The 144,179-nt window shown below is 45.2% G+C and overlaps 2 protein-coding genes across 3 annotated transcripts; one reads left to right on the plus strand and one right to left on the minus strand.

The window, feature by feature from the left end:
* Positions 1 to 6,434: 6,434 nt before the first annotated feature.
* On the plus strand, positions 6,435 to 71,432 carry SMYD1 (SET and MYND domain containing 1). Of its 2 annotated transcripts, XM_069744940.1 has the most exons (10): positions 6,435 to 6,680; positions 21,665 to 21,841; positions 26,302 to 26,515; positions 27,302 to 27,432; positions 54,579 to 54,617; positions 58,784 to 58,976; positions 62,389 to 62,481; positions 62,816 to 62,979; positions 63,077 to 63,245; positions 71,060 to 71,432. In XM_069744940.1, the coding sequence occupies exons 1-10, from the start codon at positions 6,544 to 6,546 to the stop codon at positions 71,216 to 71,218; spliced, it is 1,476 nt and encodes a 491-aa protein (XP_069601041.1). In that variant the 5' UTR covers positions 6,435 to 6,543; the 3' UTR covers positions 71,219 to 71,432. The 2 variants fall into 2 exon arrangements, with proteins under 2 accessions (XP_069601041.1, XP_069601042.1); XM_069744941.1 differs by lacking the exon at positions 54,579 to 54,617.
* A 47,629-nt stretch (positions 71,433 to 119,061) lies between these two features.
* LOC138657268 (fatty acid-binding protein, liver-like) lies at positions 119,062 to 125,811 on the minus strand. The gene is made up of 4 exons (XM_069744942.1): positions 125,647 to 125,811; positions 123,493 to 123,665; positions 123,212 to 123,301; positions 119,062 to 119,205 (listed from the first exon to the last, which is right to left on the minus strand). Exons 1-4 carry the CDS (start codon positions 125,711 to 125,713, stop codon positions 119,155 to 119,157), a joined length of 381 nt encoding a protein of 126 aa, XP_069601043.1. The 5' UTR covers positions 125,714 to 125,811; the 3' UTR covers positions 119,062 to 119,154.
* Positions 125,812 to 144,179: the final 18,368 nt, after the last annotated feature.

Raw genomic sequence — 144,179 nt, forward strand, 5'->3', positions numbered from 1 at the left:
AAGCAGTGATCCCTCCCTAGAAGAGAATACAAATCTCTGTAACTCTCTCGTGGTTCCGTGATGTATGATGGAAAAACACGGGTATTACATACCTGGTAATGTGTTTTTTCATGAGACATGACGGCACCCTTATATTCCCACCCTTTTGATCACGTCATTAGTTGGGTGCATTATTAGCATTATTTGTATTATACACTCACTGGGGTATCGGTGAATAGAACCGTATAGGATGTATTATTTATGTGTACACTAACCAGCGGAGTTCCTCTCGTACTCTGTAAAACAACTGATGTGGAGAGAGGAGCCGCCCCTTTTATCTTGAAGGTTTCCTGTCCTTGATGGGCGGATCCCCTCTCTCGTGGTGCCGTCCTGTCTCATGAAAAAACACATTACCAGGTATGTAATACCCGTGTTTCTTCATTATCCCATTCCCCTTTTGTTTGCACCTTCCTATCATTACCTTTATTCCTCTCTACCCTTGGTGAGTGTTTTTGTATGTAAGTAACTTTTTGTTATTCCTGTTTGTCTTGTGTTTATACACTAACAAATCTGTCCCAGGCCTCCTGGGGGAGGGGACAGATTAAGACATTAATTTGAGCATAATATGGTGGGAGACTCGTACTTCCCTACTTTCAAGAGTACCCCTAGGACAGGGATAGTTAGGGTCCCAGTTCCAGGGACTGTTTGAGGCTGAGGGGCTTTTTCTAGCTACTTTTCCTTGTACCCTGTGTTCGAGATGTTCACTCTTTTGCCCGTTGGGGGGGGGGGGGAGGGGTAGATGCGTTTCTTGAATGCTGTCTAAGGGTTTATTTAGACATCTAATTTTCATGCATGAGTGCTATCTATGGCTTTCATGGATAGCACTCGTACCTGTGATAGTCTATGTACAAGAGACCATGATTAAGACTTCTTAGTCGAAACGCATCAGTTTGTCTTTTGGGTACTCGGTGGTATTACGCCAGTATGTCAGTTTTTATGAAGAAATAATAATTGTGAAGTTTTATTTATACAGTCAACGCTGGAGAATTCCTTTCCTTCTCTTGTTCACGTTGAAACGTCCCAGACCAGGGCAGCTCGGGGCAGAGATTCCTATCCAAGCAAGGTACAGTGAACCTCCTGTATGCATGTGATAGTCTATGGGGCCAAAATCACTCAGACATGTCCGATTTTGATCCGAGGGTCAAATCAAAATCGGCAATGCAAGTCAATGGGTCAGTGGAAAAAACAGTTGAGTGCAGTCCGATTTTCAAGGACTGTTAAGATGGTGAAGGTAGATGAACTTTTTTTTTTCCAAAAAAATGGATGTCACTCGGAACACACTATAATCGAACTCTGGTCAAAGTCTGATCAGAATAATCAGTCTGTTTTTCTCATACACAGATGAATCCGTATCAATAGGCTTTGTGTGAGACTACATTTTGATTTTATGGGTCTTTTTCTCCTTGTATATTCCTTTCTGCATACAGGGGTTAAGAGAGGAGCTAATGGGATGGCTGCAGACGGGAGCCAGGAAATATATTGGCTCTTGATTTTGGAAAATTGCAGTGAGGAGTAAATCAGCCTGGCCTGCGCTCCTGCTCAATTACAGAATGTAAACATTTGATATTTTCGTGTTGGTGAAATGTTTCGCTACCGAAGGAATTCCTTCCAAAGTTTATTTCAAAGTAGCAATGTTTAGTGATGAGGAGATAAAGCAGACAAAGTAAAAAGAGTCATGGAGACGAGTCTGAAATAAATCTGCAGTCACTCACCATTCAAAATAAATACGGCGGCCGGAGCTATACAGCACCTCATATATAATATTTTATGCTGAGGAATTACTTCTCATTATTGATAATGAGCCAGCAATATCCACCACAGAGATACTGTAAAAGTCATCTGCATGGACTTTCTATTCATTTTCAGAAAGTCTTTACATGGGCATTACATCTACCGCCATATACTGGCACTGTGCGCTAGATTGTACTATGAAAGTGGACAATCCCTTTAGGCTATGTACACACATTGCGGATTATCTGAGGATCCGCAGCGTTTTTTGAGGTGCAGAAGCGCTGCAGATCCGCAATTGATTTACAGTACAATGTAAATCAATGAGAAAAAAAAATGCTGTGCACACTTTGCGGAAAATCCGCTGCAGAAACGCTGCGGTTTAAAAGAAGTAGCATGTCACTTCTTTTTTTTGCGAATCTGCAGTGTTTTTGTACCCATTCCATTTTAGAAATCCGCAGGGGTAAAAAATGCAGCAAATCCGCAAAGAGACCGCAGCAAAAACGCACAAAAAACGCTGCGGATCCACACAAAAAAAGCGACAAATCCGCAGGTGCGTTTTCTGCCAGGAGAGGCAGAATCCGCACCAGAAATTCCTAAGGCTAATCTGCAACGTGTGCACATAGCCTGAACCAGATTTTATTTCGGTCAGGTTTAGGTCTTCCTTGTAATGAAACTAAAAAAAAAATGTAAACAAATTTCGACTTTTTACACAATTTGATGTAATTTGTGTCCAAGCCGAAAGGATCCTCATTTTGCAATGTATCAGTGCAGGCAAAAGGTTTGCAACCTGTTTAGCTCATAGAAAATTGTACAAACCTATATTCTTATGACACCCATACATAAAAGTCAAATTAGTTTTCTACTCTTTTTCCCACCAAAAAATAAGGAATAGAAATGAATGAACCACATGAAACACTTCACATGATTTTAGGCTTAAAATAACTTTGCAATGTTTACTTTCCTTTTGGTCTCTGCACTCAATCAGAAATGACTTCTGAGAGCATCAGGCAATGGCAGGACATTAACACCAGACACATAAGGGAAAGTATGTATGTATAAACTGAGAATTAATCCAACTGTTTAATCCATTCAGTCCTTGCCTTGCAGATGACTTTGTTAAAGGAATATTCTTACGTTATTGAATTGCTTTAGTTAGATAGACAGCATGAAAGTAAGAAAGTTTGCAATTGACTTGCTTTTATCATTTGCTTTCATTCTCCTGCTGAGTGAGCTTTTATCTTACATAGTGTACAGCTTGTCTGCATGAAGAACTTTGACCAGTGTGTACAGCAGTTACATTTCAGGAGAACAGTTAACTCCCAACATCTCAAACATCACTCTCCAGCCCATTTACATCTATACAGCTGATATCTGCTCATCTTCCTCCCTCTCTGCTCCTCACAATGCGTGATTACAAATCTTGCAAAATCATCAGCCTCCAGCATCGACAGCTTCCAGAGCGGTTCTCCTAATCAAGGCTCTCACTTTCCTGAGCCATGTGTTTTTTCAAATGTCCTATTCAGTGATAATTGTGTAGACATCAGAACAACCAGTGATAGCTAAATGTGTTATAGTAGAGCTATAACGCTCAGTACAAGTTCTGCTAATGATACAACTCGGCTACTGACTTGAGATGTCACTCAAGGAGGAGTGTCCGCTCCCCAGAAACCAGGAAAGGAGACTGCTGAGCTGTAAGCTGCTCAAGAAGCGGTGCCCACGTTGGTCAGAATATCAACCCTGATGTACGAGGTTCGGCTTCTGACGTCACCAGTCCACGCCCCCATCAGACACGTCATGATGAGAGTGGGGAGAGGGAGGATGGAAAGACGCGTCACCATGAAGACTCGGCGCAAAGTGATCAGTGTGGGAGCACAGTACAAGGAACAATGAAGTCAAATCAATTCAAAGTCATAAACACATGAATGACACGTTATTCCAGCCTCCCAGCTTTCATTATGACGCATTTGATGGAGGCATGCACTGGTGACATCAGACGCTGAACCCTGGACATCCATTTTGCTATTTTTACCAACGTGAGTTCCGCTTCCAACCCGTGATTGGGGAGTTCCGCCATAAATAGTTCTGGTCTTTCTACTGGCACTTACCCATTTTGTAAAAACTAACTTGAAACGCGCGTCGGGGTCTTCTCTACTGCCTACAGCTTGCTACCCTGCTCTGCCTTACTCTTATTCATGCATTTACTCTGTGTTATGTTCTGCATTGGCTTTGCAATGACCACTTGGTTCTAATTGCATTGCACTTTATGCTTTCGGAACTGTTTGTGCTAAAATTCTGAATATTGCCCATTATCTGATGGCCTTTATACATGCACTATAAATATCTGTGGTTGATATGCATTTTTGCAGACTAATCAGACTATGCATGCTTTTGTTGCCTCTCAAGCACTTTAATGGTATTTTGTAAAACTCCTTTTTTGCTTTGGATTTATGGCATTCATGCAACACTATTTGCTCCTAATTTTACCCCCATTTTATACTTTTTGCCCATTTGTGCCAAAACTGTGAATATTGGCTATTATTAGTGACGAGCGAATATTGTTGCTCGGGTTTTCCCGAGCATGCTCGGGTGATCTCCGAGTATTTGTTAGTGTTTGGAGGTTAAGTTTTCATCGTGGCAGCGGAATGATTTACAGCTATTGGCATCTTTTGAACAGCTGACATGTGCCCTTAACAGCTCCAGATGGAATCGCGATCCACCCACAGCTATTAACCTGTTAACTGCCGATGTCAATCTCTGACAGTGGCATTTTAATGTGATCGTGCCAGGAGTGCATCACTAATCCCCCCCATCGACACCCCTGTCCCATGATCGCGGGTCGCCGATGGGTTGACATGACTGCACGGGGTATGCAGCAGATCTCTATGGTTGTCATTGCCGGATTGCAATGAGCGCCGCCCAGTGGTTGGTGCGCATAGCATGTGAGCATTTCTGCTACATAGCGCAGGGTTGATATAAAAGAATTAATCTGATCAGTAAACGGCGTAGCGCAAAAAAAAGTTAAAACCCTAGAATTACGTTTTTTGGTCGCCACAACATTGCATTAAAGTGCAAAAGCGAACGATCAAAAGATCTTATCTACGCCAAAATGGTATCAATAAAAACGTCAGCTTGGCGGGCAAAAAATAAGCCCTCCCCCTGTCCCAGCTTATAAAAATTTAGACGCTACAGGTTTTTTTTTTTTTTTTTAACAAACTTTGGATTTTATTTTTCCACCACTCAAATAAAAAACAACCTACACATGTTTGGTATCTTCGAACTCATAATGGCCTGTAGAATCATAATGGCAGGTCAGTTTTGGCATTTGGCAAACATGGTAAACCCCTCCCCCCCCTAAAGAACAGTTGTGGAATTGCAGGGACTCAGCGGGGAGTTTATTAATAGGGGCAACTTTTGTATACTCCACCTATTGGTATATAGATTCCTCAGCACAGACATTTCCCTTTAGCGCGGTATCATCCTGTTTTACTAAAATTGTGGAATTGCACTTTTTTGCAATTTCACAGCACTTGGAATTTTTTTTACATGTTATGGTAAAACCAACGGTGTCGTCCAAAAGTACAACTCACCCCGCTTAAACAAGCACTCACATGGCCATATTGACTAAAAAATAAAAATAATTATGGCTCCGGGAAGAAGGGGAGCAAAAAACAGAAACGCAAAAATGAAAATGGGCTGTGGCATGAAGGCATTAAAGGGGTTGTCTACAATTAGAAAAGTAAAGCCTTCTTCCATAAACAGTGCCATACCTTGTCCATAGGATGAGTGTTATTGGTCAGGTCAGATCCAATATATAAAAAACTACCTCTTCATAGGTTGTGGCGCTGCTTTTGGAAGAAAGCAGCCATTTTTTTTTACCCTAAGCTAACTCTTTTTTGTTGTTGGTTTACCTTCATGAAAACAATAGAGATGAGCTAAAAAAAAAAAATCCGACTCAACCAACACGTAATTTGGATTGGTACCTTCAGATAGGTACTCAATGTTTCGTACAGTGGAGATTCGACTGAGGTCAGATGTGAGAGGCCAAAATCATCCCCGAGCACAACGACACTCAGCGGGTAACTCCAACCAAGTGTGAAGATTTGGAGAACTTTCTCGAACTTCTTAGATACCTCCTGACAGTTCCTTCAGGATATTCTATTACACATGTTGCTATTTTAAGCATTATTACATTTCATGGACTCTCCTAGATGTTTCTAGATATCCCACGTCTGTGTCCGCTGATTATACTACTACTGTTACGTGATCCTTTTATTGAAGTTGGAAATAAAACAGCTGCCACAATAACTCTTGTTTTTTGTTTTTTTATTATTTAATTAAAAGTTCAGAGTCGGACCCAAGGCGGAGATGGACCAGGCACGTTGTAACAGCTGTTGTCACTTGACGTGGCCGAGCAACTGGTCTCCCGAAATAGCCGGTGGAGAAGAAAAGGTTTCATGGAGCTTTTGTATAAATTAAATATTGTATTATATCATTATGGATGCAAGAGACTTGAGAGGAGATGGATTATAGGAAATATTGTCCAGGCGCTTTGGAAGGTATTTCGGCCAGGCGAAGGGTGCGGGCTGGTGGGACAGAGCACTGAGAGAGTCTCCAGCCACCTCTGAGCCTTGGGACAGGGAGGGGAGGGGGTGATGTTCCTTTTATAGGACTGTTCTCCGGGAATGTGAAGGTGCTGAAATAACAGACGTGACTGTGGATTGAGGCAGTCATTAGCACAACCAGGCTGACTTCGCTTCTCTTCAGCTCTGGGTTATGACACTTGCAGAGATGGAGAACGTAGAAGTGTTCAACTCTGAAGGCAAAGGACGAGGTCTAAAAACCAGCAGGGACCTATGGGCTGGAGATGTCATCTTTGCAGAGCCGGCTTATGCTGCCGTAGTGTTTGACAAGTAAGTCATTGTGGAAATTTCTGAGGTTTTCCAGGAATGAGTCCCATCGTTCTAATTCTTTGTAGTCTCCAAAGTGATATTTTCGTACATTTTTAGTTTTTATCTAAAGCGACTTTTTACTTTTTTTTAGATGGATCCAATTATTTTATCCATTGGAGCTGAAGAGCTAGCATTTTCTTTTAGATTGTAGAGCTATAATTCCTATATGGAAATGCAACTGACCCAGATTAACAGGTCCTCATCAGGGATTTTAGTCCTATAGTTCCTACATTTATACAAATGCTTGAAATCATGACTGGCCAGAATGCTGCCAATTTATCAATGGATTGTCAGATTGTTCTTGATTACCTTTAATATGTCAAAGTAAATTGGAAAATTAAGGAGGCAATTAAAGAAAAACCACAGTGGGCGTGCACAAAGTTGTTAATGATAGCCCAAACAACTGTTTTTTTCAGCTGACAATGCCCGAGAAGATCCAACTTGAAAAATTAAATTTTTCAATTTTCAAAATTACAAAATTACATTACAACAATCAGTCATTTTGGTGAAATTTATCTTATGTCTATGGGCAGTTTAATTCATAGTAGGGCCAATCAATACACTACTATTTTTTTGGCCAAAGGGAGAAAACTCATTGGTTGTTGCACTACAAGATCTGAGCAAGAACTTTAGACCTGTAGTAAATCTGGGGATTAAAGAGTTTAAACAGGTTTGAAAATGTGAGCTTAATTGGAAAAGTAAATGAGTTAATGAGTTACATTTCCTAGTAGGGTTGTCCTTGTGGACACCATAGATGATGGGAACAGTTTGCCATTCCCTAAAGTTGGTCTTATGTTGGATGGACTAGCTCTGCAGATGCTTGTATGCAGTCCCTGGACAACTTTAGGCGCCATTATAACAAGAGCTGTGGCATATCTAGAGTCCGATGGACCTCCATATAAAATCTGGACATGCGCCCCCCTTGCCCATTAATCAGATGTTTGGGCCCTTGTAGCGTACTAAATCCTATAAAGACATATGTGTTCACCCCCACCCTATTCATTATGTAGTAATGTCTCTCATTCTGTGCTAACTGGGCCCATTACATGTTTTGTTTCTACTAAACAGTTCTACTTTGGTTTCATCAGACCATAAGACATTCTCCCAATACTCTTCTGGATAATCCAAATGCTCTCTAGCAAACTTCAGATGGGCCCGGACATGTACTGGCTTAAGCAGAGGGACACGTCTGGCACTGCAGGATCTGTGTCCCTGGTGGCGTAGTGTGTTACTGACGGTAGCCTTTGTTACGGTGGTCCCAGCTCTATGTAGGTCATTCACTAGGTCCCCCGTGTGGTTCTGGGATTTTGCTCACTGTTCTTGTGATCATTTTGACCCCACGGGGTGAGATCTTGCATGGAGCCCCAGATCGAGGGAGATTATCAGTGGTCTTGTATGTCTTCCATTTTCTTATTATTGCTCCCACAGTTGATTTCATCACACCAAGCTGCTTGTCTATTGTAGATTCTGTCTTCCCAGCCTGGTGCAGGGCTACAATTTTGATTCTGGTGTCCTTTGACAGCTCTTTGGTCTTCACCATAGTAGAGTTTGGAGTCAGACTGTTTGAGGTTGTGGAGAGGAGTCTTTTATACTGATAACAAGTTCAGACAGGTGCCATTACTACAGGTAAGAGTGGAGGACAGAGGAGCCTCTTAAAGAAGAAGTTACAGAGAGAACCAGAAATCTTGCATGTTTTTAGGTGACCAAATACGTATTTTCCGCCATAATTTGCAAAATAAATCTTGGCAAATCAGACAAGGTGATTTTCTGGATTTGTTTTCTCATTTTTGACACTCATAGTTGTGGTCTAACTATGATGTCAATTACAGGTCTCTCATCTTTTTAAGTGGGGAGAACTTGCACAATTGGTGGCTGACTAAATACTTTTTTTTACTACTGTATGCCAGCAATCCTGGTATATACAGTATGTCCCTCATCGTGGGCCACTTCCTTGTATATATGTTTCCCATCCTGGTATATATGTCCGCCATCCTGGGCCCTTTCCTGGTATATATGTCCCTTATCCTGGGCCCCTTCCTGGTATATATGTTTCCCATCCTGGTATAAATGTCCGCCATCCTGGTGTATATATCCCCCATTCTGGGCCCTTTCCTGGTATATATGTCCCTAATCCTGGGCCCCTTCCTGGTATACGTGTTTCCCATGCTGGTATATATGTCCCCCATCCTGGTATATATATTCCCCATCCTGGTATGTATATCCACCTTCCTGGACCCCATCCTGGTATATATATCCACCTTCCTGGACCCCATCCTGGTAAATATATCCACCATCCTGGACCCCATCCTGGTATATATATCCACCATCCTGGACCCCATCCTGGTATATATATCCACCATCCTGGTATATATATATCCGCCATCCTGGTATATATGTCCGCCATCCTGGACCCCATCCTGGTATATATATCCACCATCCTGGTATATATGTCCGCTATCCTGGTATATATGTCCGCCATCCTGGACCCCATCCTGGTATATATATCCACCTTCCTGGACCCCATCCTGGTATATATATCCACCATCCTGGACCCCATCCTGGTATATATATCCACCATCCTGGTATATATATGTCCGCCATCCTGGTATATATGTCCGCCATCCTGGACCCCATCCTGGTATATATATCCACCATCCTGGTATATATGTCCTCCATCCTGGTATATATATCCTCCATCCTGGTATATATATCCACCATCCTGGACCCCATCCTGGTATATATATATACACCTGTTGTGAATTCTGTGGCTGAATTCACTTCTGTGGTCACAAGTGGTATTGCAGTCTCTGGGCTTCCTCCCTCAGGTGTTTTGGTGAGCTCGTTGGCTGCCTTGCTATTTAGCTCCACCTGAGTCTGTCTTCCTTGCTCCTTGTCAATGTTCCAGTGTTGGATCTGAGCTACTGCATCTTTCCTTGGGCCTGCTGCTCTGCTAGATAAGTGCTTCTAGTTTGTTTTCTGTTTTTTCTGTCCAGCTTGCTATTAACTTTTGCTGGAAGCTCTGAGAAGCAAAGGGGTGCACCGCCGTGCTGTTAGTTCGGCACGGTGGGTCTTTTTGCCCCTTTGCGTGGTTTTCGTTTTAGGGTTTTTTGTAGACTGCATAGTTCTCTTTGCTATCCTCGCTCTGTCTAGAATATCGGGCCTCACTTTGCTGAATCTATTTCATTCCTACGTTTGTCTTTTCATCTTGCTAACAGTCATTATATGTGGGGGGCTGCCTATTCCTTTGGGGTATTTCTCTGAGGTAAGTCAGGCTTGTATTTCTATCTTCAGGCTAGTCAGCTCCTCAGGCAGTGCCGAGTTGCATAGGTAGTGATAGGCGCAATCCACTGCTGCTTATAGTTGTGTGAGGATAGATCAGGTACTGCAGTCTACAGAGATTCCACGTCTCAGAGCTCGTCCTATTGTTTTTGGTTATTGCCAGATCTCTGTATGTGCGCTGATTATTGCACGCTGTGTTGCCTGATTGCCAGCCATAACATACACCATCCTGGTATATATGTCCGCCATCCTGGTATATATATCCCCCATCCTGGTATGTATATCCCCATCCTGGTATATATATCCCCCATCCTGGGCCCCATCCTGGTATATAATTGTCTAAGGGTTTTTCCGTCTTTCTGTCTTTCTGTCTGTCTGTCCTGGAAATCCCGCGTCTGATTGGTCGAGGCCGCCAGGCCTCGACCAATCAGCGACGGGCACAGTATCGACGTAGATGTCATAATGGTTGCCATGGCGACGATGATGTCATAAAGGTTGCCTCGACCAATCAGCAACGGGCACAGTCTGCCGCGAATTCTGGAATCATCATTGTCCATATACTACGGGGACATGCATATTCTAGAATACCCGATGCGTTAGAATCGGGCCACAATCTAGTCCTGGTATATATCTCCCCCATCCTGGGCCCTTTCCTGGTACGTATATCCCCCATCCTGGGCCCTTTCCTGGTATATATATCCCCCATCCTGGGCCCCATCCTGGTATATATCTCCCCCATCCTGGGCCCTTTCCTGGTACGTATATCCCCCATCCTGGGCCCTTTTCTGGTATATATATCCCCCATCCTGGGCCCCATCCTGGTATATATATCCCCCATCCTGGGCCCTTTCCTGGTATATATATCCCCCATCCTGGACCCCATCCTAGTATGTATATCTCCCATCCTGGGCCCTTTCCTGGTATATATATCCCCCATCCTGGGCCCCATCCTGGTATATATATCCCCCATCCTGGGCCCTTTCCTGGTATATATATCCCCCATCCTGGGCCCCATCCTGGTATATATATCCCCAATCCTGGGCCCCATCCTGGTATGTATATCCCCCATCCTGGTATATATATCCCCCATACTGGGCCCCATCCTGGTATGTATATCCCCCATCTTGGGCCCCATCCTGGTATGTATATCCCCCATCCTGGTATGTATATCCCCCATCCTGGGCCCCATCCTGGTATGTATATCCCCATCCTGGTATATATATCCCCCATCCTGGGCCCCATCCTGGTATGTATATCCCCCATCCTGGGCCCCATCCTGGTATATATATCCCCCATCCTGGGCCCCATCCTGGTATATATATCCCCCATCCTAGGCCCCATCCTGGTATGTATATCCCCCATACTGGGCCCTTTCCTTGTACGTATATCCCCCATCCTGGTATATATATCCACCATCCTGGTATATATCCACCATCCTGGTATATGTTCCTTATACTGATGTATATGTCTTCAACCTGGGCCCCTTCCTGCTACATATATGTCCGCCACCCTGGTATATATGTCCCCAGTTCTTCCTCTACATTATAAAAAATAAAAAACAAACTTTCTTCTCACCTTCCTCAGATCCCACGACGTACAGCGTCCTTTACTATATTAGGCGCAGAGGCCAGCAGCTGAAATCTGTGTGCACGCAATGGCGATGCATCATGTCACTGCCATGCGCCGCTTTCCGGCTGCGTATATTGCAGCGCAGGGAGCCAGAAGGTCCATGTGCTGCATACACTTCACCTGAAGGTGCGTCCTCTGACCCACATCCAGCTGAAGTAGACGCTGGGGTGGGCGGATCCCCCCAGCACTGGCCAAGTCACGGTCGCACCCTCTGCGACTGTTTTCTTTCTGCCCTCCTCCATCAGACACTCCTTCTGAATGTATACAGGTGATATGTTATCTATAATGCCACAGATCGGCAGACCGAGCGCTGTATTACTGAGTAGTCTTTTATGGAATATGTCCATTAATATCTACACAGGTCATATGTTAGTATAGTAATTATCTCTCCTGTGACCTTGGCTGCTGTGCTATGAGCATGACATGGAAACTCTATACTTTGCACTCCACTTGGCTTTACTTTGTGTATATATCATTTGCAAGGCAGATGCCATCACTGCACGTCTCTTCCATAATGCATAGGTGGGTGTGTAGGGGGATATAATTGCAAGAATAGCAAGTTATTAGCAGACCATGCATAAATACACACGTTTTTAACATTCCTGAATTGGAGTTTTGCCAGTCGTCATGTACGAATATTTATACAGTGATGGAAATTATTAATTAAAGGGTTATTTGGATGAGCGGCATTTACCCTTTATCTACTAAATAATTAGATGGCTGAGACCCCATTAATATCCAGATAGGAGGATCATGATCCCTGTTCTCCCCAGCTGAAAGACCCCACATACGACGAATTTGATTGAAGTGGTGGTCACTCATTACATTTTTTCAGGATCAACATTGAAGCCCATTAAGAAAAAAATGCACCAAAACCACATACAGTCATGGCCAAAAATGTTGGCATCCTTGAAATTGTTCCAGAAAATGAAGTATTTCTCCCCCAAAATTATTGCAATTACTCATGTCTTGTTAAACACATATTAATTTCCTTTGTGTGAATTGGAACAACAGAAAAAAAAGAAGAAAAAATGGACATAATTTCACACATAACCTCAAATATGGTCAAAACTGTTGCCACTTTTCCAAAATTGTGGGTACACAACTTTGTTTCAAGCATGTGATGCTCATTCAAACTCACCTGTGGCAAGTAACGGATGTGGATAATATGAAAATAACACCTGAAACCAGATAAAAAGGGGAGAAGTTGACTCAATCTGTGCATTATGTGCCCCACACTAAGCATGGAGAACAGAAAGAGTAGAAGAGAACTGTATGATGACTTGAGAATTAAAAAAAAACTATTCGTTGTTATTTTAAAAAATGAAAGGCTATGGCAGGAAACCCAGGAGGACCCAACTGCTGACACAGAGACTTCAAAAAGGTAGACTGAAATTTGCTAAAATGTATCTGACTAAGCAAATATCTTTTTGGGAAAGTGTCTTGTGGACAGATGAGACCAAGAAAGAGCTTTTTGGTAAAACATATCATTCTAGTGTTTACTGAAAACAGAATGAGGCCTACAAAGAAAAGAACACAGTTCCTACAGTCAAACATGGTGGAGGTTCAAAGATATGTTGGGGTTGTTTTGCTGCTTCTGGCACTGGGTGCCTTGACTGTGTGCAAAGCATCACGATATCTGAAGATTACCAAAGGATTTTTGGGTGCAATATAGTGTCCAGTGTCAGAAATCTGGCATTGCGTCCTAGGTCATGGGTCTTCCAGTGGGACAATGACCTCAAACATACTTCAAGTAGCCAACTCTTTCGGCCATGACTGTTGGTCAAAGGTGTCTTTCGATGCATCGAGGGCAGGAGATTTCATGAAATCTCATCTACTTTGCATGGAGAGATGCTGCTGAACTCTGTGGTTTTGATGCTTTTTTTCTCTATAAGCTTCTATGTGGAGCCTGACAAAATGCACTTTATTAAGTGCAGCATTAAAGCTTTTCTTTATTATAAAAAAAAATAAAAAGACTCCACCAAAAGAGGCATAAAAGATGCAACAAAAATGTAATAACCATAGAAGATTGTTATTGAATATTTTAGTGCAGACATCTGCAGAAAATGCACAGATACAAAGTAGAAGAAAAAAATGCAGCATTTAAATTGTGTGTGTGAACATGGCCTTACAGATGTATTTGGCAAAATATTAGTGTAAAAAAAATTATAGCTCTTCACACAAGAAAACAAAACCTCATACGGTGAAGATTCCGTAAAAATGACAAAGGTCTGGCTGCTACGACTATAAATGAATGAACAAAAAAAAAAAATCCCGTAGGTCCCAACCATCCTGGAAACAGTAGGAAAGTCCTTAATTTGGGTCTATGCCCTGCAGTCCAAGGTGTCTGCTGAATGTCCCTCACTGCCACAGGCCCCTCTGACATCTACTCCTGCCGGGGTAGAAAAAAATGGTAAATGGATGAGACTAAGGGGGGTGGTAAGGTATGTGATCAAAAGTTTAGCAGGCTGCACTGCGCACACCATCACTTGTCGCCCTTTCACTTCTGTAAAAGTCGTGAGGAATTACTTATCCTGTACTGATCCGGAGTTACATCCTGCATTATACTCCAGGGCTGCACTCACTATTCTGCTGGTGCAGTCACTGTGTACATACATTACATTACTGATCCTGAGTTACATCCTGTATTATATTCCAGAGCTGCACTCACTATTCTGCTGGTGCAGACACTGTGTACATACATTACATTACTGATCCTGAGTTACATCCTGCATTATACTCCAGGGCTGCACTCACTATTCTGCTGGTGCAGTCACTGTGTACATACATTACATTACTGATCCTGAGTTACATCCTGTATTATACTCCAGAGCTGCACTCACTATTCTGCTGGTGCAGACACTGTGTACATACATTACATTACTGATCCTGAGTTACATCCTGCATTATACTCCAGGGCTGCACTCACTATTCTGCTGGTGCAGTCACTGTGTACATACATTACATTACTGATCCTGAGTTACATCCTGTATTATACTCCAGAGCTGCACTCACTATTCTGCTGGTGCAGACACTGTGTACATACATTACATTACTGATCCTGAGTTACATCCTGTATTATACTCCAGAGCTGCACTCACTATTCTGCTGGTGCAGTCACTGTGTACATACATTACATTACTGATCCTGAGTTACATCCTGTATTATACCCCAGAGCTGCACTCACTATTCTGCTGGTGCAGTCACTGTGTACATACATTACATTACTGATCCTGAGTTACATCATGTATTATACCCCAGAGCTACACTCACTATTCTGCTGGTGCAGTCACTATGTACATACATTACATTACTGATCCTGAGTTACATCCTGCATTATACTCCAGAGCTGCACTCACTATTCTGCTGGTGCAGTCACTGTGTACATACATTACATTACTGATCCTGAGTTACATCCTGTATTATACTTCAGAGCTGCACTCACTATTCTGCTGGTGCAGTAACTGTGTACATACATTACATTACTGATCCTGAGTTACAACCTGTATTATACCCCAGAGCTGCACTCACTATTCTGCTGGTGCAGTAACTGTGTACATACATTACATTACTGATCCTGAGTTACATCCTGTATTATACCCCAGAGCTGTGCTCACTATTCTGCTGGTGCAGTCACTGTGTACATACATTACATTACTGATCCTGAGTTACATCCTGTATTATACTCCAGAGCTGCACTCACTATTCTGCTGGTGCAGACACTGTGTACATACATTACATTACTGATCCTGAGTTACATCCTGTATTATACTCCAGAGCTGCACTCACTATTCTGCTGGTGCAGTCACTGTGTACATACATTACATTACTGATCCTGTGCTGATCCTGAGTTACATCTTCTATTATGCTCCAGAGCTGCACTCACTATTCTGCTGGTGCAGACACTGTGTACATACATTACATTACTGATCCTGAGTTACATCCTGCATTATACTCCAGAGCTGCACTCACTATTCTGCTGGTGCAGTCACTGTGTACATACATTACATTACTGATCCTGAGTTACATCCTGTATTATACTTCAGAGCTGCACTCACTATTCTGCTGGTGCAGTAACTGTGTACATACATTACATTACTGATCCTGAGTTACAACCTGTATTATACCCCAGAGCTGCACTCACTATTCTGCTGGTGCAGTAACTGTGTACATACATTACATTACTGATCCTGAGTTACATCCTGTATTATACCCCAGAGCTGTGCTCACTATTCTGCTGGTGCAGTCACTGTGTACATACATTACATTACTGATCCTGAGTTACATCCTGTATTATACTCCAGAGCTGCACTCACTATTCTGCTGGTGCAGTAACTGTGTACATACATTACATTACTGATCCTGAGTTACAACCTGTATTATACTCCAGAGCTGCACTCACTATTCTGCTGGTGCAGTTACTGTGTACATACATTACATTACTGATCCTGAGTTACATCCTGTATTATACCCCAGAGCTGCACTCACTACTCTGCTGGTGCAGTCACTGTGTACATACATTACATTACTGATCCTGAGTTACATCCTGTATTATCCTCCAGAGCTGTACTCACTATTCTGCTGGTGCAGGCACTGTGTACATACATTACATTGCTGATCCTGAGTTACATCCTGTATTATACTTCAGAGCTGCACTCACTATTCTGCTGGTGCAGTCACTGTGTACATACATTACATTACTGATCCTGAGTTACCTCCTGTATTATACCCCAGAGCTGCACTCACTATTCTGCTGGTGCAGTCACTGTGTACATACATTACTGATCCTGAGTTACATCCTGTATTATACCCCAGAGCTGCACTCACTATTCTGCTGGTGGAGTCACTGTGTACATACATTACATTACTGATCCTGAGTTACATACTGTATTATACTCCAGAGCTGCACTCACTATTCTGCTGGTGCAGTCACTGTGTACATACATTACATTACTGATCCTGAGTTACCTCCTGTATTATACTCCAGAGCTGCACTCACTATTCTGCTGGTGCAGTAACCGTGTACATACATTGCATTACTGATCCTGAGTTACATCCTGTATTATACTCCAGAGCTGCACTCACTATTCTGCTGGTGCGGTCACTGTGTACATACATTACATTACTGATCCTGAGTTACATCCTGTATTATACTCCAGAGCTGCGCTCACTATTCTGCTGATGCAGTCACTTTGTAGAGAGTTAATAGGGTGTGCCAGGGCCGGGTCTATGAATCAGGGAGATGTGTGTGGGTGTGGCCACCCTGGGGCATGGTATAGCACATAAAAAGGATACCACTTGTGTCATTCAGGGTCCGTGTGTGGAGGTGTGCAGACCTCCAGTGTTGTTTGTCTTTGCTGTGGACACTAACTCGAGTGGGTGAACCCGCTGTAATGTATGGACTATTTAAATTATGTTTTCACTTTGTGCCGGAAAATACTGTTTTTGTTTGGTTTCCTGAGCGGTTTATGCAGTTTTAATAAACCAGCCTGGACGTTTTACTGAAACCTCTTCCCGTCCCTACCTCAAAATGCAACCGAGGGAATAGCGTCCCTTATAATACAGTACATTACCATGGCTCCCAACCGTGCCAGATTCACTGTCTACAATTTCTCCTGCCGTGAAGGCTTCAGTCACATCTTCACTGCGTGTGCTCGATACTCTTTAGCTCCTCCTCGAGATGACTGTTGGTTGTACAATCGGTCGAAGCATCGTCTGGCTGACGGCCATCTAACTGTTCCACTGCATTGTAGAATCTGGTCTAAGCTGTTAGGGACATATTGCCTCTAATATGTAGAATTGTGATTGATGCTCTGGAGTATAATAAAAGATAGGACCTAAACTGCATTTCCAAATTTTTCTACGCATCTAAATTAGTATCATGACAACATCGATAACCTACTCAGTAGTGATGAGCGAGCGTGCTCGGATACGGTGTTATCTGACCATGCTCGCCTGATAACCGAGCGATTTCGGCATGCTCGAAAAAATATGTCCGGCTCCCCGCCTCTGCATGTCTCGTGACTGTTCGACAGTCGCAACACATGCAGGGATTTCCTGTTTGTTGGGCAATTAATTGATTAATATCGGAGCTGGTTAGAGGGGAATCTGTCAGAGGCTCATTCACTATGAAGCCAGACTGTCTATGTTTGACTTCAGAAAAATCCAGAGGAGAAGTCATCCAAGCCGTAGCATCCAAACATGAGAAGAGATCAATTCTCTGGACGTGTTCCTTCTCTGTGAGCCAGACTGAATGTTACAACTTACACTTCTAGTTCTAGACATTTTTTTCCATGTTGGGTTCTCCTTTAGAAATTCTCGTAGAATTTCATTATCCTGAACCCAGAGCAGCTTAAAAAAATATGTGTCACTCTCTGGAGGATCCGGCTCTTTGTACCACTCCATTGAATTCAATAAATACCATGCAATTCTTTTATTCTCCTGTAGGGGCAGTGTAGGGAAATCGAACACTTGCTGATTAGTTGACCCAAAGACTACAAACGATCGATGTGATCAGCTTAGTTTCTAGAGAGAAACTGAACAAAAAGGATAGTCCAATTGGACCACCCCTTTAAAAATTAAAGATTATATCAATTAGGTCAATAAACATATCAATTGCTGTGTATAGTCTACACCAAAGAGTGATTAACCTAAATGTGAACATAAATATATAATAAAAATGTACATTTTAATGATACATGAAGATAAAAAACATTAAAATTGGGGGGGAACAAAACCACACCAGAATTGGAAAGTTCACTACAAACGTATCAAAACAACATAAGTGGAAGGGGTTAATAAAAAAAATACTGTTGTGTTCTCAGTGGAATATTAATATGTAAAGTGAAATGTGTCAGACATTTATCGAATAAGTGAATAAATAACTTCACATATCAATTAAGAAACATAGCATAAAGAGTGAAGAACAGCATATAAATCATGACCTCGGGACTCCGACGTTCGTTTCGCCCTTGGCTTTCTCAGGGATTCAATGATTACTGTATATAGTGGCAATATACACTTTACTGTCAGCATGCTTCACAACAAAATAAGGCTTTAGGACCCTAAAGCAAAAATTTACATCAGGGCTTCCACCTATATATTATCTGCATATATGGATTAATGGCAATTTCAGTCCCCCATGACCCTCTTGCAAATGTGATTTCTACACCCCTCATATTGCATTGGGAATATATGAGAAAGTTGCGTAACAACTTTTCTTTTTCTATGTATGGAAATTCCTGGAGGTCTTGTAGTCGGCCTTTTACTAGTTTATCATCTACTGATAACACTTATCCATCTCTTCAATTAAAGGGCTTGTCCAGTCTAAAATGAAAAGTCAGCAGCCACTTTGTGTAACTTCCCCCATCACATGCACTGTACGCTGCTGGTTTCTTAGCGCATTCTATAGATTTTGTATTAATGATAATTAGTTTTAATTAAAAATGTTTATGACTCATTTTTTTGCAGCTTGCATTTGTGACGATACACTGCAAGCTGCTCAAATTTATTCAGTCTAATTTCTGAAGCTCTAATTCTATTCCTCAAGTCCACTACCTCTCCTCTCTTTTTTCTGGATGTTCATCTAAGGCTACTTTCACACTAGCGTCGGCCCGTCGCAGTGCATCGGGCTGACGTACCGACACATCTTGTGTCAACGCAGCGCAACGGGGGCAGCGGATGCATTATTACAACGCATCCGCTGCCCCATTGTGAGTTGCGGGGAGGAGGGGGCGGAGTTCCGGCCGCGCATGCGCGGTCGGAAATGGTGGACACAATGCACCAAAAAACGTTACAAGCAAAGTTTTTTGGTGCCGACGGTCCGACGCAACACAACGCAAAGGTTATCACATAATACATTAAAGATAATGCACTAATAAAACATGTGGGCACATGCGTACAAAACACATATATTTAATTATATCCCCTTTTCTTCCTTCCTTATAATGGCTTAAAGAGGACTTTTCCCCCAGTTTTAGTATGTTACACTGGTCAAATCATGGAATTGTGTCTGTAAAACTGAATAAAACATATTTTTTTATTTCTCAATTTATCATCTCTGCTGTTGCAATGTTAGTTTATAAAGTTTAGATTCAAATTTTTGTTTATGACCAAGTAAGTGTTTGCAGAGATTTTTTTCTAGAGTGTGGTTACTTTTTCCTCTGTATGATATTGACCAATCACATCAGTAAAAATAAAAAAACACTCCCCCAGAGAAAGTCAGTCTACTGTGATTACAAACATGGGAAGGTATATAAACACGTCTGCATCTGCAGCTCTCATCCCATGGCACTGTTAATGTGGAGGGAGAGGGAGTAGAGCAGAGCTGAAATTTCTGTGAGATGAGCGCTGTAGATGCAGATGTGTTTTATCCCACTGATGACATTTACTGTGACTACAGGGAGGAGAGCAGGGCTCTGTGAAGCAAGATCTGACATTATCTGGGGGCTGGTGCTTCCCCCCCCCCTGCATGACACCTCCTGCTTATGACTGGTAAAAGTGAACCTGTCACCTGAATTTGGCGGGCTCTGTTAACAGTCCGATGGGCGGTGTTTTCTGTTCTTTCATGCACCCCTTCCTTTCCCGCTAGCCGCAATATTGTCTTGAATTTGATTAGGTTTCCTCCGTAGTACACGCGTGCGCAATGCAATCTCGCCTTGCGCATGCGCAGTATGCTTTGCCCAACTGTGGGCAAAGCCGAAAAGCCTTTGTGCGCATGCGCCGGCGCGCTATGTCCCAGAAGTATTTAGCTGTGTTCCGGGACATAATGCGCCGGCGCACTATGCACTGCGCTGGATATGTAATACATCCAAAATTGTCTATTCTTTTCCAACGCGTTTTAGACTAAAGACTATTCTCATTAATGGATGATACTTGAATAAGAAATGTGTAGGAAAAGGATATGCGATTTTGAATTTACATGAGAATGTCTAGCTTTTAATATTTCATGGATGATCAATGAATAAGGTCTCGGTTGCATCTAAAATGCGTTAGATAGGTTATACAGTTTTGGATTTACGTGAGGATGTCTATCATTAATCTTGTTGGAATAAAGCTTAATATTTGTATCTGGAAGACGGCTGGGGGACTGTTTGTCTTCAGGTTCGTAGTGCCACATCGGGCAGGGGTGGCTTCCTCTGTGCCGAGGATTGCAGCAGCCTTATCCAAGTGTGAGATGGTTATTCTATATTTTGTTTGCCTCCGCGCTTTCTAATCTCTGGAATCCCTAATGGAATGAAATATATGCCTGCCACATTATTAGGCTGCGTCTTGGGGGCTGGTTGCAAGTAGAATCAAAATACCAGAAAAAACAGGGACGCTGAAACGTGCGTCGGGGTGGAAGCATCTACGGCACAGCTTGGGTGACAGTTTCCATCTTTCAGCAGGTAATATGTTAATATGTGGAGTGGCCGTACAAATCCTTTGGTTATGATTGTCTTCTTCCTCACTTGAGTTAGTATATTCTGTCTGCCCAGGCATTTGCTCTAATACCATTTACACAGGCACTTTTTCTATTCCATAGATACTATTTTTACTGAGCATTCCTGCTATTTTATGTCACAATGAATATGAATTGCAAATATTTTTCTACATACATTGCCTCTTATAATGAACATGCACATATGCACTTCTTCATTTGGCACTTTATATGTAAATTGATTGAATTTTCTGCCATGATATATATATATTTTTTGTGACCTTGTTATTGTAGCTGTGTCTTCCGTGTGTAGCGTCCCCATTTTTTCTGGTATTTTGAGTCCACTTGCTCCAGTGTTATTTTGTGACCAATAAAATTATATTATTTTTTACTGACTTTTGCGCTCTTTCAATTCGTTTTTTTTCCCTTTTGTTGTTACTTCCCTAATAACGTATAAGAAATTGAGTGGGATCCTGCACAATGACATTGACTGATAAATAATATTCACATAAGAAAGTAATAGAGGACATTTCAAGGAAGGATGAGACTTGTTGACAAGTAAGTGGTGATGACAATATGGGTATATATAGTATATGTCATGTTATATTTGTCTTTGCAGCCTTACACACTGCGTGTGCCATTCATGCTTCAAAAGGCAAGAAAAGCTACAACGCTGTGGACAGTGTAAATTCGCTCATTACTGTGACCGCACCTGCCAGAAGGACTCCTGGGTAAACCACAAGCATGAGTGCGCCGCCATCAAGAAACTCGGCAAAACTCCGAATGACAATATCAGGTAATAAATGTTTGTAATGAAAACATCTTCAGAGCCTAGTGGACCAGTGGTCATCAAACTCGTAAAGCCTTCTGTAGCCAACGTGACTTGGCAATGTGGTGGTACTTAGATCTACAACATAGGTTGTTGAGAGCTTTTCAAGAAATTGACCATTTTTACATGTGTGGAAAATGTATTCCATTTTTGTGGGGGATATAATATCCCATCATAGGAGAAAAGTACAATGTATTATTAAAAATGGGGTCTACATGGAGCATCTGCCACCTTCAGTTCTAAATGGGAAATTTTCATTTTTTATAGTTTATCCTCCAACTTTTTGGTTTGTTGTTTACGTGCTAACTAAGGCAACTAAAGATTGTTCACCAACCGCCATTCTCCCAGTCCACCTTGGCCAAACATGCATGTGTTTATATTGTGGAGAGTGGAATAAGCTACTGTCAGCGTTTGTTGAAACAAAGGATCAGGCATTTAGAAATCAATAAAAAAAATCTCTTTTCCTCCAAATCGTAGGCAGGGAGACCCACAGAAGTCGGTAGGTGGCTGCCAGTTATAGGTTTTACTTACTCTGGTTCACTCCTGCTTTTCTGCTCTTACTATTTTTCATGACTGCCTCTCAGTTTTGTTCCTGTCCTTGCTCTTCTTGTTCTGACCTAGTATTTCGACTATTCTCTGCCAAACCATTCCACCGATCAGCAGCCACTCCTGGATGCAGCCCAAGGGGGCATGTTTAAATCCAGATACCTGTATACTGGTTAAAGGGTGAAGACCGGGGTTCCCCTTGGACTTGCTAAACGGAGTGTCTTGCGCAAAGTATGTCCATGGAAGTCCTTACGAGAGCTGTCTGCTATCTACTGACAGTGCTCCATTAGTGACTGTGAACCAATTCCACTGAGATCAATGGGTTTAAACAACTTACCTTTGTGATGGAAATATATATATATTTCATATAGATCTCACTTGCATATATACTCATATATACTCACAGCTAATATATACACTATAATGAATTGCTTAAAATGGCCACCACAAATGAAACAGCTCTTTGGGAATTTCCAAGATGAAAAGCGGAATAACACCAGATGTGCTGAGTTGATGTCTTTAGATAACCAATAACAGAGGAGCTTGACCATATGGTAATTAATTAACCACCCCTTTCTGTATGCAATTATAAAAACATGTATGTACAATAAACCATCAGTATTTGATGGAATGTTATTCTGTCGCTTTGGTGTACAATGTCATTCTTGAGTGCTCAAAATACTTAGCCTAATTGGGAACAGCCGCAGCACACACAGGGATAGATTTATCCTAACTAAATTTCCATAACATGTGTAATGTATATTTGTACATTCACAAGACCTTGTCAAATGTGAGTGATATATTACAAGACTTAGGATAGTCCAGACCAACACTTAAGATGGGCATCCCTTACTTATACTGATAGCTGAGGAAATTTTGGCTTGATCAACTCACAAGGCCCCCGTACCCCATACATACTAGAAAAAAAGTTACCTGAATCCACTGAATTTGGCAGCATCGGCTGTCATCCAAATGTATGTGGCCGCCTCTGGACTCTAGTTGATAATCTAGGAAGAGATTATGGAAGTATTGTTAATTCTTTAAATAAGGATTGGGCATTTTTATTTTTTTTACCCCATCCTTCTTTTCTACAGGCAGATATGCCGCTGCCAGATGAGTCTGCTGGCAGCTAACTCTCCTTTTCCCATAGGACACCTTTAAGGCCCCATACACTTTAAATTAATGTTGGCTGAATACTGACAGACCATGAAATGTGTATGGGATTTGTCCCGACTCTCTTGATGCTGGGGGAAGATTGGACATGTTGAATTTCAACCACTGATCCTTTTGTTCTCACGGCACATAAGTCGCTGCCAGAGGTAACTTCAAGTCTCTTACTTTCTCCTCTATTCATTTTAACCCATAAGCCCTGATTCCTCAACACTGGTGATGTTCATGCCAGGCTTGATTAAAGAAGGGTTCTGGAGTCCGACGCTCTTGCCACTTAATGAATCAGTCACGTCTGTAAAGTACTGTGCGCCTCACCACAAATCTTACTACATTCAAGGACTGGAGCAAGATTTCTGGTGTAATGAACGCCACAGCTCTTCATGAGTTAGATTTTGGCACAGCTGGATGAAACTGGAATGAAAACTTCAAAAGTCACGAAATTTTGAGACATTTCAAAGCGAAATCTGGGAAAATCGATTTGATGAATCGGAGTCTTGATGTTTCTTTGGAGGTCGGGGGAGAAATCTGTCAGATGTCACTTTCAAAGATGCCGAATACATAATAAATAGCTGTCAGTCATTCAACCTTCAGCTATCTTCCCCGACTCTCCCATACTCAGGAACGCTCGCAGAATCTTACATATTTCTTGTAGTGGCTTATGTCCTCGAGAACAAATAGAGCCGCAGTCCAGAACTGGCTTCTTCTCTTCCAAGATAATCACTTGGGGGAGAGTCGAAAGGTCCACCATGCACAGTTGGCTGAGCCCACCATTTTGTCTTGTCATGACCAATTCTTGGGCTTATTGGAGACAGATTAACTTCACTTAATAATTAAGGCAATAGGGGCCTGATGGAATTCAATGTTCCGTCCTAATGTCCTACCTAGATATTTCAGTACTGACAGGCCATTGGGAATATGGCATCATTTAAAGAAGTTGTCCACCACTTTACGGTAGGTCATCAATGTCTGATCGGTGAGATAGTTGACCAGTTATGGAGCTGTATAGCACATCTCCGTCTATTGTATAGTAACTGCGGCCAGATATTGCACATTCACATTCACACACTATTCAAATCAATAGGAAGCGGATGAGCAGTACCCGGTCGCGGCCACTATACAGTAGGGAGAGCTACACGGTGCAGCTCTGTAACTGGTCAGAATCGACCGCCGCTGACTCCGAGATCAGCTGAATGGCGGGGTGCCAGGTGTCGCACTCCCACGATCAAACCTTGATGACCTATTCTAAGAATAGGCCATCAATGTTAAAGTAGTGGACAACCTCTTTAAAGTGGACGTGTCATGGATCTTTGCATCTTTGATGTTCTTGTGTTATTTTTACTATGTGAATACTTTTCTGCCCAATGATGACAAAAGCATTTTCTTACAAATGGACAGGCAGTAGGAATGATGTTCCTAGTTATCTGGAGTCCATCTGGTCGAGGTGTGAATTGTATCCAAGTAGTGACTCATAAATCCAGGTGTCAAATTGAGTCTAGTGTCAAAGAATTGAACATCTTCATTAGTTTGAATTCCCAAATTTTTCTTTCTCAGTCATCCTTAAAATGAACTTTAAGTATTAAGACTTTTAAATCTGTCATACTGTGTCCAGGTCCAGGGAAATGTTTTCCCACAGGCGTGTCCATTTCATTCCTGATTGTGTGTCTGTGTTGATTCATCCTAGTTCTTGTGGATCTTGTGGATCTGCTCATCTATTACCAGTGGATGGTATCCTAGTTGTAGGAATGTGTTCCTCAGTGATCCACTGTCTTTACTGTCTGAACAGATCCGAATGTACCTCAGAGCTTGACTGTAGATGATGGATTTTTTGGTGTGTCTTGGATGAAAGCTGTTCCATCTAAGATAAGCCGGACGTCCGGTGGGCTTGTGGTAAATGGATGTCTGTATGGCATTGTCCTTGATGTATATGGTCATGTCCAGAAAATGTATTTGGGTCTTTGAAACGTTGAGGGAGAGCTTGATGGTTGGGTGGAACTTGTTGAAGTTATTGTGGAAGGTGAGTAGATCATCTTTTGAGCCTGCCCATATTATTAGCAGATCATCAATGTAGCGGAAGAATGCAAGAGGTTTAACAGAGCAAGATGACAAAAATTCTTCCCCCAGTTTCGCCATAAATAAGTTAGCATATTGTGGGGACATTTTGCTTCCCATGGTCCTGCCCATACTCTGTTGGTGTAAATTGTTCCCTAAACAGAACTCAATTTAACACCTGGATTTATGAGTCACTACATGGATACAATTCCCACCTCCACCAGTCGGACTCCAGATAACTAAAGGTACCGTCACACTTAGCGACACTGCAGCGATACCGACAACGATCCGGATCACTGCAGCGTCGCTGTTTGGTCGCTGGAGAGCTGTCACACAGACAGCTCTCCAGCGACCAACGATCCCGAGGTCCCCGGTAACCAGGGTAAACATCGGGTTACTAAGCGCAGGGCCGCGCTTAGTAACCCGATGTTTACCCTGGTTACCAGCGTAAAAAAACAAACATTACATACTTACATTCAGCTGTCTGTCCCTTGCCGTCTGGTTCCTGCACTGACTGCTGGCCATAAAGTGAAAGTGAAAGCACAGCACAGCAGTGAGTCACACAGTCACCATTACCCTTAACTGAATATAGGGCACAGTGGAAACACATCGGAATGGCACATTATGAATCTATTAATGAATATTATCTTCGGTGTCACCAGGCTTGCGGCTAGAATCATGTGGAGGATAGAGAGAGAAGGAAGTGGCCTGACGGAAGGATGCTTAGTCTCCGTCGATGAGCTACAGAACCACGTAGACGACTTTGACTCAGAGGAGAAGAATGGACTGATGGAAGATGTTCAGACTTTTCTGGATTATTGGCCCAAACAGGATAAACAGTACAGCATGCAGTATGTCTCGCACATCTTTGGAGTGGTAAGTCTACATTGCGATGACTAAAAAGTCTTGTTTATCCCAATGCTGTAGATGCCCATGGTAGAAGGTTCCTGTGCAACCAACGGAAGACCTCTTGAGGTGGCCATACAAATGTCATGAAGCTCCAAAGACTACCAGATGGGTTCGCTTGAGAGATATTGGGGGGAAAAAGGATTGGGGATGTTGCATATCAGCATGCCCGAACCTTTGTTCTCAGAAGTGATAAGCAGCAAATTATTCCTTCTCCTTGAAAACACATACACGCTTGGTGCCACTAAGCATGAGTGTGTTTTCGAGCAGGAGAAATAGTGCATGTGCTTATGGAGAGTAGGAAAAACAGCTGTCGTTCGTCCTACAGCTACTTGAGGTGCATGACCCTAATTGCTCTTTAGATATTAATATGCTGATACAGAGGTGCCGCCGTATAATGACCACCATATATCAGGATTGAAGAAACTTCTCAAAACTATCATCTTTGTGTTTGGAGTTGACTTAAGTTTTATGCACATGACCATGACATGAATCTTGGTGCTACAGATTTTTGCTCGGCAGTCTTGATGAAGATTGTGCTGGAGTAAGATGCCTTTGGATGCCAGTAAGTGTTGGCATTGGGTGTTTGGCAGCTGCCGTAATTTTTGTAGGCCACTACTGTTGGTGGGTATGTCATTCAGCTTCGGTATTTCTTTTATTGGTCATGAAGCAGTATCAGGTCACACGCTTCCTTACTGATGGTCTCCTTTTTTTTTTGTCTTTCCTCCATCCCCTCTGATGTTTTTACATGGAAAGATAAGCTGTAATGGATTTACTTTAAGTGACCAGAGAGGCCTTCAAGCCGTTGGAGTTGGAATTTTCCCAAATCTCTGTCTTGTTAACCATAACTGCTGGCCGAACTGCACGGTGATATTCAACAACGGCAAGTAAGTAGAATATTTACTGCTGAATTACGTATTTTATTTTGTATTTTAAGAGAAAAAAAAATCACAAAAATGTAGACTCGTTTTGCGGAGAAACAGAAGATACTACATATCTAAATGAAACAAGGCAGCAAATCCGAGATCTTATTTCAAGATAAGAGCTGGGAAGCAACGAGTTCTTATTGCCAAAAACAACATATCTGGTGGTTGTCATCTCCTATAGCCACAAAATTATATTTTTAGGCCCATGGGCTCTTTGTGGGCCGGTGACCCAATGATAAGCTAAAGAAGAATATTGCTATATTACAGCACGTAATGGGGCCATTTAGAGTTGTAGTGTGGACCCATATGATGATGATGATGTTCGTCCTTCGTTTTTGAAGATGACCATGACTTCAAAAGTGCAAAATTTTAAGGAACGCAAGAACCAAGAAAAAATGTGGAACCTCTCTCAATTAGACAAAGCCAAAGCATAATGAGCTATTATGGTTTTCACAATGACCCTCTAAAAGGAGCTGAAAGAGCCGCCACACAATGCCCTCCTCAATCTGAACAGTAGATATTTGTAAGCCCCCCATACTCGATAGGGCGCAGTCAGATGGTCGTATAAATGGGAACAAGAAACAAGATCGCAATGCAATGCTTGGACTGGCCGGCGGCTCTCCTCACCCACCCGTGACATCTTCATGTATTTCTATGCTCAGGTCGGAAGCGCCATTAGATTACGATATCGATGTGTACAGCCAACAGTCTAATGTGTATGGGGGACCCGGACCGATGGTTGTTGGGAGAGTTACCGATATCCAATCCATTTGGCGTGCCTGAGATAAGCCACAGCCAGAAATGTCTGAGCGAGCGCGTCCATGCACGGGTGCCGGCAAAATAATCAGCCAAACAATTGCTTGTCTGACAGCTGTATGCGTATGGCGGGTTTCAGTCACACAGGCATGTCTGTTTTGCATCTTCTCAAAATGGACAGTTTTTCATCCATACCATCAGTTTGTCACCTATTTTTCATGTAAGAAAAAAAAGATGAACCATTCGGGATGCAAATTGGACATAACTCTGTTTTTTTCCAGGAACTTTGCACTTTTTTGTGCAAAAAAACGGATGAATGAAAATTCCCATAGGCTGTACTGTGTCTGCGCGCTGTACACATTTAGCAACTGAACCCCTGAGCATCGGGGAATAGGAGACCAGAAACACAGAAATAGTCACATATCGTAGGAATTAGGCTACTTTCACACATCAGGTTTTCAGTGTCAGGCTAAATCCGGCGAATGTTGGAAAAACTGGATCCGACGCAGATTGTGAAAAACTGATGCGACGGATCTGTTTTTTTGACGGATCCGGCTAGCCTATCTAGATTATTGGATAAAAAAAATGGAGCATGCTCAGTTTAAAAAACCGGATCAGGCCGCCGGATCCGCCATTTTCTGCATCCAGCACCTTCCGGCTCCCATAGGCTTCCATTCTAGCAAAAAGCCGGAAGTGCCGGATCCGGCGCTTCAGGCTTTTTCGCCGGAGACAAAAAACGTTACAGTAGATGTTTTTTCCAGACGCCGGAATCGAGTGTACGCTGGATCCGGCATCAAACAGGAAGGAACGCTGGGCCATCAGGTGCGATCCTGCGCTAATACAATTCAATGGGGGAAAAACCGGATTCGGTTTTTATTTTTTCCGGTTCCGGTTTTTCTCCCGAGAGCCGGATTTAGCCTGAAACAAAAAACCTGATGTGTGAAAGCAGCCTTAGGAATGAGAAAACTTTAATGGGTTACGTGCCCTTTGTATGGGGATTGTATTCTTTATAATTTATATATTGTGCTTATATAGCGCCATCATATCTTGCAGCGCCATCATTATCGGGGGTCACAATCTACATTCCCTATCAGTATGTCTTTGGAGGATGGGAGGACACCCACGCAAACACGGGGAGAACATACAAACTCATTGCAAATGTTCAATATGCAAAAGAGGGTAGAAAGCAGCACAGCCCGATAAGGAGTAACCATATGGAGTCACCGCAGGAACTACTGAGCCCAGCGTGTACAGCGAGGTGCTCACGTCTAAGACACAGCAAACATCTAGATCAGAAATGAAGAGAGACGTGGCAACACTCACCGATCCTGTGAAGAGGGCTTTACCTTTTATTTAAAGCAAACGTGAGACCATCTTCATGGCACGGGGGAGACAAAATAAAGGAGGTGAGCGGGGGAGAGGACAACAGCCGTTTCGCGCCCACACCGGCGCTTCTACGGGTCCACACTGGACGGGAACAACGTCAGGTGAGATAAGCACAAAGGCTCCGCCCCCTGCAACGTGTATCCCGTCCAGAGCAGGCAGAAAACAGGTGCATATCAAGGGAACAATCAAAACAGTGAGTATTAAAATCAGTTACAAAAACATAAATATAAAGATATTGAACATGCACATATATGATCACAAAATCTCTATGGAAAACGACATAACAAATACATAAATCGTACGCAGTGTGGAAACTGTGCACAATGAGCCTTTATAGTAACACCCAAATTGCTATCCTATACAAATTTTTCCTTGTCCATCAACACTATCATTATAGAGATGTTATACTATTGGAAAAAATAAAGTATAGGAAGGAGCATATTTTAAGTGCCGAATTATATCATAAATATGACACTAGGTTGGCAATATATAAGATGCAAATATCATAAAAAAACGGACATATCAATTTTTTCATTGAGGCCAGCTGGTCCTGTGGCCTTAGTTTTCATTATCCACAGTGCCTCTCGTTGCAACAATAATTTATGAAGATCTCCTCCTTGTCTGGGTAAAAAAAACTAAGCTAAGAAACGTGACAAATTCCTGCGGGATAAAAACGATTATGAATCAGGAAAATTTTTTACCTGGAATAAAACCCAAAATAAAATTAGAGAAAATAGAGAAACACGAAACCAAGAAGGAGGTTTTACTCAAATGAAACGTAAAAAAAGGAAATTCCAAAAACGGAATCAAGGCACGAGGAGAGATTATCTCACCACGGAATCAGACTCGAGCCTGAGCGAAAACGGTCCCAATACTATTGATTCTTCTGAGGAAGCCACACCAGAAATTGCAACTACCTCTGCTATCCCTTTAGAAGGAAGACACGAAGGAGCCAGCGCAAATACCGCTCCAAGATGGCGGAACAAGAGAAAATCCGTCTCTTGGAGATAGGAACAACTTCTACATCTAACCCCAGTGATTATGTAGTTAATTTAACCTCACGTATATTGGGGCCGGCATATCTATCACTGCTCTCAAAGGGTTTGAACTATTGTACACCCGAGCCGTTTGACTTCTCTGCCTTCCAGATCGATCTGTTTAAAGCCATAAGGAAGGTTCACCTACATAAATTCTTCTCCTCTAGAACTACTGACACTGTAACATGGGAAGGTGAACAACCGTGCCAGGTGGGAACATTGGGTTTCATGGCCGGTGGCACAGGTGAAACTTTGGCAGATATACGAGAGGATGCTGCTCTTCTTTTAGGTATTACGGGTAGAGTTGAGCGACCTTGACCTTTTTAGAGTCGAGCCGGGTTTCGCGAAACCCGACTATCTCAAAAGTCGGGTCGAGTGAAATCGGCCGATTATGACGTAAAGTCGGGATCGACCGAAACACGAAACCCAATGCAAGTCAATGGGGCAGCATAGTCGGCAGTGAGTGGGGGCCAGGAAAACACCTAGAGTGCCCATTTTAATGTCAAAACCATCCATTCTTCTTAATGAAGCTTGTCAAGCGTAATTTACCTTATAATAATTGGAAGGCATTTGAAATTGGGGGTCATTTGGCTAAAGTTGTGGTGGGTAGGGCTGGTTCAAGTAATTAGTGGGCCCAGGAAATCTGGACCACGTCACGGCAGTGGAGCAGGGAGAGGTAAGTATTTCAACTTTGCAAGTGCTGTGAACCTGAGCAAGCAGGGGGGGGCCCACTCGTTGGCATTGGCACTGGCACAGGGCCCCTCAAAGTACAGCGGTGTGTTTGCACGGCGGGGGCGCCTCCCACCGGCAGCAACACTTTTGCGTACCATGAGAGGCCCTGTGCCAGTGACGTCGCCAACTAGTATTCCTCCCCCCACCTGATGAAGGAACCTGCACTTTCATCTGCACCTTCCTGTTTGTCCCCGTGTAAGGTGGTATGGTATGCGGGAAGGGGGACCTGACTTTCAGCAGGGTCACAATCTTGCAGTGTAGCGTGCACGGGAAATGTTGCGTTATGGGTCAATGTACCAGCAGACTCATCTATCACTGGCTGGGCAATGGGCAGGATGAGGAGGAAACACAGATATAGGCCCAAAGAATAAAGTGGGCTAAATGCAGTTCAAAATTGGTAACACAGGACTAATCAGGGGGCATTGCAGTGGAGGACAACTGGAATGAGAGGCTGACACAGAGAGTAGGCCCAAATCAATAAGTAGTCGAAATGCAGTTCAAAATTGGCAACAGTAGAAAAAAGGCGGCACAGCTTTGTTCAGTTTAGGAGAACAGCAAGGAGTGGCAGACACCGATAGTAGGCCCCAACCCAACTAGTAGGCCAAATGCAGTCTAACATTAACAACTACTTAACGAGCGCCTGAAAACGGAATTTCAGGACAGGAAACCAGGAGAACAGCAAGGAGCGGCAGACACCGATAGTAGGCCCCAAACCAACTAGTACGCCAAATGCAGTTGTTCCGTTTAACCACAATTTAATGAGAGCCTGAAGATAGAAGTTCAGGAAAGGCAACCTGGAGAACACCTTGGAGTGGAACACACCATCTCTCTACACCCCATACCCAATTTGTAGGTCTAATGCAGCGTAGTTTCCAACAACTACTAAACGAGAGCATGATGATCGAAGCATTGGCGAGGAAACCTGGGGAACACCTTGGAGTGGAACACACCATCTCTCTACACCCCATACCCAATTTGTAGGCCTAATGCAGCGTAGTTTCCAACAACTACTAAACGAGAGCATGATGATCGAAGCATTGGCGAGGAAACCTGGGGAACACCTTGGAGTGGAACACACCATCTCTCTACAGTGGAACACACATCTCTCTACACCCCATACCCAATTTGTAGGCCTAATGCAGCGTAGTTTCCAACAACTACTAAACGAGAGCCGGAAGATCGAAGCTCAGGAAAGGCAACCTGGAGAACACCTTGGAGTGGAACACACCATCTCTCTACACCCCATACCCAATTTGTAGGCCTAATGCAGCGTAGTTTCCAACAACTACTAAACGAGAGCCGGAAGATCGAAGCTCAGGAAAGGCAACCTGGGGAACACCTTGGAGTAGAACACACCATCTCTCTACACCCCATACCCAATTTGTAGGCCTAATGCAGCGTAGTTTCCAACAACTACTAAACGAGAGCCGGAAGATCGAAGCAATGGAGAGGAAACCTGGGGAACACCTTGGAGTGTAACACACCATCTCTCTACACCCCATGCCCAATTTGTAGGCCTAGTGCAGCGTAGTTTCCAACAACTACTAAACGAGAGCCGGAAGATCGAAGCAATGGAGAGGAAACCTGGGGAACACCTTGGAGTGTAACACACCATCTCTCTACACCCCATACCCAATTTATAGGCCTAATGCAGCGTAGTTTCCAACAACTACTAAACGAGAGCCGGAAGATCGAAGCAATGGAGAGGAAACCTGGGGAACACCTTGGAGTGGAACACACCATCTCTCTACACCCCATACCCAATTTGTAGGCCTAATGCAGCGTAGTTTCCAACAACTACTAAACGAGAGCATGATGATCGAAGCATTGGCGAGGAAACCTGGGGAACACCTTGGAGTGGAACACACCATCTCTCTACAGTGGAACACACCATCTCTCTACACCCCATACCCAATTTGTAGGCCTAATGCAGCGTAGTTTCCAACAACTACTAAACGAGAGCCGGAAGATCGAAGCTCAGGAAAGGCAACCTGGGGAACACCTTGGAGTGGAACACACCATCTCTCTACACCCCATACCCAATTTGTAGGCCCAATGCAGCGTAGTTTCCAACAACTACTAAACGAGAGCCGGAAGATCGAAGCTCAGGAAAGGCAACCTGGGGAACACCTTGGAGTGTAACAAACCCTCTCTCTACACCACGGAAGGGCTGATTCTTAGGAAGGAAGGCTGTCGGAAAGAAGCAGGGCGCGTCCGAGGGTGATTATATTCTTATTAGGTATATACTCACCCTCGGACGCGCCCTGCTTCTTTATTTGTAATGAATGTTTATTTGCAATGTGGTTTTGACTTACTCTATTTTTTTGGTAAATAATGATTTTATTATTTTCATTGTTTTGCATCTTCTTGGCAATAATATAAAGAAGACGCGACAGGACAACACTCGGTGGATGCCATATCTGTGTTTAAAATTGAAAAAACCTTTCAGTTAACTACTTGCAGGAGAAAGTTATTGTAGCTGGTGGCCATTTTTAGTACTGTACCAGATTTTTGTTATATGTGTTTGTTTTTAATGTTAAAATGTCTGCATTTGATATCTCGCCAGTATTTTCTTTTTTATAAGCAAAATACTTATTTTTATATTTTCTGATGTTGGTTCCAGGGGTACACGGGCAGCAGTGGTGTGGTCAGTGGAGGCCTAGTGGAAGGAGTGACCGCAGACAGGCATCGAAGGCCTAAAATAATAACACATGGCTGTAGTCAATTTTAAATTGGTTCCAGGGGTACACGGGCAGCAGTGGTGTGGTCAGTGGAGGCCTAGTGTAAGGAGTGACCGCAGACAGGCATCGAAGGCCTAAAATAATAACACATGGCTGTAGGCAATTTTAAATTGGTTCCAGGGGTACACGGGCAGCAGTGGTGTGGTCAGTGGAGGCCTAGTGGAAGGAGTGACCGGAGACAGGCATCGAAGGCCTAAAATAATAACACATGGCTGTAGGCAATTTTAAATTGGTTCCAGGGGTACACGGGCAGCAGTGGTGTGGTCAGTGGAGGCCTAGTGGAAGGAGTGACCGCAGACAGGCATCGAAGGCCTAAAATAATAACACATGGCTGTAGGCAATTTTAAATTGGTTCTAGGGGTACACGGGCAGCAGTGGTGTGGTCAGTGGAGGCCTATTGGAAGGCGTGACCGCAGACAGGCATCGAAGGCCTAAAATAATAACACATGGCTGTAGGCAATTTTAAATTGGTTCCAGGGGTACACGGGCAGCAGTGGTGTGGTCAGTGGAGGCCTAGTGGAAGGAATGACCGCAGACAGGCATCGAAGGCCTAAAATAATAACACATGGCTGTAGGCAAGTTTAAATTGGTTCCAGGGGTACACGGGCAGCAGTGGTGTGGTCAGTGGAGGCCTAGTGGAAGGAGTGACCGCAGACCGGCATCGAAGGCCTAAAATAATAACACATGGCTGTAGGCAATTTTAAATTGGTTCCAGGGGTACACGGGCAGCAGTGGTGTGGTCAGTGGAGGCCTAGTGGAAGGAGTGACCGCAGACAGGCATCGAAGGCCTAAAATAATAACACATGGCTGTAGGGAATTTTAAATTGGTTCCAGGGGTACACGGGCAGCAGTGGTGTGGTCAGTGGAGGCCTAGTGGAAGGAGTCACCGCAGACAGGCATCGAAGGCCTAAAATAATAACACATGGCTGTAGGCAATTTTAAATTGGTTACAGGGGTACACGGGCAGCAGTGGTGTGGTCAGTGGAGGCCTAGTGGAAGGAGTGACCGCAGACAGGCATCGAAGGCCTAAAATAATAACACATGGCTGTAGGCAATTTTAAATTGGTTCCAGGGGTACACGGGCAGCAGTGGTGTGGTCAGTGGAGGCCTAGTGGAAGGAGTGACCGCAGACAGGCATCGAAGGCCTAAAATAATAACACATGGCTGTAGGCAATTTTAAATTGGTTACAGGGGTACACGGGCAGCAGTGGTGTGGTCAGTGGAGGCCTAGTGTAAGGAGTCACCGCAGACAGGCATCGAAGGCCTAAAATAATAACACATGGCTGTAGGCAATTTTAAATTGGTTACAGGGGTACACGGGCAGCAGTGGTGTGGTCAGTGGAGGCCTAGTGGAAGGAGTCACCGCAGACAGGCATCGAAGGCCTAAAATAATAACACATGGCTGTAGGCAATTTTAAATTGGTTACAGGGGTACACGGGCAGCAGTGGTGTGGTCAGTGGAGGCCTAGTGGAAGGAGTGACCGCAGACAGGCATCGAAGGCCTAAAATAATAACACATGGCTGTAGGCAATTTTAAATTGGTTACAGGGGTACACGGGCAGCAGTGGTGTGGTCAGTGGAGGCCTAGTGGAAGGAGTGACCACAGACAGGCATCGAAGGCCTAACATAACAAAAATGTCAATACAATGGTATTGTCAGTGGCAGGCATTGAAGGATGTCAGCGCATAGACTAAACATTGGTGGAGCTGTGAGATAATTTTGCAAGTGGTAGAGCACTGTTTGAGCTGGGGTGGGGGGAAACTGTCTTGTGGCCGGCGGTACAGGCCCAGGGCCCCTCATATTACAACGGTGTGTCTGACGTTGGGTGCGCACCACCACCACCAGAGACACTTTATTGTACTAGGAGGGACCCAGTGGCAGTGCCGTCGACCAAAAGCGGGCTCACCCACCTCTTCAGACAAACTGCACTCTCACGGGTGCTGTCGCCAAGTGTCGATACCACGGCCCCGTGTGGGGAGTTTGGCCATTTAGTGAGGTGTAAACATGTCGTATGCTGGACAATCAGGTGCAGAAAATTACGAGATTGGAAAAGGCATTCAGAATAGTCCACAGGCAAGACCTTTTCATAGGAAAGCTAGGTGTCAGCCGGGCAAGGTGGGGCAAAAGATTTCGAAATCCAGTTGTGGTTCATTTTAATGAAGGTTAGATCATCTACATTTTGGGTAGCCATACGAGTCCTTTTTTCTGTTAGTATTGAACCTGCAGCACTGAATACTCTTTCTGATAGGACACTAGCTGCCGGGCAAGCAAGCTCCTGCAATGCATATTCTGCCAATTCTAGCCAGGTGTCTAATTTTGATGCCCAGTAATCAAATGGGAATGACGGTTGAGGGAGAACATCGATAAGGGATGAAAAATAGTTTGTAACCATACTGGACAAATGTTGTCTCCTGTCACTTTGAATTGATGCTGCAGTACCTGTCCTGTCTGCGGTCATAGCAAAATCACTCCACAACCTGGTCAGAAAACCCCTCTGGCCAACGCCACTTGATTTCTGCCCCTCTAACTCCTCTGGTCTGCTGGCCCCTGCAGCTCGTGTGAGAATGATCACGGGCGCTGTGTGCAGGGAATGCCAGAAGCAAACGGTCAACAAGAGTTGATTGTTTGGTTGCTAATATTAGTTCCAAGTTCTCATGTGGCATTATATTTTGCAATTTGCCTTTATAGCGAGGATCAAGGAGGTAGGCCAACCAGTAATCGTCATCATTCATCATTTTAGTTATGCGTGTGTCCCTTTTGAGGATACGTAAGGCATAATCCGCCATGTGGGCCAAAGTTCCAGTTCTCAAATCTGCGGTTGTGCTTGGTTGAGGGGCAGTTTCAGGCAAATCCACGTCACTTGTGTCCCTCAAAAAAACAGAACCCGGCCTTGCTGCGCCACCAATTTCCAGTGGCCCCGGAAAAGCTTCCTCATTAAAAATATAATCATCCCCATCATCCTCCTCGTCCTCCTCCTCCTCTTCGCCCGCTACCTCGTCCTGTACACTGCCCTGGCCAGACAATGGCTGACTGTCATCAAGGCTTTCCTCTTCCTCAGCTGCAGACGCCTGATCCTTTATGTGCGTCAAACTTTGCATCAGCAGACGCATTAGGGGGATGCTCATGCTTATTATGGCGTTGTCTGCACTAACCAGCCGTGTGCATTCCTCAAAACACTGAAGGACTTGACACATGTCTTGAATCTTCGACCACTGCACACCTGACAACTCCATGTCTGCCATCCTACTGCCTGCCCGTGTATGTGTATCCTCCCACAAAAACATAACAGCCCGCCTCTGTTCACACAGTCTCTGAAGCATGTGCAGTGTTGAGTTCCACCTTGTTGCAACGTCTATGATTAGGCGATGCTGGGGAAGGTTCAAAGAACGCTGATAGGTCTGCATACGGCTGGAGTGTACGGGGGAACGGCGGATATGTGAGCAAAGTCCACGCACTTTGAGGAGCAGGTCGGATAACCCCGGATAACTTTTCAGGAAGCACTGCACCACCAGGTTTAAGGTGTGAGCCAGGCAAGGAATGTGTTTCAGTTGGGAAAGGGAGATGGCAGCCATGAAATTCCTTCCGTTATCACTCACTACCTTGCCTGCCTCAAGATCTACAGTGCCCAGCCACGACTGCGTTTCTTTCTGCAAGAACTCGGACAGAACTTCCGCGGTGTGTCTGTTGTCGCCCAAACACTTCATAGCCAATACAGCCTGCTGACGTTTGCCAGTAGCTGCCCCATAATGGGAGACCTGGTGTGCAACAGTGGCAGCTGCGGATGGAGTGGTTGTGCGACTGTGGTCTGTGGACGAGCTCTCGCTTCTGCAGGAGGACGAAGAGGAGGAGGAGGGGGTGCGAACGGCTACAGCCAATTGTTTCCTAGACCGTGGGCTAGGCAGAACTGTCCCAAACTTGCTGTCCCCTGTGGACCCTGCATCCACCACATTTACCCAGTGTGCCGTGATGGACACGTAACGTCCCTGGCCATGCCTACTGGTCCATGCATCTGTTGTCAGGTGCACCTTTGTGCTCACAGATTGCCTGAGTGCATGGACGATGCGCTCTTTAACATGCTGGTGGAGGGCTGGGATGGCTTTTCTGGAAAAAAAGTGTCGACTGGGTAGCTCGTAGCGTGGTACAGCGTAGTCCATCAGGGCTTTGAAAGCTTCGCTTTCAACTAACCGGTAGGGCATCATCTCTAACGAGATTAGTCTAGCTATGTGTGCGTTCAAACCCTGTGTACGCGGATGCGAGGCTAAGTACTTCCTTTTTCTAACCATAGTCTCATGTAGGGTGAGCTGGACTGGAGAGCTGGAGATCGTGGAACTAGCGGGGGTGCCGGTGGACATGGCAGACTGAGAGACGGTGGGAGATGGTATTGTTGCCACCGGTGCCCTAGATGCAGTGTTTCCTACTACGAAACTGGTGATTCCCTGACCCTGACTGCTTTGGCCTGGCAAAGATACCTGCACAGATACTGCAGGTGGTGCGGAAAATGGTGGCCCTACACTGCCGGAAGGGATGTTGCGTTGCTGACTAGCTTCATTATTGCAAGAGAGCTTGGCTGAGTAGATTACACAAGAAGGAAAACACACAGCAAGTCAGCAGGATCTAGGAGCAACATGGCAGAGGCTTCACTAGCTTGCATTATTGCAAGAGAGCTTGGCTGAGTAGATTACACAAGAAGGAAAACACACAGCAAGTCAGCAGGATCTAGGAGCAACATGGCAGATGTGACAACCTACATGGTGAGCTGCAGCATGTGCTACATGTTCACAGATCGACCAGAAGAAGAATCCAATTTCACCTGTCAGAAGTGTAGACTAGTGGCCCTTTTAGAAGAAAAGGTGCGGGGTCTGGAAGAAAGAATAGCAACTTTGAAACTCATCAAAGAGAATGAAGACTTTCTAGACAGAACAGAAGCATCTCTACTGGTCACAGAAGGTGCAAAAAGTGTCAGAGAACCTCCAAAAGCAGATGAGTGGAAGCATGTGACCAAAAGAAGCAAGAAGACCATGGAGAAATCACCAACCACACAACTGAAGAACCGATATCAAATCTTTGTAGAGGATGAAGATGGCACACCTAAGAATGAAGCAATACCAGCAAGCAAAAAAGAAAAGGGCACACAGCAACAAGTGACAGCAAAAAGTACAGCCAAGAAGCAACGAAGAGTGGTGGTGGTGGGAGACTCACTACTGAGAGGCACAGAAGCAGCCATCTGCAGACCGGACATAACTGCAAGAGAAGTATGCTGCCTTCCAGGTGCGATGATCAAGGATGTGACCGATAGGATACCAAAGCTCTTCAGCTCCAAGGACGTCCACCCATTTCTTCTGATACATGTTGGCACCAATGACACGGCAAGGAAGGACCTACCGACAATCTGCAAGGACTTTGAAGAGTTGGGGAAGAAAGTAAAGGAACTGGATGCACAGGTAGTTTTTTCTTCTATCCTTCCAGTAGACGGGCATGGCACCAGGAGATGGAACAGGATCCTTGATGCCAACAACTGGCTAAGACGATGGTGCAGACAACAAGGATTTGGATTCCTGGACCACGGTGTGAATTACTGGTATGATGGACTCCTCGCCAGAGACGGACTACACCTCAACAAACCTGGGAAACACACATTCGCCAGAAGACTCGCTACACTCATCAGGAGGGCGTTAAACTAGAAGAAGAGGGGACGGGAAGAAAAACATTAGACTCGAACAAAGACGACCCAGGAAAACATAATCAGAAGGGAGGTAAGAACATTTCTAAAACAATCCACAGTGAGGAGATTGGAACAAAACAAAATCCTCTGAACTGCATGCTCGCAAACGCCAGAAGCCTGACAAACAAGATGGAAGAACTAGAAGCAGAAATATCTACAGGTAACTTTGACATAGTGGGAATAACCGAGACATGGTTAGATGAAAGCTATGACTGGAGAGTTAACTTACAGGGTTACAGTCTGTTTAGAAAGGATCGTAAAAATCGGAGAGGAGGAGGGGTTTGTCTCTATGTAAAGTCTTGTCTAAAGTCCACTTTAAGGGAGGATATTAGCGAAGGGAATGAGGATGTCGAGTCCATATGGGTTGAAATTCATGGAGGGAAAAATGGTAACAAAATTCTCATTGGGGTCTGTTACAAACCCCCAAATATAACAGAAAGCATGGAAAGTCTACTTCTAAAGCAGATAGATGAAGCTGCAACCCATAATGAGGTCCTGGTTATGGGGGACTTTAACTACCCGGATATTAACTGGGAAACAGAAACCTGTGAAACCCATAAAGGCAACAGGTTTCTGCTAATAACCAAGAAAAATTATCTTTCACAATTGGTGCAGAATCCAACCAGAGGAGCAGCACTTTTAGACCTAATACTATCTAATAGACCTGACAGAATAACAAATCTGCAGGTGGTCGGGCATCTAGGAAATAGCGACCACAATATTGTACAGTTTCACCTGTCTTTCACTAGGGGGACTTGTCAGGGAGTCACAAAAACATTGAATTTTAGGAAGGCAAAGTTTGAACAGCTTAGAGATGCCCTTAATCTGGTAGACTGGGACAATATCCTCAGAAATGAGAATACAGATAATAAATGGGAAATGTTTAAGAACATCCTAAATAGGCAGTGTAAGCGGTTTATACCTTGTGGGAATAAAAGGACTAGAAATAGGAAAAACCCAATGTGGCTAAACAAAGAGGTAAGACAGGCAATTAACAGTAAAAAGAAAGCATTTGCACTACTAAAGCAGGATGGCACCATTGAAGCTCTAAAAAACTATAGGGAGAAAAATACTTTATCTAAAAAACTAATTAAAGCTGCCAAAAAGGAAACAGAGAAGCACATTGCTAAGGAGAGTAAAACTAATCCCAAACTGTTCTTCAACTATATCAATAGTAAAAGAATAAAAACTGAAAATGTAGGCCCCTTAAAAAATAGTGAGGAAAGAATGGTTGTAGATGACGAGGAAAAAGCTAACATATTAAACACCTTCTTCTCCACGGTATTCACGGTGGAAAATGAAATGCTAGGTGAAATCCCAAGAAACACTGAAAACCCTATATTAAGGGTCACCAATCTAACCCAAGAAGAGGTGCGAAACCGGCTAAATAAGATTAAAATAGATAAATCTCCGGGTCCGGATGGCATACACCCACGAGTACTAAGAGAACTAAGTAATGTAATAGATAAACCATTATTTCTTATTTTTAGGGACTCTATAGCGACGGGGTCTGTTCCGCAGGACTGGCGCATAGCAAATGTGGTGCCAATATTCAAAAAGGGCTCTAAAAGTGAACCTGGAAATTATAGGCCAGTAAGTCTAACCTCTATTGTTGGTAAAATATTTGAAGGGTTTCTGAGGGATGTTATTCTGGATTATCTCAATGAGAATAACTGTTTAACTCCATATCAGCATGGGTTTATGAGAAATCACTCCTGTCAAACCAATCTTATCAGTTTTTATGAAGAGGTAAGCTATAGGCTGGACCACGGTGAGTCATTGGACGTGGTATATCTCGATTTTTCCAAAGCGTTTGATACCGTGCCGCACAAGAGGTTGGTACACAAAATGAGAATGCTTGGTCTGGGGGAAAATGTGTGTAAATGGGTTAGTAACTGGCTTAGTGATAGAAAGCAGAGGGTGGTTATAAATGGTATAGTCTCTAACTGGGTCGCTGTGACCAGTGGGGTACCGCAGGGGTCAGTATTGGGACCTGTTCTCTTCAACATATTCATTAATGATCTGGTAGAAGGTTTACACAGTAAAATATCGATATTTGCAGATGATACAAAACTATGTAAAGCAGTTAATACAAGAGAAGATAGTATTCTGCTACAGATGGATCTGGATAAGTTGGAAACTTGGGCTGAAAGGTGGCAGATGAGGTTTAACAATGATAAATGTAAGGTTATACACATGGGAAGAGGGAATCAATATCACCATTACACACTGAACGGGAAACCACTGGGTAAATCTGACAGGGAGAAGGACTTGGGGATCCTAGTTAATGATAAACTTACCTGGAGCAGCCAGTGCCAGGCAGCAGCTGCCAAGGCAAACAGGATCATGGGGTGCATTAAAAGAGGTCTGGATACACATGATGAGAGCATTATACTGCCTCTGTACAAATCCCTAGTTAGACCGCACATGGAGTACTGTGTCCAGTTTTGGGCACCGGTGCTCAGGAAGGATATAATGGAACTAGAGAGAGTACAAAGGAGGGCAACAAAATTAATAAAGGGGATGGGAGAACTACAATACCCAGATAGATTAGCGAAATTAGGATTATTTAGTCTAGAAAAAAGACGACTGAGGGGCGATCTAATAACCATGTATAAGTATATAAGGGGACAATACAAATATCTCGCTGAGGATCTGTTTATACCAAGGAAGGTGACGGGCACAAGGGGGCATTCTTTGCGTCTGGAGGAGAGAAGGTTTTTCCACCAACATAGAAGAGGATTCTTTACTGTTAGGGCAGTGAGAATCTGGAATTGCTTGCCTGAGGAGGTGGTGATGGCGAACTCAGTTGAGGGGTTCAAGAGAGGCCTGGATGTCTTCCTGGAGCAGAACAATATTGTATCATACAATTATTAGGTTCTGTAGAAGGACGTAGATCTGGGTATTTATTATAATGGAATATAGGCTGAACTGGATGGACAAATGTCTTTTTTCGGCCTTACTAACTATGTTACTATGTTATTGGCCGAGGGTGCTACAACCTTAAGGGATGTTTGGTAGTTAGTCCAGGCTTGCAAATGCATGGTGGTTAAATGTCTATGCATGCAACTTGTATTGAGACTTTTCAGATTCTGTCCTCTGCTTAAGGTAGTTGAACATTTTTGACAGATGACTTTGCGCTGATCAATTGGATGTTGTTTAAAAAAATGCCAGACTGCACTCTTTCTAGCATCGGATACCTTTTCAGGCATTGCAGACTGAGCTTTAACCGGATGGCCACGCTGTCCTCCAACAGGTTTTGGCTTTGCCACGCGTTTTGGGCAAGATACGGGCCCGGCAGATGGAACCTGTTGCGATGTTGATGCCTGCTGCGGCCCCTCCTCCTCCGCTTCAGAACTGCTGCCGCCTGCACCCTGTTTCCCCAATGGCTGCCAATCGGGGTCAAGAACTGGGTCATCTATTACCTCTTCTTGTAGCTCGTGTGCAACTTCGTCTGTGTCACCGTGTCGGTCGGTGGTATAGCGTTCGTGATGGGGCAACATAGTCTCATCAGGGTCTGATTCTTGATCAGCACCCTGCGAGGGCAATGTTGTGGTCTGAGTCAAAGGACCAGCATAGTAGTCTGGCTGTGGCTGTGCATCAGTGCACTCCATGTCAGATTCAACTTGTAATGGGCATGGACTGTTAACTGCTTCACTTTCTAAGCCAGGGACGGTATGTGTAAAGAGCTCCATGGAGTAACCCGTTGTGTCGCCTGCTGCATTCTTCTCTGTTGTTGTTTTTGCTGAAGAGGACAAGGAAGCGACTTGTCCCTGACCGTGAACATCCACTAACGACGCGCTGCTTTTACATTTACCAGTTTCACGAGAGGAGGCAAAAGAGCTAGAGGCTGAGTCAGCAAGATAAGCCAAAACTTGCTCTTGCTGCTCCGGCTTTAAAAGCGGTTTTCCTACTCCCAGAAAAGGGAGCGTTCGAGGCCTTGTGTAGCCAGACGACGAACCTGGCTCCACAGCTCCAGACTTAGGTGCAATATTTTTTTTCCCACGACCAGCTGATGCTCCACCACTACCACTACCCTCATTACCAGCTGACAATGAACGCCCCCGGCCACGACCTCTTCCACCATACTTCCTCATTGTTTTAAAAACGTAAACAAACTAACGGTATTTGTTGCTGTCACACAAATTACACGGTGAGCTATAACTTCAGTATGATTTAGCTACCCCTTTACAGGTGAGTGAGACCACAACGAAAATCAGGCACAATGTTACACACTCTGTTGTTGGTGGCAACAAATGAGAGAGATGCCACACACGCAGGACTGTCACTGAAGCACAAATGTAAATATTAATCTCCCACTGATTTGATTTTTTTTTTTTTTTTAAGGGAGACTTTAGGAAAAAAAAATAATAGAATAAAATGATTTTTTCAGGAAGAATTTAGAAACCAAATAAAATAAAATGATTTTTTCAGGGAGAATTTAGAAAACAAATAAAACAAAAAAAGGCTTTCTATGGCCCACTGAGTGAGAGATGACGCACACAGGAGTCAGGAGTGGCACACAAGCCCAGAGGCCAATATTTATCTCCCACTGATTGATGTAGTGATTTTTTCAGGTAGATTTTGGAACCCAAATCAAGCTAAAAAAAATAATAGGCTTTCTATGGCCCACAATTGGAGAGAGAGAGAGAGATGGCACACCCAGGAGTCAAGACTGGCACACAAGCAGAAAGGGCAATATTAATCTCCCACTGATTTGTTTTTTTTTTGTTTTTTTTTCAGGGAGACTTTAGGAAAAAAAAAAAAAAATAGAATAAAATGATTTTTTCAGGAAGAATTTAGAAACCAAAGAAAATAAAATGATTTTTTCAGGGAGAATTTAGAAAACAAATAAAACAAAAAAAGGCTTTCTATGGCCCACTGAGTGAGAGATGACGCACACAGGAGTCAGGAGTGGCACACAAGCCCAGAGGCCAATATTTATCTCCCACTTTTTTTTTTTTGTTCCAGGGAAAATTTATAAACCCAATAAGAAAAAAATAAAATAAATAGGCTTTCTATGGCCCACTATCTGAGAGAGAGAGATGGCACGCTTAGGACTGGCACACAAGCCCAAAGGCCAATATTAATCTCCCACTGATTGATTTATTGATTTTTTCAGGTAGAATTTAGAACCCAAATAAAGCAAAAAAATAAATAGGCTTTCTATGGCCCACTGAGTGAGTGATGATGCACACAGGAGTCAGGAGTGGCACACAAGCCCTGAGGCCAATATTTTTCTCCCACTGATTGATGTAGTGATTTTTTCAGGTAGATTTTAGAACCAAAATCAAGCAAAAAAATAAATAGGCTTTCTATGGCCCACTGAGTGAGTGATGATGCACACAGGAGTCAAGAGTGGCACACAAGCCCTGAGGCCAATATTTTTCTCCCACTGATTGATGTAGTGATTTTTTCAGGTAGATTTTATAACCCAAATCAAGCAAAAAAATAAATAGGCTTTCTATGGCCCACTGAGTGAGAGATGGCACAGACAGGGATGGCACTCTAGCAGAAATGTCAATCTTAATCTCCCACAAAAAAAAAAAAAAAAAACAGGGAGTGTCCTTCAATTACTATCTCCCTGCAGTAATCTCAGCCAGGTATGGCAGGCAGCAATAAGGAGTGGACTGATGCACAAATTAAATAAAAAGTGTGTACAAACCAAAAAGATAGCTGTGCAGAAAGGAAGGAACAAGAGGATTTGTGCTTTGAAAAAAGCAGTTGGTTTGCACAGCGGCGTACACACAGCAATGCAGCTATCAGGGAGCCTTCTAGGGCAGCCCAATGAGCTACAGCGCTGAGGGGGAAAAAAAAAAAATGTAGCTTCCACTGTCCCTGCACACCGAAGGTGGTGTTGGGCAGTGGAAATCGCTACAGCACAAGCGGTTTCGGGGTTAATGGACCCTGCCTACCGCTATCCCTGCTTCTGACGAAGCGACAGCAACCTCTCCCTAAGCTCAGATCAGCAGCAGTAACATGGCGGTCGGCGGGAACTCCCCTTTATAGCCCCTGTGACGCCGCAGACCGCAAGCCAATCACTGCAATGCCCTTCTCTAAGATGGTGGGGACCAGGACCTATGTCATCACGCTGCCCACACTCTGCATTTACCTTCATTGGCTGAGAAATGGCTCTTTTCGCGTCATTGAAACGCGACTTTGGCGCGAAAGTCGCGTACCGCATGGCCGACCCCGCACAGGGGTCGGATCGGGTTTCATGAAACCCGACTTTGCCAAAAGTCGGCGACTTTTGAAAATGAACGACCCGTTTCGCTCAACCCTAATTACGGGTGCTACACCTGATCAGAACATTAGTATCTCTGAATCCCATGGCCCCTTTTTAGGTGGTGTTCCGTCCACTTACATGCCTCCTTCTTCTCCCGGGAATGTGGTGGATCTTTTCGAGACATTAGTGTTGAAAGATATGGAAGCCATACTGTACAAAAAGGCATCGACGAACTTCTCTATAGCAGAAAATGAGGCGTTGAAAGAGATGACTAGCTGGACGGATGTTATAATACGTCCAGCGGATAAAGGAGGCAAAATCGTTCTTATACCGAGAGAAGCTTATATCGCTGAAGTGTAAGAGGGTGAACTGTAGTCCCACTGAGAGGGCACTAGGACCGTGTGGTTTTTGCCTATTGCAGAAGAGAACAGACCGTGCAAAACTCCCAGAGACAGTGTGTGCTGCTGGGTGGGGTCTGGTGTCTCGGGTGTAAAGTGAAACTAGGAAGTGAGAGCTGAGAGAGAAAAAGGCGGGAAGCAAAGGCAGAAGCTGCTGTGATATCTTAAAGAGAGACTGTGTGTGGATTTACTGCAAGTGTTTTTGGAGGAAAAGAAGCTTTTGAGAGACTTTTTGTTGCTAACGTTCCCCTGGAGAAGAACTAACCTTTTGTTTAACTCTGTGAGAGACTTGTGTGGCTAACGTTTCCTGGAGAGGAGTTAACCCTTTATTTAACAAAAGACTGAGACTTTACTAAGAACCCAGTACGTATTTGGAAGTCTGTGGATTCCCTGTGCATTGAGTGGAGAACCAAGTCTGGACAGACTGCTGATACAGAGACGGACGGATTGTCGTGGAAGCATTCCTAGAAGCTACAGAAGCAGAGACAACATCGTGAGACCACTAACTAAGTCCCCGGCGTTTGGGCTCGGCATCGGCCGACAAGACAAGAGGAGTTTGCTGTAACTTATTGGCGCTGAAGATATGAAATGGCTGCAGCCTGTGCGGATTCCTGCCTGAGAGGAAATCCATCTCAGGATACGGTACCATAGTTATAGATACCTGGGTATCTCTGCTCAGAGTGTTAGATTGTTACTTTAGAGGTGTATCTTATATTAGAGTTGTGTAAGTTATACTCAATGTGCCATTCCAGGGGCTCCCTTAATAACACTACATTCAATTTACACTTGTTCCTGTTTTTAGTTGCCTGTTAGGTAAATTTCTTACTAGTCTGTTGTAGGATACAGTTCTCAGGAGACCTTTGAGTGGCACAGTGATTTCAGCTGCTGCTGAATTAGTGTATCTTTGGGGTGCATCTGTCTTAATATTCTCCATATTACCTTGATTATTTTGCCTTTGAGTAAATACCGTTGGAGATTTCTGCCTTGGTCTTGGTTTGTGACTCACTGGATCTTATTCGGACCTCTGGTCATTACAGAAGCACAGCGACAATTATCAGATACTTCCACCTACCTCCCGTTAAAGAAGGATTGTACATCTAAATTTAAAGAGGAACTCCGCTCTCTGCTCAGACGAGCAGTAGAAAACAGAGTCATCACACAGAACAAGGCGGAAAAACTACTACCACAATTCCCCATTAAACCTCACTGGTACTATCTCCCTAAAGTACATAAATCAGTCACGTCGCCTCCTGGGAGACCAATTGTGTCAGGGATTGGAGCGCTGACTGAACCCCTTTCCCAATACATCGATTGGCTCCTACGCCCCTTATTGAAAGACGTCCCCTCATATATTAAGGATACGGACTCCTTTCTGAAATGTGTTCAGAATTTGGATTGGCAGCCGGGGTTCTCCCTGGCATCCCTAGATGTGATCAGCCTGTACACTAACATCCCTCATGATTTAGGTATTCATTCTATCAGGAGAATTCTTGAGACTACAGATAAGAGCAAATATTATATAGATTTTGTATGTGAGAGTCTTCTTTTTATTCTCACCCACAATACTTTTACTTTTCAGGATGAATGGTACAGGCAGATCACCGGGACTGCCATGGGGACCCCGGCTGCATGTACTTTTGCCAATCTGTATATGGCTGTGTTCGAAGAGGACTATGTATATTCGCAATTGAACACTTTTTTTAAACATATTAGAGTTTATCTTAGATATATAGATGACGTATTCCTTATTTGGGACGGCACTGAGGACACTTTCAATCAGTTTGTCGACTTCCTAAATACTAAAAACACTATGGGGATGTCTTTCACTTCCAACTGCCAACCTAGTGTCATATTTATGATATAATTCGGCACTTAAAATATGCTCCTTCCTATACTTTATTTTTTCCAATAGTATAACATCTCTATAATGATAGTGTTGATGGACAAGGAAAAATTTGTATAGGATAGCAATTTGGGTGTTACTATAAAGGCTCATTGTGCACAGTTTCCACACTGCGTACGATTTATGTATTTGTTATGTCGTTTTCCATAGAGATTTTGTGATCATATATGTGCATGTTCAATATCTTTATATTTATGTTTTTGTAACTGATTTTAATACTCACTGTTTTGATTGTTCCCTTGATATGCACCTGTTTTCTGCCTGCTCTGGACGGGATACACGTTGCAGGGGGCGGAGCCTTTGTGCTTATCTCACCTGACGTTGTTCCCGTCCAGTGTGGACCCGTAGAAGCGCCGGTGTGGGCGCGAAACGGCTGTTGTCCTCTCCCCCGCTCAACCTCCTTTATTTTGTCTCCCCCGTGCCATGAAGATGGTCTCACGTTTGCTTTAAATAAAAGGTAAAGCCCTCTTCACAGGATCGGTGAGTGTTGCCACGTCTCTCTTCATTTCTGATCTCATTGCAAATGTTGTCTTTGGTGGGATCAGACCCCAGGACCCCAGTGCTGCAGAGCAACAGTCCTAATCACTGAGCCACCGTACTGTGTTAACCACTGAGCCACCTAGCATCTTTATTGAAAACAAGTCCTATCCAACACATATAAATGGCAGTTATCACCCCGAGCCGGATGTCATCATTCAGTTCTTAGCTAGACAAGAGTACAGGTCGATGATGTTCTGTAATACTATCACCCCTATCATCAGCCAGATCTTTTTGGCGTGGGTTATTTGCAGGGAGCTGTGATATATGAAGATCTGTTCAGCGCACCGAGATGAAGCCAATTTCTGAGGATTACCCCCTCTGCTCTTATCCCTCGACATTTATGTGACATTTCATTCATAGAGATGTCGCCGCCCCCGCTTTAACCAACTGCCCTAAGAAGGGACCCCTGTTATCAGCTGACTGGAGATGGACGGTGGGTCGTTTTTATTTTTTATAAGTCAATAGTACAAGTGACAATAACAAACTTTGCGATACATCTTGTTAAAGAAATCCAATTTTTTCTCCTCTTAGACCGATCAATCATTTTGGAAATTCACAATTCACAAGTAAAATATGTCTTCAGTGAAGACAGATTTTCCCATTACTGACATAGGAGATGACAGCTGGTGCTGACAAAGTTCTATGGAGAAATAAATGCTCCTCCCTCCTCATTCCCATAGAATTTTAAAGGCACCAATTGTCATTTCATATCTCAGTAATGGGAAAATCTGTTCTCACTGAATACAAATTTTACATATTTTTCCCATGAATTGAGAATAAATAATCAGTCCAGGAGGAGAAAGAATCAGGTTTATCTGATAAGATATATTACAAAGCTTCTTACTTTCATGTATACTATTGATTTATGAAATAAAAATTAAAACGATGGTTACTCTACATCGTACCTCAGTTTTTAAACATCTTTTCATTCTTTTTTTTTATTTTTTTTTTTATTTCTTTGGCTATTCTTTTATTATGGGAGTTTTTATTAATTCTATAGTTTACTGCTCATTGCCTAGCTGCTGGCCACCTCTGCAGTCTATCAGTGGTGGACAGTCTCCTAGGCAAGGAGGGCAGGACTTACAAACTCTTAGCTTTACAGCTCACAACCTCTTAGCTTTACAGCTCACAACTGTTACTTGATCTAGCTGGATTTAGTACTCCTTGAGTTCCAGAGGCTAAACTGCATTGGAGAGTGAACAGTTTGGGCCACGGCATAGCCATTTTGCCGGCTCAAACTATTAATCATCAGACGCCCACCACCCTACTTACCACTTCCCCAGGAAGCTGAGAGGCAGGGGAGCAGTAGTGTGCTCCTGAAGAAAGAAGCCCTTCTAAGTCCAGGGAATGGCTTTCAAACTCAGGCTATGGACCACGAGGAGACCTCAAAGTCTTTTGATACATAAGTTAACAGGGCCAAGGTATTGCGCCCAGGGGCTTCCTGTTCTACCTCTTGATAATCAAAGGGGTTCAACACTTTGTACAAAACCTACTTGGCAGAAGGGTCCTTCTTCAGTCTCCCCCTTGTTGGAACACCATCGATCTGCTGTAATCTTTGGGCTGAATTCACTTAACGTTTTATTTTCCCGTTTTCAAAAAAAAGACCATTTTTTATCCATGTGTTGAATATGATTTTCATAAGAAAGTCCTTACTGAGAGCTGGAAGAACCAGGAAGACTCTGTAGAAAATTTTTCTTTAAGCTGAGGTTGAAGTTTATTCAGAGATAGGCAACAGAACAGTTCGCAAGGACCATTTTTCATCTATGTGGTGAATCTGATTTTCATCTGTTTGTGGTCCTTACGTGTCCTTTTCTACGATCCATATGTCATCCGCTTTTCTGGTATGAGAAGAAAAACTGATGGAGGTTTCCAAGCTTCTCTTAATAGTCAGTGAGAAACAAGTGGCATCCGTGTGCTGTTTGTTATTTACTTGGACATGTCCCCGATGCTATTTTTCGATCCACAAAAAAACAGACATGGGAAACTAAAATGGATGTATGCTCTCTTTGTAAAAAGCAATACAATGAGGAATAAGAGAGAAAATGTCCCATAAATAGAGTTTCCGAAGCTCCCTGTGGATTGAATTCTCTTATTGAAGGTGCCAAAGTGATACAACGCGTTTCGAGATTGAAGCTCCCCCTTCATCAGATATATACAGTGGGGCAAAAAAGTATTTAGTCAGTCAGCAATAGTGCAAGTTCCACCACTTAACAAGATGAGAGGCGTCTGTAATTTACATCATAGGTAGACCTCAACTATGGGAGACAAACTGAGAAAAAAAAATCCAGAAAATCACATTGTCTGTTTTTTTAACATATTATTTGCATATTATGGTGGAAAATAAGTATTTGGTCAGAAACAAACAATCAAGATTTCTGGCTCTCACAGACCTGTAACTTCTTCTTTAAGAGTCTCCTCTTTCCTCCACTCATTACCTGTAGTAATGGCACCTGTTTAAACTTGTTATCAGTATAAAAAGACACCTGTGCACACCCTCAAACAGTCTGACTCCAAACTCCACTATGGTGAAGACCAAAGAGCTGTCAAAGGACACCAGAAACAAAATTGTAGCCCTGCACCAGGCTGGGAAGACTGAATCTGCAATAGCCAACCAGCTTGGAGTGAAGAAATCAACAGTGGGAGCAATAATTAGAAAATGGAAGACATACAAGACCACTGATAATCTCCCTCGATCTGGGGCTCCACGCAAAATCCCACCCCGTGGGGTCAGAATGATCACAAGAACGGTGAGCAAAAATCCCAGAACCACGCGGGGGGACCTAGTGAATGAACTGCAGAGAGCTGTGACCAATGTAACAAGGCCTACCATAAGTAACACACTACGCCACCATGGACTCAGATCCTGCAGTGCCAGACGTGTCCCACTGCTTAAGCCAGTACATGTCCGGGCCCGTCTGAAGTTTGCTAGAGAGCATTTGGATGATCCAGAGGAGTTTGGGGAGAATGTCCTATGGTCTGATGAAACCAAACTGGAACTGTTTGGTAGAAACACAACTTGTCGTGTTGGGAGGAAAAAGAATACTGAGTTGCATCCATCAAACACCATACCTACTGTAAAGCATGGTGGTGGAAACATCATGCTTTGGGGCTGTTTCTCTGCAAAGGGGCCAGGACGACTGATCCAGGTACATGAAAGAATGAATGGGGCCATGTATCGTGAGATTTTGAGTGCAAACCTCCTTCCATCAGCAAGGGCATTGAAGATGAAACGTGGCTGGGTCTTTCAACATGACAATGATCCAAAGCACACCGCCAGGGCAACGAAGGAGTGGCTTCGTAAGAAGCATTTCAAGGTCCTGGAGTGGCCTAGCCAGTCTCCAGATCTCAACCCTATAGAAAACCTTTGGAGGGAGTAGAAAGTCCGTGTTGCCAAGCGAAAAGCCAAAAACATCACTGCTCTAGAGGAGATCTGCATGGAGGAATGGGCCAACATACCAACAACAGTGTGTGGCAACCTTGTGAAGACTTACAGAAAACGTTTGACCTCTGTCATTGCCAACAAAGGATATATTACAAAGTATTGAGATGAAATTTTGTTTCTGACCAAATACTTATTTTCCACCATAATATGCAAATAAAATGTTAAAAAAACAGACAATGTGATTTTCTGGATTTTTTTTTCTCAGTTTGTCTCCCATAGTTGAGGTCTACCTATGATGTAAATTACAGACGCCTCTCATCTTTTTAAGTGGTGGAACTTGCACTATTGCTGACTGACTAAATACTTTTTTTCCCCACTGTATAAAAAAAACAATAAAATCTCACAAGATATTTATAGTTATTTGAAATTATCCCCTTGGCAAGGTCACAAGTCAAGATGGTGTGGTCCAGGACCGCACATTATAGCAAGGCTTAATAAGGTATAAGTACAGTCACATGATGTAATCAGTAGAACATTAAAAATTTATTGTGCACTGCAATTATTAATACTGGATGATTAAAAGGATATTTTACATACAAAATGCTAAATCCAATATAGTGTTATGTACCTGATGATGGAGGCAGTTCATCCCCGAAACGCATTGTATCCCTTTTGCTCCTTCAATACAAGAATTCAATCTGCAAACAGCTTTAAAAACTCTAATTTTGGGACAAGGTGCCAATTAAAAATTGCGATACTCAAATGAGATGTCCTCAGGAGTCATTACCGCAGACTCTGCCCTCACCCTGAAACAACTCATCATCAGTGATGTCCGTTTCAGGTGGTAGGCTAGTCTGTTCTCTACTGAGCATTTGCCTTTTGTCAATTCCAACATATGCTCAGTAGGATCTTGTCACTGTGCAATATTCTTTTAAATGCACAGTGACAGTGCGCTCCCTTGATGCTAAGTAAGGAGCCAGCATGAGAGTGCACTGTCATTGCGCATTGAAAAGAGAGAACCATGGGAGCAGAAAAAGTAAAGACCAGCACCACCACCAAAACCAACATTACTTTCAGGGATGAGCTGGTCTCTGTTTTCCCTGCTCCTCAGATTCTCTTCTTACAATGCACACTGACAGCACACTCTCTTGCCGGCTCGTTACTTCTAATCAGAAGTAAGTGTATTAGGAAAGCGATTTAGTATTAAATCAGTGTTACATTCAGAACAACCATTTAAGCGCTATTCTCTCTTTTCTCACGATTAGTGAACAACAGATAGAACACGTGTGTGAAGCACAGACATTGGCACGTGGCCTAAGAAAAGTGCTTACCGATCCTATGAGGCATCTAGCATAATTTTGAATGCAGCTCTGAATGTGAATGAAGTGTAGCCATGAATTAACCAAAAATTAGATGATCGCTCAGCTCCTCCTCGCTCCTCCCTCTCCTTGCAAAGTAACTGTTGCACACCTGCGCATGCTCATTACATAATCTCTTACGCTGGCCATACACACGAGAGAACTGTCAACCGCTATCTCTCCACACTCCTTTATACATATTTGCCCACAGATCGGCCGAACGTCGATGCATTTTCAACTGGGAGAAAGGAGGAAGCTGCTGCCAGACTCTTCTGCCGGTGACTTATCTCACAGGAAAACAAAAAGCGTGGAAATGCCAACAACCCAATCCTTCTCTTACTCAATATCATCTGTCGGTGGAGAGTCTTGATGTCCAACATATATATTAGATGGTTGGCCGGTCCTACTACTTTCTTCTGTTCCTGGTGGCCTTTAAAAAGCCAATGAGATACTTTTTTCTTAGTTTTCTTATGTACTGCCATACAACCAATCTATACAAATGCTCTTCCAATAACTGAGTATAGAAAAGACAATTTCCAATTTCACTTCCCCAACTGATCGTCGGTCCAAGTCCTGGATAATCTATCAATAAATAAGCTCGGCACCGCTGTGACTTCCTCTGAACCCTACTGAACGTATTATTAAGGTAATGCATAAATATGGCGTGCAATGGTTTTAATGCATTGACTTTGGGGCGGTTAATATTGAAATGTTACAGGCTATGTATCAAAATCTTAATGATTTGTTAAATCAGATGTAATATAAAATAGTGCAATAATGGATGGAAAGAACATAATATAATTTTACTCACTTTGTGCCTAAATTGGAAATTGCTGCATAACCGCCATGTATATTGTGACCCAGAATCTCCCACCCTTCGGATGGAAATTTTTTTACCCATTGTAGACTCTTGTTTTGTTTTTCAGTCATGAGGCTGTTAAATCAATGTATCATACACAGATGAGGTGGGTCGGTGTCACAAGCATCAATGTGAAATCCTTCACTCCTTCCCTTCTTGTGAAATCAATAACCCACACAACGTCTCCATTCCCATATCTTCTCCAATGCTACCATTTCCTTCCTCCACATACCTCCACATAGACCTCCATTAATACTGACCACCCCATTCTAATCCCAACCCCCATTCTGTGTATTCCACCTCCTGCCTCAATGAATACTTGGTGCACAATGACGTCCTATGTGATTCTCTGAAAGCATGGAGCATTGGAGTATTGTCTTTGGAGATTGGAAGTCAACATTAGACAACTTATTAATAACGTGATTCTGAAAAACTAATAATTTCTAACAAAAATAAAAAATACTAAAAGTCACAATTTTCTTCCACCTACCTAATGATACCCAATTTAGCAGATATTTCTGTCTAAATTTTTGATTGATGAAGGTAGACAAGACCAACTTGTGGCCAAAATTAGCCAAAAAGTAGCCTATCGACTAGAGAAATTTTCAATTTGTTGATTTAGATGGCAGGAGATTATATTGTTCGTAGAATGTCGTCTTTGGGAAGACCACCCAAAATTGCATTAAAATGTTTTCTTCTTGAGGGCTGGTCTTCCTTGAGGAGAAGCTTCTCTGTAACTCCTCTGAGTTCCTCCAACAGTATAGAAGTGCATTTCCTTTAATATGTAATAATAATTGGGGTCACAAAGTCTTATAAATCTGACGATTTTGAGAAGACTTTACAACTATCTTATGTGTATATGGGCTTTGATCATCTTGTAAGGAAATGAGATGTTCAATTTGGGTTGAACTTGATCTCAGTTTAACGTGATGGATAGGTCTCTTTTCTCATCAGTACTACGTAAAAAAAGCACTGTTCTCCGTGGACAAAAGCCATGAGTTGGAAACTAAAGAAGCCTCTTTATACTTAACTGCAGACGGATGGCTGAGTGACTAAAAGGAAGTGTTCCTTCACTTCAAAATGGCTGACAATAGCTGCTACTTCCTGTTTTCAACTTTAACAGGATCATCAGCCCTGAAGCGCAAACTACTGCACAACAAAGGAACAAGTCGATTTACAGTGCCTTGCGAAAGTATTCGACTCCCTGGAACTTTTCAATTTTTTCCCCACATATCATGCCTCAAACATAAAGATACCAAATGTAAATTTTTGGTGAAGAATCAACAAGTGGAACACAATTGTAAAGTTGAACGAAATTTATTTGTTATTTTAAATTTTTGTGGAAATTCAAAAACTGAAAAGTGGGGCGTGCAATATTATTCGGCCCCTGTAACTTAATACTTTGTTGCGCCACCTTTTGCTGCGATTAGTCTGCAAGTCGCTTTGGGTACGTCTCTATCAGTTTTGTACATCGAGAGACTGAAATTCTTGCCCATTCTTCCTTGGCAAACAGCTCGAGCTCAGTGAGGTTTGATGGAGATCGTTTGTGAACAGCAGTTTTCAGCTCTTTCCACAGATTCTCGATTGGATTGAGGTCTGGACTCTGACTTGGCCATTCTAACACCTGGATACGTTTATTTGTGAACCATTCCATTGTAGATTTTGCTTTATGTTTGGGATCATTGTCTTGTTGGAAGGCAAATCTCCGTCCTAGTCTCAGGTCTTTTGCAGACTCCAACAGGTTTTCTTCAAGACTGGTCCTGTATTTGGCTCCATCCATCTTCCCGTCAATTTTAACCATCTTCTCTGTCCCTGCTGAAGAAAAGCAGGTCCAAACCAGGATGCTGCCACCACCATGTTTGACAGTGGGGATGGTGTGTTCAGGGTGATGAGCTGTGTTGCCTTTATGCCAAACATATCATTTGGCATTGTGGCCAAAATGTTTGATTTTGGTTTCATCTGACAAGAGCACCTTCTTCCACACGTTTGGTGTGTCTCCCAGGTGGCTTGTTGCAAACTTAAAGCAACACTTTTTATGGATATCTTTGAGAAATGGCTTTCTTCTTGCCACTCTTCCATAAAGGCCAGATTTGTGCAGTGTGCGACTGATTGTTGTCCTATGGACAGACTGTCCCACCTCAGCTGTAGATCTTTGCAGTTCATCCAGAGTGATGATGGGCCTCTTGGCTGCATCTCTGATCAGTCTTCTCCTTGTTTGAGATGAAAGTTTAGAGGGACGGCCGGGTCTTGGTAGATTTGCAGTGGTATGTTACTCCTTCCATTTCAATATGATCGCTTGCACAGTGCTCCTTGGGATGTTTAAAGTTTTGGAAATCATTTTGTAACCAAATCCAACTTTAAACTTCTCCACAACAGTATCACGGACCTGCCTGTTGTGTTCCTTGGTCTTCATGATGCTCTCTGTGCTTCAAACAGAACCCTGAGACTATCACAGAGCAGGTGCATTTATACAGAGACTTGAGTACACACAGGTGGATTATATTTATCATCATTAGGCATTTAGGACAACATTGGATCATTCAGAGATCCACAATGAACTTCTGGAGTGAGTTTGCTGCACTGAAATTAAAGGGGCCGAATAATATTGCACGCCCCACTTTTCAGTTTTTGAATTTCCACAAAAATTTTAAATAACCAAGAAATTTCGCTCAACTTCACAATTGTGTTCCACTTGTTGTTGATTCTTCACCAAAAATTTACATTTGGTATCTTTATGTTTGAAGCATGATATGGGGGAAAGGTTGAAAAGTTCCATGGAGCCGAATACTTTCCAGTTATTAAGGTCTGGTTAAGAGTGCTATCTCCAACTCCCAGTATAGGTGAGTCCCATGCACCAATTTTTTCATTGCTAGAGATTGGCATTTATTACCCTGGATCAGAATTCCCTTTTACAGAAGAGTGGTCAAACTGATTGCAGCTTGCTTATGAATCCCTGCCGTGGGATCATTAAAGTAGTCAACACATCCAAACCATGAAATAGAAAACGGTATACACTGCTTCGAAGTAGGAACAGGATTTAAGCTGGCCATACACGAGACAACTGTTGGCCGAACGTTCATTCTTCAGACAGCTATCTACCACCTTCCCCATACATAGGTACGCGCAACTGGACCCAGTGTTCATGTGTTTTCAAATGTGAGAGAGGAGTAAGTTGCTTATCTCCCTTGAATGGAAAAGGATCGATCGTTGAAATTCCAGCAGTCTGATCCTTCTTCTCCCATAATATTTCTGGGGAGAGTTGGGATGCAGTCAGTCATACATATCAAAGGGTCATCTGGTGCTGCAGAAATCGATAAGTTGGACTGACTATCATCCAATGGCTATAGACCATATGCTCGACTTGGCCCAGAGTGCATTTGTTATCAATGGGGAGAGGGTAATGAACCACTACCAGTCAGCTCTGGTGGTGACTTTTCGTTTGTGGGAACAAAACATTGGTTATGTTGAAATTTAACATGCCTGAGCCTTATTTTACCCTGTTTGCGGTTGTTGGAGAGTTAGGATTCCTGTCAGAAGGCTATCTAAAGTGTATGGGCGTCAATGCTGCCAAAGGAATCTCTTTCGAAAAGTGCTGTCCAGATTACACTCAAAATAAATATAGAAATACCAATTTGGAGGTTAAAAGTAGACTTTCACAAAATATTTACATGTGGCAAATTTTGCCTGTTATAAATCTATTGTATTGAAGGAACATATGACCAAACGGACAATTAACTGAATAATAATAACGTCAATAACAAAATAATAATTATTAATAAATATATAATTACAATGGAACTTTTTGTAAAAGGAGTACTAATTCTCTCACGCTACTTTTCTTTTGGCTAACCCTTAGTTTATCCAACCTGTTCTGAAATTGCATAAGAACGAAAATATCTTTATCCATTTCCCATTCTTTTCGAGCATGGTTCATTTTTGTATTTTTTGAAAAACCTTACATTCTGAAAACGTTAAAAGAAAATATAAGTTTCATAGAAGTTCTAACGTATGCAATGACATGGAGGTGATGATGATGGTGATGACAGTTTGGTCACATTGATGATGCATGAGTATCAAAGCATCAAACTAATATTCATCCACTTAACTCAGAGAAACCAAGTGCTTGGCCAGAGAACCTTCAGCACTCTGACAGCTGTGAAAAGGTCAAGGACCGGACAGGTGGAGTGTTCAACATTACCTGGCCTGCACTGGAGTCTCCAAAGAACCTCTTATATGGAAATACTAATTGTTTTTCTGTCTTCTCAATGACAGAATTGAGCTTCGTGCCCTTGGAAAGATTAACAAAGGAGAGGAGCTTAGCGTCTCCTACGTGGACTTCCTCAATCTCAGCGAAGAGAGAAGAAAACAGTTGAAGAAACAATATTATTTTGACTGCACGTGTGAACACTGCACAAAAGGGACCAAGGATGACCTGCTATTGGCGATCAAAGATGGCGATGATAAGGTAAGGAAGCATTTGTATTTTTGGCAACATTAAAATGTAATGAGGCTTCCAGACAGTGGTGTAAGAACAGAACATGCCATCACTCCTGGTGCCAACATTGACCTAAATTTTTGTTCTGCCACATAAGAGGACAGTGGTTAAAGAGGTTATTCCATAAAAAATATTTATTATCTGTCCATAGGATGGGTGAAAAATGTGTGATCTGTGAAGGTCTGTGAAAGGTCCAACTGCTGGGACCCACTCTGATTCCGAGAATGAAGTTCAAGATGATACAGTGCCCACCACACCATTAGCTTTTATGAATGTATGGGAACGGTAGTGCACACAAGAACAAATACCTTGTCTCTGAGAGAAATAAAGCAAATGTGTGACCACCCTCTAGTCCAGTGTTTCTCAACTCCAGTCCTCAAGACCCACCAACAGGTCATGTTTTCAGGATTTCCTTAGTATTGCGTAGGTGATTAAATTAATGCTTGAGCAGGTGATGAAATTACCACTTGTGCAATACTACGAATATCCTGAAAACTTGACCTGTTGGTGGTCTTGAGGACTTGAGTTGAGAAACACTGCTCTAGTCACTGGCTATTGGAGTGGTGGTCTTGCATTCGCTCTACAGCTGCATTCACAAGGGAATACCAGACCCCTGTTGTTGTGATAGGTGGCATCCTAACAATCATACATAAATCATTGATCATATACATAAATTATAAATATTGTTCCTAGGATAACGGTTGTACTGACCATATATGCAGCCCTTAAAACCACTACCGGCTGGAAAGGTGGAGCCCAGTAGAGGTTGATCTCATCCCCATTTAATGAGTAGTGAGGACTTGTTCAGGCATTTGGTTGGCACAAATGCTACAACATCATCAAACAATTTATCCAAAAATCAATGGCATAGACCAGTTCGCCAAAAAGTTTGAAAAAGTCTTTTAAGTTCTCTACCTGCAAATCAGACGAATGGATCAAACTGTAAAAATTTGAGTCTAGAAAATTGGATTAAGACCTAGTTGGTTATAAATCTGTTGGTGTCAAGCGGTTTCTGAAAGGGAAGTAACTTTATATCTGCTAATGAGGCACAAGTCCTTCATGTGCATCACTTGAGTAGTAGTTATATTAGTATTTTTCAATTTACAAAAAATTAAGCAATATATACAGTGAGTACAGAAAGTATTCAGACCCCTTTAAATTTTTCACTCACTTTCACTGCAGCCATTTAGTAAATTCAAAAAAGTTCATTTATTTCTCATTAAAGTAAAATCTGCACCCCATTTTGACTGAAAAAAAATAGAAATGTAGTAATTTTTGCAAATGTAATAAAGAAGAAAAACTGAAATATCTCATGGTCATAAGTATTCATACCCTTTGCTCAGACACTCATATTTAAGTCACATACTGTCCATTTTCTTGTGATCCTCCTTGAGATGGTTCTAATTCTTCACTGGACTCCAGCTGTGCTTAATTAAACTCATAGGACTTGATCAGGAAAGATACACACCTGTCTATATAAGACCTCACTGCTCACAGTGCATGTCAGACCAAATGAGAATCATGAGGTCAAAGGAACTGGCCTTGGAGCTCAGAGACAGAATTGTGGCAAGGCAAAGATCTGGCCAAGGTTACAAAAGAATTTCTGTAGCATTCAAGGTTCCTAACAGCACAGTGGCCTTCATATTCCTTAAATGGAAGAAGTTTGGGACCACCAGAAGCCTTCCTAGAGCTGGACATCCAGCCAAACTGAGCAATCGTGGGAGAAGAACCTTGGTGGGAGAGGTAAAGAAGAACCCCAAGATCACTGTGGCTGAGCTCCAGAGATGCAGTAGGGAGATGGGAGAAAGTTCCACAAAGTCAACTATCACTGCAGCCCTCCACCAGTCACCAGTCAGGCCTTTATAGCAGAGTGGCCAAACGGAAGCCTCTCCTCAGTGCAAGAGATATGAAAGCCGCATAGAGTTTGCTAAAAAACACATGAAGGACTCCCAGACTATGAGGAATAAGATTCTCTGGTCTGATGAGACGAAGATAGACCTTTTTGGTGATAATTCTAAGCGGTATGTGTGGAGAAAAATAGGCACTGCTCATCACCTGCCCAATACAATCCCAACAGTGAAACACGGTGGTGGCAGCATCATGCTATGGGGGTGTTTTTCAGCTGCAGGGACAGGGCGACTGGTTGTCATTGAAGGAAACATGAATGTGGCCAAGTACCGAGATATCCTGGATGAAAACCTCTTCCAGAGTGCTCTGGACCTCTGACTTGGCCGAAGGTTCACCTTCCAACAAGACAAAGACCCTAAGCACACAGCCAAAATAACAAAGGAGTGGCTTCAGAACAACTCTGTGACCACTCTTGACCGGCCCAGCCAGAGCCCTGACCTAAATCCAACTGAGCATCTCTGGAGAGACCTGAAAATGGCGTCCACCAACGTTCACCATCCAACCTGATGGAACTGGAGAAGATCTGAAAGGAAGAATGGCAGAGGATCCCCAAATCCAACGGGTGAAAAACTTGTTGCATCATTCCTAAGAAGACTCATGGCTGTACTAGCTCAAAAGGGTGCTTCTCCTCAATACTGAGCAAAGGGGCTGAAGACTTATGACCATGGGATATTTCAGTTTTTCTTTTTTTTTGTTATAAATTTGCAAAAATGACTACATTTCAGGTGTTTTTCAGTCAAAATGGGGTGCAGAGTGCAGAGTGTACATTAATGAGAAAAAAAAGAACTTCTTTTTTAAATTTACCAAATGGCTGAAAAGAAACAAAGAGTGAAAAATGTAAAGTGGTCTAAATACTTTCCGTACCTACTGTATATAGCTTATTTTTTTTGTCTTTGCTTTGGGGCAATGTATGCCTTCATGTAAGCAAATGATAGTAGTAATGTTGTTAGCATAATGTAGTCAATGCGTGAGATTGGTAAGAGGATGGTGGTAAGTCTTGTACGGGGACCTAGGGGAATCATATTCTGCCTCCACTTAGAGGGGTTATCTAGAAAAATGGCTCCTTTCTTTTTAATCATGTTTCCCCTAGTCCACGGGTTGTGTCTGGTATCAAAGCTCAGCCTCACCGCAGTGGATATTGCTAAGATGCAATTTCACACTAAGCTGTGGTAGATGAGTCACTGGTTTTGGAAAAAAGCAGCCATTGTCAACTTTATCATGGTATAGGGAGTGGGGTCCGTTCCGTAAACTACCTTGTGAGTATTCCCAACGATACAGGGCTTGGGGTTGTATCTTCCTACACAGTCACCATCTATTGGGTAGACACATTTTTCGTTGTCCACTTTGTGTATTGAACATGGGGATTCATAATTTGTGGGAATTTTTATCAGGAAGTTGAGTTCTTTCTGTAAAATGTTACCCATTTGGGGAATTTTTCAATATACAAGATCACTTATCTCATTTGTTGATGCAGCCTGCAGAAAATGTGGTGAAAGAGGTCGTCCAATTCTCGAAGAATACCCTGGAGAAAATAGACAAAGCTCGGGCGGAAGGATCTTACCACGAGGTGTGTAGTTAGGGCCAACAGCCGTGCATCTGGTCTTCTTCTCTATGGCCACCTCAAAGGGATAAAACCCTTTTTATTACCTATCTACTGAGTAGGTGATACATGCGAAATTGGTGGAAGGCAGACCAACTGAGCTATCGATGATCTCCAAAACCGGAGATCCAATTCCATCCACTCTACGAAGTCTATGGCACTATTGGAAATAGGGAGGTCCCAATGATCGACCCACACCCTCAGCAAATAAACACTCACTATGTGGAATGTCCTTCTTAGTTTGTTTCATGAGACTTGGTCGCAATTTTTCCTAAAATCCCTTTTCGCAATTCGGTGACAGGTGGTGAAACTTTGCCGTGAATGTCTTAAGAGGCAGGAACCAGTCTTGGCAGACACCAATATCTATATGCTCCAGATCCTGAGCATAGTCTCGGAGGTGCTGTCCTACCTCCAAATGTTTGAGGAAGCTGCCGAGAACGCAAAGAAAATGGTAGACGGTTACTTGTAAGTAGTTAAAGCTGAAGATACGTGTAAATGGGTGACTGACAATTATAACAACGCGGAGAGTTGTTTTAATTAACTATCTATTTATTACCAACAGGAAAATATACCATCCAAACAATGCCCAGCTAGGGATGTCAATAATGAGGGCTGGAGTCACACACTGGCATGCCGGACTCATTGAAGTTGGCCACGGGATGATCTGCAAGGCTTTTGCTATCCTTCTAATAACTCATGGACCCACTCACCCCATTACCAAAGATCTAGAGGTGAGTCCATGATATCCATCAATGCACTTTATATTCAGAATATAGATTGCAGAAACAGTTCATTAGTAGCTTTTAGAAATTGTGAAAATCTATTAGCAGTAGTGTATGATTAAGAGTATAGTACTTATATTCTTGTACATAGCAGCAGTATTATAGCAGCTATATTCTTGTACATAGGGGCAGTATTATAGTAGTTATATTCTTGTACATAGCAGCAGTATTATAGTAGTTATATTCTTGTACAAAGGAGGCAGTATTATAGTAGTTATATTCTTGTACATGGGGCAGTATTATAGTAGTTATATTCTTGTACATAGGGGCAATATTATAGTAGTTATATTCTTGTACATAGGGGCAGTATTATAGTAGGTATATTTTTGTACATAGGGTGTTATGATACGGTGGTCTAGAAGCAACATGGAACGAGCTCTGAAGGAAGTGGTAACTGTACTGACCGCAGTCCCTAAGCTCAACACAACACTAGAAGTAGCTGTGGAATGCTCCTAACTCTCCCTAGGCATCTCGTCACAGCCTAAGAGCTAACTACCCCTAAAGATAGAAGCAGGAATGCTACCTTGCCTCAGAGAAAATCCCCAAAGGATAGATTAGCCCCCCACAAATAATGACTGTGAGTGGAGAGGGAAAAGACATACACAGAATGAAAACAGGATGAGCACAGGAGGCCAGTCTAACTAACTAAATAGATAGGACAGGATGGAATACTGTGCGGTCAGTATAAAACACTACAAAAATCCACGCAGAGTTTACAAAAAATCTCCACACCTGACTAAAGGTGTGGAGGGTAAATCTGCTTCCCAGAGCTTCCAGCAAGACAGAATTAATTCACACTGATAAGCTGGACAAACATAGAAAGCACAGAATGGATAAGTCCACAATCTATGGACAGAAAAGAGCAAGCAAAAACTTAGCTTTGCTGAACTGGTCAGGATAACAGGGAAATCCAAAGAGATGTGAATCCAACCAGGAACCATTTACAAGTGACACTGGCTGAAGATAGAGCCAGACTTAAATAGCCGAGCAGAAGAGACGATAAGTGGAGGCAGCTGATGACAGCTAACTCCAAGGAGCAGCCATACCACTAGAAACCACAAGAGGGAGCCCAAGAGCAAAACTCACAAAAGTGCCACTTACAACCACCGGAGGGAGCCCAAGAGCGGAATTCACAACAATAGGGGCAGTATTATAGTAGTTATATTCTTGTACATAGGGGGCAGTATTATAGTAGTTATACTCTTGTACATAGGAGCAGTATTATAGTAGTTATATTCTTGTACATAGGGGCAATATTATAGTAGTTATATTCTTGTACATAGGGGCAGTATTATAGTAGTTATATTCTTGTACATAGGGGCACTATTATAGTAGTTATATTCTTGTACATAGGGGCAGTATTATAGTAGTTATATTCTTGTTCATAGGGGCAGTATTATAGTAGTTATATTCTTGTACATGGGGCAATATTATAGTAGTTATATTCTTGTACATAGGGGCAATATTATAGTAGTTATATTCTTGTACATATGGGCAGTATTATAGTAGTTATATTCTTGTACATAGGGGAAATATTATAGCAGTTATATTCTTTACATAGGGGCAATATTATAGTAGTTATATTCTTGTAGATAGGGGCAGTATTATAGTAGTTATATTCTTGTACATAGGGGCAGTATTATAGTAGTTATATTCTTGTACATAGGGGCAGTATTATAGTAGTTATATTCTTGTACATAGGGGCAGTATTATAGTAGTTATATTCTTGTACATAGGGGCAATATTATAGTAGTTATATTCTTGTACATAGGAGCAGTATTATAGTAGTTATATTCTTGTACATAGGGGGCAGTATTATAGTAGTTATATTCTTGTGTATAGGGGCAGTATTATAGTAGTTATATTCTTGTACATAGGAGCAGTATTATAGTAGTTATATTGTTGTACATAGGGGCAGTATTATAGTAGTTATATTCTTGTACATAGGGGCAGTATTATAGTAGTTATATTCTTGTGTATAGGGGCAGTATTATAGTAGTTATATTCTTGTACATAGGAGCAGTATTATAGTAGTTATATTGTTGTACATAGGGGCAGTATTATAGTAGTTATATTCTTGTACATAGGAGCAGTATTATAGTAGTTATATTGTTGTACATAGGGGCAGTATTATAGTAGTTATATTCTTGTACATAGGGGCAGTATTATAGTAGTTATATTCTTGTGTATAGGGGCAGTATTATAGTAGTTATATTCTTGTACATAGGAGCAGTATTATAGTAGTTATATTGTTGTACATAGGGGCAGTATTATAGTAGTTATATTCTTGTACATAGGGGGCAGTATTATAGTAGTTATATTCTTGTGTATAGGGGCAGTATTATAGTAGTTATATTCTTGTACATAGGAGCAGTATTATAGTAGTTATATTGTTGTACATAGGGGCAGTATTATAGTAGTTATATTCTTGTACATAGGGGCAGTATTATAGTAGTTATATTCTTGTACATAGGAGCAGTATTATAGTAGTTATATTGTTGTACATAGGGGCAGTATTATAGTAGTTATATTCTTGTGTATAGGGGCAGTATTATAGTAGTTATATTCTTGTACATAGGAGCAGTATTATAGTAGTTATATTGTTGTACATAGGGGTAGTATTATAGTAGTTATATTTTTGTACATAGGGGCAATATTATAGTAGTTATATTCTTGTGCATAGGGGCAGTATTATATTAGTTATATTCTTGTACATAGGAGCAGTATTATAGTAGTTATATTCTTGTACATAGGAGCAGTATTATAGTAGTTATATTCTTGTGTATAGGGGCAGTATTATAGTAGTTATATTCTTGTACATAGGAGCAGTATTATAGTAGTTATATTGTTGTACATAGGGGCAGTATTATAGTAGTTATATTGTTGTACATAGGGGCAGTATTATAGTAGTTATATTCTTGTACATAGGGGGCAGTATTATAGTAGTTATATTCTTGTACATAGGAGCAGTATAATAGTAGTTATATTCTTGTACATAGGGGCAATATTATAGTAGTTATATTCTTGTACATAGGGGCAGTATTATAGTAGTTATATTCTTGTGTATAGGGGCAGTATTATAGTAGTTATATTCTTGTACATAGGAGCAGTATTATAGTAGTTATATTGTTGTACATAGGGGCAATATTATAGTAGTTATATTCTTGTACATAGGGGCAGTATTATAGTAGTTATATTCTTGTGTATAGGGGCAGTATTATAGTAGTTATATTCTTGTACATAGGGGCAATATTATAGTAGTTATATTCTTGTGTATAGGGGCAGTATTATAGTAGTTATATTCTTGTACATAGGGGCAATATTATAGTAGTTATATTCTTGTGTATAGGGGCAGTATTATAGTAGTTATATTCTTGTACATAGGAGCAGTATTATAGTAGTTATATTGTTGTACATAGGGGCAGTATTATAGTAGTTATATTCTTGTACATAGGGGCAATATTATAGTAGTTATATTCTTGTGCATAGGGGCAGTATTATATTAGTTATATTCTTGTACATAGGAGCAGTATTATAGTAGTTATATTCTTGTACATAGGAGCAGTATTATAGTAGTTATATTCTTGTGTATAGGGGCAGTATTATAGTAGTTATATTCTTGTACATAGGAGCAGTATTATAGTAGTTATATTGTTGTACATAGGGGCAGCATTATAGTAGTTATATTGTTGTACATAGGGGCAGTATTATAGTAGTTATATTCTTGTACATAGGGGGCAGTATTATAGTAGTTATATTCTTGTACATGGGGCAGTATTATAGTAGTTATATTCTTGTACATAGCAGCAGTATTATAGTAGTTATATTCTTGTACAAAGGAGGCAGTATTATAGTAGTTATATTCTTGTACATGGGGCAGTATTATAGTAGTTATATTCTTGTACATAGGGGCAATATTATAGTAGTTATATTCTTGTACATAGGGGCAGTATTATAGTAGGTATATTTTTGTACATAGGGTGTTATGATACGGTGGTCTAGAAGCAACATGGAACGAGCTCTGAAGGAAGTGGTAACTGTACTGACCGCAGTCCCTAAGCTCAACACAACACTAGAAGTAGCTGTGGAATGCTCCTAACTCTCCCTAGGCATCTCGTCACAGCCTAAGAGCTAACTACCCCTAAAGATAGAAGCAGGAATGCTACCTTGCCTCAGAGAAAATCCCCAAAGGATAGATTAGCCCCCCACAAATAATGACTGTGAGTGGAGAGGGAAAAGACATACACAGAATGAAAACAGGATGAGCACAGGAGGCCAGTCTAACTAACTAAATAGATAGGACAGGATGGAATACTGTGCGGTCAGTATAAAACACTACAAAAATCCACGCAGAGTTTACAAAAAATCTCCACACCTGACTAAAGGTGTGGAGGGTAAATCTGCTTCCCAGAGCTTCCAGCAAGACAGAATTAATTCACACTGATAAGCTGGACAAACATAGAAAGCACAGAATGGATAAGTCCACAATCTATGGACAGAAAAGAGCAAGCAAAAACTTAGCTTTGCTGAACTGGTCAGGATAACAGGGAAATCCAAAGAGATGTGAATCCAACCAGGAACCATTTACAAGTGACACTGGCTGAAGATAGAGCCAGACTTAAATAGCCGAGCAGAAGAGACGATAAGTGGAGGCAGCTGATGACAGCTAACTCCAAGGAGCAGCCATACCACTAGAAACCACAAGAGGGAGCCCAAGAGCAAAACTCACAAAAGTGCCACTTACAACCACCGGAGGGAGCCCAAGAGCGGAATTCACAACAATAGGGGCAGTATTATAGTAGTTATATTCTTGTACATAGGGGGCAGTATTATAGTAGTTATACTCTTGTACATAGGAGCAGTATTATAGTAGTTATATTCTTGTACATAGGGGCAATATTATAGTAGTTATATTCTTGTACATAGGGGCAGTATTATAGTAGTTATATTCTTGTACATAGGGGCACTATTATAGTAGTTATATTCTTGTACATAGGGGCAGTATTATAGTAGTTATATTCTTGTTCATAGGGGCAGTATTATAGTAGTTATATTCTTGTACATGGGGCAATATTATAGTAGTTATATTCTTGTACATAGGGGCAATATTATAGTAGTTATATTCTTGTACATATGGGCAGTATTATAGTAGTTATATTCTTGTACATAGGGGAAATATTATAGCAGTTATATTCTTTACATAGGGGCAATATTATAGTAGTTATATTCTTGTAGATAGGGGCAGTATTATAGTAGTTATATTCTTGTACATAGGGGCAGTATTATAGTAGTTATATTCTTGTACATAGGGGCAGTATTATAGTAGTTATATTCTTGTACATAGGGGCAGTATTATAGTAGTTATATTCTTGTACATAGGGGCAATATTATAGTAGTTATATTCTTGTACATAGGAGCAGTATTATAGTAGTTATATTCTTGTACATAGGGGGCAGTATTATAGTAGTTATATTCTTGTGTATAGGGGCAGTATTATAGTAGTTATATTCTTGTACATAGGAGCAGTATTATAGTAGTTATATTGTTGTACATAGGGGCAGTATTATAGTAGTTATATTCTTGTACATAGGGGCAGTATTATAGTAGTTATATTCTTGTGTATAGGGGCAGTATTATAGTAGTTATATTCTTGTACATAGGAGCAGTATTATAGTAGTTATATTGTTGTACATAGGGGCAGTATTATAGTAGTTATATTCTTGTACATAGGAGCAGTATTATAGTAGTTATATTGTTGTACATAGGGGCAGTATTATAGTAGTTATATTCTTGTACATAGGGGCAGTATTATAGTAGTTATATTCTTGTGTATAGGGGCAGTATTATAGTAGTTATATTCTTGTACATAGGAGCAGTATTATAGTAGTTATATTGTTGTACATAGGGGCAGTATTATAGTAGTTATATTCTTGTACATAGGGGGCAGTATTATAGTAGTTATATTCTTGTGTATAGGGGCAGTATTATAGTAGTTATATTCTTGTACATAGGAGCAGTATTATAGTAGTTATATTGTTGTACATAGGGGCAGTATTATAGTAGTTATATTCTTGTACATAGGGGCAGTATTATAGTAGTTATATTCTTGTACATAGGAGCAGTATTATAGTAGTTATATTGTTGTACATAGGGGCAGTATTATAGTAGTTATATTCTTGTGTATAGGGGCAGTATTATAGTAGTTATATTCTTGTACATAGGAGCAGTATTATAGTAGTTATATTGTTGTACATAGGGGTAGTATTATAGTAGTTATATTTTTGTACATAGGGGCAATATTATAGTAGTTATATTCTTGTGCATAGGGGCAGTATTATATTAGTTATATTCTTGTACATAGGAGCAGTATTATAGTAGTTATATTCTTGTACATAGGAGCAGTATTATAGTAGTTATATTCTTGTGTATAGGGGCAGTATTATAGTAGTTATATTCTTGTACATAGGAGCAGTATTATAGTAGTTATATTGTTGTACATAGGGGCAGTATTATAGTAGTTATATTGTTGTACATAGGGGCAGTATTATAGTAGTTATATTCTTGTACATAGGGGGCAGTATTATAGTAGTTATATTCTTGTACATAGGAGCAGTATAATAGTAGTTATATTCTTGTACATAGGGGCAATATTATAGTAGTTATATTCTTGTACATAGGGGCAGTATTATAGTAGTTATATTCTTGTGTATAGGGGCAGTATTATAGTAGTTATATTCTTGTACATAGGAGCAGTATTATAGTAGTTATATTGTTGTACATAGGGGCAATATTATAGTAGTTATATTCTTGTACATAGGGGCAGTATTATAGTAGTTATATTCTTGTGTATAGGGGCAGTATTATAGTAGTTATATTCTTGTACATAGGGGCAATATTATAGTAGTTATATTCTTGTGTATAGGGGCAGTATTATAGTAGTTATATTCTTGTACATAGGGGCAATATTATAGTAGTTATATTCTTGTGTATAGGGGCAGTATTATAGTAGTTATATTCTTGTACATAGGAGCAGTATTATAGTAGTTATATTGTTGTACATAGGGGCAGTATTATAGTAGTTATATTCTTGTACATAGGGGCAATATTATAGTAGTTATATTCTTGTGCATAGGGGCAGTATTATATTAGTTATATTCTTGTACATAGGAGCAGTATTATAGTAGTTATATTCTTGTACATAGGAGCAGTATTATAGTAGTTATATTCTTGTGTATAGGGGCAGTATTATAGTAGTTATATTCTTGTACATAGGAGCAGTATTATAGTAGTTATATTGTTGTACATAGGGGCAGCATTATAGTAGTTATATTGTTGTACATAGGGGCAGTATTATAGTAGTTATATTCTTGTACATAGGGGGCAGTATTATAGTAGTTATATTCTTGTACATAGGAGCAGTATAATAGTAGTTATATTCTTGTACATAGGGGCAGTATTCTAGTAGTTATATTCTTGTACACAGGGACAGTGTTATACCGTAGTATGTATATTGCTGTAGCTAGAGTGTGGGGCTGTAATCGACATATATTATATGAATTATATTTTTGGTGAGTATGAGTGGTTTCGGTTACAGCTACAGGCCGGGATATATTGACAATACCTGACCCTACCAGAACGTTCTCTGACAGTCATTTCCTTTTCATTGATAGAAAACATTGCTTTGCTTGTTATTTATGAGAATATTCCAGTGTTTGCCCATGAATTATTGGGAGTGGTATCATCTGTATCGTCTCTTTGTGTAGGCCATGCGAGGGCAGACAGAGATGGAGCTGAGGATGTTCCAGGAGAACGAATTTGTGTATTACAAGATGAGAGAAGCCGCTCTCTCCAACAAACCATTTCAAGTTATGGAAGAACCAAGTAATGAGATCCCATCAAACATCTTCCATAAGAAACCATAGATGGTGACGATCCCTCCAGTCATTTGATCCCTGCATTCTCCGGTTAGACCTCAACAGATCCAGTCCACGGTGCAGATCCTTGAAGAACCTATTACAATGAGAGGATTAATATACGGGCCTGATCTGCTTGAAGTGTTTAGTGATATCTGAAACCAATGTCTGTAAGGGATGAAGTCACGTTCCCATCTCTCAATAAAGACTGTGATTGAATTTATTGTCTGAGGAGGATTTGCTCCACCTACCATGGAGGCAATGTAGGCATTTGCCTAGGGGCAGGCGGTTCACCGGGGTCTGCTCAAAAATAGAGTATTTAAAAGAGTTTTATCAAAAACCTGTCAGTGTAACAGTCCTCTAATAATAAAGATATCAGTGTGATACATTAATACCATTTCATAAGCAGGAAAAGAATGCAGCACTCACCCACGATCTTCATGAAACAAGTGTGTCCTTTATTCAGCGATAACAGCTTTACAGGACATAACGCGGCATCGGCAGGAGAGTGTTAGGGAGCGGGAGTGAGCAGAGACCGGACGACGGCCGTTTCGCGCTACGGCGCTTCTACGGGTCTATGTCATGGACCATCGGTTGTCAGCGTGGCTCAGTGCCGGTCACTTGGTTGTCCTTGTTGGAGAGTGATGATACATTAATACAGAAACAATGGGAACAATGGCAGGTGATAAAAAATAACCCAATTTTTTTATATAAAAGTAATATGTGGTTATGGTTATGGTTCTCTTCGGCCATTTTCTGCTCATGCTCTCATTTTCTGAGGTCTGTATTTGTGACAATTCCCTTTACGGGCTCATTGAGGCGTCCGTTTTTCACGTGCGAGATTAATCTATGTTTTTCGCGGATATCACTCGTACCCAGTGCAGTTTATGGAGCTGTTCAAATGTAGATTTTTTTTTTCCAGAATCACGGCGACATGTCAGATATTCATCCGAGTGTGTCGAAATCATCAGTGTACAGAAGTCTATGAGTCTGGGAAAAATCAGACTGCACTCAGATGCCAGCCATGTCAGAGTCTGCTATATAGGAGAAGGAGGAGACATTTTTTTTTTCTTGCATGAAAAAAATTGATCAAATACTGATCTCAACATCACTGATGAAACGAAAATCGAGGTCCGAACGGAGCCCTAAGGATGATACATTTCCTAAGATAAGGGACCAGGTATATTGGGAAGATTCCTCATTTTTTTTAATTTTAGAGACATGTATTTTTCTGAGCACAACGTCATGTCAGAGATGAAACAGACTGGAGCATTACAGAAGAAAAGTCGCTACATGAGTACACCATGTTCCAAATTATTATGCAAATTACATTTTTCTCGGATTTTCCTAAATGGTCGGTGCAAATGACAGTCAGTCTAATAAAAGTCATCACCCGTTAGATTATACTGTACATCGAATTTTATTGAAGAAACCTCCCAATGATAACAGTATAATCTCCTAAATTAATAAAAACTCACAATGCAGTGTTCGAAATTATTAGGCAGAGTAGAATTTCTATACATTTGATATGTTTTAAAGAACTGAAAATGTTCATTTGTGGAATTTGCAGCATTAGGAGGTCACATTCACTGAACAACAAAGCTATTTAACTCCAAAACCTCCTAACAGGCCAAGTTACATGTTAACATAGGAGCCTTCTTTGATATCACCTTCACAATTCTTGAGTTTTTGGAGAGTTTCTGCTTGTACGTCTTTGCATGAAGTCAGAATAACCTCCCAGAGCTGCTGTTTTGATGTGAACTGCCTCCCACCCTCATAGATCTTTTGCTTGATGATACTCCAAAGGTTCTCTATAGGGTTGAGGTCAGGGGAAGATGGTGGCCACACCATGAGTTTATCTCATTTTATGCCCATAGCAGCCAATGACTCAGAGGTTTTCTTTGCAGCATGAGATGGTGCATTGTCAGCATGAAGATGATTTTGCTCATGAAGGCACATTTCTGCTTTTTATACCATGGAAGAAAGTTGTCGGTCAGAAACTCTATATACTTTGCAGAGCTCATTTTCGCACCTTCAGGAACCTTAAAGGGCCCTACCAGCTGTTTCCCCAGGATTCCGGCCCAAAACATGACTCCTCCACCTCCTTCCCGATGTCGCAGCCTTGTTGGGACATGGTGGCCTCCACCAACCATCCACTACTCCATCCATCTGGACCACCCAGGGTTGCTCGACACTCATCAGTAAACAAGACTGTTTAGAAATTAGTCTTCATGTATGTCTGGGCCCACTGCAAACGTTTCTGCTTGTGAACACTGTTTAGGGGTGGCCGAATAGTAGGTTTATGCACCACAGTAAGCCTTTGAAGGATCCTACACCTTGAGGTTCGAGGGACTCCAGAGGCACCAGCAGCTTCAAATAACTGTTTGCTGCTTTGTAATGGTATTTTGGCAGCTGCTCTCTTAATCCAATGCATTTGTCTGGCAGAAACCTTCCTCATTATGCCTTTATATGCATGAACTCTGTCTGTGCTCTGTTTCAGTCACAAATCTCTTCACAGTATGATGATCACATTTTCTTTAAATATCTAATGTTTTCATCCCTTGACCAAGGCATTGCAGTATTTAACGCTTTTCAGCAGCAGAGAGATTCTTTTTATTTCCCATATTGCTTGAAACCTTTGGCCTGCTTAATAATGTGGAACATCATTTTTAAGTAGTTTTCCTTTAATTACACTCACCTGGAAAACTAATTATCACATGTGTTTAAGATTGAGTTCAGTGATACATTGAGCCCTGAGACACAAAACCATCCAAGAAAAACAAAACAATTAAATCTTTATGACACTTAAATCCAATTTGCATAATAATTTGGAACACAGTGTATTTGTGAATCTATTGTTTTACTATTATGAGGCTTTTTTTTCTCCATGGAAGAGTCTTTTATGATGTTCACCACAACGTTATGGATCTTTCCTGGTTGGTACGCTTTTTTTGGGAGGATGGACACAAGAGCAAAGATTATTTTGCTCTTTGGTGCTTATATTGTACGACCATTGCAGACTTTCTCCAGTAACCCTAGTGCAGCCGACCTGAGCGGGGCACCCTGTCTCCAGTGACCCTAGTGCAGCCGACCTCAGTAGGGCACCTTGTCTCCAGTGACCCTAGTACAGCCGACCTGAGCGGGGCACCCTGTCTCCAGTGACCCTAGTGCAGCCGACCTGCGAAGGGCACCCTGTCTCCAGTGACGCTAGTGCAGCCGACCTGAGCAGGGTACCCTGTCTCCAGTGACCCTAGTGCAGCCGACCTGAGCAGGGCACCCTGTCTCCAGTGACCCTAGTGCAGCCGACCTGAGCAGGGCACCCTGTCTCCAGTGACCCTAGTGCAGCCGACCTGAGCAGGGCACCCTGTCTCCAGTGACCCTAGTGCAGCCGACTTGAGCAGGGCACCCTGTCTCCAGTGACCCTAGTGCAGCCGACCTGAGCAGGGCACCCTGTCTCCGGTGACCCTAGTGCAGCCGACCTCAGTAGGGCACCTTGTCTCCAGTGACCCTAGTACAGCCGACCTGAGCAGGGCACCCTGTCTCCAGTGACCCTAGTACAGCCGACCTGAGCGGGGCACCCTGTCTCCAGTGACCCTAGTGCAGCCGACCTGCGCAGGGCACCCTGTCTCCAGTGACGCTAGTGCAGCCGACCTGAGCAGGGTACCCTGTCTCCAGTGACCCTAGTGCAGCCGACCTGAGCAGGGCACCCTGTCTCCAGTGACCCTAGTGCAGCCGACCTGAGCAGGGCACCCTGTCTCCAGTGACCCTAGTGCAGCCGACCTGAGCAGGGCACCCTGTCTCCAGTGACCCTAGTGCAGCCGACCTGAGCAGGGCACCCTGTCTCCAGTGACCCTAGTGCAGCCGACCTGAGCAGGGCACCCTGTCTCCGGTGACCCTAGTGCAGCCGACCTGAGCAGGGCACCATGTCTCCAGTGACCCTAGTGCAGCCGACCTCAGTAGGGCACCTTGTCTCCAGTGACCCTAGTGCAGCCGACCTGAGCGGGGCACCCTGTCTCCAGTGACCGTAGTGCAGCCGACCTGCGCAGGGCACCCTGTCTCCAGTGACCCTAGTGCAGCCGACCTGAGCAGGGTACCCTGTCTCCAGTGACCCTAGTGCAGCCGACCTGAGCAGGGCACCCTGTCTCCAGTGACCCTAGTGCAGCCGACCTGAGCAGGGCACCCTGTCTCCAGTGACCCTAGTGCAGCCGACCTGAGCAGGGCACCCTGTCTCCAGTGACCCTAGTGCAGCCGACCTGAGCAGGGCACCCTGTCTCCAGTGACCCTAGTGCAGCCGACCTGAGCAGGGCACCTTGTCTCCGGTGACCCTAGTGCAGCCGACCTGAGCAGGGCACCATGTCTCCAGTGACCCTAGTGCAGCCGACCTGAGCAGGGCACCCTGTCTCCAGTGACCCTAGTGCAGCCAGCCTGAGCAGGGCACCCTGTCTCCAGTGACCCTAGTGCAGCCGACCTGAGCAGGGCACCCTGTCTCCAGTGACCCTAGTGCAGCCGACCTGAGCAGGGCACCCTGTCTCCAGTGACCCTAGTGCAGCCGACCTGAGCAGGGCACCCTGTCTCCAGTGACCCTAGTGCAGCCGACCTGAGCAGGGCACCCTGTCTCCAGTGACCCTAGTGCAGCCGACCTGAGCAGGGCACCCTGTCTCCGGTGACCCTAGTGCAGCCGACCTGAGCAGGGCACCCTGTCTCCGGTGACCCTAGTGCAGCCGACCTGAGCAGGGCACCATGTCTCCAGTGACCCTAGTGCAGCCGACCTGAGCAGGGCACCCTGTCTCCAGTGACCCTAGTGCAGCCAGCCTGAGCAGGGCACCCTGTCTCCAGTGACCCTAGTGCAGCCGACCTGAGCAGGGCACCCTGTCTCCGGTGACCCTAGTGCAGCCGACCTGAGCAAGGCACCCTGTCTCCAGTGATCCTAGTGCAGCCGACCTGAGCAGGGCACCCTGTCTCCAGTGACCCTAGTGCAGTCGACCTGAGCAGGGCACCCTGTCTCCGGTGACCCTAGTGCAGCCGACCTGAGCAAGGCACCCTGTCTCCAGTGATCCTAGTGCAGCCGACCTGAGCAGGGCACCCTGTCTCCAGTGACCCTAGTGCAGCCGACCTGAGCAGGGCACCCTGTCTCCGGTGACCCTAGTGCAGCCGACCTGAGCAGGGCACCCTGTCTCCAGTGATCCTAGTGCGGCCGACCTGAGCAGGGCACCCTGTCTCCAGTGACCCTAGTGCGGTCGGCCTCAGCAGGGTACCCTGTCTCCAGTGACCCTAGTGCAGCCGATCTGAGCAGGGTACCCTGTCTCCAGTGACCCTAGTGCAGCCGACCTGAGCAGGGCACCCTGTCTCCAGTGACCCTAGTGCAGCCGACCTGAGCAGTATACCCTGTCTCCAGTGACCCTAGTGCAGCGGGCCTCAGCAGAGCACCCTGTCTCCAGTGACCCTAGTGCAGCCGGCCTCAGCAGAGCACCCTGTCTCCAGTGACCCTAGTGCAGCCGACCTGAGCAGGGTACCCTGTCTCTAGTGACCCTAGTGCAGTCAGCCTCAGCAGAGCACCCTGTCTCCAGTGACCCTAGTGCAGCCGGCCTCAGCAGAGCACCCTGTCTCCAGTGACCCTAGTGCAGCCAACCTGAGCAGGGCACCATGTCTCCAGTGACCCTAGTGCAGCCGGCCTGAGCAGAGCACCCTGTCTCCAGTGACCCTAGTGCAGCCGGCCTGAGCAGAGCACCCTGTCTCCAGTAACCCTAGTGCAGCCGGCCTGAGCAGGGTACCCTGTATCCAGTGACCCTAGTGCAGCCGACCTGAGCAGGGCACCCTGTCTCCAGTGACCCTAGTGCAGCCGACCTGAGCAGGGCACCCTGTCTCCGGTGACCCTAGTGCAGCCGACCTGAGCAGGGCACCCTGTCTCCAGTGACCCTAGTACAGCCGACCTGAGCAGGGCACCCTGTCTCCAGTGACCCTAGTACAGCCGACCTGAGCAGGGCACCCTGTCTCCAGTGACCCTAGTGCAGCCAGCCTGAGCAGGGCACCCTGTCTCCAGTGACCCTAGTGCAGCCGACCTGAGCAGGGCACCCTGTCTCCAGTGACCCTAGTGCAGCCGACCTGAGCAGGGCACCCTGTCTCCAGTGACCCTAGTGCAGCCGACCTGAGCAGGGCACCCTGTCTCCAGTGACCCTAGTGCAGCCGACCTGAGCAGGGCACCCTGTCTGCAGTGACCCTAGTGCAGCCGACCTGAGCAGGGCACCTTGTCTCCGGTGACCCTAGTGCAGCCGACCTGAGCAGGGCACCATGTCTCCAGTGACCCTAGTGCAGCCGACCTGAGCAGGGCACCCTGTCTGCAGTGACCCTAGTGCAGCTGACCTGAGCAGGGCACCCTGTCTCCAGTGACCCTAGTGCAGCCGACCTGAGCAGGGCACCCTGTCTCCAGTGACCCTAGTGCAGCCGACCTGAGCAGGGCACCCTGTCTCCAGTGATCCTAGTGCGGCCGACCTGAGCAGGGCACCCTGTCTCCAGTGACCCTAGTGCGGTCGGCCTCAGCAGGGTACCCTGTCTCCAGTGACCCTAGTGCAGCCGATCTGAGCAGGGTACCCTGTCTCCAGTGACCCTAGTGCAGCCGACCTGAGCAGGGCACCCTGTCTCCAGTGACCCTAGTGCAGCCAACCTGAGCAGGGTACCCTGTCTCCAGTGACCCTAGTGCAGCGGGCCTCAGCAGAGCACCCTGTCTCCAGTGACCCTAGTGCAGCCGGCCTCAGCAGAGCACCCTGTCTCCAGTGACCCTAGTGCAGCCGACCTGAGCAGGGTACCCTGTCTCTAGTGACCCTAGTGCAGTCAGCCTCAGCAGAGCACCCTGTCTCCAGTGACCCTAGTGCAGCCGGCCTCAGCAGAGCACCCTGTCTCCAGTGACCCTAGTGCAGCCAACCTGAGCAGGGCACCATGTCTCCAGTGACCCTAGTGCAGCCGGCCTGAGCAGAGCACCCTGTCTCCAGTGACCCTAGTGCAGCCGGCCTGAGCAGAGCACCCTGTCTCCAGTAACCCTAGTGCAGCCGGCCTGAGCAGGGTACCCTGTCTCCAGTGACCCTAGTGCAGCCGACCTGAGCAGGGCACCCTGTCTCCAGTGACCCTAGTGCAGCCGACCTGAGCAGGGTACCCTGTCTCCAGTGACAATAGTGCAGCCGGCCTGAGCAGAGCACCCTGTCTCCAGTGACCCTAGTGCAGCCGGCCTCAGCAGGGCACCCTGTCTCCAGTGACCCTAGCACAGCCGACCTGAGCAGGGCACCCTGTCTCCAGTGACCCTAGTGCAGTCAACCTGAGCAGGGCACCATGTCTCCAGTGACCCTAGTGCAGCCGACCTGAGCAGGGCACCCTGTCTCCAGTGACCCTAGTGCAGTCAACCTGAGCAGGGCACCATGTCTCCAGTGACCCTAGTGCAGTCAACCTGAGCAGAGCACCTTGTCTCCAGTGACCCTAGTGCAGCCGACCTGAGCAGGGCATCCTGTCTCCAGTGACCCTAGTGCAGCCGGCCTCAGTAGGGCACCATGTCTCCAGTGACCCTAGTGCAGTCAACCTGAGCAGGGCACCATGTCTCCAGTGACCCTAGTGCAGTCAACCTGAGCAGGGCACCCTGTCTCCAGTGACCCTAGCACAGCCGACCTGAGCAGGGCACCCTGTCTCCAGTGACCCTAGTGCAGCCGACCTGAGCAGGGCACCCTGTCTACAGTGACCCTAGTGCAGCCAACCTGAGAAGGGCACCATGTCTCCAGTGACCCTAGTGCAGCCGGCCTGAGCAGAGCACCCTGTCTCCAGTAACCCTAGTGCAGCCGGCCTGAGCAGGGTACCCTGTCTCCAGTGACCCTAGTGCAGCCGACCTGAGCAGGGCACCTTGTCTCCAGTGACCCTAGTGCAGCCAACCTGAGCAGGGCACCATGTCTCCAGTGACCCTAGTGCAGCCGACCTGAGCAGAGCACCATGTCTCCAGTGACCCTAGTGCAGTCGGCCTCAGCAGAGCACCCTGTCTCCAGTGACCCTAGTGCAGCCGACCTGAGCAGAGCACCCTGTCTCCAGTGATCCTAGTGCAGCCGACCTGAGCAGGGCACCCTGTCTCCAGTGACCCTAGTGCAGCCAACATCAGCAGGGCACCCTGTCTCCAGTGACCCTAGTGCAGCCGACCTGAGCAGGGTACCCTGTCTCCAGTGACCCAAGTGCAGCCGACCTGAGCAGGGCACCCTGTCTCCAGTGACCCTAGTGCAGCCGACCTGAGCAGGGCACCCTGTCTTCAGTGACCCTAGTGCAGCCAACATCAGCAGGGCACCCTGTCTCCAGTGACCCTAGTGCAGCCGACCTGAGCAGAGCACCCTGTCTCCAGTGACCCAAGTGCAGCCGACCTGAGCAGAGCACCCTGTCTCCAGTGACCCAAGTGCAGCCGACCTGAGCAGAGCACCCTGTCTCCAGTGACCCTAGTGCAGCCGACCTGAGCAGGGTACCCTGTCTCCAGTGACCCAAGTGCAGCCGACCTGAGCAGAGCACCCTGTCTCCAGTGACCCTAGTGCAGCCGACCTGAGCAGGGCACCCTGTCTCCAGTGACCCTAGTGCAGCCGACCTGAGCAGGGCACCCTGTCTCCAGTGACCCTAGTGCAGCCAACATCAGCAGGGCACCCTGTCTCCAGTGACCCCAGTGCAGCCGACCTGAGCAGGGCACCCTGTCTCCAGTGATCCTAGTGCAGCCGACCTGAGCAGGGCACCCTGTCTCCAGTGACCCTAGTGCAGTCGGCCTCAGCAGGGCACCCTGTCTCCAGTGACCCTAGTGCAGCCGGCCTGAGCAGAGCACCCTGTCTCCAGTAACCCTAGTGCAGCCGACCTGAGCAGAGCACCCTGTCTCCAGTGACCCTAGTGCAGCCGACCTGAGCAGGGCACCCTGTCTCCAGTGACCCTAGTGCAGCTGACCTGAGCAGGGCACCCTGTCTCCAGTGATCCTAGTGCAGCTGACCTGAGCAGGGCACCCTGTCTCCAGTGACCCTAGTGCAGTCAACCTGAGCAGGGCACCCTGTCTCCAGTGACCCTAGTGCAGCCGACCTGAGCAGGGCACCCTGTCTCCAGTGACCCTAGTGCAGCTGACCTGAGCAGGGCACCCTGTCTCCAGTGATCCTAGTGCAGCTGACCTGAGCAGGGCACCCTGTCTCCAGTGATCCTAGTGCAGCTGACCTGAGCAGAGCACCCTGTCTCCAGTGACCCTAGTGCAGCCGGCCTGAGCAGAGCACCCTGTCTCCAGTGACGCTAGTGCAGCCGACCTGAGCAGGGTACCCTGTCTCCAGTGACCCTAGTGCAGCCGACCTGAGCAGGGCACCCTGTCTCCAGTGACCCTAGTGCAGCCGACCTGAGCAGGGCACCCTGTCTCCAGTGACCCTAGTGCAGCCGACCTGAGCAGGGCACCCTGTCTCCAGTGACCCTAGTGCAGCCGACCTGAGCAGGGCACCCTGTCTCCAGTGACCCTAGTGCAGCCGACCTGAGCAGGGCACCCTGTCTCCGGTGACCCTAGTGCAGCCGACCTGAGCAGGGCACCATGTCTCCAGTGACCCTAGTGCAGCCGACCTCAGTAGGGCACCTTGTCTCCAGTGACCCTAGTGCAGCCGACCTGAGCGGGGCACCCTGTCTCCAGTGACCCTAGTGCAGCCGACCTGCGCAGGGCACCCTGTCTCCAGTGACCCTAGTGCAGCCGACCTGAGCAGGGTACCCTGTCTCCAGTGACCCTAGTGCAGCCGACCTGAGCAGGGCACCCTGTCTCCAGTGACCCTAGTGCAGCCGACCTGAGCAGGGCACCCTGTCTCCAGTGACCCTAGTGCAGCCGACCTGAGCAGGGCACCCTGTCTCCAGTGACCCTAGTGCAGCCGACCTGAGCAGGGCACCCTGTCTCCAGTGACCCTAGTGCAGCCGACCTGAGCAGGGCACCTTGTCTCCGGTGACCCTAGTGCAGCCGACCTGAGCAGGGCACCATGTCTCCAGTGACCCTAGTGCAGCCGACCTGAGCAGGGCACCCTGTCTCCAGTGACCCTAGTGCAGCCAGCCTGAGCAGGGCACCCTGTCTCCAGTGACCCTAGTGCAGCCGACCTGAGCAGGGCACCCTGTCTCCAGTGACCCTAGTGCAGCCGACCTGAGCAGGGCACCCTGTCTCCAGTGACCCTAGTGCAGCCGACCTGAGCAGGGCACCCTGTCTCCAGTGACCCTAGTGCAGCCGACCTGAGCAGGGCACCCTGTCTCCAGTGACCCTAGTGCAGCCGACCTGAGCAGGGCACCCTGTCTCCGGTGACCCTAGTGCAGCCGACCTGAGCAGGGCACCCTGTCTCCGGTGACCCTAGTGCAGCCGACCTGAGCAGGGCACCATGTCTCCAGTGACCCTAGTGCAGCCGACCTGAGCAGGGCACCCTGTCTCCAGTGACCCTAGTGCAGCCGACCTGAGCAGGGCACCCTGTCTCCAGTGACCCTAGTGCAGCCGACCTGAGCAGGGCACCCTGTCTCCGGTGACCCTAGTGCAGCCGACCTGAGCAAGGCACCCTGTCTCCAGTGATCCTAGTGCAGCCGACCTGAGCAGGGCACCCTGTCTCCAGTGACCCTAGTGCAGTCGACCTGAGCAGGGCACCCTGTCTCCGGTGACCCTAGTGCAGCCGACCTGAGCAAGGCACCCTGTCTCCAGTGATCCTAGTGCAGCCGACCTGAGCAGGGCACCCTGTCTCCAGTGACCCTAGTGCAGCCGACCTGAGCAGGGCACCCTGTCTCCGGTGACCCTAGTGCAGCCGACCTGAGCAGGGCACCCTGTCTCCAGTGATCCTAGTGCGGCCGACCTGAGCAGGGCACCCTGTCTCCAGTGACCCTAGTGCGGTCGGCCTCAGCAGGGTACCCTGTCTCCAGTGACCCTAGTGCAGCCGATCTGAGCAGGGTACCCTGTCTCCAGTGACCCTAGTGCAGCCGACCTGAGCAGGGCACCCTGTCTCCAGTGACCCTAGTGCAGCCGACCTGAGCAGTATACCCTGTCTCCAGTGACCCTAGTGCAGCGGGCCTCAGCAGAGCACCCTGTCTCCAGTGACCCTAGTGCAGCCGGCCTCAGCAGAGCACCCTGTCTCCAGTGACCCTAGTGCAGCCGACCTGAGCAGGGCACCCTGTCTCCAGTGACCCTAGTGCAGCCGACCTGAGCAGGGTACCCTGTCTCCAGTGACAATAGTGCAGCCGGCCTGAGCAGAGCACCCTGTCTCCAGTGACCCTAGTGCAGCCGGCCTCAGCAGGGCACCCTGTCTCCAGTGACCCTAGCACAGCCGACCTGAGCAGGGCACCCTGTCTCCAGTGACCCTAGTGCAGTCAACCTGAGCAGGGCACCATGTCTCCAGTGACCCTAGTGCAGCCGACCTGAGCAGAGCACCTTGTCTCCAGTGACCCTAGTGCAGCCGACCTGAGCAGGGCATCCTGTCTCCAGTGACCCGAGTGCAGCCGGCCTCAGCAGGGCACCCTGTCTCCAGTGACCCTAGCACAGCCGACCTGAGCAGGGCACCCTGTCTCCAGTGACCCTAGTGCAGCCGACCTGAGCAGGGCACCCTGTCTACAGTGACCCTAGTGCAGCCAACCTGAGAAGGGCACCATGTCTCCAGTGATCCTAGTGCAGCCGACCTGAGCAGGGCACCCTGTCTCCAGTGACCCTAGTGCAGTCGGCCTCAGCAGGGCACCCTGTCTCCAGTGACCCTAGTGCAGCCGGCCTGAGCAGAGCACCCTGTCTCCAGTAACCCTAGTGCAGCCGACCTGAGCAGAGCACCCTGTCTCCAGTGACCCTAGTGCAGCCGACCTGAGCAGGGCACCCTGTCTCCAGTGACCCTAGTGCAGCTGACCTGAGCAGGGCACCCTGTCTCCAGTGATCCTAGTGCAGCTGACCTGAGCAGGGCACCCTGTCTCCAGTGACCCTAGTGCAGTCAACCTGAGCAGGGCACCCTGTCTCCAGTGACCCTAGTGCAGCCGACCTGAGCAGGGCACCCTGTCTCCAGTGACCCTAGTGCAGCTGACCTGAGCAGGGCACCCTGTCTCCAGTGATCCTAGTGCAGCTGACCTGAGCAGGGCACCCTGTCTCCAGTGATCCTAGTGCAGCTGACCTGAGCAGAGCACCCTGTCTCCAGTGACCCTAGTGCAGCCGGCCTGAGCAGAGCACCCTGTCTCCAGTGACGCTAGTGCAGCCGACCTGAGCAGGGTACCCTGTCTCCAGTGACCCTAGTGCAGCCGACCTGAGCAGGGCACCCTGTCTCCAGTGACCCTAGTGCAGCCGACCTGAGCAGGGCACCCTGTCTCCAGTGACCCTAGTGCAGCCGACCTGAGCAGGGCACCCTGTCTCCAGTGACCCTAGTGCAGCCGACCTGAGCAGGGCACCCTGTCTCCAGTGACCCTAGTGCAGCCGACCTGAGCAGGGCACCCTGTCTCCGGTGACCCTAGTGCAGCCGACCTGAGCAGGGCACCATGTCTCCAGTGACCCTAGTGCAGCCGACCTCAGTAGGGCACCTTGTCTCCAGTGACCCTAGTGCAGCCGACCTGAGCGGGGCACCCTGTCTCCAGTGACCCTAGTGCAGCCGACCTGCGCAGGGCACCCTGTCTCCAGTGACCCTAGTGCAGCCGACCTGAGCAGGGTACCCTGTCTCCAGTGACCCTAGTGCAGCCGACCTGAGCAGGGCACCCTGTCTCCAGTGACCCTAGTGCAGCCGACCTGAGCAGGGCACCCTGTCTCCAGTGACCCTAGTGCAGCCGACCTGAGCAGGGCACCCTGTCTCCAGTGACCCTAGTGCAGCCGACCTGAGCAGGGCACCCTGTCTCCAGTGACCCTAGTGCAGCCGACCTGAGCAGGGCACCTTGTCTCCGGTGACCCTAGTGCAGCCGACCTGAGCAGGGCACCATGTCTCCAGTGACCCTAGTGCAGCCGACCTGAGCAGGGCACCCTGTCTCCAGTGACCCTAGTGCAGCCAGCCTGAGCAGGGCACCCTGTCTCCAGTGACCCTAGTGCAGCCGACCTGAGCAGGGCACCCTGTCTCCAGTGACCCTAGTGCAGCCGACCTGAGCAGGGCACCCTGTCTCCAGTGACCCTAGTGCAGCCGACCTGAGCAGGGCACCCTGTCTCCAGTGACCCTAGTGCAGCCGACCTGAGCAGGGCACCCTGTCTCCAGTGACCCTAGTGCAGCCGACCTGAGCAGGGCACCCTGTCTCCGGTGACCCTAGTGCAGCCGACCTGAGCAGGGCACCCTGTCTCCGGTGACCCTAGTGCAGCCGACCTGAGCAGGGCACCATGTCTCCAGTGACCCTAGTGCAGCCGACCTGAGCAGGGCACCCTGTCTCCAGTGACCCTAGTGCAGCCAGCCTGAGCAGGGCACCCTGTCTCCAGTGACCCTAGTGCAGCCGACCTGAGCAGGGCACCCTGTCTCCGGTGACCCTAGTGCAGCCGACCTGAGCAAGGCACCCTGTCTCCAGTGATCCTAGTGCAGCCGACCTGAGCAGGGCACCCTGTCTCCAGTGACCCTAGTGCAGTCGACCTGAGCAGGGCACCCTGTCTCCGGTGACCCTAGTGCAGCCGACCTGAGCAAGGCACCCTGTCTCCAGTGATCCTAGTGCAGCCGACCTGAGCAGGGCACCCTGTCTCCAGTGACCCTAGTGCAGCCGACCTGAGCAGGGCACCCTGTCTCCGGTGACCCTAGTGCAGCCGACCTGAGCAGGGCACCCTGTCTCCAGTGATCCTAGTGCGGCCGACCTGAGCAGGGCACCCTGTCTCCAGTGACCCTAGTGCGGTCGGCCTCAGCAGGGTACCCTGTCTCCAGTGACCCTAGTGCAGCCGATCTGAGCAGGGCACCCTGTCTCCAGTGACCCTAGTGCAGCCGACCTGAGCAGGGCACCCTGTCTCCAGTGACCCTAGTGCAGCCGACCTGAGCAGTATACCCTGTCTCCAGTGACCCTAGTGCAGCGGGCCTCAGCAGAGCACCCTGTCTCCAGTGACCCTAGTGCAGCCGGCCTCAGCAGAGCACCCTGTCTCCAGTGACCCTAGTGCAGCCGACCTGAGCAGGGTACCCTGTCTCTAGTGACCCTAGTGCAGTCAGCCTCAGCAGAGCACCCTGTCTCCAGTGACCCTAGTGCAGCCGGCCTCAGCAGAGCACCCTGTCTCCAGTGACCCTAGTGCAGCCAACCTGAGCAGGGCACCATGTCTCCAGTGACCCTAGTGCAGCCGGCCTGAGCAGAGCACCCTGTCTCCAGTGACCCTAGTGCAGCCGGCCTGAGCAGAGCACCCTGTCTCCAGTAACCCTAGTGCAGCCGGCCTGAGCAGGGTACCCTGTATCCAGTGACCCTAGTGCAGCCGACCTGAGCAGGGCACCCTGTCTCCAGTGACCCTAGTGCAGCCGACCTGAGCAGGGCACCCTGTCTCCGGTGACCCTAGTGCAGCCGACCTGAGCAGGGCACCCTGTCTCCAGTGACCCTAGTACAGCCGACCTGAGCAGGGCACCCTGTCTCCAGTGACCCTAGTACAGCCGACCTGAGCAGGGCACCCTGTCTCCAGTGACCCTAGTGCAGCCAGCCTGAGCAGGGCACCCTGTCTCCAGTGACCCTAGTGCAGCCGACCTGAGCAGGGCACCCTGTCTCCAGTGACCCTAGTGCAGCCGACCTGAGCAGGGCACCCTGTCTCCAGTGACCCTAGTGCAGCCGACCTGAGCAGGGCACCCTGTCTCCAGTGACCCTAGTGCAGCCGACCTGAGCAGGGCACCCTGTCTGCAGTGACCCTAGTGCAGCCGACCTGAGCAGGGCACCCTGTCTCCGGTGACCCTAGTGCAGCCGACCTGAGCAGGGCACCATGTCTCCAGTGACCCTAGTGCAGCCGACCTGAGCAGGGCACCCTGTCTGCAGTGACCCTAGTGCAGCTGACCTGAGCAGGGCACCCTGTCTCCAGTGACCCTAGTGCAGCCGACCTGAGCAGGGCACCCTGTCTCCAGTGACCCTAGTGCAGCCGACCTGAGCAGGGCACCCTGTCTCCAGTGATCCTAGTGCGGCCGACCTGAGCAGGGCACCCTGTCTCCAGTGACCCTAGTGCGGTCGGCCTCAGCAGGGTACCCTGTCTCCAGTGACCCTAGTGCAGCCGATCTGAGCAGGGTACCCTGTCTCCAGTGACCCTAGTGCAGCCGACCTGAGCAGGGCACCCTGTCTCCAGTGACCCTAGTGCAGCCAACCTGAGCAGGGTACCCTGTCTCCAGTGACCCTAGTGCAGCGGGCCTCAGCAGAGCACCCTGTCTCCAGTGACCCTAGTGCAGCCGGCCTCAGCAGAGCACCCTGTCTCCAGTGACCCTAGTGCAGCCGACCTGAGCAGGGTACCCTGTCTCTAGTGACCCTAGTGCAGTCAGCCTCAGCAGAGCACCCTGTCTCCAGTGACCCTAGTGCAGCCGGCCTCAGCAGAGCACCCTGTCTCCAGTGACCCTAGTGCAGCCAACCTGAGCAGGGCACCATGTCTCCAGTGACCCTAGTGCAGCCGGCCTGAGCAGAGCACCCTGTCTCCAGTGACCCTAGTGCAGCCGGCCTGAGCAGAGCACCCTGTCTCCAGTAACCCTAGTGCAGCCGGCCTGAGCAGGGTACCCTGTCTCCAGTGACCCTAGTGCAGCCGACCTGAGCAGGGTACCCTGTCTCCAGTGACAATAGTGCAGCCGGCCTGAGCAGAGCACCCTGTCTCCAGTGACCCTAGTGCAGCCGGCCTCAGCAGGGCACCCTGTCTCCAGTGACCCTAGCACAGCCGACCTGAGCAGGGCACCCTGTCTCCAGTGACCCTAGTGCAGTCAACCTGAGCAGGGCACCATGTCTCCAGTGACCCTAGTGCAGCCGACCTGAGCAGAGCACCTTGTCTCCAGTGACCCTAGTGCAGCCGACCTGAGCAGGGCATCCTGTCTCCAGTGACCCTAGTGCAGCCGGCCTCAGCAGGGCACCCTGTCTCCAGTGACCCTAGCACAGCCGACCTGAGCAGGGCACCCTGTCTCCAGTGACCCTAGTGCAGCCGACCTGAGCAGGGCACCCTGTCTACAGTGACCCTAGTGCAGCCAACCTGAGAAGGGCACCATGTCTCCAGTGACCCTAGTGCAGCCGGCCTGAGCAGAGCACCCTGTCTCCAGTGACCCTAGTGCAGCCGGCCTGAGCAGAGCACCCTGTCTCCAGTAACCCTAGTGCAGCCGGCCTGAGCAGGGTACCCTGTCTCCAGTGACCCTAGTGCAGCCGACCTGAGCAGGGCACCTTGTCTCCAGTGACCCTAGTGCAGCCAACCTGAGCAGGGCACCATGTCTCCAGTGACCCTAGTGCAGCCGACCTGAGCAGAGCACCATGTCTCCAGTGACCCTAGTGCAGTCGGCCTCAGCAGAGCACCCTGTCTCCAGTGACCCTAGTGCAGCCGACCTGAGCAGAGCACCCTGTCTCCAGTGATCCTAGTGCAGCCGACCTGAGCAGGGCACCCTGTCTCCAGTGACCCTAGTGCAGCCAACATCAGCAGGGCACCCTGTCTCCAGTGACCCTAGTGCAGCCGACCTGAGCAGGGTACCCTGTCTCCAGTGACCCAAGTGCAGCCGACCTGAGCAAGGCACCCTGTCTCCAGTGACCCAAGTGCAGCCGACCTGAGCAGGGCACCCTGTCTCCAGTGACCCTAGTGCAGCCGACCTGAGCAGGGCACCCTGTCTTCAGTGACCCTAGTGCAGCCAACATCAGCAGGGCACCCTGTCTCCAGTGACCCTAGTGCAGCCGACCTGAGCAGAGCACCCTGTCTCCAGTGACCCAAGTGCAGCCGACCTGAGCAGAGCACCCTGTCTCCAGTGACCCAAGTGCAGCCGACCTGAGCAGAGCACCCTGTCTCCAGTGACCCTAGTGCAGCCGACCTGAGCAGGGTACCCTGTCTCCAGTGACCCAAGTGCAGCCGACCTGAGCAGAGCACCCTGTCTCCAGTGACCCTAGTGCAGCCGACCTGAGCAGGGCACCCTGTCTCCAGTGACCCTAGTGCAGCCGACCTGAGCAGGGCACCCTGTCTCCAGTGACCCTAGTGCAGCCAACATCAGCAGGGCACCCTGTCTCCAGTGACCCCAGTGCAGCCGACCTGAGCAGGGCACCCTGTCTCCAGTGATCCTAGTGCAGCCGACCTGAGCAGGGCACCCTGTCTCCAGTGACCCTAGTGCAGTCGGCCTCAGCAGGGCACCCTGTCTCCAGTGACCCTAGTGCAGCCGGCCTGAGCAGAGCACCCTGTCTCCAGTAACCCTAGTGCAGCCGACCTGAGCAGAGCACCCTGTCTCCAGTGACCCTAGTGCAGCCGACCTGAGCAGGGCACCCTGTCTCCAGTGACCCTAGTGCAGCTGACCTGAGCAGGGCACCCTGTCTCCAGTGATCCTAGTGCAGCTGACCTGAGCAGGGCACCCTGTCTCCAGTGACCCTAGTGCAGTCAACCTGAGCAGGGCACCCTGTCTCCAGTGACCCTAGTGCAGCCGACCTGAGCAGGGCACCCTGTCTCCAGTGACCCTAGTGCAGCTGACCTGAGCAGGGCACCCTGTCTCCAGTGATCCTAGTGCAGCTGACCTGAGCAGGGCACCCTGTCTCCAGTGATCCTAGTGCAGCTGACCTGAGCAGAGCACCCTGTCTCCAGTGACCCTAGTGCAGCCGACCTGAGCAGGGCACCCTGTCTCCAGTGACCCTAGTGCAGCCGACCTGAGCAGGGTACCCTGTCTCCAGTGACCCTAGTACAGCCGGCCTCAGCAGAGCACCCTGTCTCCAGTGACCCTAGTGCAGCCAACATCAGCAGGGCACCCTGTCTCCAGTGACCCTAGTGCAGACGGCCTGAGCAGAGCACCCTGTCTCCAGTGACCCTAATGCAGCTGACTTGAGCAGAGCACCCTGTCTCCAGTGACCCTAGTGCAGCCGACCTGAGCAGAGCACCCTGTCTCCAGTGACCCTAGTGCAGCTGACCTGAGCAGGGCACCCTGTCTCCAGTGACCCTAATGCAGCTGACTTGAGCAGGGCACCCTGTCTCCAGTGACCCTAATGCAGCTGACTTGAGCAGGGCACCCTGTCTCCAGTGACCCTAGTGCAGCCGACCTGAGCAGGGCACCCTGTTTCCAGTGACCCTAGTGCAGCCAACATCAGCAGGGCACCCTGTCTCCAGTGACCCTAATGCAGCTGACTTGAGCAGGGCACCCTGTCTCCAGTGACCCTAGTGCAGCCGACCTGAGCAGGGCACCCTGTCTTCAGTGACCCTAGTGCAGCTGACTTGAGCAGGGCACCCTGTCTCCAGTGACCCTAGTGCAGCTGACCTGAGCAGGGCACCCTGTCTCCAGTGACCCTAGTGCAGCTGACCTGAGCAGGGCACCCTGTCTCCAGTGACCCTAGTGCAGCCGACCTGAGCAGGGCACCCTGTCTCCAGTGACCCTAGTGCAGCTGACTTGAGCAGGGCACCCTGTCTCCAGTGACCCTAGTGCAGCTGACCTGAGCAGAGCACCCTGTCTTCAGTGACCCTAGTGCAGCTGACCTGAGCAGGGCACCCTGTCTCCAGTGACCCTAGTGCAGCCGACCTGAGCATGGCACCCTGTCTCCAGGGACCCTAGTGCAGCTGACCTGAGCAGGGCACCCTGTCTCCAGTGACCCTAGTGCAGCTGACTTGAGCAGGGCACCCTGTCTCCAGTGACCCTAGTGCAGCTGACTTGAGCAGGGCACCCTGTCTCCAGTGACCCTAGTGCAGCCGACCTGAGCAGAGCACCCTGTCTCCAGTGACCCTAGTGCAGCCGACCTGAGCAGGGCACCCTGTCTCCAGTGACCCTAGTGCAGCTGACTTGAGCAGGGCACCCTGTCTCCAGTGACCCTAGTGCAGCTGACCTGAGCAGAGCACCCTGTCTTCAGTGACCCTAGTGCAGTCAACCTGAGCAGGGCACCCTGTCTCCAGTGACCCTAGTGCAGCCGACCTGAGCATGGCACCCTGTCTCCAGGGACCCTAGTGCAGCTGACCTGAGCAGGGCACCCTGTCTCCAGTGACCCTAGTGCAGCCGACCTGAGCAGAGCACCCTGTCTCCAGTGACCCTAGTGCAGCCGACCTGAGCAGAGCACCCTGTCTCCAGTGACCCTAGTATAGCTGACCTGAACAGGGCACCCTGTCTCCAGTGACCCTAGTGCAGTCAACCTGAGCAGGGCACCCTGTCTCCAGTGACCCTAGTGCAGCCGACCTGAGCATGGCACCCTGTCTCCAGGGACCCTAGTGCAGCTGACCTGAGCAGGGCACCCTGTCTCCAGTGACCCTAGTGCAGCTGACCTGAGCAGAGCACCCTGTCTCCAGTGACCCTAGTGCAGTCAACCTGAGCAGGGCACCCTGTCTCCAGTGACCCTAGTGCAGCCGACCTGAGCATGGCACCCTGTCTCCAGTGACCCTAGTGCAGCTGACCTGAGCAGGGCACCCTGTTTCCAGTGACCCTAGTGCAGCCAACATCAGCAGGGCACCCTTTCTCCAGTGACCCTAATGCAGCTGACTTGAGCACGGCACCCTGTCTCCAGTGACCCTAATGCAGCTGACTTGAGCAGGGCACCCTGTCTCCAGTGACCCTAGTGCAGCCGACCTGAGCAGAGCACCCTGTCTCCAGTGACCCTAGTGCAGCTGACCTGAGCAGGGCACCCTGTCTCCAGTGACCCTAATGCAGCTGACTTGAGCAGGGCACCCTGTCTCCAGTGACCCTAATGCAGCTGACTTGAGCAGGGCACCCTGTCTCCAGTGACCCTAGTGCAGCCGACCTGAGCAGGGCACCCTGTTTCCAGTGACCCTAGTGCAGCCAACATCAGCAGGGCACCCTGTCTCCAGTGACCCTAATGCAGCTGACTGGAGCAGGGCACCCTGTCTCCAGTGACCCTAGTGCAGCCGACCTGAGCAGGGCACCCTGTCTTCAGTGACCCTAGTGCAGCTGACTTGAGCAGGGCACCCTGTCTCCAGTGACCCTAGTGCAGCTGACCTGAGCAGGGCACCCTGTCTCCAGTGACCCTAGTGCAGCTGACCTGAGCAGGGCACCCTGTCTCCAGTGACCCTAGTGCAGCCGACCTGAGCAGGGCACCCTGTCTCCAGTGACCCTAGTGCAGCTGACTTGAGCAGGGCACCCTGTCTCCAGTGACCCTAGTGCAGCTGACCTGAGCAGAGCACCCTGTCTTCAGTGACCCTAGTGCAGCTGACCTGAGCAGGGCACCCTGTCTCCAGTGACCCTAGTGCAGCTGACCTGAGCAGAGCACCCTGTCTTCAGTGACCCTAGTGCAGCCGACCTGAGCAGGGCACCCTGTCTTCAGTGACACTAGTGCAGCCGACCTGAGCAGGGCACCCTGTCTCCAGTGACCCTAGTGCAGCCGACCTGAGCAGGGTACCCTGTTTCCAGTGACCCTAGTACAGCCGACCTGAGCAGGGCACCCTGTCTGCAGTGACCCTAGTGCAGCCGGCCTGAGCAGAGCACCCTGTCTCCAGTGACCCTAGTGCAGCCGACCTGAGCAGAGCACCCTGTCTCCAGTGACCCTAGTGCAGCCGACCTGAGCAGGGCACCCTGTCTCCAGTGACCCTAGTGCAGCCGACCTGAGCAGGGCACCCTGTCTGCAGTGACCCTAGTGCAGCCGGCCTGAGCAGAGCACCCTGTCTCCAGTGACCCTAGTGCAGCCGACCTGAGCAGAGCACTCTGTCTCCAGTGACCCTAGTGCAGCCGACCTGAGCAGGGCACCCTGTCTCCAGTGACCCTAGTGCAGCCGACCTGAGCAGGGCACCCTGTCTGCAGTGACCCTAGTGCAGCTGACCTGAGCAGAGCACCCTGTCTCCAGTGACCCTAGTGCAGCCGACCTGAGCAGAGCACCATGTCTCCAGTGACCCTAGTGCAGTCGGCCTCAGCAGGGCACCCTGTCTCCAGTGACCCAAGTGCAGCCGACCTGAGCAGGGCACCCTGTCTCCAGTGACCCTAGTGCAGCCGACCTGAGCAGGGCACCCTGTCTCCAGTGACCCTAGTGCAGCCAACATCAGCAGGGCACCCTGTCTCCAGTGACCCCAGTGCAGCCGACCTGAGCAGGGCACCCTGTCTCCAGTGATCCTAGTGCAGCCGACCTGAGCAGGGCACCCTGTCTCCAGTGACCCTAGTGCAGTCGGCCTCAGCAGGGCACCCTGTCTCCAGTGACCCTAGTGCAGCCGGCCTGAGCAGAGCACCCTGTCTCCAGTAACCCTAGTGCAGCCGACCTGAGCAGAGCACCCTGTCTCCAGTGACCCTAGTGCAGCCGACCTGAGCAGGGCACCCTGTCTCCAGTGATCCTAGTGCAGCTGACCTGAGCAGGGCACCCTGTCTCCAGTGACCCTAGTGCAGTCAACCTGAGCAGGGCACCCTGTCTCCAGTGACCCTAGTGCAGCCGACCTGAGCAGGGTACCCTGTCTCCAGTGACCCTAGTGCAGTCGGCCTCAGCAGGGCACCCTGTCTCCAGTGACCCTAGTGCAGCCGGCCTGAGCAGAGCACCCTGTCTCCAGTAACCCTAGTGCAGCCGACCTGAGCAGAGCACCCTGTCTCCAGTGACCCTAGTGCAGCTGACCTGAGCAGGGCACCCTGTCTCCAGTGATCCTAGTGCAGCTGACCTGAGCAGGGCACCCTGTCTCCAGTGACCCTAGTGCAGTCAACCTGAGCAGGGCACCCTGTCTCCAGTGACCCTAGTGCAGCCGACCTGAGCAGGGTACCCTGTCTCCAGTGACCCTAGTGCAGCCGACCTGAGCAGGGTACCCTGTCTCCAGTGACCCTAGTACAGCCGGCCTCAGCAGAGCACCCTGTCTCCAGTGACCCTAGTGCAGCCAACATCAGCAGGGCACCCTGTCTCCAGTGACCCTAGTGCAGACGGCCTGAGCAGAGCACCCTGTCTCCAGTGACCCTAATGCAGCTGACTTGAGCAGAGCACCCTGTCTCCAGTGACCCTAGTGCAGCCGACCTGAGCAGAGCACCCTGTCTCCAGTGACCCTAGTGCAGCTGACCTGAGCAGGGCACCCTGTCTCCAGTGACCCTAATGCAGCTGACTTGAGCAGGGCACCCTGTCTCCAGTGACCCTAATGCAGCTGACTTGAGCAGGGCACCCTGTCTCCAGTGACCCTAGTGCAGCCGACCTGAGCAGGGCACCCTGTTTCCAGTGACCCTAGTGCAGCCAACATCAGCAGGGCACCCTGTCTCCAGTGACCCTAATGCAGCTGACTTGAGCAGGGCACCCTGTCTCCAGTGACCCTAGTGCAGCCGACCTGAGCAGGGCACCCTGTCTTCAGTGACCCTAGTGCAGCTGACTTGAGCAGGGCACCCTGTCTCCAGTGACCCTAGTGCAGCTGACCTGAGCAGGGCACCCTGTCTCCAGTGACCCTAGTGCAGCCGACCTGAGCAGGGCACCCTGTCTCCAGTGACCCTAGTGCAGCTGACTTGAGCAGGGCACCCTGTCTCCAGTGACCCTAGTGCAGCCAACATCAGCAGGGCACCCTGTCTCCAGTGACCCTAATGCAGCTGACTTGAGCAGGGCACCCTGTCTCCAGTGACCCTAGTGCAGCCGACCTGAGCAGGGCACCCTGTCTTCAGTGACCCTAGTGCAGCTGACTTGAGCAGGGCACCCTGTCTCCAGTGACCCTAGTGCAGCTGACCTGAGCAGGGCACCCTGTCTCCAGTGACCCTAGTGCAGCCGACCTGAGCAGGGCACCCTGTCTCCAGTGACCCTAGTGCAGCTGACTTGAGCAGGGCACCCTGTCTCCAGTGACCCTAGTGCAGCTGACCTGAGCAGAGCACCCTGTCTTCAGTGACCCTAGTGCAGCTGACCTGAGCAGGGCACCCTGTCTCCAGTGACCCTAGTGCAGCCGACCTGAGCATGGCACCCTGTCTCCAGGGACCCTAGTGCAGCTGACCTGAGCAGGGCACCCTGTCTCCAGTGACCCTAGTGCAGCCGACCTGAGCAGAGCACCCTGTCTCCAGTGACCCTAGTGCAGCTGACTTGAGCAGGGCACCCTGTCTCCAGTGACCCTAGTGCAGCCGACCTGAGCAGGGCACCCTGTCTCCAGTGACCCTAGTGCAGCTGACTTGAGCAGGGCACCCTGTCTCCAGTGACCCTAGTGCAGCCGACCTGAGCAGGGCACCCTGTCTCCAGTGACCCTAGTGCAGCTGACTTGAGCAGAGCACCCTGTCTCCAGTGACCCTAGTGCAGCCGACCTGAGCAGGGCACCCTGTCTCCAGTGACCCTAGTGCAGCCGACCTGAGCAGGGCACCCTGTCTCCAGTGACCCTAGTGCAGCTGACTTGAGCAGGGCACCCTGTCTCCAGTGACCCTAGTGCAGCTGACCTGAGCAGAGCACCCTGTCTTCAGTGACCCTAGTGCAGTCAACCTGAGCAGGGCACCCTGTCTCCAGTGACCCTAGTGCAGCCGACCTGAGCATGGCACCCTGTCTCCAGGGACCCTAGTGCAGCTGACCTGAGCAGGGCACCCTGTCTCCAGTGACCCTAGTGCAGCCGACCTGAGCAGAGCACCCTGTCTCCAGTGACCCTAGTGCAGCCGACCTGAGCAGAGCACCCTGTCTCCAGTGACCCTAGTATAGCTGACCTGAACAGGGCACCCTGTCTCCAGTGACCCTAGTGCAGTCAACCTGAGCAGGGCACCCTGTCTCCAGTGACCCTAGTGCAGCCGACCTGAGCATGGCACCCTGTCTCCAGGGACCCTAGTGCAGCTGACCTGAGCAGGGCACCCTGTCTCCAGTGACCCTAGTGCAGCTGACCTGAGCAGAGCACCCTGTCTCCAGTGACCCTAGTGCAGCTGACCTGAGCAGGGCACCCTGTTTCCAGTGACCCTAGTGCAGCCAACATCAGCAGGGCACCCTTTCTCCAGTGACCCTAATGCAGCTGACTTGAGCACGGCACCCTGTCTCCAGTGACCCTAATGCAGCTGACTTGAGCAGGGCACCCTGTCTCCAGTGACCCTAGTGCAGCCGACCTGAGCAGAGCACCCTGTCTCCAGTGACCCTAGTGCAGCTGACCTGAGCAGGGCACCCTGTCTCCAGTGACCCTAATGCAGCTGACTTGAGCAGGGCACCCTGTCTCCAGTGACCCTAATGCAGCTGACTTGAGCAGGGCACCCTGTCTCCAGTGACCCTAATGCAGCTGACTTGAGCAGGGCACCCTGTCTCCAGTGACCCTAGTGCAGCCGACCTGAGCAGGGCACCCTGTTTCCAGTGACCCTAGTGCAGCCAACATCAGCAGGGCACCCTGTCTCCAGTGACCCTAATGCAGCTGACTTGAGCAGGGCACCCTGTCTCCAGTGACCCTAGTGCAGCCGACCTGAGCAGGGCACCCTGTCTTCAGTGACCCTAGTGCAGCTGACTTGAGCAGGGCACCCTGTCTCCAGTGACCCTAGTGCAGCTGACCTGAGCAGGGCACCCTGTCTCCAGTGACCCTAGTGCAGCTGACCTGAGCAGGGCACCCTGTCTCCAGTGACCCTAGTGCAGCCGACCTGAGCAGGGCACCCTGTCTCCAGTGACCCTAGTGCAGCTGACTTGAGCAGGGCACCCTGTCTCCAGTGACCCTAGTGCAGCTGACCTGAGCAGAGCACCCTGTCTTCAGTGACCCTAGTGCAGCTGACCTGAGCAGGGCACCCTGTCTCCAGTGACCCTAGTACAGCCGACCTGAGCAGGGCACCCTGTCTTCAGTGACACTAGTGCAGCCGACCTGAGCAGGGCACCCTGTCTCCAGTGACCCTAGTGCAGCCGACCTGAGCAGGGTACCCTGTTTCCAGTGACCCTAGTACAGCCGACCTGAGCAGGGCACCCTGTCTGCAGTGACCCTAGTGCAGCCGGCCTGAGCAGAGCACCCTGTCTCCAGTGACCCTAGTGCAGCCGACCTGAGCAGAGCACCCTGTCTCCAGTGACCCTAGTGCAGCCGACCTGAGCAGGGCACCCTGTCTCCAGTGACCCTAGTGCAGCCGACCTGAGCAGGGCACCCTGTCTGCAGTGACCCTAGTGCAGCCGGCCTGAGCAGAGCACCCTGTCTCCAGTGACCCTAGTGCAGCCGACCTGAGCAGAGCACTCTGTCTCCAGTGACCCTAGTGCAGCCGACCTGAGCAGGGCACCCTGTCTCCAGTGACCCTAGTGCAGCTGACCTGAGCAGGGCACCCTGTCTCCAGTGACCCTAGTGCAGCCGACCTGAGCAGGGCACCCTGTCTGCAGTGACCCTAGTGCAGCTGACCTGAGCAGAGCACCCTGTCTCCAGTGACCCTAGTGCAGCCGACCTGAGCAGGGCACCCTGTCTCCAGTGACCCTAGTGCAGCCGACCTGAGCAGGGCACCCTGTCTGCAGTGACCCTAGTGCAGCCAATAGGAGTGGAGAACGTTTTTCCCGTGACCTTAATTCATCTGCCCCAGCTGCTATTATACATACTTCTTTTTACTAATGTGACGCTTACAGCTGAAACCGCATTCAGCAACGCTCTTGGCTCAGCGAGCAGTTACCGGCTGTCAGGTCATTACTGACTCTACCAGCAGGTGGCAGAATATCCCTACAGATCATCTCATACTTAGCGGATAGTAATGTCGCCCGCAGAGTTTGACTTTCTATTTCTCAATCTCCTTAGAACTAAAATCCTGACTGAGGTTTCTGCACTGCCTATGCACTTCTACATTGAGCACAAACCCATTCTGTATGACCGGCGCTCACTGTGGGCATGACGGCCCGCTCAGTCCAACCCTGCCAGAGGCAGCTGTATTTAAAGCCAATGGGTGCGTGGAGCACTGAGCCACTGAGCCGCTGAGGCACCGAGCCGCTGAGCAACTGAGCTGCGTCTCAAATGTACTGGGAACCCTACAGTATATGCATATTTTGGAAAAAAACATTAAGGTGTCATTTTTATAGTGAATGGAGGACCACTATACTGTATAGAGGACCATCATACTGTATGGAGGGCGACTATACTCTTATGTATGGCCACGATACTGAATGGAGGACCACTATACTGATATTGAGGGCGACTAGACTGTATGGAGGACCACCATACTGAATGGAGGGCAACTATACTGTATAGAGGTTGACTATAATATATGTAGGGTGACTATACTATATGCAGTATCACTATACTGTATGGAAGACCATCAGACTGTATGGAGGGATGTGTTGGGGCCATCACACTGTGTGTGTGTGGGGCATCATACTGTGATGGAGTCATTGTGGGGGTATCATACTTTGTGGGGTGGAGTACGGTAGAGTCTCACAGTATCACTCTGATACTGTGGAAGAATTCACTGTGGGGGTATCTTCATGTGTTTGGGGGGCGCTTTCATTGGCATCATACTTTATGGAGGCCACGAAGGGAGTATATTCGTGCTTGGGAACACTAAGGGGGTCTCAATATGAGCAACATATATTTGTTTAACTTGCAAAGTTTTGAGATTTGCTCTTCTGTGACCCCTCCAAATATTTTTTTTAAGGTGGGGGCAATTAGGACTGCTATTATGGGGCCCCATGATTTTTATGTACGCCCCTGTATGTACTGTTTGTAATTTCTATTGTCGTAGTTTGGGGACGAATCTAATATATAATTGCCTAGAATACTACTTCCTGCAATTTGTGCCAACTTCCGTGGCTTTGTCCGGAGCTAATGTCTGGAGATAAGTGACGTCAACAGTGTCCAGTGTCTGATTGGTTGCCGCCTGCTGCGAGCGACCAATCAGAAACGTGCCGTACTGTGACACACTCCGCCCGCCATTTTGGTGTGATTTTTGAATTTTTACCTCACAGCAAGTTTCTACTGCGTGGAGGCGGGCCCAGTGACGTTGCTCTTCAAGCTCCTGCCGAATTTCGTCAAAAAAATGATAATACCATTTACCAAAACTATATATATTTAGTTGTGAAGTGGTTCAGTGACATTTTCACACCAATTTTGAACTTTTGTTTGGTGTTTTCTCCATATACTGCCTATTATTCACTGACTGTTATACTGAGAGACTGCCGTTTATTAACCTCTTCTTTGCCACATTGGGTATATTGCTCTATTATTTGCCACATAAGGACATTGTCCATTATTGCCCAGCAATTTCTCTGCAATGTAAACTGCCTATTTATTAATATCTGCATTTCTGCAAAGAACTATTGCCTATTATTAACTGGCTATTTTCCTACTACCTGACACTGCCTCTTATTAACCTGTTGTTTGCCACCACCACGCTTAAAGCTGTTTAGCTTAGCCAACATGAGCTCTAATAGTAAGGATACTAATGACACAGAGCCCAAAGCTGCTGATGGCGCACGTAAGATTAGGTCTGATAGAAAGTATACTAATAATGCAGAGCAAAAAGACGCCGATGCCGCACGTAAGCGCAAACAGCGTGCTAACAAGAGTACAGAGGATAGATGCAAGCGCATGGACACTGTTAAGTATACTAATGACACAGAGTCCAAAGCTTATGATGGCGCACGTAAGATCAGGTCTGATATAAAGTATGGTAATGATGCAGAGCGAAAAGCCGCCGATGCCGGACGTAAGCGCAAACAGCGTGCTAACAAGAGTACAGAGGATAGATGCAAGCGCATGGACACTGTTAAGTATACTAATGACACAGAGTCCAAAGCTTATGATGGCGCAGGTGAGGAGCCCTGGGGCGGCGTCCGCCCGGGAACTGAGGGGGATGGGGGTGCCCCGGGGGTGCAGGGGCTGGAGAAGGACGGGCGGCATGTGGCTTCCCCGCCCATGGGGGGATTGCACAATATTAGGGGACTAATGTTATGTGTGTGCTCGCCCCCCGAAATGTGCGGATTATGTGTGTGCTGCACAAGTCTAATGTGAGGAGTGTATGCGGCATGTTACAGCCACACGTGTGTAATACGTACATGTATGTGTGTGTATAATATATATATGGATGTGAGGAGTGTATGCGTCATGTTACAGCCACACGTGTGTAATACGTACATGTATGTGTGTATATAATATATATATGGATGTGAGGAGTGTATGCGGCATGTTACAGCCACACGTGTGTAATACATACATGTATGTGTGTATATAATATATATATGGATGTGAGGAGTGTATGCGGCATGTTACAGCCACACGTGTGTAATACGTACATGTATGTGTGTGTATAATATATATATGGATGTGAGGAGTGTATGCGGCATGTTACAGCCACACGTGTGTAATACGTACATGTATGTGTGTATATAATATATATATGGATGTGAGGAGTGTATGCGGCATGTTACAGCCACACGTGTGTAATACGTACATGTATGTGTGTGTATAATATATATATGGATGTGAGGAGTGTATGCGGCATGTTACAGCCACACGTGTGTAATACGTACATGTATGTGTGTGTATATAATATATATATGGATGTGAGGAGTGTATGCGGCATGTTACAGCCACACGTGTGTAATACGTACATGTATGTGTGTATATAATATATATATGGATGTGAGGAGTGTATGCGGCATGTTACAGCCACACGTGTGTAATACGTACATGTATGTGTGTATATAATATATATATGGATGTGAGGAGTGTATGCGGCATGTTACAGCCACACGTGTGTAATACGTACATGTATGTGTGTGTATAATATATATATGGATGTGAGGAGTGTATGCGGCATGTTACAGCCACACGTGTGTAATACGTACATGTATATGTGTATATAATATATATATGGATGTGAGGAGTGTATGCGGCATGTTACAGCCACACGTGTGTAATACGTACATGTATGTGTGTGTATAATATATATATGGATGTGAGGAGTGTATGCGTCATGTTACAGCCACACGTGTGTAATACGTACATGTATGTGTGTATATAATATATATATGGATGTGAGGAGTGTATGCGGCATGTTACAGCCACACGTGTGTAATACATACATGTATGTGTGTATATAATATATATATGGATGTGAGGAGTGTATGCGGCATGTTACAGCCACACGTGTGTAATACGTACATGTATGTGTGTGTATAATATATATATGGATGTGAGGAGTGTATGCGGCATGTTACAGCCACACGTGTGTAATACGTACATGTATGTGTGTATATAATATATATATGGATGTGAGGAGTGTATGCGGCATGTTACAGCCACACGTGTGTAATACGTACATGTATGTGTGTGTATAATATATATATGGATGTGAGGAGTGTATGCGGCATGTTACAGCCACACGTGTGTAATACGTACATGTATGTGTGTGTATATAATATATATATGGATGTGAGGAGTGTATGCGGCATGTTACAGCCACACGTGTGTAATACGTACATGTATGTGTGTATATAATATATATATGGATGTGAGGAGTGTATGCGGCATGTTACAGCCACACGTGTGTAATACGTACATGTATGTGTGTATATAATATATATATGGATGTGAGGAGTGTATGCGGCATTTTACAGCCACACGTGTGTAATACGTACATGTATGTGTGTGTATAATATATATATGGATGTGAGGAGTGTATGCGGCATGTTACAGCCACACGTGTGTAATACGTACATGTATGTGTGTATATAATATATATATGGATGTGAGGAGTGTATGCGGCATGTTACAGCCACACGTGTGTAATACGTACATGTATGTGTGTGTATAATATATATATGGATGTGAGGAGTGTATGCGGCATGTTACAGCCACACGTGTGTAATACGTACATGTATGTGTGTGTATATAATATATATATGGATGTGAGGAGTGTATGCGGCATGTTACAGCCACACGTGTGTAATACGTACATGTATGTGTGTATATAATATATATATGGATGTGAGGAGTGTATGCGGCATGTTACAGCCACACGTGTGTAATACGTACATGTATGTGTGTGTATATAATATATATATGGATGTGAGGAGTGTATGCGGCATGTTACAGCCACACGTGTGTAATACGTACATGTATGTGTGTGTATAATATATATATGGATGTGAGGAGTGTATGCGGCATGTTACAGCCACACGTGTGTAATACGTACATGTATGTGTGTATATAATATATATATGGATGTGAGGAGTGTATGCGGCATGTTACAGCCACACGTGTGTAATACGTACATGTATGTGTGTATATAATATATATATGGATGTGAGGAGTGTATGCGGCATGTTACAGCCACACGTGTGTAATACGTACATGTATGTGTGTATATAATATATATATGGATGTGAGGAGTGTATGCGGCATGTTACAGCCACACGTGTGTAATACGTACATGTATGTGTGTATATAATATATATATGGATGTGAGGAGTGTATGCGGCATGTTACAGCCACACGTGTGTAATACGCACATGTATGTGTATATAATATATATATGGATGTGAGGAGTGTATGCGGCATGTTACAGCCACACGTGTGTAATACGCACATGTATGTGTGTATATAATATATATATGGATGTGAGGAGTGTATGCGGCATGTTACAGCCACACGTGTGTAATACGTACATGTATGTGTGTGTATAATATATATATGGATGTGAGGAGTGTATGCGGCATGTTACAGCCACACGTGTGTAATACGTACATGTATGTGTGTATATAATATATATATGGATGTGAGGAGTGTATGCGGCATGTTACAGCCACACGTGTGTAATACGTACATGTATGTGTGTATATAATATATATATGGATGTGAGGAGTGTATGCGGCATGTTACAGCCACACGTGTGTAATACGTACATGTATGTGTATATAATATATATATGGATGTGAGGAGTGTATGCGGCATGTTACAGCCACACGTGTGTAATACGTACATGTATGTGTGTGTATATAATATATATATGGATGTGAGGAGTGTATGCGGCATGTTACAGCCACACGTGTGTAATACGTACATGTATGTGTGTATATAATATATATATGGATGTGAGGAGTGTATGCGGCATGTTACAGCCACACGTGTGTAATACGTACATGTATGTGTGTGTATAATATATATATGGATGTGAGGAGTGTATGCGGCATGTTACAGCCACACGTGTGTAATACGTACATGTATGTGTGTGTATAATATATATATGGATGTGAGGAGTGTATGCGGCATGTTACAGCCACACGTGTGTAATACGTACATGTATGTGTGTGTATAATATATATATGGATGTGAGGAGTGTATGCGGCATGTTACAGCCACACGTGTGTAATACGTACATGTATGTGTGTATATAATATATATATGGATGTGAGGAGTGTATGCGGCATGTTACAGCCACACGTGTGTAATACGTACATGTATGTGTGTATATAATATATATATGGATGTGAGGAGTGTATGCGGCATGTTACAGCCACACGTGTGTAATACGTACATGTATGTGTGTGTATAATATATATATGGATGTGAGGAGTGTATGCGGCATGTTACAGCCACACGTGTGTAATACGTACATGTATGTGTGTATATAATATATATATGGATGTGAGGAGTGTATGCGGCATGTTACAGCCACACGTGTGTAATACGTACATGTATGTGTGTATATAATATATATATGGATGTGAGGAGTGTATGTGGCATGTTACAGCCACACGTGTATAATACGTACATGTATGTGTGTATATAATATATATATGGATGTGAGGAGTGTATGCGGCATGTTACAGCCACACGTGTGTAATACGTACATGTATGTGTATATAATATATATATGGATGTGAGGAGTGTATGCGGCATGTTACAGCCACACGTGTGTAATACGTACATGTATGTGTGTATATAATATATATATGGATGTGAGGAGTGTATGCGGCATGTTACAGCCACACGTGTGTAATACGTACATGTATGTGTGTATATAATATATATATGGATGTGAGGAGTGTATGCGGCATGTTACAGCCACACGTGTGTAATACGTACATGTATGTGTATATAAGATATATATGGATGTGAGGAGTGTATGCGGCATGTTACAGCCACACGTGTGTAATACGTACATGTATGTGTGTGTATAATATATATATGGATGTGAGGAGTGTATGCGGCATGTTACAGCCACAAGTGTGTAATACGTACATGTATGTGTGTGTATAATATATATATGGATGTGAGGAGTGTATGCGGCATGTTACAGCCACACGTGTGTAATACGTACATGTATGTGTGTATATAATATATATATGGATGTGAGGAGTGTATGCGGCATGTTACAGCCACACGTGTGTAATACGTACATGTATGTGTGTGTATATAATATATATATGGATGTGAGGAGTATATGCGGCATGTTACAGCCACACGTGTGTAATACGTACATGTATGTGTGTATATAATATATATATGGATGTGAGGAGTGTATGTGGCATGTTACAGCCACACGTGTGTAATACGTACATGTATGTGTGTATATAATATATATATGGATGTGAGGAGTGTATGCGGCATGTTACAGCCACACGTGTGTAATACGTACATGTATGTGTGTATATAATATATATATGGGTGTGAGGAGTGTATGCGGCATGTTACAGCCACACGTGTGTAATACGTACATGTATGTGTGTATATAATATATATATGGATGTGAGGAGTGTATGCGGCATGTTACAGCCACACGTGTGTAATACGTACATGTATGTGTGTATATAATATATATATGGATGTGAGGAGTGTATGCGGCATGTTACAGCCACACGTGTGTAATACGTACATGTATGTGTGTGTATAATATATATATGGATGTGAGGAGTGTATGCGGCATGTTACAGCCACACGTGTGTAATACGTACATGTATGTGTGTATATAATATATATATGGATGTGAGGAGTGTATGCGGCATGTTACAGCCACACGTGTGTAATACGTACATGTATGTGTATATAATATATATATGGATGTGAGGAGTGTATGCGGCATGTTACAGCCACACGTGTGTAATACGTACATGTATGTGTGTATATAATATATATATGGATGTGAGGAGTGTATGCGGCATGTTACAGCCACATGTGTGTAATACGTACATGTATGTGTGTATAATATATATATGGATGTGAGGAGTGTATGCGGCATGTTACAGCCACACGTGTGTAATACGTACATGTATGTGTGTGTATAATATATATATGGATGTGAGGAGTGTATGCGGCATGTTACAGCCACACATGTGTAATACGTACATGTATGTGTGTATATAATATATATATGGATGTGAGGAGTGTATGCGGCATGTTACAGCCACACGTGTGTAATACGTACATGTATGTGTGTATATAATATATATATGGATGTGAGGAGTGTATGCGGCATGTTACAGCCACACGTGTGTAATACGTACATGTATGTGTGTATATAATATATATATGGATGTGAGGAGTGTATGCGGCATGTTACAGCCACATGTGTGTAATACGTACATGTATGTGTGTATAATATATATATGGATGTGAGGAGTGTATGCGGCATGTTACAGCCACACGTGTGTAATACGTACATGTATGTGTGTGTATAATATATATATGGATGTGAGGAGTGTATGCGGCATGTTACAGCCACACATGTGTAATACGTACATGTATGTGTGTATATAATATATATATGGATGTGAGGAGTGTATGCGGCATGTTACAGCCACACGTGTGTAATACGTACATGTATGTGTGTATATAATATATATATGGATGTGAGGAGTGTATGCGGCATGTTACAGCCACACGTGTGTAATACGTACATGTATGTGTGTGTATATAATATATATGGATGTGAGGAGTGTATGCGGCATGTTACAGCCACACGTGTGTAATACGTACATGTATGTGTGTATATAATATATATATGGATGTGAGGAGTGTATGCGGCATGTTACAGCCACACGTGTGTAATACGTACATGTATGTGTGTATATAATATATATATGGATGTGAGGAGTGTATGCGGCATGTTACAGCCACACGTGTGTAATACGTACATGTATGTGTGTATATAATATATATATGGATGTGAGGAGTGTATGCGGCATGTTACAGCCACACGTGTGTAATACGTACATGTATGTGTGTATATAATATATATATGGATGTGAGGAGTGTATGCGGCATGTTACAGCCACACGTGTGTAATACGTACATGTATGTGTGTATATAATATATATATGGATGTGAGGAGTGTATGCGGCATGTTACAGCCACACGTGTGTAATACGTACATGTATGTGTGTATATAATATACATATGGATGTGAGGAGTGTATGCGGCATGTTACAGCCACACGTGTGTAATACGTACATGTATGTGTGTATATAATATATATATGGATGTGAGGAGTGTATGCGGCATGTTACAGAGATGTGGAACATGAAGAACATCTTAAAGCTGAAGCTAATGGCACTCTCATGCCAAATATCATCATGGCCCTTAAACAAGATCGGAATCAAGACCCTCGCCGATATAATAATCCAACTGCCAATGAAGTTGCTGTCGTATTTGAAAATGACAATGGAGAGCCACCATTTAATCGTGATATTTTAATACATTTACAACCGGACCCCAAAAATCCTTTGGCGCCAAGAACACAACAGGTCAGCATTCTACACAGTAATTTAGATGCTTTAAGGTACCGTCACACATAGCGACGCTGCAGCGATACCGACAACGATCCGGATCGCTGCAGCGTCGCTGTTTGGTCGCTGGAGAGCTGTCACACAGACCGCTCTCCAGCGACCAACGATGCCGAGGTCCCCGGTAACCAGGGTAAACATCGGGTTACTAAGCGCAGGGCCGCGCTTAGTAACCCGATGTTTACCCTGGTTACCATCCTAAAAAGTAAAAAAACAAACGCTACATACTTACCTACCGCTGTCTGTCCTCGGCGCTCTGCTTCTCTGGTCTGGCTGTGAGCGCCGGGCAGCCAGAAAGCAGAGCGGTGACGTCACCGCTCTGCTTTCCGGCTGACCGACGCTCACAGCCAGAGCAGGAGGAGAGCAGAGCACAGCGCTGGAGGACAGACGGCTGTAGGTAAGTATGTAGTGTTTGTTTTTTTACTTTTAGGATGGTAACCAGGGTAAACATCGGGTTACTAAGCGCGGCCCTGCGCTTAGTTACCCGATGTTTACCCTGGTTACCAGCAAAGACATCGCTGAATCGGTGTCACACACGCCGATTCAGCGATGTCTACAGGGAGATCCAGCGACGAAATAAAGTTCTGGACTTTCTTCCCCGACCAGCGACATCACAGCAGGATCCTGATCGCTGCTGCCTGTCACACTGGACGATATCGCTAGCCAGGACGCTGCAACGTCACGGATCGCTAGTGATATCGTCTAGTGTGACAGTACCTTTACTCTATCCTTTATTTTTCCCTTACGGAGACCAGGGCTGGCATGATGGCCTCAAGCAACAAGGGCAAAGTCCACTATACTGAATATATCAGTGATGATTCCATCGATCCTGATGAAGCTGATGACCTCGATCAATACCCACTTGAGTTTTTGAATTCACTAACACCAACTGGTATGCCTTCACATCGGCTGAAACTTAAAATTGGCGCCATTGTCATGTTATTACGTAATGTGAACACGAACAAAGGTCTCTGCAATGGTACGCGGCTCATTGTCACTGCCTTACATGCCAATATCATACTGGCTAAAGTAATTAGTGGGTCAGCAGCAGGAAATGTGGTATTCATTCCACGAATTGATTTGTGTCCATCAGAGACTGAATTACCTTTTAAATTAAGACGGAGACAATTTCCCATCAAGCCCGCATTTGCAATGACCATAAATAAATCTCAAGGCCAGACCCTCCATCGAGTTGGCATTTATCTACCAGAACCTGCTTTTGCCCATGGTCAATTGTATGTTGCTTTTTCCAGGGTGAAGCAATGTTGCAATGTGAGGGTTAAAGTGGTTAATACACCACTTCAAGGACAATTATTGGCTGATAGTACTAAAGTCTTCACACGTAATATTGTGTACAAAAATATTTTAGTTTAAACTTAATTTTCTTTTTTTTCATTATTCAGTTTTTCTAATAACATAGACAGCAATAGGCAAATTCTATGTGTAGAGATAAGGAAAAAAAAATAAAATAAAAAAAAAATAGTGTAGCCATAGACATATAGATTTTAAGTACTTATGTAGGAAATACGTATATAACATACGTACTCATTAGCATATAGGGTTAATAACTCTATATCATATCTACATAAATTTAGAAATATGATATATCAATACATATTTTTATAGGTAAGTAGAACACACATTAAGTACAAGATGTAAGATGTGTATCATTCAAATGCCTGTAGTATTTGGTGATAGGAACCTGTATTTGAAGCTCCAGCAGTATAGCTGCTGACAGATTTCATTTTGTTTTTGTGAACAGGTAAGAGACGGGTGGGATGGCTGTTCACACACATCTCTATCTTCAGGTGTGTTCTGTACATAGAAATAGATATATAGATAGGTACATTTTTAGATAGATAGGGAAAGAATAGAGATTTTGCTTTCACATCAACATTTTTCTGCTATTTGGAGAATTTATGGTGGAAAAAAGGCTATTTCTGCCCTTCCTGCCTAAGGGCTGACCCACGCCACTCTTGCTGTAAGTTGCATGCAATGTATACGGAATTTGTACTTCACTTGCGGCAGGTGCGGCACATGTGGTTTCTGCAGTTTTCGCCACAAAATCTCCACTTACCAGTGTTTTTGTTGTGGCTGCATTTAATGCAATTGCCGAAGCCGCGTTTGCTGCATTTACTGCAAGTTAACTCCAAGCTTCATCTACATTGCATGGCACTTGCTGTAAGTGTGTTGTAGGTCAGTTCTTTGGTGCCAAGTGTGGAAGTTGTATTGTTTTTAACATTACTTCTGCAAATATCAGAAACATGCAGATGTGAAAGAGGTCTGAGTATTAAGAAATAGGAATCAGTTAGTTAGGACCCATCAGTTCAAAGGCTACCGTGATGTGGTTGATGGGCATGCTTATATTAGCCCATCGGTGTACTATGAACGTTGATTTCTTAAATTTTACACTTCTGTAAAAATAAACACAAAAAATGTGGGTACACAAAAAGGCTTTTATTTCTGTTGTACCGATTAGAATTATTTAAAATGAAGGCTTAGCTAAGCCCAAGAGATGATTAAAAACGTTTCATACCAACCCATCAGATGTAAAATTACTGTGAAAATACCTGATGGGCACACAAGTATGCGCCAGTATGGGTACTAAGAGCCTTTCCACATGATAATGAAATATTTTAAAATGTCATAGAACATACCAATATACATAGTTATTGATACATATTATTTATTATTTACATTATTGTTCTTAAGCAAAGAACCGTTGTTGTGGCATTTGCCACAACACGCAAAGTTGTCGTCTGATGTCTTTCATCCCTCCCCTCATAAGCATGTTCATGGATCCTGTGTAACTGCACCTTAAATAGCAAGAATTGTCAAGAGCTGCTGAGTGCAGCCATTTTTTGTTCTTTCTTACTATTATTTATTAATTGTATTATTTTTACATTTGAATAAATAAAGTATATATGGATTCTAGACTCCCGATTCTTTAGAATCGGGCTGCCATCTAGTTTTATATAAATGTGTGGTGAAAACAGTACTGTTTGTATTGTTCTAATCGTCTGTGTTGTTTGTTCCCCTCTTGTCTATCCCCCCTGGCGTCACATCATAAAAAGTTGTCAAGTTGTCTAATTTGGCACCATAAAGTAAGTACAGGGCACTGGGTAGTACTATTACCAATATTAATAATTTGATTATTAATGGATGGCTTTCTCAGCCATATCTTTTGTTTGCAGGCTTCCCGTATTTTGTATATAAGAAATCAGTGTCCAAATAACAAGACTTTATTAATAAACTGATGTGTCTGGTGCCCAAATCCAGAATACTGCGAATACCAGACATCATGTACGATCTATGGGGTCATGCACAGGACGCACGCACCAGGTGTCGGTTTTTATTATCGACCCTATATGGTACATTTACTATTATTATCACACAGATATTATCTCCGCGCCTCATATGTGGGATCTGATTGGGGCGCGTTGGGAAATTAAATACATTTTCTTTCCCCAGGAAGATCTCCGTCATCACGTCTGAGTAGAAGTCCCTTCTGTAGGTGAGATCCTTCTCCCCCTCCATGACTTATCTGTCAGGGGCTGCTGCTCACATGGGGGTATTTTACAAACACGACATAGAAGAGCCGGCTGCGTCCTGACTTACCATGGAGGTGCTGAAACATTTGGGATCATCAAAAACTCAGCAGACGAATATCTATTTTTTGGGGGTAGAAAGTTGCAAATATAGCAAAGATGAATTTGTAATTTATTTCTCTGGAAATGCATCATTTTAGCAAGTTGACTTAGCCTGGAAGATCAGGGTGAGCGCTAGGGGATTAGTGAGCTGAGTGTTGGATTAGTGAGGCGAGAATTACTTCTTTTATTCACCAATTCTGAGACTTTTTTTTTAAAACCAACAGGACACTTTGTTAAAGACCAGTAGCCTGTAGAAATGTGTATGTACAGGGCTCCCCCTATTGATGTCCTAGTATAGAGATAATGCACACAGTGAGGTCACAGTACAGGGATAGTGCACACAGTGATGTCACAGTACAGGGATAGTGCACACAGTGATGTCACAGTACAGGGATTTTGCACACAGTGATGTCACAGTACAGGGATAATGCACACAGTGAGGTCACAGTACAGGGATAATGCACACAGTGAGGTCACAGTACAGGAATAATGCACACAGTGATGTCACAGTATAGGGATAATGCACACAAATGATGTCACAGTACAGGGATAATGCACACAGTGAGGTCACGGTATAGGGATAATGCACACAGTGATGTCACAGTATATGGATAATCCACACAGTGAGGTCACAGTATATGGATAATGCACACAGTGATATCACAGTACAGGGATAATACACAGTGATGTCACAGTATAGGGATAACGCACACAGTGGGGTCACAGTACAGGGATAATGCACACACTAATGTCCTAGTACAGGGTTAATGCACACAGTGATGTCCTAGTACAGGGATAATGCACACAGTGATGTCACAGTACAGGGATAATGCACACAGTTATGTCACAGTACAGGAATAATGTACACACTGATGTCCTAGTACACAGATAATGCACACAGTCAGGTCACAGTACAGGGATAATGTACACAGTGATGTATCAGTGCAGGGATAATGCATACAGTGATGTCATAGTACAGGGATAATGCACACAGTGATGTCCTAGTACAGGGCTAATGCACACAGTGGTGTCATAGTATAGGGATAATGCACACAGTGATGTCACAGTACAGGGTAATGCACACAGTAATGTCCTAGTACAGGGATAATGCACACAGTGATGTCATAGTACAGGGATAATGCACACAGTGATGTCACAGTACAGGAATAATACACAAAATAATGTAACAGTGCAGGGATAATGTGCACAGTGATGTCATAGTACAGGGGTAATGCACATAGTGATGTTACAGTACAGGGATAATGTACACAGTGATATCATAGTACAGGGATAATGCACACAGTGATGTGTTAGTACAGGGATAATGCACACAGTAATGTCCTAGTACAGGGATAATGCACACAGTGATGTCATAGTACAGGGATAATAAACACAGTGATGTCTCAGTACAGGGATAATGTACAGTGATGTAACAGTACAGGAACAATGTACACACTGATGTCCAAGTAAGGGTTAATGCACATAGTAATGTCAAAGCACAGATATAATGCACAGAGTGATGTCCTAGTACAGGGATAATGTACACAGTGATGTCATAGTACAGGGATAATGCACACAGTGATGTCCCAGTACAGGGATAACACACACAGTGATGTCACAGTACAGAGATAATGCACACTGTGGTGTCCCAGTACAGGAATAATGTACACAGTGATGTCACAGTACAGAGATAATGCACACAGTGATGTCACAGTACAAGGATAATACACAAGTGATGTCACAGTACAGCGATAATGTGCGCAGTGATGTCATAGTACAGGGATAAAGCACACAGTGATGTCACAGTACAGGGATAATGTACACAGTGATGTCATAGTACAGGGATAATTCACACAGTGATGTCATAGCACGGAGATAATGCACACAGTGAAGTCCCAGTACAGGGATAATGCGCACAGTGATATCTCAGTAGAGAGATAATGCACACTGTGCTGTACCAGTACAGGGATAATGCACACAGTGATGTCATAGTATAGGGATAATGCACACAGTGATGTCACAGTACAGGGATAATGTACATAATAATGTCACAGTACAGGGATAATGCACACAGTGATGTCACAGTACAGGGATAATGCACACAATGATGTCATAGTATAGGGATAATGCACACAGTGATGTCCCCCTGTTATAGGGATAATGCACACAGTGATGTCATTACAGTGAAATAACACAGTACAGTGACAGTAGAGGAGTAATGTTTTTAGTGATTTCACAGTAAAGGGATATTGTAGTAATATCCTATGATAGAAAGTAATGCCGTAGAGGAGTAATAATGCTCAAAGCTGGGATAACTATTGGGCTCTATGTTAGAACTTCATTAACGGCATTTTATGTCCAAGTGAACATGTGCCCCCATAAATGTCGGGCCCCACTGCAGTTGTTGTGTCTGCGATCCTGGCAGTTAAACCCAAGTTCTATATAAATAACAGTGTATTGCGAAATAAATCAACACCTTCTTTAGATCTACAAATCCAACTAATGCATCGTTACAAAACAGGTATCAGATGAAGAGGGCGCCTTTGAGTTCATGGCAGCATGTGATTCTTTCTGACATATACTTGGTTATGGTAATTGTTGTGAATTCCGCTCTTGGGCTCCCTCCGGTGGTTGTAAGTGGCACTTTTGTGAGTTCTGCTCTTGGGCTCCCTCTTGTGGTTTCTAGTGGTATGGCTGCTCCTTGGAGTTAGCTGTAATCAGCTGCCTCCACTTATCGTCTCTTCTGCTCGGCTATTTAGGTCTGGCTCTTTCTTCAGCCAGTGCCACTTGTAAATGGTTCCTGGTTGGATTCACATCTCTTTGGAGTTCCCTGTTATCCTGACCAGTTCAGCTAAGCTAAGTTTTTGCTTGCTCTTTTCTGTCCATAGATTGTGGACTTATCCATTCTGTGCTTTCTATGTTTGTCCAGCTTATCAGTGTGAATTAATTCTGTCTTGCTGGAACCTCTGGGAGGCAGATTTGCCCTCCACACCTTTAGTCAGGTGTGGAGATTTTTTGTAAACTCTGCGTGGATTTTTGTAGTGTTTTATACTGACCGCACAGTATTCCATCCTGTCCTATCTATTTAGCTAGACTGGCCTCCTGTGCTCATCCTGGTTTCATTCTGTGTATGTCTTTTCCCTCTCCACTCACAGTCATTATTTGTGGGCGGGCTAATCTATCCTTTGGGGATTTTCTCTGAGGCAAGATAGTTTTCCTGCTTCTTTCTTTAGAGGTAGTTAGCTCTTAGGCTGTGACGAGATGCCTAGGGAGAGTTAGGAGCATTCCACGGCTACTTCTAGTGTTGTGTTGAGCTTAGGGACTGCGGTCAGTACAGTTACCACGTCCTTCAGAGCTCGTTCCATGTTGCTCCTAGACCACCGTATCATAACAGTACAAGTGGCCAAAAATGAATTAAATGCATCTCAAAAGAAGGAAAAGAAAGTTCTGAACCATTTTTCTTTCTGTGCTTTGGTTTGTCTTTTTTTTTTCCTCTTGATATCTGGGTGGTTCAGGATATATGCTTTGGCATGGATGTTCAGGGTTTGTTTTCTCGTGTGGATCAACTTGCTGCAAGAGTACAGAGTATCCAGGACTACGTTGTCCAGACTCCGGCTTTAGAGCCCAGAATTCCTACTCCTGATTTGTTTTTTGGGGACAGATCCAAGTGTTTGAACTTTAAAAATAACTGCAAATTGTTTTTTGCTTTGAAACCCCGTTCTTCTGGTGATCCCATTCAGCAAGTAAAAATCATCATATCCTTGCTGCGTGGTGACCCTCAAGACTGGGCTTTTTCTCTTGAAACAGGGGATCCGGCATTATTAAATGTAGATGCATTTTTTCAAGCGCTCAGATTATTGTATGACGAACCTAATTCTGTGGATCATGCAGAAAAAACCCTGTTGGCCTTGTGTCAAGGTCAGGAAGCGGCAGTTATACTTCCAGAAATTTAGAAAATGGTCTGTGCTCACTAAATGGAATGAAGAGGCTCTGGCTGCTATTTTCAGAAAAGGTCTTTCTGAAACCCTTAAAGATGTTATGGTGGGCTTTCCTACGCCTGCCGGTTTGAGCGAATCTATGTCTCTAGCCATTCAGATTGATCGGCGTCTGCGCGAGCGCAAAGCTGTGCACCATATGGCAGTATCCTCTGAGCAAAGTCCTGAACCTATGCAATGTGATAGGATTTTGACTAGAACAGAACTCAGACGTCAGAATAGGCTGTGTTTTTACTGTGGTGATTCGGCTCATGTTATCTCTGATTGCCCTAAGCGTACTAAGAGAGTCGCTAGGTCTGTTACCATTAGTACTATACAGCCTAAATTTGTCTTATCTGTGAGCCTGATTTGCTCATTGTCGTCCTTTTCTGTCATGGCATTTGTGGATTCAGGCGCTGCCCTGAACTTAATGGACTTAGAATTCGCCAGGCGCTGTGGTTTTTCCTTGCAGCCTTTGCAGAGCCCTATTCCTTTGAGGGGCATTGATGCTACACCCTTGGCCAAGGATAAACCTCAGTACTGGACACAGATGACTATGTACATGGCTCCTGCACATCAGGAAGATTGCCGTTTTCTGGTGTTGCATAACCTGCATGATGTTGTTGTGCTGGGATTTCCATGGTTACAGGAACATAATCCGGTGCTGAATTGGAAAACTATGTCGGTGACTAGTTGGGGTTATCGAGGAGTACATAGTGACGTTCCTTTGATGTCAATTTCCTCTTCCCCCTCTTCTGAGGTCCCTGAGTTTTTGTCGGATTTCCAGGATGTATTTGATGAGCCCAAGTCCAGTTCCCTTCCTCCACATAGGGACTGTGATTGTGCTATTAACTTGATTCCTGGTTGTAAGTTCCCTAAGGGCCGACTTTTCAATCTGTCTATGCCAGAGCATGCCGCCATGCAGAGCTATGTTAAGGAATCTTTGGAGAAAGGGCATATTCGGCCCTCTTCGTCACCATTGGGAGCGGGTTTCTTTTTTGTTGCTAAGAAGGATGGCTCCTTGAGACCCTGTATTGATTATCGTCTTCTTAATAAGATCATGGTCAAATTCCAATACCCCTTGCCTTTGCTTACTGATTTGTTTGCTCAGATTAAGGGGGCTAGTTGGTTTACTAAGATTGACCTCCGAGGGGCATATAATCTTGTTTGTATTAAACAGGGTGACGAATGGAAAACTGCATTTAATACGCCCGAAGGCCATTTTGAATACCTTGTGATGCCATTTGGGCTCTCTAATGCTCCATTTGTTTTCCAGTCTTTCATGCATGATATTTTCCGCAATTATCTTGATAAATTCATGGTCGTATATTTGGATGATATTTTGATTTTTTCCGATGATTGGGAGTCTCATGTGAAGCAGGTCAGGATGGTGTTTCAGATCCTTCGTGATAATGCTTTATTTGTGAAGGGGTCTAAGTGCCTATTCGGAGTTCAGAAGGTCTCTTTTTTGGGTTTTATTTTTTCTCCCTCATCTATAGAAATGGATCCTGTTAAGGTCCAAGCTATTCATGACTGGATCCAACCCACATCTGTGAAGGGTCTTCAAAAATTTTTGGGCTTTGCTAATTTCTATCGCTGTTTCATTGCCAACTTTTCCAGTGTGGTTAAGTCCCTTACTGATTTGACGAAGAAAGGCGCTGATGTGACGAATTGGTCCTCTGAGGCTGTTGAGGCCTTTCAGGAGCTTAAACGCCGATTTACTTCTGCCCCTGTGTTGCGTCAACCGGATGTTTCTCTTCCTTTTCAGGTTGAGGTCGACGCTTCTGAGATTGGGGCAGGGGCTGTTTTGTCGCAGAGGGAGTCTGATGGTTCTTTGATGAAACCGTGTGCTTTTTTTTCCAGAAAGTTTACGCCTGCGGAACGCAATTATGATGTCGGCAATCGGGAGTTGTTGGCTATGAAGTGGGCGTTTGAGGAGTGGCGACATTGGCTTGAGGGAGCTACACACCGTGTTGTGGTCCTGACCGATCATAAGAATCTGATTTACTTCGAGTCGGCCAAGCGGCTGAATCCTAGACAGGCTCGATGGTCCCTGTTTTTCTCCTGTTTTGATTTTGTGGTCTCGTATCTTCCGGGATCTAAGAATGTTAAGGCTGATGCCCTCTCTAGGAGTTTTTCGCCTGATTCTCCTGGAGTCCTTGAGCCGGTTGGCATTCTTAAGGAGGGGGTGATTCTTTCTGCTATCTCCCCTGATTTGCGGCGGGTACTTCAGGAATTTCAGGCTGATAGGCCTGACCGCTGTCCAGTGGGGAAGCTGTTTATTCCTGATAGATGGACAAGTAAGGTAATTTCTCAGTTTCATTGTTCAGTGTTGGCTGGTCATCCTGGGATTTTTGGTACCAGAGATTTGGTTGCTAGGTCCTTTTGGTGGCCTTCGTTGTCGCGCGATGTGCGTGCTTTTGTGCAGTCCTGTGGGACTTGCGCCCGGGCCAAGCCTTGCTGTTCCCACACTAGTGGGTTGCTTTTGCCTTTGCCGGTCCCTGAGAGGCCCTGGATGCATATTTCCATGGATTTTATTTCGGATCTTCCTGTTTCCCAGAAGATGTCTGTTATCTGGGTTGTTTGTGACCGGTTCTCTAAAATGGTCCATCTGGTACCTTTGCCTAAGTTGCCTTCCTCCTCAGATCTGGTTCCATTATTTTTTCAGCATGTGGTTCGTTTGCATGGCATTCCGGAGAATATTGTGTCTGACAGAGGTTCTCAGTTTGTCTCTAGGTTTTGACGGGCCTTTTGTGCTAGGATGGGCATTGATTTGTCTTTTTCTTCGGCGTTTCATCCTCAGACTAATGGCCAAACTGAGCGAACTAATCAGACCTTGTAGACCTATTTGAGATGCTTTGTGTCTGCTGATCAGGATGATTGGGTGTCTTTCTTGCCGTTGGCCGAGTTTGCCCTTAATAATCGGGCTAGTTCGGCTACTTTTGTTTCATCTTTCTTTTGTAATTTTGGTTTTCATCCTCGTTTTTCTTCTGGGCAGGTTGAGCCTTCTGATTGTCCTGGTGTTAATTCTGTGGTGGACAGGCTGCAGCAGATTTGGACTCATGTGGTGGACAATTTGACATTGTCTCAGGAAAGGGCTCAACGTTTTGCTAACCGCCGTCAGTGTGTTGGTCCCCGGCTTCGTGTGGGGGATTTGGTTTGGTTGTCTTCTCGTCATGTTCCTATGAAGGTTTCTTCTCCTAAGTTTAAGCCTCGGTTTATTGGTCCTTATAAAATTTCTGAAATTATTAATCCGGCGTCTTTTCGTTTGGCTCTTCCTGCCTGTTTTGCCATTCATAATGTTTTCCATAGATCTTTGTTGCGGAGATATGTGGTGCCCGTTGTTCCCTCGGTTGACCCTCCTGCCCCGGTGTTGGTTGAGGGAGAGTTGGAATATGAGGTTGAGAAGATTTTGGATTCTCGTTTTTCGAGGCGGAGGCTTCAGTATCTTGTCAAGTGGAAGGGTTATGGCCAGGAGGATAATTCTTGGGTTGTTGCCTCCGATGTCTATGCCACCGATTTGGTTCGTGCTTTTCACTTGGCTCGTCCTGATCGGCCTGGGGGCTCTGGTGAGGGTTCGGTGACCCCTCCTCAAGGGGGGGGGTACTGTTGTGAATTCCGCTCTTGGGCTCCCTCCGGTGGTTGTAAGTGGCACTTTTGTGAGTTCTGCTCTTGGGCTCCCTCTTGTGGTTTCTAGTGGTATGGCTGCTCCTTGGAGTTAGCTGTAATCAGCTGCCTCCACTTATCGTCTCTTCTGCTCGGCTATTTAGGTCTGGCTCTTTCTTCAGCCAGTGCCACTTGTAAATGGTTCCTGGTTGGATTCACATCTCTTTGGAGTTCCCTGTTATCCTGACCAGTTCAGCTAAGCTAAGTTTTTGCTTGCTCTTTTCTGTCCATAGATTGTGGACTTATCCATTCTGTGCTTTCTATGTTTGTCCAGCTTATCAGTGTGAATTAATTCTGTCTTGCTGGAACCTCTGGGAGGCAGATTTGCCCTCCACACCTTTAGTCAGGTGTGGAGATTTTTTGTAAACTCTGCGTGGATTTTTGTAGTGTTTTATACTGACCGCACAGTATTCCATCCTGTCCTATCTATTTAGCTAGACTGGCCTCCTGTGCTCATCCTGGTTTCATTCTGTGTATGTCTTTTCCCTCTCCACTCACAGTCATTATTTGTGGGCGGGCTAATCTATCCTTTGGGGATTTTCTCTGAGGCAAGATAGTTTTCCTGCTTCTTTCTTTAGAGGTAGTTAGCTCTTAGGCTGTGACGAGATGCCTAGGGAGAGTTAGGAGCATTCCACGGCTACTTCTAGTGTTGTGTTGAGCTTAGGGACTGCGGTCAGTACAGTTACCACGTCCTTCAGAGCTCGTTCCATGTTGCTCCTAGACCACCGTATCATAACAGGTAATTTATGCTGCTTCATGATCTATTGTTCATATGAGTCTGAACGTTGACTCTTATTGTTGGTTGAATTGATGTTTGTTGATTTTTTGTTTAATAGTTGCTTATTACCTACTGTATCAGTCCTTGCAGCATATTGTTCTGCTATCCTTGAGGGACAAAAGCATAGGTTAATTTGACAATCGATATTTGCTAATACTATATTTGTAATTGACTGTTGTTGATCCAGTAAAGTATCGCCACACTGTTGCCCTCACCCTGTGTTTTATGAGTAGTAGTCTGCCCATGGGCATTCAGTGAGATGAGCTCTGGTCCATACCGTCTTTCTAAAGATAGCCTGGCCAGCGGACGATAGCACCCACTGACCCTCATGTGTCCACACCTTCTACATTATATTATTGCTATCCTTACGTGTATGAACTAATAAATATATATTCTTAGATTAGTATAGTGCCTTTTAGGCATTTCCAGTTAGTGTTGTATATATATATTCAAGCTTTGAGGGACCATATGGAATTTTTGGGGGACCACAATAAAAGTGCCCAGTATGGCAGCATTATTTATGTGCATTGTAAAGTGGTATTATGTGTACAGCATGGCAGCATCACAGTATGTGTATTGTAAAGTGTTATTAGTTATGGCAGTATTAGTTATTGGTATGGCAGCATTATTTCTGGACATCATGAAGTGGTATTAGTGATACGTACAGTATGGCAACATTATTTATGTACGTTATAAAGTGGTATTACTCATGTGTACATCGAGGTAGCATTATGTGCACTGTAAAGTCATGTTATATTTGTGTACAGTATGGCAGCATTATTTTTTTACACTGTAAAGTGGTATTATGTTTAAAGTATGGCACAGCATTATGTGCACTGTATATTGGTATTAGTTATGTGTACAGTATGGCAACATTATGTGTACTGTAAAATGGTATTAGCTACGTGTTCAGAATAAATGCATTATTTATTTGTATTGTAAAGTGATATTACATAGCTATGTATGGATTATGGCAGCATTATTTATGTGCACTGTACAGTGGGAATGGTTATGTGTGCAGTATGGCAGCACAACCTACATACACTGTGCATAACATTATTTCTGTGTATGTTCCCTGCTCATGTATTACTATACCTGTAAAGCGCCCCTCGACTAAGTCATGTGTACCCATGTAACATGTAATTTACAAAATTTTCCTTTTAATATTATATTAATGAGATTCGGTCATCATTGAAACATTTCTTTATTTGAAACCATCAAAATGTTGGTTCCATTTTCACAGCACAGATTGATCTACTGAGCGATTTCATCTCTGTTTCATACTCTCTTGCTGATTCTCTTGTAGACGATGTCCTTCACGGTCAAAACCTGAAAAATATGAAATAGGAAGTTACATTTAAAAAGGAACTCTGTGTCTGCTCAACACTTCACTGTCTAATGCCCCCGCAACATAATGAATCACTTTGTAAGTACTTTATGTAAACTGTATAGGTGTAGCGTTCATATCAGCTCCCAGTCCAGGCACATTCAGAGCAGCAATTATAATTCTGCTGGTGTCCTTTCACCAGACTACAGTTCACTATGGGAGGAGTTTACAGTACTAGCTGTAAAAAAAAAATGCAGTTATTTCATTTTTACTGTATATTTCCTCTATGAAATGTGAATATTTAATACCTTTTTATTTTGGAAAACACATGGTGCTTCAGGAGGTCACAACAATGTCATTTTTAGGTTTCAATGACATCGTACCGTAATTGTCATGATCCAGACCGGGTTTTGAGTCCTGTCTTCCACTTTTTCTGGTCTGGGCATGACAGGAGTTAACTTTCTCAGCCTCAGTCTGGTCTCAGGTTTGCTATTTATTTCCGCTGTGTCCTGCAGACCATGTCAGTTATAGTTTCTGCCTACGGCGTGTGTAGCTGACTCCATTTGCCCTGATTTGTCCTGCTGCTTGCAATTTGTTATTTATTAACAAAAAAGTGTGAAACAACGGGAAATATGTCTTATATTCTAGGTTGTTCAAAGTAGCCACCTTTTGCTTTGATGACTGCTTTGCACACTCTTGGCATTCTCTTGATGAGCTTCAAGAGGTAGTCACCGGGAATGGTTTTCACTTGCCCTGTCAGGTTTAATAAGTGGGATTTCTTGCCTTATAAATGGTGTTGGGACCATCAGTTGTGTGGTGCAGAAGTCTGGTGGATACACATCTACTGAATAGACTCTTAGAATTTGTATTAATGCAAGAAAAAAGCAGCTAAGTAAAGAAAAATGAGTGGCCATCATTACTTTAAGAAATAAAGGTCAGTCAGTCCGAAAAGTTGGTAAAACTTTGAAAGTGTCCCCAAGTGCAGTGGCAAAAACCATCAAGCACTACAAAGAAACTGGCTCACATGAGGACCGCCCCTGGAAAGGAAGACCAAGAGTCACCTCTGCTTCTGAGGATAAGTTTATCCGAGTCACCAGCCTCAGAAATGGCAGGTTAACAGCAGCTCAGATTAGAGACCAGGTCAATGCCACACAGAGTTCTAGCAGCAGACACATCTCTACAACACCTGTCAAGAGGAGACTTTGTGCAGCAGGCCTTCATGGTAAAATAGCTGCTAGTAAACCACTGCTAAGGACAGGCAACAAGCAGAAGAGACTTGTTTGGGATAAAGAACACAAGGAATCGACATTAGACCAGTGGAAATCTGTGCTTTGGTCTGATGAGTCCGAATTTGAGATCTTTGGTTCCAACCACCGTGTCTTTGTGCGACGCTGAAAAGGTGAACGGATGGACTCTACATGCCTGGTTCCCACCGTGAAGCATGGAGGAGAAGGTGTGATGTGTGGGGGTGCTTTGCTGGTGACACTGTTGGGGATTTATTCAAAATTGAAGGCATACTGAACCAGCATGGCTACCATAGCTGAGGAGTCGGCACCCGGCGTGCACAGGCCCGGAGTGACGGCTGTGCTGCGTCTGATTAGGAAGGAAAGTCCTGCCTCCCTGGCGATTTCAGGGTAAGAGGGGGCACATTTTATAAGTGTTTATTTCATGGTGTGTGTTTTGAATTCAGCTTTTGGGCTCCCTCCGGTGGTTGTAGAGGGTAATGCAGTTGTGCCTGGACTGCAGGTGTAGACAGGTGTATCTACTAATTGCAAAACTGACTGGGGTATATAGCTTTGCTGGATCCTTTAGTCAGTGCCAGTTGCCAATTGTTCTTGAAGGATTCACTTCCCTGCTGGTCTCTCCAGTTTGCTGTGTTTTTCTCAAAGATAAGTCCTGGCTTTGTTTTTGCTGTCCACCTGCAGTGGACCTTATAGTTCTGTGCATTTTCATGTTTTTGTCTTGTCCAGCTTGGTCTGTGAAGGATTTTTTGCAGCCTAGCTATTTCTCTGGAGATGCAGATATACCCCCATGTCTTTAGTCAGATGTGGTGATTCGTATTTTCTGTGGTGGATATTTTCTAGTGTTTTTATACTGACCGCATAGTACTCTGTTCTATTCTTTCTTTTTAGCTAGTATGGCCTCCTATGCTAAAATCTGATTTCATATCTGCGTATGTTATTTCCCTCTCCTCTCACAGTCAATATTTGTGGGGGGCTATCTATCCTTTGGGGATTTTCTCTGAGGCAAGATAGGTTTCCTGTTTCTGTCTTTAGGGGTAGTTAGATCTTAGGCTGTGCCGAGGGGTCTAGGGAGTGTTAGGTACCCCCCACAGCTACTTCTAGTTGCGCTGTTAGGTTCAGGGTTTGCGGTCAGTACAGGGACCTCCTTCTCCAGAGTACGTCTCAAGCTGCTCCAAGGCCACCAGATCATAACAGGTGTGCAGGCATCATAACTAAGAGAGCCACCTTGTCAGAATGCAGCATTTGTGCTGCACAAGGTGGCTCTTTTAGTTACAAACGCCTGAGTGGGGTGATAGGCTCCCTTTAAGGATGAATTTTTTGACTTTTTATGTAGTCAAGGCAAAATGTTTCAATTACAAACTATACAGGAGTGTCAGGGATTTGTCGGAATTCTGTGGAGGCACGTCTCAGTATGGTCACTTTCACAAGAGTATGGGGCATCTAAAGAGGAAAAACCCCAATGGTAAACAAGCCAGGGGACCTGAATGTGTGCACGTGCCTGGAGAAAGATGCAGCGTCCGCTGCTTGTCAGCTCCAGATCACTGACACAATTGTTTGACTAGGTCCTGTGAATCGATTTGAATCATCCCTACATACAGGCCAGAGCTGGCAAAAGAGCTGACAATGAAAGGTGCTGTAACTAGCACTGTAAATGTGTGCTGCAATCAGAGGACACAAAGACACTGCCTGACTGAAGGGAAATGAAGAGCATCCTTTTGGACTTGTTAATAAAGTCTCACAACCCAGTAATAGTCTACGGTTACAGATACCAACTGACTATGCCTGTTCAAGTCAAGCTAAAGCCTTTTGTTAATAGTTGAAACCCCCTCTTGTAAGTTTATGTAACCATCAAGCTCATTGCCCCTTGTAAGTTTCTGCAACCAGCAAGCTTGATGCCTTTTGTAAGCTCTCTTATCATGAAGTATGTTGCCTTTTGTAAGTTTCTGCAACCATTTAGATTGTTACCGCTTGTAACTTTCTGTAACCACCAAGGTTGTTACCTTTTGTAAGTTTCTGTGACCACCTAGCTTGTTGCCTTTTGTAAGTTTCGGTGACCACCAAGCTTGTTGCCTTTTGTAAGTTTCTGTGACCACCTAGCTTGTTGCCTTTTGTAAGTTTCTGTAACCATCAGGCTTGCTACATTTTGAAAACCTTTCTAACCATTAAGCCTTGTACAGTAAGTTTGTGCAACCACTAAGCTTGTTGCTTTTGTAAGTTTCTGTAACCACCAAGCTTGTTGCCTTTCGTTAGTTTCGGTGATCACCTAGCTTGTTGCCTATTTTTAAGTTTCTGTAACCTCCAAGCTCATTGCCTTTTGTAAGTTTCTGTAACTATCAACCTTGCTACATTTTCAAAACCTTTCTAACCATTAAGCTCTTTGTCTCTTGTAAGTTTGTGCAACCACCAAGCTTGTTTCACCTTATAAGTTTCTGTAACCTCCAAGCTCATTGCCTCTTGTAAGTTTCTGTCACCATCAAGCTCGTCGTATTTTGAATGTCTCTCTAGTCATCAAGCATGTTGCCTCTTGTAAGTTTATGTAACTATCAAGCTTGTTGCCTCACTATGAGTATACTTGTTGAACCAACATCTCTGTACACCTGCATCCATCGGTCATCCCTGAGTGGGGACCACTCTACTACTAACAGCCACTATATACCATACTCCACTTGAAGGAGCTAATCATCCCTTACATAAACACTTAATCCTGCGCAGTCTCAAAACAATAACATGTAATTTAATTCTGTATTCACTGTAGGAATCTTACGTTGATGTGAAGGTCTCCAGCAACCTCAGTGACAGAAGTGATATCTTTAAGTTTTACGACTAGTTTCCCATCCACCAAATTAACAGTAGTCTAGAAAAATATAAAAAAGTTACCATAAGTTATAGAGATTTATCAATTTGCAAAGATGGAGTGGATTAACATTCCTGGTCATTTCCATGTATATTTTTAGTCAAAATTTTAAAATGTAACATGACCAGGCTTAGCTGAGTTTGTAGAGTGCACATTATAAGGCTGATGACTTTAAAGAGTGAAGAACTTACCTTAATTTTTTCAGTGGAAAAAGTTTCCATTTCTGCCTCCTGTCCAATAGTGAACTCGTTACGTTGGACCCTAGGTCCTGTAGTCACCGTGACCACAAAGTGATCGCCATTTTGTACAATCTCAGTTACACTCTTTACATTTTTTCCTTTCTCGATCAAGTCATCGGGAATACCTGGGAACACAATACAGGATTGCAAACCTTATGTAGATAAAATGTAGATGTGTTTTTGAATTTGGTTGGCAATACAGAACACTGGAAGTATAGACATTTTACAAACTTTTTGTGCAGTTCTGCCCATTTATTTTGGCTCCATGGGTTTAGAACTTCCTAAAGAAGAAGGTATATAGATCTGTACAGTAACATCGTAAATCTTTGGGTACCAATACCAAAATCATGAAAGTTCAAGTTGTGGTATATTCTTTACTTCTCTACAACAAGTTCTGCTTACTACAGGTAGTGATGTCTTGGAGATATTAGGAAAAGCAGACCAAATCAAGTGGGACATGGATCAACTCAAGCTAAACCTAATACATGAAGACTGAAGATATTGGTTCTCACACATCTAAAGGTACCGTCACACTAGACGATATCGCTAGCGATCCGTGACGTTGCAGCGTCCTCGCTAGCGATATCGTCCAGTGTGACAGGCAGCAGCGATCAGGCCCCTGCTGTGATGTTGCTGGTCGGGGAAGAAAGTCCAGAACTTTATTTGGTCGCTGGCTCTCCCGCAGACATCGCTGAATCGGCGTGTGTGACACCGATTCAGCGATGTCTTCACTGGTAACCAGGGTAAACATCGGGTAACTAAGCGCAGGGCCGCGCTTAGTAACCCGATGTTTACCCTGGTTACCATCCTAAAAGTAAAAAAAACAAACACTACATACTTACCTACAGCCGTCTGTCCTCCAGCGCTGTGCTCTGCTCTCCTCCTGTACTGGCTGTGAGCGTCGGTCAGCCGGAAAGCAGAGCGGTGACGTCACCGCTCTGCTTTCCGGCCGCTGTGCTCACACAGACAGTACAGGAGGAGTGCAGAGCACAGCGCTGGAGGACAGACAGCGGTAGGTAAGTATGTACTGTTTGTTTTTTTTACTTTTAGGATGGTAACCAGGGTAAACATCGGGTTACTAAGCGCGGCCCTGCGCTTAGTTACCCGATGTTTACCCTGGTTACCGGCATTGTTGGTCGCTGGAGAGCGGTCTGTGTGACAGCTCTCCAGCGACTAAACAGCGACGCTGCAGCGATCCGGATCGTTGTCGGTATCGCTGCAGCGTCGCTAAGTGTGACGGGGCCTTTAGGCTATGTTCTCGTTAAACTTGTACCACATGTTTGAAGCGAAGCTCCATAAAGGAGCTTCCATCTGAAAGCCTGAAAAATGGGCTGTGGATGGAATCTCCAGTGGAACCTTTCGATAGAATGGTGCAGACAGAGTCACTATGTCAGCAGTGATCTTGAGCACAAATGCGTGGTCGTCTGTGCTTTTGTGCCAGCCTATAAAAAGATGGACACTGCCAAAATGGAAGCCAAACAGAGAACATAGTGACTTTGTACGCCTCATAATAGTGAAAAGATGTATTCGAGATTTAATCAGAATCCTGTTTTTTTACGCTTGAGACAATAGCCACGTCTGAGCCACAAACATGGCTCAAACGTAATGTGAATCTAGGCTTCTGACACTGTATTAGAAGCAAATTCAGAAATTATTCGTGGAAGAGTTGTTGAAAAATGAGAATTAAGGTGCTCATACAAATTAGATGACAGTAATAAGAACCCTCCTATTTGGCAGACCCAGTTACCTGACTGTGTAACCACAGTAGGTTATGAGGAAAAGAAACAGGTCTGCATGGTGAAACACAGAGACATTTGTTTTACCGCAACTAATTGGGGAACATATTATTCCAGAGTCAGACCTATTAATTAAAATTTACTTTATTTGTGAGAAACTACTTAAAAACTAACACGAATGTGATTCAATGCAGAAGAATCGTAATTGCTATATTGAATATATCGTTGAGTTTCCTTAAGACCCAGATGCAAGACTAGAGAAACCCTATTGAGATGTTGACCAGAAGATTCAATTAATACATTTCATAATTTAGACTACAGACAACACCACTCTGCATAACGATGTCTCTCCATACATTGTCTTACTCACCAATGGCTTTCCCAAAAGCCTCAAAGTTTTCTTGGGATTGTAGCTCGAAGGTCCCGTTGAAAGCCATTTTCAGGATGTTTCTCGACCAGAGGTAATGAGACTGACAGAACTCTTCAGCTTGACTAGGGTTATAAGTACAGTAGCTTCTTTTTTCTTTGTGATCAGCTGTTGAGATGACAACCCTTGATTTATATTTGGTTAATGATTATCGTTTACGCAAAATCTGCCTCTTATTTCTCTAGAGTTGACTAAACCGGTATGAGCAGTTCTCACACCTGGTGGTACCATGCTGGTATATATGATTACTCGAGAGCAGTGAGCCACATAGACTATTAGAGTTCATTAAAACGATTAAATATTTGTTACTTAGGTAGACAGTATATATTTTCTATGAACCAACTAAAAAACCCCTATGTACTGACTACCTCCAATCTAATCGTTGGTCAACCCCAATTTAAATAAAATAGACATCCTATACGAGCCTTATCTGACATTTATTGTGAAGAGTTCATAGAGTCCTGGACACTCCCCTGAGTTTATTTTTTTCAGTCAATTGCTCAAACAAATGAAGAATCTCTTAAAATATCTGAATAAAAGTTACTCGGTCATAAGCCATGGAAGCCAACTGAGTTTATAGTCAAGCCAAGCAAGAAAGACTTGTAAATAATATAATTTTCTGAGGGTTTTAGAAGGTCGTTGTGAAGGACGTGTTTGCTTTTATGCCAAGTGTGGAGGAGCGTGCTCCAGTTATATTGTATGATTTCTGACCTATGAGGGTTTATGTCATTTTCTATATTATTATTATTATTTATTGTTATACCGCCATTTATTCCATGGCGCTTTACATGCGAGGAGGGGTATACATAGAAAACAAGAACAATAATCTTAAACAATACAAGTCATAACTGGTACAGGAGCAGAGAGGACCCTGCCCACGAGGGCTCACAATCTACAAGGGATGGGTGAGAATACAGTAGGCGAGGGTAGAGCTGGTCATGCAGCGGTTTGGTCGATCGGTGGTTACTGCAGGTTGTAGGCTTGTCAGAAGAGGTGGGTCTTCAGGTTCTTTTTGAAGGTTTCGATGGTAGGCGAGATTCGGATGTGTTGTGGTAGAGGGTTCCAGAGTAGGGGTGATACGCGAGAGAAATCTTGTATACGATTATGGGAAGGATTGGATTGGATTATGTGCATAGGATTGGATAGAAATGTGGCATGCACCATTTATTAAAAAAATCAATGACTGGGGTGGAATAACACAATAAAATATAACTTTTAATAATCACTTCATAAAAAATATATTCACCAATCCACCGTTCTTGTGTGCAGTCTATCCACTATACCCTGATGATTACAAAGATGGGGTATTAAAGTGAACACTAATAGATAAAAGTAGACACTGAAATATCTAGGACAATAAATGAGAAAATCCAGTGATAAATCCTATGAGAAGGTATTGATATAAAATTAAACCTCCTACATTACAGCTACTTCAGAGGAGAGAGGATGTACCGATATATCCTATAGAGGTACAAAGTGCACAGGGTTAAGGAAAAAATGCACATTGCCCTTTGTAAGGAAAATGATTATTTATTAATGGTGTGTCACTCATTATATTTCCTAGGGAGTCCTAATGCGAGACTCTGACTTGGTGGAAAAACATCGACCTAATAAAGTGCTGAACAGCTCACATACAATGCATCAACGATGCACTTGACCCAGGTGGGCAGGATTTCGCATGTCCTGTGGCCGGGGCTCCTCTCTTAGCGCAGTCCCACAATGCGTTCGCCTAGGCTGACGGGGAGGTGTTCACCGCTATGGACTGGTAAAGACATGGACTTCTTTTTGATTATTGTGGTGGGTGTTGTCCGGACCGTAGATCCACGTCTTTCTCTCTCTCCCCTCCCCTCTGGTCAGTAATTGATGTGATGTCAGTACAGGAACTGGCTAGGTTAATTTACATCTATTAAGGATCTGGTGTGTACGAGTATGTTGATTGGTGTTTGGATGTGTTAAATGGGTGTGTGATATCACACCGGAAGAAGACTGACTGAAACGTGCGTCGGGTCTTATGGTGTGTGCCACATCCCACACTACAAATATTGCCCTACTTTACATTCTATATCTAGGTTTTCGCCGAGTGGTATTTTTTTTTTTGGTTTATTTGGGGGGTGGATTTGTTTTAGTATTATTTTTTGTAATCACACAGGGAGTTTCCCAGTGATTATTAGACTGTAGGTATCTCATCTATTTAGTATCTTGTACTCCTCTACTTCATACTCATATTCCACTCTCTATCCACCCATGATACATTAATGATTTTTTCAGGCTCTGTGCGTGGGGTTGTTGGTTTTGTGGCGTAACCTTGTGGTTTCCCTTCTTTTTTAATATTTCTAGCTAAATGTAAGTTATTTTTTGATATATTAGTAAAATTTATATATTTGTATATTTTCTGATTCTGGTGTACATTTTTCTTTCTATATGATCACATTATAATATTGTACTGAATCCGTTACCTTTTTCCAATACTCATAATGTTGTAGCACTGGGTATTTCCAACTATTACGTAGCTACATTGTTGTATTTGTGGATTTTTGCATTCTTTAATGTCCCGTCTTTGTAACCATCAGGGTATAGTGAATAGACTGCAAACAAACACGGTGGATTGGTGAATATATTTTTATCAAGTGATTACTAAAAGTTATATTTTATTGTGTTATTCCACCTCAGTCAGTAAATTTGTTTAATCGGTGGTAAAGTTCCTCTGAGTTTATAGGGTCTTCAATCAGAGATACTTCATGCACCATTTATTACCTGGTAACGTGACGGTCAATGGATTCCAAGTTATTTTTGCAGAGAGCCATGCATTGTTCTATTAAGTTACAATTAGGTTCTGTAGAAGGACGTAGATCTGGGGATTTATTATGATGGAATATAGGCTGAACTGGATGGACAAATGTCTTTTTTCGGCCTTACTAACTATGTTACTATGTTACTATGTTAAGTTGGCTGCCATTTTGACACATGTATTTATGTTAAAACTTTGGTGTTACCTCTGGGTTGTGTCGCAATATCTCCAATAATGATGAATGGGTAAAACGTTTACCTTTACTTACAATCACGCAGGGGCGCCACGTCACTTATCTGAAGGCGTGATGGAGCTTTACTTAGTCTTGGTGGAGTTGAGTTGGCATGAAATAGAACACTGCTGGGGAACAGTATTGGCATGCTGATTGATGCGTGTCATTGAGCTTACCGAGAAGTCCATGCTAGTTAAATATTATTAAAAACGTGAAGGGCTATCATTGAAAGCCATTTAGTTTGGTCAGTTGGTGTCAACCCCTGAGGAACAGAGATCTACGAGGAAGACCATGGTGCTGAGATACAGTAAGCGTGCCGTGAATACCCGAGGAAAGACCAGCGTCTCCTGCAATGAAGCTGTACTGTTAGAGCGATATTGCTTCGTATCTCAGATGAGTTGTGCTATGATCCAATATGTCCAAGAAGCTATTCTGGAGTTTCGCCTGTAGGTCTCCACCCGTCTTAGGTCAAGGTCTTATATTTCACAAATGTACCAACCTTCAGTTTGCTAGGAAGATTTACTACGCCATAATTCTCACATGCCTTGCACCACCTTCATTATGTGTTTTAAACACATTCGGTAGCTCATCCGACAATGGGGTGTGGCTTTGTGTGAAAGAGGTGTGGTCCAATATTTGTGTGGTCTAATTTGCAATATCATGATTCAAAAAAATATACTGAGTGTTTTGATGCAAATTTCTAGCACAAAGTAAGCTAACTTATATTTGGTGGCAAATTAGACTAGGCAGCCAAATTGTTCCAGCTCATAGGGAACAAAGACATTCAAGTTCATTATTATCATTAAAATTTCATCATCCAGACAGAAAAATACAGGAAATATTGAAACGTGCGGCTTTCAAATACAACAGGCGTTCCTAGTCATGGCCTCTGCTAATAACGCCTATTGTGTTAAAAGCTCATTGGTTTTCTTATTTCTTGTGCTTTTTTGGAATAGTTTTGAATTTTTTTGTCAGTAGGGATGCCTGAAGGACAAACACCTAATTACAGGAGGCAGTGGTGCACTGCCAATGGCGGCAAGTCACGTGGCTGCTATCGAGCCCATAAGCCGCGGAGGCCCATCTACGGCAAGTCACGTGGCTACTATGGAGCCCGTAAGCCGGGGATGCACATCGACGGCAAGTCACGTGGCTGCTATGGAGCCAGTAAGCCAGGGAGGCCCATCTACACCTGTCATCTGAAGTTCAACTGTACTGGCATCCTGGATGCCGATACAGTTGAAAGCAATGATGAAAGAGGGAGCATCAGCGCCTCCTCCATCATTCTTCCTCGTGTCTCAGCGCAGCAGTTGTGATGCCATCACTACATGGCACCCGCTACGAAGTAGAAAAGTGAGAATTGTATATATATATATATTTTTAAATCAATGAGTACATTTTGGTGGCCATAATACTGTATAGAGGACTATGGGGAGTGCAGTATATTGTATGGGGGACTATGGGAAGAGCACTATACTCTATGGAGGACTAAGGGGACTGCAGTATATTGTATGGAGGACTATTAGATGCATTATACTATATGGAGGACTATGAGGAGTGCATTATACTATATGGAGGACTACGGGGTGCATTATACTGTATGGAGGACTATGGAGAGTGCATTGTATTATATGGAGGACTATGAGGTCCATTATACTGTACGCAGGACTATGGGGAGTGCATTATATTATATGGAGGACTATGGGGAGTGTATTATATTGTATGGAGGACTATGGGGAGTGCATTATACTATATGGAGAACTATGTGGTGCATTATACTATATGAAGGACTACGTGGAGTGCATTATATTATATGGAAGACTATGAGGTCCATTATACTGTCCGCAGGACTATGGGGAATGCATTATACCACATGGAGGATTATGGGGAGTGCATTATAATGTATGGAGGACTATGGCATGCAGAATACTGTATAAAGGATTATGGGGTGCAGTGCACAATATAGAGGACTATGGGGCCCATTATACTATATGAAGGGCTATTATAATTTTTGAAGGGCTACGTGAGGGGCATTATAATATTATAATATAGTACTATGTGGGGGTCATTCTAATATTTTGAGGGCTATGTGGGAACCTTTATACTTTATGAAGGGTTATGTGAGGGTCATTATACTGTATGCAAGCAATTATACAGTATGAAGGTTTGTGTGGGGTCCATCATGCTGTGTGGTGAACTGTGGCTGCCAATATACTGTATGTAGGACTATTATACTGCATGGAGAGCTGTGTGGCGGTCCCAGCTGGGGGATCATACTGTATTGGGTCACCATAATTTGCTGGGGGTGTTGAGTTGGGGTACAGTAGGGTCACTATACTGAACGTATAGAGGGTACTGTGGAGGAAATCACTTTGGGGGTATCATACAGTGTTTGTGGGGCTTTTTTTGGCATGATGCATTATTGGTGAAATGAAAGTGTAATCTAAGGCTTCAGTAGGAGAAAATTACTTTGTAAAATCTGGAATGTTGTGAGATATGGTCTTCTCTGATGCCGCCGAATCTTTGTTTGTTTTTCTGTTGGGGGGAGGGATGCGATTAGAACTTCTGCTATGGGGCCCCATGATTTCTGTGCATGCCCCTGACAGGAGGGGAGTTGCTTTTTTCTCTTTTTTTCACTCCTGTACCTGGGACTTCTCTCGTGCTGCACATACACTAAGGAAGTCAACACCTCAGACTATGATGAATAAGTTTCTTAGTCTATGATCCACACATTCCCCGATTTGGTTACAGTTCTTGCCACCATTGCTGTTACTCTTGGTTGCAGCCTGAGCTTTGTATCTGCGCTTGGCAGAAAACTTTAATCATATAGACTATAATGCAGAGAGCCAAGAGAAAAGAACGACCAGTCATGTCCATGGATAAAATTCCCCTGTAATGGTCCCTTAATAAAAAAGATACCGCTCCCTTAAAGAAAATATTTCAAACATTTTATTCTTTTTTTATATGAATACTTTTCAAAGGACTTGAAGAATCCTTAATCTTTCTGTGTTGTAAACCATATTACAAGCATAACTTACAATATTCACACTAGTCTTTATAACCTAAAGCAGACCCCCCCCCCAGATATTTCACAATCATTTTTTAGTGATGAATATAATATAATAATGCAGGCTATGAAATGAGAATGAGATAAATGGAATTTCTATAATATTGCATAATTTGTACATAAATATAACTAATATAATATTGCCCTCTTTGTACAATTTAATACTGCCCCTATGTACAAGAATATAACTACTATAATACTGCTCCTATGTACAAGAATATAACTACTATAATACTGCTCCTATGTACAAGAATATAACTACTATAATACTGCCCCATGTATAAGAATATAACTACTATAATACTGCCCCTATGTACAAGAATATAACTACTATAATACTGCCCCATGTATAAGACTATAACTACTATAATACTGCCCCCTATGTACAAGAATATAACCACTATAATACTGCTCCTATGTACAAGAATATAACTACTATAATACTGCCCCTATGTACAAGAATATAACTACTATAATACTGCCCCATGTATAAGAATATAACTACTATAATACTGCCCCCTATGTACAAGAATATAACTACTGTAATACTGCTCCTATGTACAAGAATATAACTACTGTAATACTGCCCCTATATACAAGAATATAACTACTATAATACTGCCCCATGTATAAGAATATAACTACTATAATACTGCTCCTATGTACAAGAATATAACTACTATAATACTGCTCCTATGTACAATAATATAACTACTATAATACTGCCCCTATGTATAAGAATATAACTACTATAATACTGCTCCTATGTACAAGAATATAACTACTATAATACTGCTCCTATGTACAATAATATAACTACTATAATACTGCCCCTATGTCCAAGAATATAACTACTATAATACTGCCCCTATGTCCAAGAATATAACTACTATAATACTGCTCCTATGTACAAGAATATAATTACTATAATACTGCTCCTATGTACAAGAATATAACTACTATAATACTGCTCCTATGTACAAGAATATACCTACTATAATACTGCTCCTATGTCCAAGAATATAACTACTATAATACTGCTCCTATGTACAAGAATATAACTACTATAATACTGCCCCTATGTATAAGAATATAACTACTATAATACTGCTCCTATGTACAAGAATATACCTACTATAATACTGCTCCTATGTCCAAGAATATAACTACTATAATACTGCTCCTATGTACAATAATATAACTACTATAATACTGCCCCTATGTATAAGAATATAACTACTATAATACTGCTCCTATGTACAAGAATATAACTACTATAATACTGCTCCTATGTACAATAATATAACTACTATAATACTGCCCCTATGTCCAAGAATATAACTACTATAATACTGCCCCTATGTCCAAGAATATAACTACTATAATACTGCTCCTATGTACAAGAATATAACTACTATAATACTGCTCCTATGTACAAGAATATAACTACTATAATACTGCTCCTATGTACAAGAATATACCTACTATAATACTGCTCCTATGTCCAAGAATATAACTACTATAATACTGCTCCTATGTACAAGAATATAACTACTATAATACTGCTCCTATGTACAAGAATATAACTACTATAATACTGCCCTATGTACAAGAAATATAACTACTATAATACTGCTCCTATGTACAAGAATATAACTACTATAATACTGCTCCTATGTACAAGAATATAACTACTATAATACTGTCCCTATGTACAAGAATATAACTACTATAATACTGCTAATATGTACAAGAATATACCTACTATAATACTGCTCCTATGTACAAGAATATAACTGCTATAATACTGCCCCATGTACAAGAATATAACTACTATAATACTGCTCCTATGTGCAAGAATATAACTACTATAATACTGCCCCATGTACAAGAATATACCTACTATAATACTGCTCCTATGTACAAGAATATAACTACTATAATACTGCCCCATGTACAAGAATATAACTACTATAATACTGCTCCTATGTACAGGAATATAACTACTATAATACTGCCCCTATGTCCAAGAATATAACTACTATAATACTGCTCCTATGTACAAGAATATACCTACTATAATACTGTCCCTATGTACAAGAATATAACTACTATAATACTGCTCCTATGTACAAGAATATAACTACTATAATACTGCCCCATGTACAAGAATATAACTACTATAATACTGCTCCTATGTACAGGAATATAACTACTATAATACTGCCCCTATGTCCAAGAATATAACTACTATAATACTGCTCCATTGTACAAGAATATACCTACTATAATACTGTCCCTATGTACAAGAATATAACTGCTATAATACTGCTCCTATGTGCAAGAATATAACTACTATAATACTGCTCCTATGTACAAGAATATAACTACTATAATACTGCCCCTATGTACAAGAATATAACTACTATAATACTGCTCCTATGTACAAGAATATAACTACTATAATACTGCTCCTATGTACAAGAATATAACTACTATAATACTGCTCCTATGTACAAGAATATAACTACTATAATACTGCTCCTATGTACAAGAATATAACTACTATAATACTGCTCCTATGTACAAGAATATAACTACTATAATACTGCCCCATGTACAAGAATATAACTACTATAATACTGCTCCTATGTACAGGAATATAACTACTATAATACTGCCCCTATGTCCAAGAATATAACTACTATAACACTGCTCCTATGTACAAGAATATACCTACTATAATACTGCTCCTATGTACAAGAATATAACTACTATAATACTGTCCCTATGTACAAGAATATAACTACTATAATACTGCTCCTATGTGCAAGAATATAACTACTATAATACTGCTCCTATGTACAAGAATATAACTACTATAATACTGCCCCTATGTACAAGAATATAACTACTATAATACTGCCCCTATGTACAAGAATATAACTACTATAATACTGCTCCTATGTACAAGAATATAACTACTATAATACTGCCCCTATGTACAAGAATATAACTACTATAATACTGCTCCTATGTACAAGAATATAACTACTATAATACTGCTCCTATGTACAATAATATAACTTATATGCTGCATGGAAAATTACAAATAATAACAGCTCACCTCTCCGGTTGAATTTGGAGCGCCCTGAGCGGTAGTATCACACCACAAGATTCACAACCTGGAATACAATGTAGCAATGTTTACAATGCACAGTAAAACATAAATCTGACGTATTTCGAGGACTCCACTGTGCTTTTTGTCAAACATGCAATGTAATGGAACAAAGCTGCTTAAATTCCCATGAGGCCACTAATTGGGCTTATTAGCTGTGTTGCACCTGAGCTCAATGGTGCCAAGATCCATAACTCACTCTTAATCTGGCATTACAACATAAAGCATTAGAATTCATCGAATCTTTTACAATTCAAAATCGTCAGATCCAAGGAAGCAATTCCTGGGAAACATTATAGAAATGTCCATACCACTGGTGCCATGACCAAATAAATGTAACGCCGAGTTGTAAGTGTACCTAGAATGGAAACTATAGCAGTCCAACTACTGTACGTTATGCCATCCTACAACATAATCGCAAGAGTAGGGTCACTGTGATATTCACTCATGGAGACTTCTTCATGATGTTGCCCTTGTCTTCTTGTCAGATTAAAAGAATGGCGCTTAGTGATATATTCTGTTCTTCAAGTAAAATTAGACATCACATACCAAGCCTACGATGTCATGCTGTGTCTACACCGGCTTTAGTTGAGCAGATCAATCTGCGAGACTCCGGTCTAGTGTCCACGTCGGTGGATCGATCCGCTCATCTTTAACACAAACCATCAGAAGATGGTTTGCACCACAATTGGGCTACAAGGTAAATGTCCAGCTGTATGTGCTCCATGTACCTCATGCCATCGTTCTCTCGTGCTATCATGGTGCAGAGCAATATGGCAGTGGAGTCTGGAGTGAAGGTCTATCTTCTTCAGCGATGAGTCCTGCTTTTGTCTTGGTGATTGGTCTGGAGGCCACGCGGCAACACCATAAAGAAGCCTTCACGAGGGATCATCCCAATGGTCCTAATCCCAGCAGGATTATGGTGGCATAATGTATGGTAGACAAACCCCTCTAGTCTTCTTCTTTGTACTTTTTTTGCGAAGGCTGTAGGGAGGAGAGAGCTGGAGAAGCTGTGGTGATCCTACCAGACTTTTCTATTTTTCTTACTTTTAATCCATTGCACTTATTCTCATGATATTATTTTTTCCCATCATCGCACAATACGATTTTGCATGGCGCATGCTCTCTTATTCCACCTATAATAAAAGCAGTTTCTGAGGGAGAAATCCTACAAGATAAACAAAACTATTCACTCGAGAAAAGATTCAGAAAAGAAGTGCATGGCCTCTGTAACCAACACCATAAACTTAATTATCCAGAGTGGTATTGATACAAGCATATAAAATTGCATCACAAACCAGTTGAAGAACGAGAATTCAACATCGTTTGTCTGAATAGAAATGGTTGCTGTGGGCCCAGACATACATGAAGATTAATTAAAAAAAAAAAGTCTTGTTTACTGATGAGTGTTGGATGGACAAGATGGATGGAGTAGTGGATGGCTGGTGGATGGCTGGTGGATGGCCACCATGTTCCAACCTCAGCAAAGAGGTGGCGTAGTTATGTTTTGGGATGGAATCATGAGGGTGGTAGGCCCCTTTAGCGTCCTTAGAGATGTGAAAATGACCATGGCAAAATATATTAGTGTTCCCCCTTCTCCTGGCAGCGATGCCGACATACTCACTGCCCCAGCTTCTCAGTGGTGTCTCCATTCTCTGCACGGCTTCCTGGTCTGTGCACCTTGTTCAGGTCTCCCAGCAGCGGGTTTAGTGTACTCCCTCTCCAATTTTTAACGGGACAGCATGCACACTTTGGAAATGCCCCCAGCCAATAACTGGGAGGCATGAGGTATTTATGGCGGGGATTGTTTCATAGTTTTAATTTGTCCTTGCGAGTTAGTTGCCAGGTTCCAGAATCCATTCTTGAACGAACAGATCCCTGAACCTATTCTGTTTGGACCTGAACCTGTTGCTTAACCCGCCTAGTCTTAAACCGAATCTGTTCCTGTTATCCATATTACTTGAGCCTGACACGGCTCCAGCGTTTCCCGAGCCTGACACCGATCCGACAGTACCTGAGACTGACACCGCTCGAACGGTACCTGAGCCTGAACCCCTCTGGTGGTACCTGTACCTGAAGCCGCTCTGGCAGGACATGAGCTTGACACTGCTCCGGCAGTACCTTAGCCTGAAGCCGCTCTGGAGGTACCTGAACCTGGATCTGCTCCGGAGGTACTTGAACCAGTACCAGTGTCCATCCTGTCACGTATTTTTGGATCAGCACTGCAGGACCAGCACCAGTGTCCATCCTGTCACGCATTCTTGGATCCGCACTGTCTGAACCAACACCAGTGTCCATCTTGTCACGTATTCGTGGATCCGCACTGTCTGAACCAGCACCAGTGTCCGTCCTCTCACGTATTCTTGGATCAGCACTGGCTGAACCCGAACCAGTGTCCATCCTGTCATGCGTTCCAGGATCCGCACTGTCTGAACCAGCACCAGTGTCCGTCCTCTCACGTATTCTTGGATCTGCACTGTCTGAACCAGCACCAGTGTCCGTCTTGTCACTTATTCTTGGATCCGCACTGTCTGAACCAGCACCAGTGTCCGTCCTCTCACGTATTCTTGGATCAGCACTGGCTGAACCCGAACCAGTGTCCATCCTGTCATGCGTTCCAGGATCCGCACTGTCTGAACCAGCACCAGTGTCCGTCCTCTCACGTATTCTTGGATCCGCACTGTCTGAACCAGCACCAGTGTCCACCCTGTCATGCGTTCCAGGATCCGCACTGTCTGAACCAGCACCAGTGTCCATCCTGTCATGCGTTCCAGGATCCGCACTGTCTGAACCAGCACCAGTGTCCATCCTGTCATGCGTTCCAGGATCCGCACTGTCTGAACCAGCACCAGTGTCCGTCCTCTCACGTATTCTTGGATCAGCACTGTCTGAACCAGCACCAGTGTCCGTCTTGTCACTTATTCTTGGATCCGCACTGTCTGAACCAGCACCAGTGTCCATCCTCTCACGTATTCTTGGATCAGCACTGTCTGGACCAGCACCAGTGTCCGTCTTGTCACTTATTCTTGGATCCGCACTGTCTGAACCAGCACCAGTGTCCATCCTCTCACGTATTCTTGGATCAGCACTGTCTGGACCAGCACCAGTGTCCGTCTTGTCACATATTCTTGGATCCGCACTGTCTGAACCAGCACCAGTGTCCATCCTCTCACGTATTCTTGGATCATCACTGTCTGAACCAGCACCAGTGTCCATCCTCTCACGTATTCTTGGATCAGCACTGTCTGAACCAGCACCAGTGTCCGTCTTGTCACTTATTCTTGGATCCGCACTGTCTGAACCAGCACCAGTGTCCATCCTCTCACGTATTCTTGGATCAGCACTGTCTGGACCAGCACCAGTGTCCATCCTCTCACATATTCTTGGATCAGCACTGTCTGAACCAGCACCAGTGTCCATCCTGTCATGTGTTCCTGGATCCGCACTGTCTGAACCAGCACCAGTGTCCGTCTTGTCACGTATTCTTGGATCCGCACTGTCTGAACCAGCACCAGTGTCCGTCTTGTCACGTATTCCTGGATTTGCACTGTCTGAACCAGCACTAGTGTCCGTCCTGTCAGGTATTCTTGGATCCGCACTATCTGAACCAGCACCAGTGTCCATCCTGTCAGGTATTCTTGGATCCGCACTGTCTGATCCAGCACCAGTGTCCATCCTGTCACGTATTCTTGGATCAGCACTGCAGGAACAGCACCAGTAGGGTTGAGCGAAACGGATCGTTCATTTTCAAAAGTCGCTGACTTTTGGCAAAGTCGGGTTTCATGAAACCCGACCCGATCCCTGTGTGGGGTCGGCCATGCGGTACGCGACTTTCGCGCCAAAGTCGCGTTTCGTATGACGCGCTCGGCGCCATTTTTTTCAGCCAATGAAGGAGCGTGGGCAGAGTGATGACATAGGTCTTAGGGGCGTGGACGCCTATCGTCATGTTGTCGCTTGTGCGCTGTAGCGATTTGCACTGTGTAAAGTTCAGGGACGGACGGAGGGGGAGAGAGAGAAAAAAAATCCCATTGACTTTGCATTGGGTTTCGTGTTTCGGTCGATCCTCGACTTTTCGCCATAATTGGCCGATTTCACTCGACTCGACTTTTGAGATAGTCGGGTTTCGCGAAACCCGGCTCGACCCTAAAAAAGTCAAGGTCGCTCAACCCTAAGCACCAGTGTCCATCCTATCAAATGTTCTAGGATCCGCACTGTAAAGATTTGTATCCCAATGACTCAAAAACCGTGTTTGTGTCTGCGATCCTGGCCCTTGAGGTCAGCTGCTTCAATACTGGGGACTAGGGTTGAGCGACCTTTACTTTTATAGGATCGGGTCAGGTTTCACGAAACCCGACTTTTTCAAAAGTCGGGTCGAGTGAAATTGGCCGATCCTATAAAAAAGTCGGGGTCGGGGTCGGCCGAAACTCGAAACCCAATGCAGTGCATTGGGTTTCCATGGTTCCCAGGGTCTGAAGGAGCGGAAACTCTCCTTCAGGCCCTGCGATCCATATTTTAGTGTAAAATAAAGAATTAAAATAAAAAATATCGCAATACTTACCCTCTGACGCGCCCTGGTACTAACCGGGAACCTTCCTTCCTTAGAATCAGCCTTCCAGGACCTTGCGGTGACGTCGCGGCTTGTGATTGGCCGCGCGGCCGCCCATCTGACCGCTCGCGCGACCAATCACAAGCCGCGACGTCACCGAAGGTCCTGGAAGGGCTGATTCTTAGGAAGGAAGGCTGCCCGAAAGAAGCAGGGCGCGTCCGAGGGTGAGTATATTCCTATTAGGTATATACTCACCCTCGGACGCGCCCTGCTTCTTTCCGGCAGCCTTCCTTCCTAAGAATCAGCCCTTCCAGGACCTTCGGTGACGTCACGGTGACGTCGCGGCTTGTGATTGGTCGCGCGAGCGGTCACATGGGAGGCCGCGCGGCCAATCACAAGCCGCGACGTCACCGCAAGGTCCTGGAAGGCTGATTCTAAGGAAGGAAGGTGCCCGGTTAGTACCAGGGCGCGTCAGAGGGTAAGTATTGCGATATTTTTTATTTTAATTCTTTATTTTACACTTAAATCTGAATTCCGATACCAATTCCCGATATCTTAAACATATCGGGAATCGGTATCGGAATTCCGATTCTAGATTCAAAAGATCGCCGACTTCATGGCCGACCCCACACAGGGGTCAGGTCGGGTTTCATGAAACCCGACCTTGCCAAAAGTCGGCGACTTTTGAAAATTTTCGACCCGTTTCGCTCAACCCTACTGGGGACTGCTCTTGAAGTGGTACCTGATGGTCACAGCAGCTCAAGCCTCACTCCACCATCAGGAGCTGAAGCGAAAACCAGGTGGCTGCTTAGCCACCTCCTTCACAGGGTAAGCCCAGATCATGGCGCAGAGTATCCACGATCCACGTGTGTGACACTCATGGCATGGCCACCATCCTCCCTTCACCTTAACCCTATTGAGAACCTTTGGAGTTTCCTCAACTAAAAAATCTATGAGTGGTTGGTAGTTCACATCAAAACAGCAAACATCTAAAAACTCACAACAAATTTTCCAAAGAAGAATGGATGAAAATCCCTCATACAAAAATTGAAAGACACTTGTCCGGCTGCCAAAAGCATTTTCAAGCTGTAATACTTGCAAAAGAAGTTGCTGCTAGGTACAAACCATTCAGGGTGCCTAAACTTTGTGTCGGCCCATTTTCCTTTTTGTAATTGTTAAAATGTAAAAGATGAAAAAATATATATATACACAGTATATATATATTTTCTTGCCTAAAATAGGAAATGTGTCATCTTTAGTCTTAGGTCTTTTACATATTTCATCTTCAACTTGCTTAACTGTTCACAAAAATAAATCTTTTGACCAGGGGTGCCCAAACTTTAACATGCCACTATACTATAGACATTGCAAATAGCTACTGATTACTGGGGGTCCGATCCTCGAGGCTCGTAATACTGCTCTTGTATGCAACGGGTGTACGGGCTTACTAGTAAGTCTTTGGGTGCACGGACCCATAGAGTCCGTACACCACTCTATGTGCTTTCTGCATCCAATATTTGTTCTCTTCAGAACAGTACTTTGTGTGATTGATGGGGCCTCAGGATCTGGATCCCTGGCGATTAGTAGCTACTGGTAGTGCCTATAATATATTTTTATATTAACAAAAATGTATAATGGCTATTGCACTTTATGTGGAAAGAGAATCTTATCCAACATGATGTATTATTTTCTGACTTTTCTCTTTTGGGCAGAACATGAGATCTTTTCAGTGTTATTTGAGTATTATTTTGTTCTCAAATTCTTCACATTTTATTATTGGAGGTGTATGCTATTTGGTAGAGATTTGCGAATCAATTTGATGCTAATTGGAATTGTGACGAGCTTTATAAAATTCACAGGTGCTGATGATTTTGAACAATTTGCTAATCGATTTGTACGGATCGCCAAAAAAAATGTCCACCTCTATTTAACATATTGTAGAAGATGGCATCAATAATAGAAGGCTCACATGACCTTAGGTGTGACCACACTGGCTTCATGGTATAGCGCAACCAGTCAGATAGGACTTTCTCAGCCTGTAAAATAGCCGGGACAGGGAATGCAGCCACCATGTTAGGGTCATTATGGATAGTGAAAAAAGTCACAGCTCAGCAATATAGAAATAGAGAGAAAGATCTAAAACATTGAACAAATACTCCAAGCTGCAGCTCTGAAGAAGATGAGAGTAGTAGTGTGCAAATGATTCAATTGAAGGGGAAGATAGAGAGAGGAATAGACTCTGTGCTATTGATCAGTGAAATGGTGCAGCTGGCATCTCTCCTTCTTCTTATGAATTAAAATTACACGTTTTTTTCTTTATTTTTAATGCACTAGAAATCAGCAGTAAGCCAGCACAATATGTTTTGTAAAATAAAATCTGAAATCTGTGCCTGTCACAAGCAACTGTGCTATGTTTTTGCATTTTTTATGCAATCCTTTTTGTGAAGGTGGGGGATAAATACCGTAATTATTTAGCAAAATCCTAACATTTAACTGCAATTGTCATCTTCACAAAGAATGCATTTCTCAAACAATCTTTTTTTTTTGCACGTTTTACCAGGCACATTTTATATTTGTACAAGCCACACCAATTCAGAGCCCCTATTGCCAGTACCTACTTAGCATTTCTTATTTTGCCATGCTCAGAAAGGGCGTTAAATTTTGTAAAAAAAAATGTAGACATTTAGCTGTGGTTGCTTATTTCCACAAACCATTGATATGAATCAAATTTGACAACCGTAGACGCCACAACTATAATCTGACCTGTAGCCACATTTTGTTTTTTGTACGTGTACCTACCTAGCATTTCTTAATTCTTCCTTTTTTGGCATGGGTTGAATAGTTGGGGATGAACAGATTGTCAAAAGTTATTTTTTAAAGTGTGGTACAAAATGGATGATAAAATAAAAAATTGTCAATGGCACTGGATGAGGTAGCGTAAAAGAAAAATCGCATACTATGGCTAAGAACATGGAAGTGGCTACCGGCAGCAGAAGCATCACCACCGATACCACCAGCCATCTGAGCAGTAGTGTTACCAAATTTAGGTCACAATTGACCTCCTTTGTCTCCAGCAAGTATATTAGTGTGGAGGAATCAGAGGACATTATGGAATCACTTGTTACAGTCACCGCAGAATGATGTTACTTCCGACAGTGACACCGTCAGTTTTAGCTAGTGTTCTGAACAAAACAGTCTGCCTGATCACAAATAACTAAGGTAACGTTCACATTTGCGTCGGCGACGCAACCAACAACGCATGTACACAACGCAGCGTTTTGCAACGCATGCGTTGTCATAAGATCGTACAGAGCAGGAATTTCGGCGCAGGGAATACGCTACAAGTAGCGTCCTCTGCTCCCTGTCTGTGCGTCAATATGACGCATGCGTTGTAAAACGCAATACAACGCATACCGGCGCATGTCCATGCGCCCCCCATGTTAAAGATAGGGGCGCATGACGCTGCGCCCAACAGCGCAAATGTGAACGTACCCTAATTGAGAAAATTAAAAGTTTGCCGTTGCGCTGTGTTAGTAAATAGGCTGTTTTTTTCACCACCGGGTTACCATACGTTTCTATAGTGAGGTTGCTTTGACATTGCTAAGACTGAGCCTGTGCTAAAGAGCTTGAAAAGAGTTGGATACAGTCCCGTGAGACCTCAAAGTGCCACTCATGTTTTTTTTCAGGGCAGTTGGAGACTTTGCAATAACACAATTTGCAGCAAATCGATTTACTGAAAATCGATATTTTTGGAAAAATATATAAAGTCTCACAAATTTGAATTTAAAGAAATGCATTCATGTCTGATATTTTGCAGGCGTAATGCCAGTTTAAGTGTTAACGAGGGATCTTGGCACCTTTGTGCTCAGGTGCAACGCAGCTAAAAAGATCAATTAGTGGCATCATGGGGATTTACGCAACTGTGTCCTATTGCATCTTTGATTACTAACTCAGTGGAGTCCTCGAAAGGCGTCAGATTGACATTTTCCTGTATGTTGTAAGGGCTGCTGCTGGAGATAATGAAGCTAATTATAAAGAATATCTATAATATAACGCTGGGAGCGTCACACTGTCCGAAGCCTCTATAGACTGCGCAAGCGCAAGCGCCGGCGCAGTCTGGGCCTCACAGAGCGACGCTCCCGGGAGATCGCGGTATGCGTAAGCACTGAACGCATACCGCGATCTCCACCGGAGAGTCAGGGACCGCCAGGAGGGAGGGTAAGTATACTCACCTTTCCCGGTTCCAGCGCTGCTTGCGGCTCCGTCTCCCGGCTCCGGAGGGCGCGGACTGCGCAGGCGCCGATTCCTGCTGCCGGAATCGGCGCCTGCGCAGTCCGCGCTTTCCGGCGCCATTTTCTTGAAGACACACTCCGGCTCCACTGCAGGTGTGTCTTCAAGAAAATGGCGCCGGAAAGCGCGGACTGCGCAGGCGCCGATTCCTGCTTCCGGAATCGGCGCCTGCGCAGTCCCCGCTTTCCGGCGCCATTTTCTTGAAGACATACCTGCAGTGGAGCCGGACGATAGGTGAGTATGGTATTTTTTTTTTTTTCTATATGGCAGCAGCATTCGGGGGCATACACACTGGAGCGGGGGGCATATAATACAATGGTGGCGCAGGATGGGAGCAGCACATGACAGAACGGGCGCAGGATGGCAGCAGCACATGAC

This window comes from Ranitomeya imitator, chromosome 1, assembly GCF_032444005.1.
Source record: "Ranitomeya imitator isolate aRanImi1 chromosome 1, aRanImi1.pri, whole genome shotgun sequence".
In the NCBI taxonomy this organism is placed as follows: domain Eukaryota; kingdom Metazoa; phylum Chordata; class Amphibia; order Anura; family Dendrobatidae; genus Ranitomeya; species Ranitomeya imitator.

Excerpts from the sequence above, each read along its gene's own strand:
- SMYD1 (XM_069744940.1), top strand. The coding sequence starts at position 6,544 with ATGACACTTGCAGAGATGGAGAACGTAGAAGTGTTCAACTCTGAAGGC. Across the intron at positions 6,681-21,664 it reads GCTGCCGTAGTGTTTGACAA|CCTTACACACTGCGTGTGCC; the intron begins GTAAGTCATTGT and ends TTGTCTTTGCAG. Across the intron at positions 58,977-62,388 it reads TCAAAGATGGCGATGATAAG|CCTGCAGAAAATGTGGTGAA; the intron begins GTAAGGAAGCAT and ends TTGTTGATGCAG.
- LOC138657268 (XM_069744942.1), bottom strand. The coding sequence starts at position 125,713 with ATGGCTTTCAACGGGACCTTCGAGCTACAATCCCAAGAAAACTTTGAG. Across the intron at positions 123,666-125,646 it reads GGCTTTTGGGAAAGCCATTG|GTATTCCCGATGACTTGATC; the intron begins GTGAGTAAGACA and ends TTGTGTTCCCAG. Across the intron at positions 119,206-123,211 it reads CTGGAGACCTTCACATCAAC|GTTTTGACCGTGAAGGACAT; the intron begins GTAAGATTCCTA and ends CATATTTTTCAG.